The following is a 113,726-nucleotide window of genomic DNA, read 5'->3' as shown; positions in this document are numbered from 1 at the left end:
TAAACACACCCTACCACTTTGAGCTACTGCTCCACTTGCATTTTCTGGTGGTTCATTGGAGATAAGATTCTCACAGACTTTGCTGCCTGGGCTGGCTTTGAGCTGTGATCCTCAGATCTCAGCCTCCTGAGCAGCTAGCATTACAGGCGTAAGCACCAGCCAGACTAGTCCTCCTGTTAGAGCAGTGTCTCTTTTGTTATTGGTGTTGGTGGTGGTTGTAGGGCCTGAACTCTGGGCCTGGGCACTGTCCCTCAGCTCTTCAGCTCAAAGCTAGTGCTCTACCACTTGAGCCACAGCGCCACTTCTGGCTTTTTCTGCTTATGTGGTGCTGAGGAATCGAACCCAGGGCCTCAGGCATGCAAGGCAAGTGCTCTACCACTGAGCCACCTTCCCAGCCCCAGTGTCTCTTATTCTGTGATGTCAGTGGAAGAGGAGAGGGTGAAAGGGAGAGGAGAAAACCATCCCTTCTCCCAGGTATGGGAGGGCACAGCTTGGCAGGATTTGGGGGAATTCCTTGCCAAACATTTTAACACAAAGCTGTCCTCTAGATCAAATAGATCAACAGACATCCCCACAGAAACATCTAGTTTTCCCCCACTGGCTGGTGTAGGGAAAGACCAGAGCATCATGGGTGTGTCACCCCTCTGCTGGCCTGTCACCGCATCGTCCTGTGGCTTGCTTCTTCAGAGCTGGAGAACTCTTTCCCTTGTGGGAAAGCCACCCCTCCCCCCAAAACAGAAAGTGAGCTTCAGCACTGAGTCAAGAGCCAGGGATTTGGAGTTTATTCCCAGGTCACCAGTAATAAAGACCCCGGCTCATCTCCAGGGCAGGGACCACCATATGTCAGGTGCCATGTAGACTTTTTACCACCCCCCCATCTTTCCATCTTCCCTGTACCCTCAGCCACAACAGGGGTCCATCGGGAAGAATGCTCTTGGTTCTCTGTAAATCGATTGCTCTCTGTGCCTCCCACCGCGGCCCCACAAGAGGCCATAATGAAGATCCCACTCACCCACAGGCCAGCCTGGTGTTTCTTCTTGAGACTCAATCCTCTGGGCCTGGAGGACGGCAGGGAAGCCGAGCACAGCTGCCGCGTTCAGGTTGTTTGCCAGGCACATCACCGACCACCAGGTGGGAGGTCAATCCATTCGCCGGAAGTGAGAGGATGAGTGTGAGGCTGAGGCCAAGCTGGAGCAGTGCGCTTTCTTTACGTGATCCCCACACCGGTTGGGACACACTCACAGAAGCTAAGGTAAGTTCTTGGTACACCTGCCAGGTTTGTGTGGGGGGGGGCATCCTACGGTCCCTCCACCTGTCTGCTGCTCTCAGAGCTTGGGCCAGCGGGGGGGGGGGGGGGGGATAGGCCCTGAGTCCGTATCAAGGAAGGACCGACACAGTGAACCACTGCAGAATGCCCCTGCTTCTCTCCAGTTTGGGGCCTCAGATCTGTGGCCTCCTCACCCCAACCCCCACCGGGAACCAGTGGGCAGATCGCTGACTTTGGAGTTCACAGGTGAAGCCCTGAGTGATTCCAAGACCCCCTCGCGCCTCTGGGGGCTCTTTTGTCCCTCTTGCGGGTCCCCTGTGCTCAGCCAGGCTCTGGTGTGGGGCAGGGGCAGGCTTGCGCTGGGGGAGCCCTGTCCTAGCCAGCCTGCTGGAGCCTGCCCCCCACTCCCCGGCTCCAACAGAGCTGGAATCCAAAGCTATTTTTATTTATGAGGGTGTCGGGGGCCAGCCTCTGTCTAGACAGCTGGTTATCATTCGAGGCCATCCTGGAGTGTGCAGCCCCGTTTATTGAGAACAGAGGACAGTGTGCCGATGAGGCTCGTAAAAACAAGCTGGCAGAGAAGACCAGCGCGACCCGGGCGGGTGGTGGACACGGGATGTTTTCAGAGAAAACAGGAGAGACGGGGCCCTGGCGGCACTGGGGGAGGGGGAGGCGGCAAGCGCAGGCACTGCGGGGGACCACGGGGCCACCTTGTGTGGAGCAGGCCTTCTAGAACGGCTGGGACTGCAGAAAGCTGGCTTCCTGGGCCCGGGAGCAAGTTCAAACAGCCACTGGGTGCCCAGCTGCCTTGACCAAGTCCAGCCTAGGTCACCCCAGCTATCTGGGCTCCCCGGGAGAGCCATCAGAGCGCAGGCACCCCAGTGGCTCGTGTACAGACTTGTGTGTTTGCCTAGTTGATCTATTTTGGGGTTTGTTGGCTCCATGGGGCCCTAGATCGGTATCAAGAACTCATAATGTGCTAGACAGCGGCTTGGTCTTTGAGAAGCTTCCAGATGGACAGAGGTGAGACAGACATGAAAACGCAGACTGAGGGGCCAAGGGAAATGCCAACACGCCATAGAGTCTGCTTTGGGTGAGCCGTTGGCACTGAGGCTCCGCTCTCCCCGGGCCCCGCCCCGCCCACCGAGCGCAAGCCCCTCCCCCAGGGCCCTCCAGCCCTCCCGGGAGTCCAGGCTAACTCACCCCATACCGACGCCCAGGGCGTCTATTGTAGATGTCTTCCAGCCAGCATCCTGGGTGGGGTCCTAAAAGCCTGAGGGCGGTAGAGACTTGGGGTCTCCCTCCTTTGCTGGGAGGTCTTGGGAGGGAGGTCCTGGGAGGCTGTGGCCTATGCAGGAGTTCAGTGAACTTGGGGTTGGCCTTGCCATTCCTATCTGGGTACCCCAAGCTCTAGTCTTTTTTTTTTTGGTCATGGGGCTTGAACTCTGGGCCTGGGCACTGTCCCTCAGCTCTTCAGCTCAAGGCTAGCGCTCTACCACTTGAGCCATAGCGCCGCTTCCAGTTTTCTGGTGGTTAATTGGAGATAAGAGTCTCATGGCCTTTCCTGCCAGGCTGACTTTGAACCGCGATCCTCAAATCTCAACCTCCTGAATAGTTAGGATGACAGGTGTGAGCCACCAGCACCCTACTTCAGAATCCTTTTATATGGTGGATGATTGAGGCCGAAGGAGACTAGGAACGTGCTGGCGCACAGCGGGCTTCCTCAGCATTATGGTGGTCGCCGCTGGTCGTTAGCAATCTTCTTTCTAGCTCAGAATGCTCTCAAACTGTTTGCACAAAGTTGGTGGAAGAGGTTTGGGAGAAGTTTCTCCATCAGAGGTAACATACTTCCTCCCTTGGCAAGCTTCTACACATCCTTCAATACCCCACTAGGGTAGTCATGTCCCAATGCATGGTGGAGTCCATCACGCCTTCCTCTGACTCACTTGAGGCCCCATCTCTCCTATTTGCTGTCCATGACCACCCACCCAGTCCTTTCTCAGGTTTGCTCAACCTGGCGCCCATTTGCGCCTGGCACAGACACGGGGTCAAGACTTGTTTGCCAAGTGGGCTTTCACCGGCCGGGGTTTGCAGCGGCTCCTTCACGTCCACTCTCCAGCAGGGGCCTGGGGGGCGGGTGCTACCCCCCTCCCCCCATCGTAGGCAGCCAGTGCATCCTCAGGGCCCATCCTGCGGAGGTGAGCCTGGGCTGGGCTGCCGCCTGACCCATGGCTGCCCTCGGAGGAGGAACCTGGGAGGAGGGAGCCTCGACGGGGCGGCTGCCTTCCAGACCACCGCAGCCGACCGAGGAGAACACGCTGGGCCGGAGGCAGGGGCTCTGGGAAGGCGGGTGCTGATCCCGTTGTGTCACACATACATGGAGAGGCGGGGCCGGGGTGTGGGGGCTGCGCAGCGCACGGGGCACGGCCCCTGCCCTTGTCTCTTCGGGTCTTGCAAGTCCATGCAGCCGGCTGGATGCCATCTGGACTCTGTGAAAGGTGCAGCCCGGCCCGAGGGGGCCCAGCCTGGGGCTGCCCGCTGACCCGGGCTCCTGGAGAGGCTGACCTGCCCAGGCCTGCACTCTTTTGGATTCTCTGGAGGGAAAACGGGAGTGGGGTGGGGTGGGGGCAAATGGGGTGGCAGAAGGCAGAGGATCTTAGAGCTGCCTAGGGGCTCCTGTCACACCCAGGGCGGAGGGCAGGGCCCCCCACTGGTGGGGCTCATCTCCAGGAAGGAGGAGCCTCTTCCTTCCTAGTGGATAAAACATGGCCAGGGCTGGCAGGGGACAGCGTGGCCCTGGTCCGGATTCCTGAGCAGACTGGAGTGCCCCCAGCCCATCCCAGCTCCTCCCGCCTCCCCGCAGCCCTGTCACCCACACTGTCCACAGCCAGCGCCCTGTCACCCACACTGTCCACAGCCAGCGCCCTGGGAAAACCATTCCCAGCGGCCTCAGACAAGCACCACGCACCCTGAGTCATGCACCTTCCTCCACAGATTCCCCTGCAGGGTGAAGGGGGGCTGAGCAACACCCCAAGATCCAGTGAAACTGGTCCTGCTGGTATACCTCTGTCCCCTGGGACTTCCCTGATTCCCAGAGTTAGGAGCTTTCCAAAAGCTCTGGACTGAGCTATAATCCCAGCCCTGGACCCCGAAAGGCCTGTGTGTGGGAGGGGGAGGGGGGTCCTGGGTGTCTGTGTGCCAGTCTTGGGGTTTGAACTCAGGGCCTGGGTGCTGTTCCCAGAGCTTTTTTTGCTCAAGGTTAGTGCTCTACCACTTGAGCCGCACCTCTACTTCTGGCTTTTTGGTGGTTAATCCGAAATGAGTCTCATGGACTTCCGTGTCAGAGTTGGCTTTGAACTGTGATCCTGCTGAGTAGCTCTGAGTACAGGCTCGAGCCACCAGCACCCAGCTCCAAGGGAGCATGAAGCGGCCAAAGGGAACTGAGTGGGAGGGGCGGGATGGTAAGCGCTGGGGGACCAGGCTCCTGCTCTGGCTTTGCTTGAGGCTGTCCAGGCTCTGTCCAAGCAGGAGGGCGCTGGAGGCGGCTGAGCACAGGCCCATGGGTCTGCGCCAGGGTCCTGAACCCGCCAGGGCAAGCCAAACTCCAGCGGGAGGCAAGTGAGCACCAGTAAGCAAGTTGTAAACCCCAGCGCAGACACAACATCTGGCAGCTGCTTCAAATAGTTCTCTGTCTGCAGTTGGAGCAGCTCTCGGTCTCCTGTAAATCAAACCATGTGCACAGACGAGCCCTGTGCTAGAGACCCAGGCACCCCCAGCCTCCCGAGAGCTTTAAATAGCCTCAAGGCTCACATTCCATGTCCTTGTAGCGTCAACTCGCCACAGCCCTGCGGAAGCTGCATTCCCCCAGGCCCAAGGTCAGATAACCCCAAGACTCCATGGGTCACGTGATGCCCTGGGCCAGGTCTCTATTCCAGTGACTCCTGAGCACTAGCCATGAGCTGTAGCTCCTCAGAGAGGACAATCAGGACCACTGTGTATTAAGACTCATCGGAGTGGACGTTGGTGGCTCACGCCTGAAATCCTAGCTACTCAGGAGGCTGAGATCTGAGGATCCTAGATCTGGGAGAGTCTAATCTCCAATTAACGGGCCAAGAGCTCCAGCCTCGAGCGAAAAAGCCAAACAAGAGTGCGAGGCCTGGACTGGGGTTTGTACTTGTCTCATGTGGTAAATCCTCCAGCCCCCCTCCCCCTGGGGAGCGTCCTGGGTCAGAGATGTGAGGACAGGGCTGTATGAAAGTCTAGAAGGGTCCATGCCCTGATGTGGCATCTGTAGGTGTCACCTGCTTTTAGGAAAGCTAAGGTTATCCTGGATGATGTGGGTAGGTCCTCAATCCAATGCCAAGTGGACAACCCCTGAGAACAGGAGGAAAAGGCCTCATGGAGACGGGCAGGAGCCACAGGAGCCCCAGAAGCTCAGGAGGGGGCAGGACTGCACAGTTCTGGTGTCCAGTACTGTAGTTTGATGTCACCCAGCAAACGAATGTAACGCGTTACATGAACACTGAGGAACAGCGAGGTCAAGCGAGGCCTCTCAGCTCCGACCTGCCGTCCGCGCCTGTCAGACTGATTTGGAGAAACGAAGTCTCTTTTCCATGCAGAAGGACAGAGGGCTCGAGCAATTGTCCTGCAGAGATGCTCTCCTGGGGAAGGGCTGGGAGGTCCTGCTGAACTCAGCACGCGTGTGCACATGTGCACACACACGCATGCATGAACGCACACACGCACGCATGAACGCACGCACATGCGCAGGAGGGACTCCAGAGCTCAGAGGCGGCAGGGAGGCATCCCAGCTGCTTTTGGGGTTGTCAGTGCACTGTAGACATTGGCTCACGAATCCCCAAACCTTCTGAGGAAGAGGAAACTTTGTTCTCCCAGTTTTGACAAAGACAGAAATGAAGACCAGGGAAGGGTGTCAGAGAATAGCTCCTTAAAAGGCCAATTGGAAATAAAAAAAAAAAAAAAAGGGGCCAGACACAAAGGGCCCTTGGCAGAACAGACAAATTCACTGAGGCAGAAAGTTGCTTTGTGATTGCCAGGGGGTATGCAAGGGGCCAGCGGGACCTCCCAGGTCCTGGAGGGGATAAGCACATGACATTGTGAACATGTCAAAGTGGATACAAGTTGTACATTATTATTATTATTATTATTTTAGTAGTACAGGGGTTTGAACTCAGGGCCTGGTGCTTGCTAGACAAGCACTGTACAATGTGAAACTCTTTTGCTTTATTTTCCAAGTAGGGTCTCACATTTTTGTAGGGCTGGATTCAGAGAGAGACTCCCTGAGTAGTTAGGATTCTAGCCATGGACCACTGAGCCCAGCTTTGTGACTGAGATAGAGTCTCAGTAACTTTTTGTTTAGGTTGGCCTAGAACTGCTCTCTCTCTCTGGAGCAGCTAGAATGGTAGGTGTTCACAGGCTGCCCCTGGCACTTAACTATGTGCTTTAAAATGGTGAATCTGATATCATAGGAATTTCACCCTCACTGTAAATAAAAGGGAAGCTTCTGAGTGGACTTCCCAGCTAGGACAGCCGCATTGCCTGGGCAGTGGCTTGAGGATCTGATGGCCGCTGTCTAGCTTCTGGTCCATCTTTCTAGGAACTAATCTCCTTGGGGAAACTGAGGCTCAGGGGAAGTGCCCCAGGCTGAGGTTTCCCAATCATCTGTCAGCTTGACCTTCCCTCTACCCCACTCTGTTTGTTCCTAAGACCAGCTCTTTTGTGCCCTGTGAGATGCCAGCATTGTGACAATGACCCTCCCACCCCAGAGCTCTGAGACCCTGATGGGCATTAGCTGGCTGAGATGGGTCACCTGACCTTTCTGTTGTCTTTACCAAGAGACCTCAAGCTTCGCCAGGCCTTAGCTCCCTGGAGGTCTCTAAAGGAAAGAGGGGTCTGCCCAGGTGCACCTAACTCCAGGATCTTGGGGGTCCCCCAGAGCAATGGGAAGATGCAGATTCCCAGACCCCACTTCGGGTCTACCAGGCTTCCTGAGATCTTGCTTCCTCCCCGAGTTCCTCTGGCGCTTTTAGATGTGGGGCAGCAGTGACCCACAGCTGAGCCTCCACCTAGGCCCTCTGCTCATGGAAGAGTCTCTCTGAATCCAGCCCCCAGGCAAAAGTGTGAGACCCTACCTGAAAGAATAAAGCAAAACAGGTTCACGCAGGTCCCATCTCAGACACCATCCGGGGAAGGGTGGAAGGGGGCTGAGGAACATTGTCTCACACAGAAGACCTTGAAGGGGGCTGGGTCCAGGAGAGAGACCCAGAGGTCAGAGGTCAGAGCCACTTTCCAGCCAGCCAGCCCTTGGCTTGGGTTTTCTACTGAGAACATTCTCTCTGCCTAGAAACTCATGATCAGCCCAGTAGAGACAGTAGCTGTTTTTCTGTGGCATGGGAAGAAAGGTCCAGGGAAAAGTTCCTTTACTCTTTTCTTCCCAAAAATTCAATGAAAAACAACAACAAAAAAAACAGAGTCTAAAAGAAGATCTCACTTTGGAGGCCCAAAGATCAGGAGGATGGGCAGACTGAGACCTGGCTTCTAGCAGCTTCTCAGTCCCGAGAAACCCTAGGAGAGCTCTGAGCTGCTTCCTCTGGCTTGCTCGCTCGGCCAGGACATCATTTGCTCATGATTTCCTCCCTGGTTACCATAGCCTTCCAGAAAACACAGCAAACTCCTGGCTCTGGGCAGCTCTTCATTTCAAATATTCCTTGTAGCTGGAGTCCAACCATGTTTGGGTGTCTGGATCGGAGCATGAACTAATTGCTCTGTCCTCGGCCCCCTCCCCAGCTCCCCGAAGCATAGTTTATGGTTCAGTAAAGTCCCGCCGAAGAGCAGGAGGGAGGCTGCTGAGGAGGACGGAGGCTGAGCTCTCTTCCCATCTATGGCCAAGCCCCACGGCCGCTACCTGCTCAAAGGCAGGGACTAATTACAATCACATGCGCCAAGTCTGCACAGATGGTTTTATTAATACTGCACCCTTCAACACAAACCCTGCTCCCCTAGAAGTCTCTGGCAGTACAAAGGCCCTCATTTTCCCCAAGCCTTCCCTGCCGCCCCTTCAAAGGAGCCAGAGTTCCAACTGCAACCCAGACATGAACTCCAACCTAAAAATAATTCGAGACCACCCTTTTCCTCTGCCTGCGTCCAGGGCAGGATCCATCTAACACCCACTGGATCGTTGAGACCACCTGCGGGGGAAAAGAACATTTATCAAGGAGCCACTTATTTGCTCCCCCTTCCAAAACCAACCCCCAATCATGGAAGTGCCGTTTTCCAGAAGTGCATCCATTTTTTTTTTAATTTTTATTTTTGGCGGTAGTGGGGTTTGAACCTAGAGACTCATGCTTACTAGTCAGGTGCTCTGCCACTTAAGCCACACCATCGGCCTTTTGGGGGACTGGTACTGGGGCTTGAACTGAGGGCCTCATGCTCTCGCTTGGCTTTTTGCTCAAAGCTGGTGCTCTACCACTTGGGCCACATCTTCACTCCAGCTTTTTGCTGGGAGTCTCACAGGTGCTTCTGCCTGGGCTGGCTTTGAACCATGATCCTTAGATCTCAGTCTCCTGAGCAGCTAGGATGAAAGGTGTTGAGCCACGGGTGCTCAGCACCATCCGACATCTTACACCCTAGCTGTGCTTTAGATGGCTAGCCTCTGACCCTCATCCTCAGATATAGTCAGGGCCACAGATTTAGGCCTAGCTACTTGGTTTTTTTGTTGTTGTTGTTTTTGGTCGTAAGGCTTGAACTCTGGGCCTGGGCGCTGTCCCTCAGCTCTTCAGCTCAAGGCGAGTGCTCTACCACTTGAGCCACAGCGCCACTTCCGGTTTTCTGGCAATTTATTGGAGATAAGAGTGTCACAGACTTTCCTGCCCTGGCTGGCTTTCAATCTCGAGCCTCAGTAGCTACTTGTTGAAATGAAGCCTTGATATTTTTTTTTTCCCTAAGCTGACCTTGAACTTTGATCCTCTCAATCTCTGCCTTATGACTAGCTGAGATCAGAGATGGGAGCCACCATGCTCAGCTGAGTTTTCAAAGCATTTGCTGACATGCTTACTTATTGAGATGTGGGGCCCAGCTCTGGGAGCCTCATGTCCCCTTGTTACTCTCCTACTACACAGACACATTCATGACCAGAGTGTCATAGAGGCTTGTCTAAGACCACAGCATGAATATTTGAACCCAGGTCTGACTCAGGAGTCCATGTGCTTGCATCTGGGCCAACCTACACCACACTGAAATCATTCCCGTTACTCAGCAACTCTGAGAGGCAAAGAGCTGACGCAGTCACAAATGGCGTGTCCAAGTCTCTCAGGGACTGGGCCACCGACAGTAGTGGGGAGGGGGAATCACAGATCCCTGGGCCAGGCCCCAGAATGCCAATTCTGTCTGTCTCAGATTCCAGGGCCCTGGTATCTACCTGTTAATGAACACCTCCGGGTGCTCCCAGAACCAGGGTGTGGGGAAGCTGATCGGCAGGCACTCAGAGACACCAGCACCCTGGTCCTAGAAGCCTTGGGTCCCCAGGACAGGTGCTTCTCACTGCACCCCCACATTCTGACATGTCTCAGGGCAAGTTCTCATAGCAGCTGCACGTGTGCTGATGGAGTCTTTAGATGAACAGGGATCTGCTCCTTCTGGCAAGTGCTGAACCTGGCTCTGCTCTTAACAAGCCAAAGGCAATGCAAGCACTCTGTGTGTGTGTGTGTGTGTGTGTGTGTGTGTGTGTGTGTGTATGCGTGTGCACACACATAAGCACACGTGCCAGTACTGGGGTTTGAACTCAGAACCTCACCTTCTTACTTGGCCTATTCTATTCAATGCTGATGCTCTTACCACTTGAACCACACCTTCACTTCCATCTTTTTGCTGGCTAATTGGAGATAAGAGCTTCATGAACTTTTCTGCCCGGACTGACTTTGAACTGTGATCCCAGGATCCCAGCCTTCCGAGTCACTAGGATGACAGATGTGAGCTACCAGCACTCAGGCCAACACAAATTTTTGAATGAGGTCAATGACCAATGGTCTCGAGTACGTAGAATCATGTTCTATGAGGCTCGGCGAGTTATCTTCATTAGGCTGCTGGGGTAACAGACTTCCCAAACCAGGAGATGCTTCTGGAGCGTCTCCAGGACGCTCTTCCTCCACCTGAGGTTCTGGTGGGCACCATGGGCAGTGTTGCTGGCTGGACGGGAGCGGGCCCGGCCACGCCTCTGTGCCCGCCCCTACGGCCCAAAGAAAGGACTCCAAAGTGGTTTCATATTTTAACAAACTTTCCTTTATTAGGTTACTATTAGGAACCATCATAAAATAGAACTGGAGTTTCAAAACTGTACATGCCACAAGGCTCTGGGCTTAGGAAAGGAGGGGGGGCTGAGGACCCCCGGGGTCAAAGTGACAAGTAGGGGGCTAGACAAGCGAACCCCTCCCTTGTGCAACATTTGCTAGAAAATGACCCACCCTGAAAGTAGAGCAATGGGATGAATCTTCAAGAGTCTGACAGGTGAGGTCTCCTCCCCGAAGGGAAACAAAATCCTCAAAAAACAAAGGGGTAATATACATTCCTCACCCAGTCTTGGCACCAATTGTGTGCTTTAAAAAATATACTTCACTGGAAGAAAGAAAAAAATTTAATGGTACCCTACAGCAGCTGCTTAAAACATAATTCTTATGGACAAATATATATGCATATATATTAAACATTTCAAACAAATAAAGACATCTATTGTACCTGTGCAGGAATGAGCAGACCTCAGATCCTAAGAGAGTTGATTTCAAGATAAAAGAAATGGCGGGGCAGTGGCAGGAGCTGGGAGCTACCGGGGGAAGGGGGCACTGCTGGGGGCTGGGACGCTCCCCGCTGGCCGCCCCTCCTGAGGCTCTGCGGGGGATGCACTGGGGGTGATGGTTTCTGCAAGGCTCAGCTCTGGTCTCCCCTGCGCAAGCTGAGCGTGGTTCTGGAGCCCAGAGATCAACTCCTTTCTCTGCCTGATATTCTGGGCACAGAGCTTCTGAGGCCGCCCTGGGGAATCTCAGCAAGAAAAGCAGATGGAAATTTAAACTCACACCAAAAAAAAAAAAAAAAAGAACCCCAAACAAACAAACGAACCCTAAAAAACAAAAAACAGAAAGCCGGCACAAAGAACAAAAGAAACTCAAACCGGTGCAAGGATACATGACCTCCAGAGGTAAGGGGCGACCCCGAGGCCCTGGGGCCTGCACAGCCGGCAGGGGAGCTCAGTGACAGCCCCTGGAAAGCAGGTCAAGGGATGTGCACACAGACACCGGCCCCCATGCAGGCGGGCGGGCCCCCGGGAAGGACAGGTGTGGCACACAAGCCCTGGGAGGCGACAGGTGGGAGAAAAGCAAGCGCACACACCAGCGGAGGAGACTGAACACGCTTTCCTTTCTAAATGGAATAAATAAATGGCCTTCGTTATTGTTAAGAGAATAAATACAGGGTATGGGGCATGAGCAGCCAGGGTCAGGCCCGAGTGCTACCGCCGTGGGGAGATCCAGCTTGGGGCTCTGTCTTGGTGTCCATGGGGCAGACATCCTGAGCCTCACCTGGGCGGCCTGCCCCCCGCCCCCTCCCCGCCCTCTGCTGGCATTGCTGGCAAGCTCCAGTACCTCCCACTGGTCCCATCACCCCAGAGCCCCCTCCCCGGCTGACTGCCGCCAGCCTTTCCCCAGAGTGCTCACCGCAGCCCGCCCACCCAACAGCACACTGCGCCCATGGAGGCTTTCGTAGGAGTTTATTCTCCCTCTGGTTGGCGGAGGGGCGGTGACTCAGCAGGGGGCTGCTCCGGCCAGCATCGGGGAAGGAAAAGGGCCTGGCCATCCTGGCACCAGTCCTAGGGCAGAGGCAGCAGGGAGGATGAGGAGGAAGCGCAGGCTGCTTCTGCCCATGTCTGGGGCGGGCATCAAGTGCAGGGTGCAGTGGCGGTGGCTCCGTGAGCTGGCACCAGGGGGCGTCCTGGGGCGCGTCACTGGTAGAGGAGGTAGGCCTTGAGGGAGGCAGGCAACGGCAGTGAGGGGATGGCGCCCAGGCGCTCCTTCCCCAGGGCCAGGCGCACCGAGCGTCGGCAGAGGTCCATGAGCGGCAGGGGCTCCGCTGGGGAAACCAGGGGAGAGAGGGAGAGAGGGTCAGCTCCGCTGAGGATGGCTCCAGAACCACAGCCCTCACCAAGTGCACAAGGTTACCTTTGATTCATGCGAGCTGAGCAGATCATGAAGGAATGTGATGCTCTTTTGGCTTTAAATGGATAGTGGCAGCTGACACAGAGAAACCACCCTGGGCTGGGAAGCTTGGCCAGCCTCTGCCATCGCTGGTTGACTGACTTTTTTGAACCAGTACTAAGGCTTACACTCAGGGCCCCCTTAGCTTTTTCTTTACAAGACTGGTGCTCTACATATAAGCCACAGCTCCACTTCCACTGGTTAATTGGAGATAAGAGTCTCAGAATTTCCTGAAATGCGATCCTCAGATTTCAGTCTCCTGAGTAGCTAGGATGACAGGCGTGAGCCACTGGTGCCTTATTTCATCTCTGTAGTGGGTATCATGAGTGATAGAACCATCAGAGATGCCATCATCATCCTCTCTATCATTGTACAGGAGAAAACTCATAAGAGTGTGAATGACTTGCCTGGAGTTGCCTGGCTGGGAGAGCCTGGTCTGGGACTCGCACCCAGGCCATTCTGGGCCTCTTTCCTGTCCCATCCAGACAAGCAGTGTCCCGAGTGCAGATCAGCCTGCTGGATGTAGGAGCCAGCTCTCACTGGCACACATCGGCACGGAATCCTGAACAGGCTCGGGAAGGGATCTCTGTGCCACTCAACTGTTCTCAGGGTCTAGTTTTTTTTTTTTTTTTTTTTTTTTGGCAGTACTGGCATTTGAACTCAGGGTCCTGCATTTACTAGGCAGGTGCTCTACCACTTAAGCCATGCCTCTAGCCCATCAGGTACCAGTGTGTGTGTGTGTGTGTGTGTGTGTGTGTGTGTGTGTGTGTGTGTGTGTGTGTGTGTGTGTGTGTGTGTGTGTGTGTGTGTGTGTGTGTGTGTGTGATTGCATGCACATACGCACACACATACATATATTCTAGCATTAGGGCTGGAACTCAGCCTGGGCTCTCTGTCCCTTAACTTTTTCACTCAAGACTGGTGCTCAACCACTTGAGCCAGCTTTTGGTCATTTGTTATGGTTGCCCCAAGAAAGAACATATCCTCCTTCCTCTTCTTCCCCCAGACATTGACCTCATCCCACCCAAATGACTCCTGGCGAGGACTAACAGCTCTGCAGTGCTGCGCCCAGTGCTTGGGGAAAGGAATGAATGGCAGATCTGTGAGGTCAAGGGAAAACGTCACATCAGGAAGTATCCCTGACTCAGTAACAGTCACGCTGCTCACCCTTAAGGCTGCCACGGCGGCTGTGGTGCCGAAGCAGCGGTCAGTGTTCACCACCTGGCATTACTTTGTCCTTCTTGAAGCTCTTCCTTCACCAGCTGCCTCGGTACCACTCTCCTGGCTCTCCTCCAGCCACGTGCCATTTTCCTCTCCCTCCTCTTGAGCCTCCTGACCTCTAACAGGGCTTGGCCTTACTCCCTACCTGACCCTACCCTTATTCTGGTCATCTCATCATCCAGGGCAACAGCTTCTGATGTTATTATTCTATCATCCATTCACTCATTCATTCATTCAGTTATTCTTGTGGTGCTGGGAAGGGAGCCCAGTGCCTTGTGCATGCAAGCTAAGTGCCAGGTGAATGCTCCCCTGCTGAGCCACATCCCAGCCCCGATGGTCATGGTTTTATATGTCACCTGTACATAGATGGCATCTGACCCCTGTGTCCCAGACTCCAGGCCTTCAAACCCATGAGCATACAACAAACAAGCATCTCCATGGACTTCTACCCTTCAACCTGCTCCTTCCTCTGGTTTCCTCATCTCATCTCAACAGACAGCCCCAACCTTCCATTACACAGATGCAACACCACAGTCCTCTCGATGACTCCCTCTCCTGTCTCCTGTGATCCACTTAGATGGCACTTTCCAGAACCTGGCTGCCTCCCACCACCTCCGTGGCTGTCACCCTAGACTGAGCCTTGTTATCTCTCACTCAGACAACTATCACAGCGCCTACTCTTGCCCTACCATCAGCAAAGGCTCCTTCTAAGGTCTACCCTCCCTTCCCCAGTAAGGACACTGAAGTGTTGGTGCTGGTAGGCATACTGCAGTGGCCCTCAAATGTCCCGCTCAGCATCCCTGGCCCTGGCCATCTACGGCCTCAGGTGTGGCTTCCAGTCAGCCATGCCTGACGAGGACTGAGAAAGTGGAGAAGCCCAACAGAGAAGCCAGCCTAGGACTGAGGTGGAGAGGGCACCGGTTCTCATCCCTGGCCAGGAGTGTCCTGATGCTCTAACACTTTGAGTCTCTGTCCAGATTCCAACAACTTATAGCCACAGTTTCCAACAACTTCTTCCCATTCACACAATCCCCCACCCAAATCATGTAGAATTTTCCAAGCAAGAACAATGGAAAACACATTCAACCTCCAGGCAGGACGCAGAGCGAGAGAGCATCTACCGGGCGCAGGCCTACCCCTCTAGGACAGTGTGGGCAGAATTTCTATTTGAGAGGTTGCTCTCCAAGGGCAAACAGCTCCCAGGCCCCTCCTACCGCTCAGGGGCTATATCAGAGCTGGGACACACCAAACAGACATCAAACTTGCAGCACTCCTGTCTGCAGGCAAACGTTCCCAGAGGGACAACACAGGGCCATTCTCCTAGTTGGACACTGGTGGATCACGCCTGTAATCCTAGCCACTGAGACAGCTGAGATCTGAAAGTCAAGGTTGGAAGCCAGTCTGGGCAGAAAAATCCGAGAGACTCTGTATCCAATTAACCAGCTAAATGTCAGACTGGGGTCATGGCTCAAGTTATACAGTATCATCCATGAAAAACAAAACAAAACAAAAAAAGGCCAAGTGGGATTCTGAGGCTCAACCCCCAGTACTGGAGCAAAATAGCCAGGTACCAGTGCTCACGCCTGTAATAGCTACTCAGGAGGCTGAGATCTGAGGATCAAGGTTTGAAGCCAGCCTGGGCAGACAAACTGAAGACTCTTATCTCCAATTAACTTGCAAAATGCTGGAAATGGAGGTGTGGTTCAAGTGGTAGAGTACCAGCCTTGAGTGAAAAAGCCAAGCAAGAGCACAAGACCCTGAGTTTAAGTTCCAGGACCAGCACACACAAAGAAGATAGATAGATAGATAGATAGATAGATAGATAGATAGATAGATAGATAGATAGATAGATAGACAGACAGACAGACAGACAGATAGATAGATAGAGGCAAACAGACTGACACAGACACACAGACAGATAGTACTAGTCTAGGCCAGTCAAGGCCAGTCAGCCTGTCAATCCTGCCATCTGTCTACACCGAAGGCTGACATCTGAGTCACTTGCAGCCAGGGTCTGGCGCCAGGCGTCCCTGAACTCCTCAGTCCTGGGTAGAAGGTTTCAAGCCTCCCATTCCCCACCCAACACTGCCCATCCTTGCGCAGGGCACATTTGGCTGTGGACTTATGTCATTTATTTCTGTCACTTGAGGAGATGGACTCACAGAACTTGCTCTGCTGGTTCCTCAGTCTGGGCCTGAGGTGACTTCCTCGGGGAGGCTACCTGCGGTGTGTGCCCCTGCCTGCCCCTGCCAGAGGCCCCCTCTCCTTGGGGCGCTGTCTACGCAGCGGAGGACCAAGCATCCTGCGTACGCTGTATTGCAAATGTCTCATCCAGCTGTGGGCTCACTGTTAGCCCCTAGCAAAGCCTGAACAGAGGCTGGAGAGAAAGGGGCAAGGACGGTTTCCAAAGAGAAAAGTAGACTATCCTGGATGTTCCAGTAGTTTCCAAGGAGTGCACTGATTCCTCTCAACAATCTCCCACCATTGTGACTAATCAGGTCCTTCCCAGGACCACGTCCAACCCCAGGAAAGAGCCAAATCTGAGCAAGTGAGCTCACTGGCTTTCATTTGTCTGAGAGGCCCTAGAGTGTCCCAGGCTGTGAAGAACATACTACAACCTCCACCCCACCCCCCCACCCCTGCAACCCAAAACCCACACTGGCTACTGTTCTAGAACTTGGCAACTGCAGAGCAAAGCTGGGGGTGGGTCAATCAGAAAGAAACAAACACTCATTCATCCATTCACTCCAGCATCACCTACCTACCTGCTCATTCATCCATTCAACCTTCATTTACCAATCCATCTTCATACACCTAACCACTTATTCCATCCATTGTTCATTCATCATCCATCTAATCATTTATTGTTTATCCATTCATCCATCATCCATCCATTTGTCCATCCAGCCATTATCTATTCACTCATCCATCACTCAGCTAGCCATTCATTCATCCACCCAACCATCCATCATTTACCAATCTATCCATTCATTCATCCAACCTCTCATTCTATCTATCATCTTCCAGCCATCTATCATCTTCCATCCACTATCTATCCATTATTCAGCCAGCCAGCTAGCCAAAATCCCTTCATTGAACCAGGCCCAGGAGGGTGGGCTTACAGTAATCCTTCATCCATCCATTCATCCCTCCACCCATTCATCCGACCAGCCATCATCCATTAATTCAGCAGACACTGGTCAGGAAATCCAGAAGACTTCTGCTAGAATTCCTCATTTAACCAGACGAAGGTAAAGAGTGGCCTTTGCAGATGCTGGTACGTCTACTTAAAAGACATTGTAAGTCCAGCAACTGCATAAACGGTGGGCCCAATTCCCTGAAGATGTGGGGAGGGTACTGACTTAGACGTGACAGGGAACACTTACGATCGAGTCCATTCAAGTAGCGCATGCGGATCTCGCAGTGGCCCCAGACGGCGCTGACTACAGGATACAGTTTTTTGCCTTTGAGTCCACGGAAAGCCACGCCCATGTACTGTCCATCCACAATGAAGCTCAGGGTCCCATCGTCCATGTCCAGGGCCACAAGGAAGGAGTCGGGCACGATGAACGTCTCATCTGGCTCCAGGAAGGCCGGGTATGTTTTGCTTGGCTGGTTCTTGCCATCGTGGTAGAGCCGGTTGCGCCCCAAGTCCCAGCCCCAGGACTCATGGTTATTGCCCACTAGGGTCGTGTACCCCACAGAGTGTAAGGGGGCATCGGCCGTGGCCACGCCCACCACCGCATGCGTGCCTCGTTGCCTCATGGCCCACGTGATCTGCCACACGTGCAGCCCGCGTGTGTACCCCACCTTGCCCCTGATAGCGTCCGTGCTCTGGGCCACCGGATGCCGGTGGAAGATTAGCTTGTCATCCTCCTTCACGAAGACGTTGAGCGAGCGGTCGTTGTTGTTCCACGAGTGGAGCAGCTGTATGTCGTAGGACACGGGGGGCATGTCCAGCAGCAGGTCCAGTCGGGTGGGCTTGCAGTAATCCAGCCCCTGGAGCTCCTGCTTCAGGGGTCGGTATGTGGGGTCCCGCATGTCCACCGTCTTGATTCCTCCGGTGACCTTCTGACCCATATCTACCTCGGCTTCACCTTCTCACCGTCTCCCAAGGCAAACTCATCAATCTCGGGGCCTCGGCTCCAGTTTTCTAATCGGGGCCAGGCAGAATTCCTCAGGAAGGTTGCTAGGAGACCTCGCGCGTTGTGGAGCACTCAGTATTGCCTAATGGATGGAAAGAGAAACAGGAGGCCTGTGAGCAGGGGTGGAGGACGAGGGGGAGGCTAGTGAGGAATGCGGGCAACCCACACCCACACACCCCGGTAGCCCAGTGTGGGGCAGCCGGGGAACTTGGCACAGGACGAGGTACCCCTGTCCCCGTGGCTGCGTCGTCACAAAGCAAAGGGGCCATCTGCTCATGGTCTTCGTGGAGGATGGGGGGCGGGGGAACCAGGCACTGCTCTCAAGGTACTGGGTTGAGACACACAATGGCTGCCCACGGCTACCTTGTCAGGGCTGCACAGGGCAGGAGGCCAAGGTGGCACAGAGCCGGGGCCCAGCCATGCAGCAGTAGGTAGCTTGACGGCCAGAGTGAAGGGAAGCAGACTGCCCTGGCCTGGCTATGAGAATATGAGACGGGAACGGGAGCATCACATAGCAGCAGGAGTCTGAAGGTGCCTCATCCTAGCTCCCCGTCTTCTCCAGCACAGCCGCCCCTGATAGAGGGGCCATCGAGTCACCCTGGAGGAAGGGACCCTCACCAGGGAGGGCTGGGGGTGCACTTATCTGGAAGGGTCCGGAGGACAGTGCCACAGCGGGGCTGCAGCGGCCCCCCGAGTAGCTCTCTCCCACCTGGACTGCACCACCAGCAGCTACTTCAAGGCCTGGGTTGGCTCCACTTCAAATGGCACCTGAGCAGAGGGTGGCATCTCCTAGTGCCAACGTGGTCTGAGCCAAAAATTAGAAGATCCACTGTGGCTCTGCTTTTCCTTTTTACAGTACGGGGGCTTGAACTCAGTGCCTCTCAGTGCCTCTTTTGCTCAAGGTCAGTGCTCCACCACTTGAGCCACAGCTCCATTTCCCATTTTTTGGAGGTTAATTAGAGATAAGAGTCTCACAGACTTTCCTCCCCAGGCTGGCTCTGAACTGCAATCCTCAGATCTCAGCCTCTTGAGTAGCTGGTATTACAAACGTGAGCCACTGATGCCCAGGTCCACTGCTGCTTTCGCCTGCCTGTACCTTTCAGCTCAACACAGACGCTTCACCCTTTGGGTCTCATCAGCCTGCTGGTGAGGAGGTCTGACTCCATGATGCCTTGCTTTTTAAGATAGGTCCTAGCTTTTGCCCAGACTAGCCTCAGCTTGCAGTCCTCTCATCTCTGCCTCCCAAGTTCCTGGAATCATAGGTGAGAGCGACCTCTTTCTGTCCATTTTAAAATGCGATCACACAAATGTACCCTTCTTTCAAGTTTCCAGAGAGCTTGGCTGGCTCCCTTCCTATCTTTCTCCACCTTTTTTCGGCCTGGCAGAGTGTCCCGGCCCCCACCCCACCCCCAGCCCTGTGTCCCGGGCTCTCAAGCTCCTGCAGTGGCCTGGAGACTAAGATTTCCCCCGAGGGTTCCCAAGCATCGCTGCTTCATCTGCAACTCGAGTGTCATCTGTGCGTCACACTCTTATCTACAATCAAATGGAGACCATGTTCCTAGCAGGCCTGGCACCCTGGCATTTTACTTTAGCTCTTACATTCTGGAGATGTGTTCAGCCACTGCACAGAGATCCCTGTTACCTGGTCTTTCTGCTTGCCACACCTGGCACAACAGCTGAATGCTGCCTTTTGGCCATGGCCCAAGTGTCTGGAAGCCGGCTGGGCAGGAGCAGATGGAGGGTAAGGTCTCTCCTAGGCTAGGCTTCTGTGAGGTGTAAATAAATGAGGGTACTGCATCCCAGTCAAACTTCAGAAAAATAGACAGTGGGCTGGACCTAACCCAGAGGCATGGTTCGCTGAACCTGGCTCTAAATCTGTGCACAGTTCCCGGAGCTGGGGATGGAGGAGTGCGTTACTACAGGTGCCATGAGGGCCGAGTGACAGATGGGGCCACAGGAGAGACCGACGGGCTTCCCTGGGCCAGGAGGGAGCCTGAGCGGGGTGCCGAGTGGCCGGCAGGAAACGGGGCACTGCTACAGGTGCTGCTCTGGGTTAACCCATTTCCAGCTGTTCTGGGGAACAAATGCCAAAGCCCAGGCCTTGTAGGAAATGTCAGGACCAGGGTCACGAAGTGAGCAGATCACCGGTCTCTGAGAGGTGAGAAGACAGCTCCTGTCTCCATGCAGAAGCCAGTCCACAAAAGGTTTGACTGGACAGCTGTATGCTGCAAGAGAGGACAGAGATGGCCTGCCACTGTGACCAGCCCCAGCGGTCACAGGCACACACATGCATGTACATAACACACGTGCGCATGTATGCATGGGTGCATGCACACACGCGTGTGTATAACATGCATGCATGCACACGTGCGCACAGGTGCATGCACGTGTACGTGCTGCACACACAAAGCCATGACAGCAGTGGCTGCCCTGGTGAAGGAGCAGGGCAGAGGCATGGAGGCCGGGCGGTTCCCTGGCCAGCAGCTCCCGCTCCCCTGTCCCCGAGAAGTTCTGGCATGCCCCATGTACTCAGCCGGGGAGGATAAGGGACACCTGAATATGGAGGCCAAGCCCATGGTGGCATGCAGGCCAAGAACACAGAATGCTACAGAAGCAAGAACCAGAGGCAGGACACGGTGGCTGGACAGCAGGGGCGTGTGCACTTCAGGCACAAGCCCTGTGGTTCCCTCTATTCCACCAACCCCATCTCCACTAGTGCCACACACGGCCCTGGCTGGGCTCACAGCACAGGCTGACGTTCATAAAACAAAATCTTTCCACCTAGTGTTCCCTGACAGCTGCTCTGGATCGCTGTGTCCCCTGAAGGACTTCCGGTGGCTGCCTGGGCTCCCAGTCTCCCACTGCTGGCTGCTGAGCGCCTCTAAGGCAGTCCGGTCCAAAGCTCAGCACTGCCGTCCGGGAGGGAGGCCGGCTTTCAGGGCGGTTTGCTGGGAACATGGCTCTCATGGTTCTCCATGGGAAAAAGGTAAAGCCCTCACAAGTCACAGGCTCCTCCAGCTCCTTGCCCCCTCAGACGGGCTGGGGGGCAGCCAGACCATGAACCAATTGCTCCCCACTAGCGCAGGGAGTCAAATACACTTCCGGTTTCATACATGGAGCACCCTTGGCCTGGGCCATGGCCCTCACCCTGCCTGCCATGATCTGGGTGGACCACCCATCCCTCAGCGGTTCTGTCAGGGAGGGGCAGGAGGGGCAACACGGCACACGTGGGAGGGGGACCAGTCATTCCATGAGCCACAGAAACGGGGCAGGACAGAATCAGTAAGAGCTGAGGGTGCCTGGTGGTGCACAGGGGTAAGGGATTGAGAGGAGCGGAAAGGATGAGGGCGAAGGCGTCTCCTACACAGGTGTGGGCTGTGTCCTGGGACAGGTGCCCCCGGGCATGCAGGTGCGATGTGGCGGTGCCCTAACCTGATGTCCCCAGGCAGGGCCTGCACCAGACTCAGCCAGAAATCTCACTGCCACCAGGCCGCGAGCAGCCCTCAGGGAGAATCTCAAAAGCAGAATCAGATCCCAAAGAACAGCATTCAAAAAGCTTCCCTCTGTCCATGTTTAACTGCAGACACACATAAAGGCTCCGAAGACTACACACTGCGCCTTTCACTGCAGTTAGTCCTGGGAAGGGTGAGGGGAGACACCTGCACTTAAACCCTGTGTGCTGGTCCTGGGGTTTGAACTCAGGACGTGGACGCTGTCCCTGAACTTTTTTGCTCAAGGCTAGTGCTCTACCCCTTTAACCACAGCTCTACTTCTAGCTTTTTAGTAGTTACCTGGGGCTAAGAGTCTCATGGATTATCCTGCCCCAGCTGGCTTTGAACCATAATCCTCAGATCACAGCCTCCTGAGTGGCTAGTAACACAAGCATGAGCCACCAGATCCTGGCTTAAACTGTGTGTGTGTGTGTGTGTGCGTATGTGTATACTGCTCCTGGGCTTGAACTCAGGACCTGGGCACTGTCCCTGAGCTTTTTTGCTCAAGGCCAGCACTGTAACACTTGAGCTCCACTTTCAGCTTTGTCTCAGACTTTCCTGCCCAGGCTGGCTTTGAAGCACGATCCTCAGATCTCAGCCTCCTGAGTAGCTAGGATTACAGGCGTGAGCCACTAGAGCCCAGCTATATCAAAGCCTTTTTTTAAAAAACAGCATATCTTAGGCTAGGAAGTGGCTCAGCGGTAGAGTGCTTGCCTTGCATGCATGAGACCCTGGATTTGATTCCTCAGCACTATGTAAGCAGAAAAAGTCAGGAAACGGCGCTGTGACTCAAGTGGTAGAGCGCTAACCATGAGCTGAGGGGCAGCACCCAGGCCCAGAGTTCAGGCCCCACGACTGACAAAAAACAAAAACAAAAAACAGCATATCTTTTTATTGTAGATTCCCAGGAAACCAATTCATAGCCAGTTTCCTCCAGGTGCAATACAACATAATGATGATTTTGCAACATCAAGCAACCAAATACAGCAAAGCTTTTTAAAAAAGTATATGTGTGTCAGGTGGTGGGGCTCATGTCTTTATTCCTAGCTACTCAGGAGACTAAGATTTGAGGATCATGTTCCTGCTAGCCTACACAGGAAAGTCCATGAGACTCTTATCTCCAATTAACCAGCAAAAAGCCAGAAGTGGTGATGTGCCTAAAGCCATCCTTGAATGAGAAAGCTAAGCAAGAGTGTGAATCCCTGAGGTCAAGCCCCAGGATAAGCATGCACATGCACACGTGCGTACATGCACATGCACGCACACACACACACAGAGTGGAATATTATGCCTACAATTTCCATGAAGACTTCCAATTGTGCTGCTTCTAAATCACTCATTTATCCAGTAAAACCCAGGGCAGCTGTCTGTGTCCACAAGCCCCACACAGCTGCTCAATCCCACAACCCAGCCTGGTGGGCTGTAGCTCAACTCTGTGCTTGTCCAGGGCCTGGTGAGGCTGCTGTACCACACATGCAACAGCTGCGGCCTTGGCTGCCCACCTCTGGAGACGGGAGGAGGAACGAGGACCTCAGAGGGGCAAGCCTTTCAGCCCTGGCTCCGACTGGACTGCCTGCAGCCCTGCCTGCAGCCCTTCGACCTTCCCTTGCTCCAAAGCACTCCAGGATCAGTAAGCCCTGAGCCCCACCTGTCCCAGAAATCCTTGGTTATGCCATTTGTTCCTATGGTTGGAGACACTACCAGGGTAACTGGCAGCCAATGGATGGGTGGGCAGAGGATGCCCAGAGTGGCAGCCACATGCCCACCTCCTGAAGCTCAGCTCCCCTCAGAGCCTCTGACCTCAGAACAGCAAAACCATTGTTTTGCTACAAGACCAAGAAAGACTAAAATTCAGGATGTGGAACAAGGTGACCTATTTATAAAGCCTCCTTTCACCTGCAGATCAAAAGCCCTCCTTCCCTCCCTCCCCAAGGCCTCCCTCCCCCATCACCTATCAGTGGTTGTAGCCCAGGATTTTGCAAAAGAAACACACCCCTAGCTGTCTGCCATTATGTGGAGCACGGCCTGGCTGAGTTGCAGCCTGTCTAAGCGCCACCAGCCCGCCCCTCTGGATTACTTGCTAATTAGGGTTCCAGGCTTCGGGAATGTGGCAGGCCGTACAGTGCTCTCAGGGCATGCTCTGTACAGGCGGGGCCATGGTTCCACCACCAGCGGGGCCTATGCCATAGGGTTGCAACCCCCCCCCCCAAACACATACACTGCCTATTAAGAGAGACTCCACAGTAAGGATATAAAATCGCTGCCCCTGGATCCAGCAGAGAGGACTGGATCATTCTGGAAAGTCTGACAAACAGTTTTGGAGAGAAAATTCCCACACAGTCCACAGCACTAGCCTCTGACCTCAAAAGACCAAAAAATGCACCTGCCACCGACACCTACAGCAGGACAGAAATTACTCACATACTTTCAGAAAGGGCTTAAATCAGTTGAGCGGTGCCCCTGGGAAACCAGAGTGCTATTCATACAGAGACTGGAAATTAAAATACAAAGTTAGGGTTGCAGCCTAGTTAGAGCGGCGTAAGGAGCCCTGGGGCCGGAGGGTCCCAAGAGACACAGCGGTATGTCACCTTCAGAGGCGGTAAGGGCACCAATCCTGCATGGCTAGGACACCTGGTCCACACAGAAACAGTGTACCCCAAAGAACAGAAGTAGCAAGACAAGGGAGAGCAGTTCACAGCCATCACCCTACACCAGAGGAAGAAGGGTGATGATCAGGATAGAATGTATAGCTGTAACACAAAGATAGGGGAGAAGGATGAAAGGGATAACATTGATCAAGATGTATTGGCTCATCCTAGCTACTCAGGAGGCTGAGATCTGAGGATTGCGGTTAAAGCCAGCCTGGGCAGGAAAGTCTATGAGATGCTCATCTTCAATTAACCACCAGAAAATTGATAGTGGCACTGTGTCTCAGTGGTAGAAGAGCTAGCCTTGAGCAGAAGAACTCAGGGACGGGGCCTAGGCTCTGACTCTAAGCCCCAAGACTGACTAAAACAACAAACAACCCCTCCCCTCCCCCCAAAAAACACACCACCAAAAAAACCTCCTGACAACCGTATGGGCACACAGTAGACAAATAATACATGCAGCTCCTCAGCCCTTCCTGTCCCCTTCAAGGCCAGGGACACCTGCCAAGTACAAGCGAATACTCAGCTGGGAATCTCTAAGGCAGGCCCGAGCCCAGCTCCCAGAGGCGGCCCTCAGGGCTCATTTGTCAAGAAAGCATCTATCTTGGAGCAGGAGAAATGGAAAAAAAGCAGGAAGACAGGAAGGTCCTGGACAACTCCACACGCTCAACCCCCCAAATTCAATCATATAAAGCCCTTAGGTCAAAAGCAGAAGTCCCTTAAGCTATCCACAGAGGTCCCTAGACCCCTGGGAACGTGGCAGAGGTACAGATTTTTGGCTCCATAGACCTTTTGAATCAGAAACTAGGGGTTTAGGGAATGCTATGGTTTGAGAAATCTAAAAGAATTAAATATTCAGGGGACAAACAAGTCGTTTAAGGATTCAGGTGGACCTGTTGCAACAATGAGAAGTACAAAATGTCATGTCAAAACCAGCTTTACAATGTCGGTGTGGGGGGGGGAGGGGGGTATAATTGGGTGGGGGGAGGGGGGTAAAATTGGGTGGGGGGAGGGGGGAGGCGGGGAAGGGAAGTGAAGGGTAAACAAAGGAGGAGGCTGCAATGCTTGGTAAGAAATGTATGCATTATCCTGCCCATGTAATTGTAGCCCCTCTGTACAGTATGTTCTCAAATAAAATAAAATACAATTAAAAAAAAAAAAAGAATTAAATATTCAAAATGTTAAACACATTTTAGAATCTGCAAAGTCTTACTCCATGGTGTGTGTGTTTGTATGTGTGTATGTGTGTGATTGTGTGTGTGTGCTTGTGTGTGTGTGTGTGTGTGCGCGCCTGTCTATACTAGGGCTTGGACTCAGGGCCTAGGCGCTGTCTCTTAGCTTTTTCACTCAAGTTTGGTACTCTATCACTTGAGCCACAGCTCCACTTCTGATTTTTTTGTGTGTGATTAATTGGAGATAAGTGTGTTGTGGACTTTCCTGTCTGGGCTGGCTTTTAATTGTGATCCTCAGATCTCAGCCTCCTGAGTGGCTAGGATTATAGTCATGAGCCACCAGCATTGGGCTAGGCAGTTTATTTTTCCTTTTCTTTTTTTGTCAGTCATGGGGCTTGAACTCTGGGACTGAGCACTGTCCCTCAGCTCTTCAGCTCAAGGCTAGTGCTCTACTACTTGAGCCACAGCCCCACTTCCGGTTTTCTAGTGGTATATTGGAGTAAGAGTCTCACAGACTTTTCTTCCTGAGCTGGCTTCGAACCACGATCCTCAGATCTCAGCCTCCTGAGTAGCTAGGATTACAGACACCTGGCTGGCAGTTTGTTTTTTAACTTCTTATTCTATCTTGATTTGAACTATTTCCAATGCTACACTTACCATAAAAAAAAAATCTCAATACAGAAATGTATTGAGATTGTATTGAGAGTTCCTCCTTCTTTCTAGACTATTCTGGGGCACATACACAGATTCAAGGACAGTCATTTCTGGCCAAGGATCATGCTACACACAGTGCTCCACATCACAACACAACACAATAGCCCTTTGTGTGCTATCACTCTTTTGGTGACATTTCCTTACAGTGGTCACCTGAGCTCTCTGCCTGGACAATGGCCATATGTGGGTGAGCACTTCCCCCTCAGCCAGGTGACTTCAAACCCACGTCTTTTCATTTAGTTCACAATCCCTTCCCCACTCATCCTCAAAACCTTGGCTCTCGGGGTTCCCCACCACTGACCTCTCCTGTGAATGAAAATTCAAACACCTAACTAGCCTACCTCCAGGCTTTCATCTTTGCAACGCTCCATTGCAGGCTGGGGCGCTGCTGGGACTGAGGTTTGTCAAGTGGCCCCCAGCTGGACGGCCGCCAATGACCTTGGAGAAAGGTCTAAAAGGAACCAGCGGTGCGTGGACTCGTGCAACCTGTCACCTTTCCCTGGGCTGCATGGGCAGCTGGGAAAGGGGTTTAACGCCATAGGCTGCAACAGCCTGTAGGCACTTCCTCTTGGATGTTTGCATGCCCATCAGTGATGTCCTGAGTACTCTAGGGGGAGGGCCCGGCAAGCTCAGAGTCACTGGTCCTATGCTTCTAGGCAAGCCAAGTGTCTGGGGCCTGATTCTCATAGCACTAGCTTGGCTCATGCAGAATAAGGCAAGGAGAAAGGATGTGACTTCCAGCCAGCACAGGGATGGCATATTCCCCGGCTGTCAAAAATAATCGCTAATGGGAAGATTCACTGTAGAAGAAGCAAGCCAAGCCAGGTGTGGCAACACATACCTGTAATCCCAGTACTACATAGTGAGAGCTTGCCTCAAGAAAATAAAACATAAAATATAGCTATAGTACTACCCTATGATCCAGCCATACCACTCTTGGTCATCTACTCAGGACATTACAAGTCAGGTTGGTTACAATAAAGACACCTGCACGTCCATGTTCACTGCTGCATTATTCACAATAGCCAAGTTATGGAAATGGCCCAGATGAGTAGATCAAGAAAATGTGCCATCATTTGTAGGGAAATTGATGAACCTAGAACAAATCATGTGAAGTGAAGTAAGTCAAGCTCAGAGAGACAAATGGTGCATGTTCCCTCCCATATGCACAAGCTAGACTAAAATACAACTGGACACGACAACTTCCATGGGCTCTATGCATTTACGCACGAACAGACTGGAGGAGGATCGCCCACAGGTGGAACTCCTCTGAACATGGACGGTATTATTTATCAAAGCAAATTCCAAGAAGTGGAAACATGTTTTGCTTTGTTCTGTCTTTCATTTTGGGGGGTGGGGTGGGGTGGGGACGGAGCACAGGAATGGAGGGAAGAAGGGTGAGCAAATGCAGTCACTACATTCAGTACACACTATGTAAAATATACAGTATGTAACTTGTGGATAGGGATGGGGGGATGGGAGAAAGCGAAGGGAAGGGTGACATTGCTCAAGAAGCACTGTACTCATAACCTGACTTAGGAAATTGTAGCCCTTTTGTACAACTCCTTAAGAATAGCAATAAAAAAAACAAGCAGCAACACACAAGAACAGTCATGTGCAAGGAGAGGAAGAAAGGAACACAAAGCAAAAATGCTCTGCACGTGGCATGACAGTCTTACGAGTTTCCCTTTTCAGTTTCTTCACTGTACTGTAGGTGTACGGTCCACAGTGTCCCCCCACAGTGGGATATATAATAAACAAGCTGTGAGGTGTACCTAGGGCAGGGTAGTATTCAGCCATAAACAAGGAAGTACTTGTTCTTGTTCTAATGTAGATGGACTGAAAACTTTCCACCAAGTCAGAGAAACCAGACACAGTGGTCAGAGAAGGTGGTGCGGAGAGTGACAATGGGCGGGGAAGAAGTCTGGGGATGTGTCAAGTACTAGTGAACTGTCCTCTCTTTATACAGGCAAACATGCTAGGTGAGCTTCACCTCTGACTATGAGACATGCCCACCTGTCCCATGCCCACGGGGACAGGGGCCGGTGCAGGGAGGGAAGGGCAGACCTCACAGGGACCTGGCTGGTTCGCTAGGGTTTCACACCGAGACAGGACTAATGACGTTCAGATGTGGGAGTTGAGCGCCTCAGGCCTGAGTGCCGCAACGGGGATCTCCACCCTCCTCCCCTTTCTTTTCTGCAAAAGAAAAAGTGCAGAGCTGTGGTTTGGCAGCCCTGCCTCCTCAGCCGGCACCTGTAGACTGAGTTTCTCTGGAGGAATCTGGCATGTGTGGCTGCATCTCGTGCCTGTACCCAAACTGCAGGGGGTGGGGTGGGGTGGGGTGGGGAGGACCCATTTGAGCCTTGCTGGTGTAAGAAGAGATGCCAGGGCAGATGGCGCCCACCACAGGACCAAGGGGGGATGGGGGCTTCCTCACAACTGGTCCATATCCTGAGGCTGCTTGAATGGACAAAGCCCTGCGCTCTGGTATCAGGAAATAATCCCTGCAACTCCGCTCGCTATCCCTGCCAATGCTGGCACAGCCTGGCTGCCAGCCTTGCCCACAGCCAGGAGGCCCGGGGCAGAGGCACAGTTGGAAGGGACTTGTCACCACATGCAGACTGGTCAAGGGTGGAGTGATCCATTCCCAGGAGGATTACTTCTCCCAGGCCCATCCCCTTGGCCACTGCCCACACTCCCTTTGGGGCTGGGCCTCCCTTGTGGGGAACACAGGACTGCGGCCTGAGCAACACTCGATGGAGGGAAACTCAGCTACCAAGTGCTTGCACCTTCAGCTCCAGACCTGGGTGACCAGGGCCTGTCCCCACCTTGCAGAGCCTCAGGACCCTCGGCCCACCTAAGTGGGGGTGATGGCGGCTTGCCTCATTGGTTTGTTTTAAGGGACCCCAGAGACAGAACAGCCACCACTGGCGATGTGTTCATCATTGAGTTGCGCAAGGAGCAGGAAGGAAGCGGGGTGGTCTCCTGGAACGGGGTCTCTGGGTGCCCCCAGTGGTAGCATGCAGCCATGAAAATCTTGAAACTTTTTTTTTTTTTTTTGGTCCTAAATTCAGCAAAGAACAGCAGCCTGGAGGTGCTATGACTTTGCTCTGCGGCCACCCCAGGCTCATTAATGGCTGAAGAGGAAGCCATCGGGTACTGCTGGCAGCGGCTTTGTCTGCCTCTGCCGGGCTCTTCCACAGAGCTGCCCCTGTGGACTGCACCCTGGGTGAAGGCTGGCAGTGGCGGAGGGCTTTGGGGCTCTGGGGCAGCCCAGGCTTCCTGACCCGTGCTCTCCAGGCCAGGTGGAAAGGGGCTGAGCACTGGAAAGTCTCAGGAAAGCTACTTGGATGGGAGATGCCTCTGTTCCATTTCTCATGTCTTGAGAACACAGGGAGAAAGGGGGGAAGTGGAAAAAGGGAAATTGGCGCAATATCCATTGAATGGGCTAGTCCAGGAGGCAATCCAGGAGGCAATCACAGCCAAGAGAGGAAGCAAGGATAAAGGCAGCTGGGGAGACAGCGACAAGTCCACGTTCAGCCACTTGAGTGTGACCTGTACCCCACGACCTTGAGAGGTTCACACAAGTGTGTGCTTCACATGCTTGCCTTTGTAACGTTTGGGGGGGGGGATGCGTGCAAAAGGAATTTCCTGAGCAGGCTGGACTCGCAGGAAACGAGAACAGCGCTTCACAGACACGTCCCTGTGTCCCTGCATCCCGGGTGACTGGGGAGGGTCTGCCTCACCCCAGCTCCACACCCGGGGCAGGGGACCTCTCCCCCGACTCCCCGCAGGCTCCTGCTGCAGCTTTCCCACCTGGGCACGCGTTTCTGCGGGACTTGATCCGTGGTGCCTGCTCCCACCAAACACATAGAACACACCGACCAGTCCTGACGCTGTCCAGTTTCCGTTCTCATATCAAAAGCGCCTCTTTTCTGCTGAGACAGCAAGACCTGCCAACAAAACAGCCGCTGGGACCCATGTTTTCGCAACACAACGCGCTGACAGTGAATCACTGAGGTTTAATGAGATCGGCAGCTGAACTGGTGGCAGAACTCATGTGAAAGTCGCACTGTGGAGCGCGGGGTCCTGTACTCTGCCTCTCCAAGCCCTACATGGAAAACCAGACACGAAGGAGACCCTGCAGGCCTGTCTGACTCCTTGCAGCCCCTTTAGGGCACGGGATCCGGGTGCTCATCATGCCCTATGCCTGGTGGGGACACAGTACAGATGTGTGGCCCAGGAGCTTTGTGGAAATGAAGCCTCAGGATCCACCTGACCCGTGTGACCTGTGGCTGTCAGCATGAGTCCTTGGGGATCCTGAGACTTGGAGGAAACCCACACATCAGGAAGAAAGCAAGTGGAGCCTCATCTCCCTGCAGAAAGCTGGTCCTGAAGTACAACAGACTGAGGACAGCAGAGGCAGGTCCTGTCCCAGGTTAGGGCTCCTGGCCTACAGAGGTGGGGCCCTGGGGTCGCTGAGGGTCTGGGAAGGCAAAGGCCATGAAGACATCATCCGGAGTTTCCTCCTCCACTCACCTTCCAAGCCCCACAGTCTCTCAGCCTCCTCTACTTCCCCAAATATTCCTTAGACCAGCTTGCCAGCATTCCCTCCAAGACACACCTGCTTACAGAGCGTTCTCTGCACTTGAACTACCACCACCCAGATCTCCCATGCTATCTCTGGTTGGCCTCCATGCTGCCTCATAGCTGTCTCCTCCTCCAAACTGCCCCCCAAGATTACCTCAGGGGCCTAGTTCCTGCTGGAACGGGGGCCAGTGGTTAGTCACCGCCCCGAGTTCTGGCTGACACCTACAAGCCTGCTCAAGACCCAAACACATCCAGTCAGTGGCCTCACAGTCTCCCAGAGACCTACCAGAGGATCCAGAGTTCTGGAATGTTCTGGGCAAGTGTCTTGGGAAAGAGCCAGGAAAAGAGCCCATAGGTCCTTTCCGCTGGGAGAGAAGGAAAGAGGGATGAAGGCAGCTCCAGCGCCTGGGCAGGGTGGCCTGGCTGGTAGCCGCCCTCAGGGTCCCCAGGCCGGCCTTGCCTGGGTCGCTGGAGCAGCCCTGGCCCCAGTGAGTTCCACCGTCACCAAGGGGAAGCGGCCCTTGGTTACCACTGGCCGAACACAGAAGGCAAAACAAACACTGGAGCCAGGGCAGGCCTCGCTGCTCACTGCTGGGAACGATTAAGGCTAATCAGCCCAGAGGTTTTAAAAGCCCTCCAGGAATGGGAGGCCTGTGTGTAACTTGTTCCTTTCTTGTACCCCTGTACCCTTCCCAGGACTTAGAGACCCCCCAGCCAGCCCCCTCAGGAAAGTGGGGGAAGCCAGGTCTGCGCAGGACACTGGCACAGCCCTGTGTCATGAGCTACCCACCAGGACCATGCTCTGTTTGGAGGGAGGAGGGGAGGTGTCACCATATTAGTGCGCCTGATATGTGTGTGTGTGTGTATGTGTGTGTGTGTGTGTACATATATATATATATATATATATATATATATATATATATATATATATATATATATATATATATATATGTACATCTAGTCAGGCACCAGTAGTTCATGCCTATAATCCTAGCCTCTCAGGAGGCTGAGATCTGAGGATTGTGATTTGAAGTCAGCCTGGGCAGGAAAGTCTGTGAGACTCTTTATCTCCAGTTAATCAGCCAAAGGCTGAAAGTGGAGCTATGGCTCAAGTGGTAGAGTGCTAGCCTTGAGTGAAACAGCACAGGGACAGCATTCAAGCTCTGAGTTCAAGACCCAGTACTGGTACCAACAAAACCTCACCAAAACATTGTCTTTGGAAGCAAACGTTCTGCCTCACTGAAATACTGGGGCCTCCTGCCCTAATACTCATTTGTCGCAGAGGGGCCTAATGACCAACTCCTCCTGCCCTCCATCTTGCCCCAGTGGCAGAAAGGGAAAGGCTGGGTAGCAGGGGGTGACAGGGGCGTGGAGTTTCGGGTGCTGGGAATTTAAAGGGCACACTTCTAGTCAGAGCAGAGATCCCTCCCCCTCTCATTCTGCCCTGGGTTGGTAGAGAAATTTCTTAGAAAGCAGGAATAATTAGGGCAATAAATAGGATGACACAGAACTAGACACGTGGCCGGCAGCCAGATGGCGTGGAATGGGAAAGCCAGCACAGGGCTCTTCCCAGCAGGGACCAGAGAGCGGGCAACACATCAGAGGGCTTCCTCTATAGTGCAGCCCACCCTGGTTTCAAAGCAATGGAGAGCCAAGGTCCCCCCTTCCCAGAGTGGCTACAGTTCCACTGCCTGGTGACCATGGCAGAGAAGGACAGTTCCAGAAACATCGTAGCCAGTGCCCTTTTGGTGTTTCAAAGTGGGGAGCGGCCAGTTGGCTAGGAGGCTCAAATGTGGGACATGGTCCCCAGATATGTCCTTGAATGACATTGGAGAGCACACCTCTCCCTTGGCTTGTCTCCCTTCCCCTTCCTTTCTCTCTTCTACACCTCCCCCCTCCTCTGTATTCTTGCTTCCTTCAGGCCTCCATTCTGTCTTCCTTTTTTTCCCCTTTCCCTCTCTATTTTGATTCCAGAGAAATAGATTGAAAAACCACAAAGGTACAATTAGAAAATATTTAGGTTCACAGAAAATTTAAGTGAATCGATAACCCACTGGCACTTCAACCTGGCGGCCTGAGAAAACCTTGCGCTTTTTCCACCTGCAAAAAATGATGAGGATAAATAAATACTGACTCTACAGGTCCAAATCCTCAAGAGTCCAACAGCTCCCAGTTCACGTCAGACTTCCCACTAATGCCCGATGCTCACACAGCCATGTGGGTGGGCACTTCTGAGGATGAACGGTGACATATGTAAAGGTGGGTGTTCAGCATCAGTGAGAATCAGTGGTCAGATCTTCACACACAATCTCACATTCCTGCCACTGGCAGAGGGACCCAAGGGCCCCAGCACTGCTTAAAGCAGAGATGTCTGATCATCAGCCAGTGAACGTGTTTCCTTTTGTCAAATGCTGCTGCTGAGGAAAGCAGTATGGCCCTACCTCCAAAACCTCCAACTAGAATGACCACAGGATCCAGTGATTCCACTTAGAAAGCAGGAACATGACACCCATGTTCACAGGAGCCCATGGTAGAGGCCTTACCACCGAGCATCCATGGGGGAGAGTGTGGACTGACTCTCACAGCCAACAGAACTCACTCCAAATAAAGGAAATTCTGATGCTCGGATGCCCTTAGGGCATTATGCTTACATGAAATAAATCAGTTAGGAGAAGACAAGTACTGAGTGCTCCATTTCTATGGAGTCCCTAATGTGGTCACATGCAGAGAAGCACAGTAGACTGGGGTGGCCAGGGCTGGGAGAGGGGAAGCTAGTGCTAGATGAAGATAGAGTTTCAGTTGGTGAAAATGAGAACATTCTGGAAGTGGCATGTTGAGAAGGGCTGTCTAACACTAGGAATACCCACTGTGTACCCTTCCACAGGGTGGAAATGGTCAGTTCTATGAACTGGATACTTGCTATAATAAGAAAGATTTCCAGCCAGGCCCCATTGCCTGTCACTTGTAATCCTAGTTACTCAGGAGGCTGAAAGCTGAGGATGGCAGTTCAAGGCCAGAACAGGCAGACAAATCCAAGAGATTTATATCTCTAATTAATCAGCAAAAAGCCCGAAGTGGAGCTATCAATCAAGTGGTAGAGTGCCAGTCTTGAGCAAAAAAGGCCAATCAAGGACAGGAAGGCCTGAGTTCAAGCCCTGGTACTGACACACACACACACACACACACACACACACACACACACACACACACACACACACACACCAAACACACACACACACACCACACACACACACACACCACACACACACACACACACACACACACACACACACACACACACACACACAAATACACACTTTATTTGAAAATAAGAGAAAAGAAAAGCCTGAGACATAGAAAATAAGTAATAAAAGAGTAAATACTGCTCGAAATGGCTAAGAAATGTGGCTGTTCCCCCCTGGCTGGGCGCCCTCTGCCTCATTAAGCTGACCAATGGCCAAGGTCACCCACCCATCGGCTGCTTTCCCAGCAGTCCTGCTGCAGAGGACATTTGGCTAGCCGAGAGAAGAGGTCGCCATGTACTTGGCTGGGAGTTTCCTTGGGCCTCTTTGCAACCTCTGTTCCTTTCTGTAGGAATGGGAGCCAGGCGGTCACCATCCCCAGGCTGCCTGCTTCCAGTCCCTGACGGTTGAAGCCTCTGAAGCAGGGCGCATGCTCAGGAGCTCACACGGCAGGTACCTGCAGATCAGATACACTGAAAGCCAAGCCCCCAGTGGCTAAGAAGCTGGGACCCCTGTTCCGTATTTTCAGGACTCCTTCAGGGGAAGGCACTGAACGAGGTGGATGGTGGGTCTCACTGAGGGAAGTCTTCAGCTCTTGCTGGTGTCTAACGTGCCCACCAGGACAGCTCAGCTCAGCAGATACTTGGTGGTAAAGGAACATTGAAGTCAAATCTGAGAAACAGAGCCTAGGAGGGATCAAGACCACTCCGTGGCCTGCTGCCCTCTCCTGCTGCTCCCCTCACCTCCTGTGGCCTCTTCCCCATCTCTACCTTCTAGCTGCAGAGCCAGCTGACTCAGGCCCAGTTCCTGTGGGGAAACTGCTCTTCCAAGGTCATGAATTCCTAATCGATAAATTGACCAGGCCTAAAAAAAGTTCCCTCTGTCCTTCTTAACTGCATCTGAAAACCCTGCTGGTGTCCTTCATGTCAGGCTCCTTTTCTTCCCTTCAGTCCCCCCGCCCCCCGCCCCCCACACATACATTCTATTCGAGTTCTCGGCCACACAGTCTTCTGGCTCCTTTGCCCAGGTGGCTCCATGGACCATTTTGTCTCAAATTGATGTGCCCCGCTCCTCCAAACAGCATCTTTTTTAAGGTGACTCAAAGCAGTCCCTCCCAGCCTCCACCCATCTGCCAACTCCTGTCCTCAACCTTCCCACCACCCAGATCCACAGCCTCACCTCCCTGCTCCTCCTCTTCTCAGTGGCCTTCATGAACACCAAGCACAGACTTTTCTGCCCTGGTTGGCTTTGAACCACCATCCTCAGATCTCAGCCTCCTGAGTAGCTAGGATTACAAAGAGTCAGCCATTGGCACCCAGCTTAGGTTCATACCTTTTTTTTAATAGTATGCTAACCTTAGGTATCTACCCGGAATATTACAAGTCGGGATACCATAAAGACACTTGCACATCCACGTTCATTGTTAGCCTATTCACAAATGCCAAATTATGGGAACAGCCCATACACAATGGAATTTTACTCATCCATTAGAAAGAATAAGATTATGTCATTTGCAGGGAAATGGATGGACCTAGAACAAATCATGTTAAGTGAGGTAAGCCAAGCTCAGAGAGACAAACAGCATATGTTTTTTCTCATATGTGGAAACTAGATCTATTCTATAACTGGACATGACAACCTTAAAAAAATAAGTTAAAATAACAAGACTGGGGGAGTGGCTCAATGATAAGAATACCTACCTAGCAAGTATAAGGTCCTGAGTCTAAACTCCAGTACTGCCCCAAACAATAAGCACAACAAACAACCCAAAACTCAGGATAGAATGATCACAAGATCCAACAATTGTCCTCTGGGCATTTCCAGAGAAATACCAGGAGAGTATAGAAGAGACAGTCATACACCCATGCTCACAGTATTATTAAACACAGTCCAAAGATGCAAACCACCCAAGTGTCAACAGATCAATGAGTGAAAAACTAAAACAAGGCGTGTACACACAACTGAATCTAAGTCAGCCTTAGAAAGGAAGGATTTTCTGACATACAACAAGAATGAAACTTAAGGTAGGTACTGGTGGCTCACACCTGTAATCCTAGCTACTCACAAGGCTGAGAGCTGAGGATCATGGTTCAAAGCCAGTTAGGGCAGGAAAGTCCATGAGACTCTTATCTCCGATTAACCACCAGAAAACCAGAAGTGGCACTGTGGCTCAAAGTGGTAGAGTACTAGCCTTGAGCAAAAAAGCTCAGGGACAGCGCCCAGGCACTGAGGTCAGGCCCCACCACCACTAAAAAGAAAAAAGAAAAAGAAAAAAAAAGGATGAACCTTGAAGATAGCATGGTAGGGAAGAAGGCCAGTCCCCAAAAGACCAAGTATGACTTTGCTCCTGAGGTCTCAAGACCTGAGAGACCAGCAGGGCTGTAGGGGAGGGCTGCCAGGAGCTGAGGGGAAAGAATAGAAGCTGTTAATGACCACAGAATTTCAGCTTCACAAGATGAAGGTTGTAGAAATGTTACACACTGTGGACGTACTTAACATGACTGAACTGTGTACTTGACACGGTTATGCTGGGAAAATTTATTTAGGTGCATTTTGCCACAATTTTTATAAAAAGGACAAAGAATGCATGCCAAGTGTGGAATGAGTGAGAGAAGGGGCAGACAGAAGGCAGAAGGTGAGGTAGGCAAACACCAAAGCACATCCTCAGATGCAACCGTGGTGATCTTAAGGTGGAGGGATTCTGGGAGATCTGTACCTCTTTGTATTTGCACATATAGTTACATGCATTTGCATATCATAATCACCTAGATTCCTCACAATGAGCACGAATTATCATGTTATGAGAGAAAATTACACACAGGACAGTAGAAAGATCGAAATCCCTAAACTCTGTATTTTTCCAGCAGAACTGTTAGTGCTAAAGGGCTCAGGTGAACAGACATGTGCTTCCTGCAAGCATCGCATGCACAGCCTCCTTGAACTTGACTGTCTTCACCCTGACATTCCTGCTGCCTTGTCTACGGGGCTAAACCCTGAACCTGAGATGGTACCAAAGGCTGTGCCCACGCTGCCCCTGCCCTGCTTCATTAGACAAGGGCCTTCTTGAACTCTAGAGACAACTGTGGTGGTCACAACTGGGGCAGGAGCCGCCACTGTCATCTAGTCAATGGGCCCAGCTGGGCCCAGTGTCAAACACTCACGGCTCAGCTCGGCCCAGGACCCACACCAGGGACTCCAGCGGCTCCTAGCTCTCTAGCCAGGATAGAGGTCAGCAAGTGGGAATTCAGAGCTGATCCCATGCTGTTACTAATGCCTGCCAGCCTCCTTGGGCCCAAGGTTCCCTATCTACATAACGAAAGGTCAAGGGAAATCAGCCTTGGGACATATATCCTTTCCTAGAGAGTCACAAAGACCAACAGCATCCTGCAGGGCAGAAGCTCCCAGGTTCTACTGAACTTCAGCAGTTCCCAGACTTGAAGAGGATGGTCTCTCTGAAGCCCCTCTTTTCACAACATCCAGAGAGGTGCCAGTTCGAGGACCTCCAAACCTTGTTGGCTTCACTGCTCTGGGTTTCTGTGAAGTGGGCCTCCCTTTCCCCTTCCCTTTACAGCTCCTCTACCATAGCTCTGAAGACGGCGCACCTGCCCTGCAGAGCCCAGGCTGTCTGTCTACCAGCTTCTCCACAGCTCCTCCAACGGCAGACCTGACTGCGGCACCCCAGGATGAATCCACATCCGGGGTGGGAAGCAGGCTGGCTCTGAGCCTCTCTGAGGCCTGTCCTTTAGACCAGGGCTGGGCAGACGATGGCCTGGGGGCTAAATCTGGGCCCTGTCTGGTTTTGCAACATGGCCAGGCTCCTTTGTTTACCTCTCATCGGGGCTGTGTTCATACTGCAGAGTTGTGCAGCCACCATGATGCCGTGTGCCCCACAAAGCTCGAGTATTTACTGTCTGGCATGAAGTTTACAAACCATGGTTGAGACCTCAGGACTTCACGGTCCCCTTTTTCTCCTTCTAGGCTCAGGCTCTGGCAAGAGGACCAGCTGCTCCAAAAAAGCGGAGAGGACCCTGCTGTCTGCAAGCCTGCCCACACCCTCCCTCCCCTCCTTCTACGCAGGGGGGACACTTCCCCCCCACCTTCCTAGGCCCCTCAGGGCCCCTACTTCCCACTTCCTCTCCAGTCCAGGCCTCATTCACACAAGAGCTATCCTTTTTCTATTTCCTTGCACTGGTTGGAAAAAGACATAGATTGATGCATACTTTAAACTCACAATAATGCTGCGGCATTAGGTTTCTATATATCATGAAATACACACACACACACACACACACACACACACACACACACACACACACACACACACACACACACACACACAGAAATTAAACTGGAGGAAAGAGAAATCAAGCTAGCCACTCTGGAGGCCAAGGCTCGGTGGCCAGTCAGTCCTATCAGATGTGCTAACCACACACAGAGTCACCCCATCTCTTCAAGTCATTCCCCTGCACATGGCCAAAGCAAAGACCCTCAGGTAGGAGGAGGAGGTGGGGAGTCTCAGGACGCAGGTGCCAGGAGACCCAGGCCCCGGCAGGAAAGGGCTGCAGGCAGGAAGGGAAGGCTTAGGGACCCCCCACAGGAGGCGCCAGCTGCTCCCGGGGTGTATCCAGGGGGATTTTTATGTTTTGACTCAGAGGCACTAAGTCTTTCCAATTAAGCCGAGACAGACTAAACTGTGGAAGGAGGAAAGCCCCTGGGAAGTGGGGCTTGCCGCTCTGCCGGGCTGGCCAGCAGGCGGCTGAGCGTCTCTAGGGACTGGGGAGAAGGGGTCCTTCACCCTAGTGGCCCCTTTGGGAACATAAACGGGCAGCCACAGCAGGACTCGTGTGTGTCCCAGTTTCTCGGGGTTCTCTAACCTGGCTTCTGCTCCTGCATTGGGCCACACAGATGCCAGCCAGCCCACCCAAGAGGGTATTCAGCCATGCGAACAGGGGCCTGGCGACCCTCGGCCAACCTTCATGCCCAGTATGGCTGCACCTCTAGCCCATGCAAGGGACAATCAGGATGGCGCCATGGGACACTGCTGGGGACTCTGCTTGAGTCTGTGTGACCATGTCTCTGTGGCAACCATGAACTGAACACCAGTGGCTCAAACCTGTAATCTCAGCGACTCGGGAGGATGACATCTGTGGATCTGGGTTCAAAACCAGCTCAGGAAGAAAAGTGCAAGAAACTCAAAATATCCAGCAAAAAGCCAGGCTAGAGATGAAGCTCAAGTGGTAGAGTGCCAAAGTGAGCAAGCCCAAGCTACATGAGCAAGCCAGCCCAACAAATGGAAGGCCCCAAGTAAACCCAGTTACCAGGCAGACGCAGAGGTGATTGGCCCATGAAGCAGTGCTGGGACTAGACAACAGTCTAGACCAACAGTCCTATAAGGGCACTCTTCTCCCCCAGGGAGTCTTCCTGTGAGCACCAAGGATTCAACCACCCAATGGCAGAGAAGAGTAAGTCCTGCCCCACAGGAATGTGCCACAGGACCTCTTGCACTACTGCACCCCTGGGGAGAGATGGAATAAAGGAGGTGCAAGAGGGGCCGTTACTTGACTCCACAGATCCTCTCCTTCCCCATGCACTCTCTGCAGAGGATGACCTTCCATCCGACAGAACAAGACTTCTGGGGTCAGGCACAGGACTGCAGCACGCTGGTGGTAAGAATGGGTGTTTTCTCCACTCTTGAGAAACCAAGAGAGCAGAGAGGACTTGGCTGCATCTTCCGTCCCGTGTTTATGGAGACAAAGTTCACCGGGAGGAGCTTCCTAGCAGCCCAGGCAGCGGGACCACCCAGGTGACAAGCGGGCTTTGACACACAACTGGCTGCTTCTAGAAACCAGCTCTGCGGGCCCACCACCAGCCTTGGTTGGCAGCTAAACTGGGGAAGTGAGCAAGGTTACCCTCAGAGCTGACAGCTGAGAGGATGCCGGGATAGAATAATGACAGCTTCATCAGTGCCATCCAAAACACATGCGTCCATCTCACATGGACACGGGCACTGAAGCACATGGAGCCCCCAGGACGGCAGACAGTAGCCACAGGGGAGCCCAGGGGCCCTCTCCTGGGGTCCTCATGGATCCAGCCAGACCCTCACCCAGCCTGGCCTCCATAAGGGCCTGGTCACTCATCTACTCATACCCTGTCCTACGATACTGCCTATATACCAGGCACAGCTCGAAGACCACAAGGGTCACCCCTCCCTTCCATCAAGCTCTGTTTCCAATCGCCATATCTGATTCCTTTCCAGCTGCCCCAGACAGTGGCGGGGGAGGGGGTGTCCCAGTGCTCTGTGCTTCACAGAGTGGCCTGCCTCCCACCTGCCCCCCCCCCCGCCTCCATCAGGGCAGGGACTCCATCCTGTTCCATGTCAGGGCGCTGTGCCCGGCACAGAGTAGTACTGGAGCAATGCTGCTGCATGGGTGCAGGGCTCTTTCTGTCTCACGCTACCATATTCCACAGAAATGTTGCTCCTAGGGGTGGGACAAGTCTTGGAGCCTTCCCGGTTACACCTCCTTGATTAAGGGCTGCCCAGGCATCCGTCTATCCCCCACCTGCTATGGAGTCTTCCTCCATCCAATCTGAAGCCCCCTGCCCCAGACCCGGTCAAGAGACTCCTCCTTGCTGGAGGGCCTGGCTCCAGGCCGCCCAGGCTCTCTAGCAGGTAGGACCTGCTAGATGTAATGAGCAACTTCAGCCCTTCCCTGCCACCATGCCAGGAGTGAAGGTGCCAGCTCAGGCCCTGATGATCGAGGAGGGCCACCCTTTGAGGCACCCAGACCTACAGAAGGAGCAAACACACATCCATGCAACTCATCTGTCCTTGCAAGCCAGCAGGGCACTGCCCCTCCAGACAGGGCCGACCACTGGCACACAGTGGCTCCGACACCTCCCTTCCACCAGCCCACGAGGCCCTCAGTCAGTTTTCTAAGAAAGAATGTGTTTGCTCTACATCCAACCACACAGGCCCTATGGCACAGAGAACAGACTTGTCCCAAACGTGACCTCCCAGCCAGTGCTGGCTCTAAGAAATCAGGGGTCACAGTGCATGATGGCTCATGCCCTTCCCAGAGCGTCTGGGCGCCAGGAGACACTGGCTGGCTGCTGTCTCCCACCAGGAGCCACACACAAAGTTCCCTTTATGGGAACAAGACAGGCTGGGCGCTGGCAGACCCAGCATTGGGGAAAGCCAGGTTTGGACTTTCTCCAGGGACACAACAGGCTTCTGTCCTAGTTCTTAACTGTCCCCACCTGGCCAGTGTCCTCAGCGGGCACAGATGGTAGGACCCCAAGCCCTACAAAATAAGCCTTCTATGGTTAGCCAGAGACCACAGACATATCGAGGGCAGCACAGCCTGGATGCTAGATGCCTCACATTTACATCAGGAGCCCATGGAGAGCTGGGCAAGGTGGTACAGGCCATGCCCATGGGTGCTGGTGATAAAGACTCGGTCCTGCCCACCTGGGGCCCAGCCTGGCTGCACCAGATGCCAACTTGCTGGCTGAGAAAAATGTGGACATTTTTTTTCTTTTGTGCAGATACGAAGGCATTGTCTCTTAGCTTTTTTTGCTTAAAGTTGGTATGGTACCACTTGAGCCACAGCTCCACTTCCAGTTTTCAGGTGGTTAATTGGAGATAAGAGCTCATGGACTTTCCTGCCTAGGCTGGCTTTGAACTAAGATCCTCAGATCTCAGTGTCTTGAATAGCTAGGGTGTGAGCCACTGGCACCCGGCTGAGAAGGGCTGCCAGAAATTTCTGAGGGTGCCCAGCTCACATTTCTTTTTTGGTCGGTCGTGGGGCTTGAACTCTGGGCCTGAGTGCTGTCCCTCAGCTCTTCTGCTCAAGGCGAATGCTCTACCACTTGAGCTACAGCGCCGCTTCCGGTTTTCTGGTGGTTTATTGGAGATCGGAGTCTCACGGTCTCTCCTGCCCGGGCTGGTTTTGAACCTCGATCCTTAGATCTCAGCCTCCTGAGTAGCTAGGATTACAGGCGTGAGCTACCAGCGCCCGGCCCCAGCTCACGTTTCTGATGTCAGAAATGGCGATCTCAACACAGACACACAAAATAGATTATGAATAAGAACAACCTCCCCCACCCCACCTCACCCCCAAAAAATAAGCAGGAAAAGAAGGATGGCCTAGAAAAACCTAGGCATTGTGACATGGATGGGGCCAGCAGGAGACCTGGAGGAGGAATTCCACAGCTGAGTTTCCAGCAGCCAAGGAGCGCCTGGAGTTAGGAGCATGTGAGTAACCTCCACTTTGGAGTCTGTCCTCTGCTTTTCCTTTCTCAGGAAAAAAACTGGTCACTTGAATTTCTCACTGCTCTCTGGGAAGCAGGATCTGAGTGGAGGTGGGGGTGGGCCCATGTTCCCAAGCAGGGCTCCGGCCATCTGTGGGCAATCGTGTGGAAGCTTAGTCTTCATTCCTCTGGAGACCCAGGTATCACAGCAACACCACTGCTGAAGTGGCCGCAACCTGGGAAGCCAGGTTAAGAACCTGCAGAGGCCGTTTCTCCAGAATCTACCAACAGGGGAACTCTGTGCCCGAAGAGCAAGGGCAGCCATGTGTGGGAAAGAGATCCACCTCATCTCTGCCCATTCACATCCTGATTCTGTGAAAGTTAAAAAGTAAGGCCTCCTTAAGCCATCCTGGTAAGACAGGGCTCCAATGCAGGCAGGGGCCTGTCTTCTGACATTCAGGGTCTTTCTGCTCCCATGGTGAGCATCTTCTGAGACTGCCTGAGAACTCTGCCAACAGCCTCAAAGTAAGTCAGAGGAGAACTGGAAAACCCCGTGATGTGTGGACGCCGTGCTGGGGAGGGCGCGTCAGGCTGCCAGCTGCCCTCTCTGTGGCTCAGCAGGAACTTGTCTATTTCATCCAGGCACTTGAAACCACCAGGCCCGCCAGGGTACTTCATAGGACCGGAAAAGGTCAAATGCTCTGACAGAAGGTCCTAAGGATGGATTTCCCCTTTCCAATATGGCAGAGAGGAGGAGGAGCTGAGGGAAGGCCCATCTGGAGGGTGACAGCTAAAGCAGCTAAGTCCTCGAAGGCCAGAGCTGGGAAAAGGGGACCACCTGGCCCTCCACGCTAGCATCAAAGAGTGATGGCCAGACACCGTCACCACAGGGAAAGGTCACATCTGGGTCAGTGCTGGCGGCACGGGAAGGGAGTCACCTATTTCCAAGGCCCAGTCGGGAACCTCCCTGCAGACCCAGACATCTGACACAGCCAGACAACAAAGGGAAGGGGGGTGGGTGGGAAGAGCATCAGGAAGGGCAGGGTGGGGCTGAGGGGTTAGGGGTGTCTGGTGACCTAACAGTATTTCCCTCAGTGACACCAGCTCCTGCCTCCTATGGTCATCCAAGTGGCTGAGGCACAGCACAGCTTATAAACCAGTCTCTCTACACCAGCCACCTGTGTGCTGGCTCTTCTGGCTCTCCAAAATACCTTGTCAATCTTGCCATGGGGGAACCAGCAGGTGGTCCTGGCCTCCTCAGGATTCCGTCCAGCAGTGACACTACTTCTCAAAAGGCTTTGAAGAAAACACATTACCCTGGACCCTCTTCAGACATACCAATTCTTGATCAGCCATCAAGATTTTAAATCCCATTTGCCAAAAAGCTCCAATCACAGGGGCTGAGTAGGTGGCTCAGTGGTAGAGTGCTTGCCTTGCATGCATGAGGCCCTGGGTTCAATTCCTCAGCACCACATAAGCAGAAAAAGCCAGAAGTGGCGCTGTGGCTCAAGTGGTCAAGCGCTAACCTTGAGCTGAAAAGCTGAGGGATAGTGCCCAGGCCCAGAGATCAGGCCCATGACTGACCAAAAAAAAAAAAAAAAAAAAAAAAAAAAAGCTCCAATCACACCTCAGGCAGGTAAATGAGTACTTTCCCAGACAGGAAGATCAAGAATCTGCTGAAAACTTGCAAAAATGAGAGATTGGCACAAGCTTTGGAGTTGACAGCCCTGGGTTCAAATCTCAGCTTTCATCTAGATCCAGCTATGACTGGCCATTTTCTGGGCCTCAGTTTCCCCATTTGCAGACAGAGGATCATAACCCTGTGACATTGTTATCCACTCATCCCTGTGACTGGTCAATGTGGGGTGCTGGCTAAACTAGTAGGACAGGCCCAAGACACAGCCAGATGATGAGGGCCGGCTCTCAGGGCTGGGTGGTTAATAAAGGACACCAGGCCGGGCATTGCAGTCACTTGCTCATTGTGTCTGTGGATATACATGACCCCAGCAGCTGTGCCCTTGTGTTAAACAGAGCTGGCGTGGCTTCCCCCGCCCCAGTCAGCACGGAGCATCGGCACTGAGAACCAGTGCAGAGCCCTGCATAAGTGGTACCTACTGGGATGAATCCTGCTGCTAGGATTACTTTCTGTCAGCTCTCCTTTTCCCACAAAGTGCCACAGAAGACTCCAACTTATAAAACCTTTCCCATGCCCTTGGCAGTGCCCTTGCCCATCCAGCATCCTCTGTTTCTCACAGAGTCAGTCACAAAATACGCATCTTACCACCTCTGCCAACAGGCTGGTCCTATAGTCTGTGGACCTTCTGGTAGTCAATGACAGCACATGAAAAATGGCAACTTCATCCCCAAGAGAAATGAATGAGCCATGCATCCCACATCTATTTTGTTTGTTTGTTTTGTGTCAGTACTAGGGCTTTAACTCAGAGCCTTGTGTTCTTGCTTAGCTTTTCTGCTCAAGGCTGGCACTCTACCACTTAAGCCAAAGCTCCACTTCTGGCTTTCTTCTGGTTAACTAGAGATTAGAGTCTCATGGTCTTTCCTGCCTGCGCATTAAACTGAGCTCCGTGGCCCTCTTGCATCTGTATCCCTGCTGCTCATTAGCTTCCTCCTACCTCTTCTCAGATGCACCCCTGCAGAACTAATCACAGAGACTTTTCTCCTGGCACTTGCTCCGGGGTAACCAGAACTGGTCTGGGTGGGTTTCAATGCGGTCTCATAGGATCTGCGCTCCCCAAAGAATGGAGGCCCTGGTGCTTGAGGGCCACCCGTGCCACATGGCATACTTGGAATTCCATGGCACACACACTTCCCTCATAGAGTTCCTGCTTCACCCTTGGTGGACCACTAACCTAGAAACTTGATACTCAAAAGAGCGGGCTGAGCCCCAGGAATGCATGATTAAGGCTCCCACCAGCGACTGTAGACTAAACTAGGAAGGCTTAAGAGCTTTCTTCACCTAAGTGTTTTTAGAGAAACTTGTTTTGTTTTGTTGAGGGTGGCAGAAGAAGCTTGAAAATAGGACTATTTCCAGCATCTGTAATTACTGCGCTGTCTGTCTTTCCAGAATCCTCAGCAAAGTCTCTTCCTTAGCCGGGGCCTGAAGAGACCAAGTCAGAAACTTGGGAACTCAGAGGTGCCAACAGGCGGAGGAGAAGCCAGATGGCCTGTTTTCTATGGGTTTTTTCTCTCTTTTGGGGGGGAGGTCTTCTGGAGCCTCAGAGGGCTCAGTTCTTCCTGGCACCAGCAGTTCATGGCCAAAGTATACTGTAACTCCATCCTATCCCAGAGAACAACAGTGACATAAATGAAAAACTCCCCTGGGAGGAAAGAAGAAACAGAGCACCCCTAGTACCTGTCCCAAGGGCAGGTCAAGGTCAGCCTGCACAGGGAGAGGCAAACTAGGGTGCGGACCTGCCCACCAGGCCAGACCCCATCTTTCATTCTAGGTCAAGGGATCCAACTTGTGTTGCAGCACATGGTCTGAGGCACACGGGCTGCAGAGCAAGGTGGATGGAGGCCTGAGAGTGACAGCTAACTGATAACCATGGATTAGGAGCTGAGTGTCCACCCTCCGTGGAGAAGGTGGTTCCATTACCTGTTCATCCATTCACTCGGTTATCAATGCATTCAATTTCCTACCAGGCACCTGCCACGCCCCAGCCCCTATGTTCCAGCCAGTGAACAGTGGAGTGCCAGAAGCCCAACAGTGGTCAGCCAAGCTCTCTGTCTAGGGTGTGTTCCAGCACCTTCCAAAGTGCCTCTGGAGCTCTGTTCATGCCTTCAGTCCAGGCACTGACAGCAGGAAGCAGCCCTGGCCCTGTCTCCCAGCAACCCTGAGATCTTCTGAATGGAAAGGGGGTGGGCGCCTCCTCCACAGGCAAACACCCCCACCCCCGCCAGCGCACTGGGGACACTGAGGTGAGGACTCTCCTGGCCCTCTGGGGCTTCCCAATGCTACCTGCTCTGCACATTCCTGGGGAGAGAAGGAAAGCCCCCCGGATTCTCTGCCAGCAGAGCAAGTGGACATGGCCAACACGGAGAGCCAGTCCCGGCCCAAGAGACAATGATGGCTGATCACAGCTTTGGGTCTGATTTCTTCCAGCCGAAACCCCCTGCCTAGAACAATGCTTGGCCTTGGTAGTGTGTGCACATATTTGGAGGAGGCAGTTTCTGCTGCGCAAAAAAACTAAGTAGGGACTGGAAACAGAAACCCGCACCGAGCCCCTGGACCCGTCCTGAGCGGCGAAGTCTGCTGTAGAAGTCCTGGCAGCCTGAGCTTGCAGGGGGTCCGTCCCCTCCTCCCTGCTGAGCAGGGAGCCAGCTCAGGACAGGGCCCAGCCTGGGACGGGAACGGAGCAGCAGGGAGGTCGCTTCCTGCCTGACTCCTGGGTGGAGGGCTGGGGAGGCCAACAGCAACAGCACAGCAGACGCAGGAAGGTGAGCACTGGAAGCCCCTGGTTCTAGCTCCGCCTGCCAGGAGTGTGCCTGTCGCCTCACCTGCTCAGCCTCAGGAGTCCCAAGGGAAGGCAAAGGGGCGCAGGACCTGTGGGGCTGAGCGTGTCCCACCCGGGGGCTTCACAACACGAGAGGACTCAGGGCAGAGAGCAACACACAGCAGTCTCGGACTCCTTTCGGGATGGGCCAGGCCACAGCTCTGGGCAGTCATTCTGCGTTACGACTACCAGGTCATGGGACTGTCCTCCTGTACTGGGGAGTCCCCAGGGACAGAGACCCTGGTCTGGCAGAGGCCAACCGTCTACAGAGTGACCCACCTTGCTGCATGCAGAGAACAATTCTCCGGACAACCGTCACCCATGAGGCACCAGCCACACATCTGTCCGTGGTCATGTCTGTGGCATATCTGCACCCATTCTACAGGTGTGGAAACTAAGGCTCAGAGAGACTAAGGAACTTGTCCATGATTCAAGGCAGAAGCCAGAGTCAGAGCTCATGATGTTTACAAGACACTGAGCAGGGTGGCCCAGGGACAAATGAGCATCACAGGAGGTGTGGTGGGTCCTCATGAAGAGCACTGTCCCCCTCCCTCCCCGCCCCCCAGGCAGTCTGGTGGTGCTTACTCTGCCAGGAGAGAAAGAGCAAAAGGCCACGGGAAGAGAGAATTACTCAGCCAGAGGAGTCAGCCCAGGCACTGAGCAAGGTGGGGAGGGTCTGCTGCCGCCTGCCTGCCTGGCCGAGATCTGAGGCTCCAGCCCTCACCCACCATTAGCCAGACCCCAAGGCTCTGCCCACACCCGCCACAGGAAACCATGGCTCTCCAGGCTGAACTTCCCAGAACAATCATGCACTTCCCCAACCTGCCCGGAAAGGAGGAAGGCGCACAGCTGCTTCCTGTCCCCACCTGGCTCGTCCCAGCCCACCACTGTCCACACTGCTTCCTCTGGTCTTGGGAACAGTCAGGCCAAGCTGGAACACAGTGGCCCTTAACACACATGTAGAAGAAATAGAAGGTCAAAGGAGAACAACAAGCTCTCATCCAGCCACCAGTTGACCAGCCGGGGCTCTAAAAATACCAGTACTACTACTACAATCATCCCCCCGCCCAACACACACATAGGCAACCAGCTCCAAATGGCTTTGAAATGGTCTTTTCCAGCCTGTAGCTGAAAATCTCTGATCAGACAGACAGACAAACAGACAGACAGGCACGCATGCGCACACACACACACACACACACACACACATACACACACACACACACACATACACACACACACTCCCCCTTCCAAATACCTGGAGACATTGATTTTGATGATGCTATTAAACATTTAAGATGATTCCAGGTCCCTCCCTCTTTCCTCCCTCCCTCTTTCCTTCCTTCTTACCTTCCTACCTTCCTATCTTCCCTTCCTCTTCTCACACATCCTAAATCCATGACCTCCACAAGGCCTCCCCAGATTCAGCTGCTTAGTAACCCTTGATCCCCATCAAAATCCCAGACAGCCCTGCTTGGCCTTCGCTGCCGGTACTGCCCTCTGGCAGCGCTGGGTGATTGGGAAGCTAACCGCCAGACAGCACCTGAAGCAAACCCTCAAAGGCAGACTGAGGACCTGAAATGTGCCCGCCTTCCCCTGGAGTGCCAGATCCCAGAAAGCAGAAGAGAAACAAGTTTTCCTGTGTTACCTCATCCCATGGGGTCCTTTCACCCCCAGGCTAGGGGGGAAACTGAGGCTCAGAAAGGTTAACCAACACACCAATTCAAAGAGGCAGGAAGTATCCGTGCTGGACGGCAGCCACCTCTGACTCCTAGCCAGGCTCAAAACTGCGCGCAGCTCCCACTTCCAGACTAAACACGACTGCCCGGGGTGGCGGCCTCCAGAGACCAGACTGCCTCTGCCACGCTAAAGAAGGGCCACCTCTTCCCCAGATGTCGCAGAACAGCTGGCCTGGGTCTGACCCCTGAGGTGGTGGGACACGTGCTGGCTCTGTGCCCAAGCCCCCTGCCAACAGAGCAGAGTCTTTGTCACAAGTGGCACCGTCACCTTCCAGCAACGAACAGTAATTTGCCCTTAGTTTCGGGCACGGTAGAGACCCCCCCCAGAGCCCCACCAATGCCAACAGCAACACCAACATCTGCTCTGCTTGACTGACGCCTGGGGTCCGACCAGGTGTATTTATCACCCAGATGAGGCTGCGCCGGCGTGAACACACAGACCCAACGTGCACCTTCCCTGGTCCCCCCAGAGCCATCTCTCCCACCTCCCGAGTAGGATCTAAGAAGCCTGGGCACGTGCCCCTCTCAAGCCCCCAGGGCAGGTGGCTGGCCAGCTGGGGAGCATTTCCTTGCCAGGTTGGGTTCCTTGGGGGCCCATGGCCCCGGGGGCGGGTGAGGCTCTGTCTCACCTGGTAGCAGCATCCTCTTCGCGTGGCTCCTGTCCCCCTGCCCAGCCTCAGGCAGGGCCTGCTGCGGTCCCCGGGCCACTGGGGAGGCTGGGGCTCAGCAGCCCCTCTGCTGACCTCTGGTACCTGGTCCAGCTTGTAAATGACTAAGCGATTTCTCCCCAGAGCTGTGTGCCAAGAGGCCGTGCTGGCTGCAGAACTGTCCCAGGATGCCCGGAGCCGCACGCGTGGAACCCGTAATTAGCAAGTCCTCTTCTTGGGAAAGAAAACCCCTCCATGTTTTGTTTTATTTTCCCCTTAAATGAAACAAATCCACCCACATAGTTACTGGAAGCGCAAGCGTGTGAAACGAGCCCTCTGCAGATCAAATTAGTGAGCAGCCTTGAGGGGCGGGCGGCTCGGGCTCTGGTAGATAGAGCAGCCTGTGCCCTTCAAGAGGAGGTGACCCAGGGGCCCTGCCTGCCCCACCTGCGCACCCAGGGCAGCGGATGCCGGCAGTAGATCTATTCTGATGTCAGCTGTGCTCTGGGGTCAAGTTCATGGGCACTGGATGCGGAGAGCACTGCAGTGCAGTGCACCACAGAGCAATTAGACCCTGCCCCAGCAGTAGAGCCTCTCTGGATCTCCGTTTCCTCATCTGCAAAAGGGATGGACTGGTGTGGTCACCAGAGTCCTGAGGATAGATGAGGTGCTTTGTGCTGGCAATCACAAAACGCTGGCCCTAGTGGGGGGGGGGCAGGGGGGGGGACTTAGGCTCCTGAACCTCAGAGCCAGCTTGAATCTCTTTCCTGCAGAATCAGACCTGTACTTCATCTCCAGCACCACCAGGTGTGCAGTGGGCAGGCCAGCTGCCAGTGGGAGTGGTTAGGCCCCACCTTCCTGGCCGGAGCTGGTGACCCTACCCCGCTGCTTGGTCTCGCCTGTCATCTTGACAGAGGGCAGATTCATCCTACAACGTTTCATTTTTCAACTAGTGCACTAGTGTGACTTTAAAAACAAACAACCCACTGCATTTATTTGCCAACTTTTTAAAGCCAGGATTCTTGACTTAGAGGAGGGAGGAAAAGGTCACCATAGAGCCAGTGAGCCACAGCGAACCAGGGCCACCCTCGGTAGGATATGCATGTTTGCCACAGGCCCCTCCCCTGCCCTATGGCCTGCCTTCCCGGCCCCTGAGGACTAGACAATTTGTGATTCACTTTAACATCCTAATTTTACTTAGGAGCACGACCTCAGCCACTGGCCCCTAGAAGGTGTCCCTCGGGAAGGTAATTAAAGCCTGACACTTAGGGCTGAAGTTTCTTAGGGAAACATGAGATGATGTAAAAAGACCTATGCCCGGTCTGGCTGAGGGAAAGCCAGGGGTAAAGTTCTTGTTTTCTCCAAGTCTTTCTGCGATTCCCTAGGCAACAGAGCAAGGGTCAGGACCCTGCTCTCTGTCCCCACCTTCCTCCTCTCCTAGGTAAGAGTCTGGGCAGCAATGCCCAGGCTGTCTTGGCTCTGGCCAGGCAGAAGGCAGGCAGCAGCGTCAGATGGGGCGAGCGGCAGCCCCAAGTTCATCTTCTCATCTAGGACAGCTTCGGGGAGCCCTTGGTTTTCCCAACCAGCTAGCTGTTCAGTGTATTGATGGATTGCATTCGTAGTTGTGTATTCTGTAACTGGGTTCAGTGGGGCATGGCCAGATATATGCACAGCCTAGCAGCAGCACTGAAAATGTCCAATAGGCATTTGCAGAATTTCCAGTCATCTGTTCTGAAGGGAAAAGTATGAGACTTATGGTCTCCATTTCTGTCTCTGTTCTTTTTTGAGGGGATAAAACTGGGCTTGGGCTCAGACCTCACACTCACAAGGCTGTCTTCTACTCAAGCCACATCCCTAGCCCTTTTGTGCTTTGTCAGATAAGGTCTCATGCTTTCCACCGGGGATGGGGGGGGGGGGCAGGGAGGGAGCATGGTGGAAAGAATATGGACTCAGATCATGATCTTCCTTACCTGGATTATACTCTACACATCACACTCAGCTTGTTGGTTGAGACGGGGTCTTGCTTTTTAACCCAGACTAACCTCAAACCACAATCTTCCTGATCTCTGCCTCTGGATGGCTGGAATTGAAGCAAAAATGGCACAGCACTCGCGCTGGGCATGCCAGAACTCCCAAGCTGCAGCACCGCAGTGGCATTTTCTCTCACCACCTCCCCAGCACCCTCCTGTGCCAGACAAAGACACCTTCCATCAGAACGACCTCTCCACCCAGTAGCCCAGGCGCACCCCAGCCCAGGGCCTGGGCCACAAGGTGCTATAGCAGCTGCTGCCTTCTGGCCTGCTCCTCAGCCTCCGTCCTGTCTTCTGGCTCACGGGTGGGCAGTCTACTGACAGTGGTTCACAGCAGACTGCCCACATCTGCGTCCAGCTTGACCCACAGTGTGACTCCAGGCCTGTTGTTGGACTGTTTTTGTGGTTTTAGCTCCTTAGTTGTAGTTTTCTCATCTGCACAACAGGCTGCATTTGACCAGGACCCAGCAGTGAGCAGGTGGGGTTAGGATGGAGGGGGTCCAGAAGGAGGCTGGGCACACACCCGTGCTCCATCAACGCAGCCACCTGGCCTCACCCTGAAAGCCCAGGAGAGAAAGGTGGTCTGTGCATGGCAGCCACCCCCCCACCCCGCGTGGACTATCAGCACCTGCCACCCACGGTAGCCTTCCCCGGTGCAGCTTTCCCTGGGGACTTTCCAAAGCCAGCCACTTGCCATGAGTCAACAAAAGCTCATGCAACGATCACAGAATTCAGCTCATCTAAGAAGTGTCCACAGCACGGGCCTGGATTGCTAGTGGTGAACTTTCACCCCAGTCCCCACCTGCAGGACATGCTGCAGCAAGAAGAAAGAGAGTTCAAGGACATGTCCGTGGCAGCCTAAGTGTGCACGGGTCCTAAAGACCTTCCTCCCAGACATTCACAGCAGGTGAACCGTGCTGGGTGTAACAGTGTGAAAACAGATCCTGTGCCAGCCTCCCGCATACACCAGAGCCCAGCAGCGCCCTCCTCGGCTTCCAGCACGGCCAGGCAGGCCCTGCTTTGTCCTACAATGTTGAGAGAGAAACAAACATTGGCCACGGGAACTAAAGCTTTCTCCTCCCCAGCTCCCCTGCATCTCAAGACAAGGGTTGGAAACAGGAGGCCAGTGGCTCACATCTGGGAGCCTAACTACTCAGGAGGCTGAGATCTGAGAAACTGACATTCAAAGCAGGCCCTGGCAAATGAATCCAGGAGACTTTGATCTCCAAATAACCAGCAACAAGCTAGAGTGGCTTAAGTGGGAGAGCTCCAGCCGCGAGCAAGAAAGCAAAGCAAGAATGCAAGTTTTACCCCTCTGTACAGTATGTTCACAAATAAAATTAAATTAAATTTAAAAAAAAAAAGAATGCAAGTTTTTGAGTTCAAGACTCAGTACTGGTTAATAATAATAATAATAACAGACTTGGGGCTGGGAAGGTGGCTCAGTGGTAGAGCGCTTGCCTTGCATGCCTGAGGCCCTGGGTTCGATTCCTCAGCACCACATAAGCAAAAAGAAAAAAGCTGGAAGTGGCGCTGTAGCTCAAGTGGTAGAGCGCTAGCCTTGAGCTGAAGAGCTGAGGGACAGCGCCCAGGCCCAGAGTTCAGGCCCCACGACTGGACCCCCCCCCCGCCCCAAAAATAATAACAGACTTAATGATTAGCTGACGACAGAAAATCAGTACCATGTTTTCTACTTTAAACATTGCTAGTTTACCTGGCTTCAGCTAAAGCACAGTCTAGGCCTCGAGAGTAGTGACCCCATCTTCCCAGGATGTAAATGTCCTCAAACACCCCATGTCACCAAACACAGTAGGTAAAGCCAATCTCACTCCTGACACCCAGCCACCCAGCTCTCAGAAAGCCTGGATGCTGCCTGCTTGCCCTGTCTCTTCTGCTCCAATCTAGTTTACCAGACGCATTTTAAAGAGAGGCCCGGGCAGGGAGGCTGAGAGAAAACCATTTCAGTTAGCCTTTAGGGCAGTGGTCTCAGTCTTTGAGTTGGGGCAGCAGTACTGGGGACTGAGCTAAAGAGCTGGCACTTGCTAGGCAAGTGCTCCGCCATTCAATCTACACCTCCAGGCCTTTTGCTTTTAGTTCGTTTTTCAGGTAAGATCACTCACTCTCCCCCATCCAGCCTCAGACTTCAGTCCCCCTGCTTTTGCCTCCCTTGAACTACTGGTATTTTCAGTAGTTCAAACTACTCTCCTCCAAAGTTCAGTCTTGAATAGAATCCTGCCCCTCAACCTCGGAAAAAGTCCAAACTAAGTAGGATTCCTCTGGTTCAACTGGCTCTGAGGTCGCACAGGAACTGGGGACAACGGTGCAAAGGAGCCAACCTTTTCAACAGCTCACCTCCAAGAGCCCTGGCTGACCCTTCCTAGGATTCCAATGTTATTCATAAACGTGAGAGCACTTTCTAGAAAAGAGGATATATGGTGCATATCAAATGGATGAAGGACCAAGCAGGAATTACTGATGGTGGGTGATCAGGGGCTGGAAGCCAAGATATGTCTCTTTTACTTAAAGTCTGTGCTTGAAATTTCCATAAGAAAAATATACAAAATGAACCTTGGCTGTGGTGAGACATGTTGGGAGAGAAGGAAACAGAGCCATGGCGAGGATCAGTGATGAGACAAGATGAGACGAAGATGGCATACGGTCCCGGGGTCAGCCCTGTCGGGGCCTCTCCCTCTGTGGAGGCGCCTGGACAGAGCCGGTGTTCAGGGGACAGTAACCGAATGATCAAAGAATTTCAAAAAGAAAAAAATCCCACTTACTCCAAGCTGTCCAGACCATCTCTAGTGTGGCTGGTGATGTCCAGACTGGCTTCGAGGGACCAGAGAGAGCAGGAGAGGGAATCCATCAAAGTCACCAGTGGGTTGCGGGAGGGAGCAGGGCAGGGAAACGTGTCTCCCAGGGCACCACATTTTCCCAGAGGACCCTGACACTTTCATACAATGCACCGCAATCACCACATAGAGCCCTGTGCCAACTCAGGATCATTTTTCAACACAAGGTGACCTTTCTCACCAGCTATGTCTCCATGTCTCCAAACTGAGATAGGCTCAAAACTTGTCTCCAAGTTCTGATTCCCGAGTCTTCCCATGTGTGCAAAAATTCAGCCCCTACACACAGAAGTCCCACCCAGGGTGGGTGCTCAATCTTCTGTCTGAAGGAGGCTTCTCAGTGCCACCCATCAGCTAAATCCCACAGCGGACCAGCTTCCTCTGTGACCTTCCCACAGATGCCTGGAGGGGTATGTTTCTCCACTCCTCACCCAGGAGAAGATTCGGGCCAACACAGCAATACCACCGCAGCCCGACACTGGAGCCTCCGTCAGACCTGCAGCCAGTTTACCAAGTAGACACCAATGGCTTGACCGGGAGAGCCCCAACATGGCTAAAAGGAAGGATCAGGGAGCTGAGTGGGGTCCCCTGGGGGACAGTGACCATGCTCTAAATGGGAGAGGTCAGATGAAATGAAGAGAAACCAGTCTAGCTTGGCCATGTATCTCAGAGGCATCTTGGGAAGTAAAAGGGAAGGAGAGAATGCAAGAACTCCTGGACATCTCCCCCTTGCTCTGCAGCTCTGAAGCTTTGCCCCAGTGATCCCCAAGGTGGCTCCAGCCCAGAAGGAACCTTCTTGAACAATCGTCAAAGGAAGCATGGTACCCAGGCATGCCTAGGGCCCTCCCAAAGCTCTAGAAGCCAGCTGATGTTTCCTGCACGTGGCTGTTGAGCTACCAGCTAGCTCTCCAGGGCCCTGGGCTGCTTCACACCCTTCTCAAGCTGTGCCTGGCAAATAAGAATTGTCCCATCCATGATGCCAAGGGGCTCAGAGTCACAGCGGAACACAAGCTGGGAAGGAGGACCGGCCTGTCACCAGCAACCCTGCGTTACTTCCTGCAACTTGGCCATCTCTGAAGCTCAGTTTTCCACCTGTGGATGGGGAGGTGACACCCACCTCCCAGGGCTGTTGAAAGAGTGACAGGCCATCTGCGGCGACCTGCACAGTGCCTGGCACACAGAAGCCTTTCAATAAAGACTCTGACTACCACAGATGGGCTCTAAGATGCTGATCTGTCTCTCCTAACACTTCTTCCTGACTTGTTCCTTTTTAGTGGCAGAGACGAGACTGGCTTCTGGCTCTCTGCTAGGGTAACCCTGAATTGGTGCTAGTTTTCCCATCTGTAAGTTAGGGTGACACTAAGCCCCTGGGTACATGGACACATAAAGGCTGGGTGACTTCATGACACGTGGCACCAAGACCCTGCCTGGTGCCTCAGGGTCAGCTGGTGATGGCGGCGGGGCCTCGCCCTGGTAGATGGCCCACAGTGCCATGCCCCCAGGATGGCACCGGGCCCTTCAATGCTGCCCCTGCTGCCCAACCTCTCTCCCCCTCTCTCTCTGTCTCTCTCTGTTTCTCGCCCCCCTTGTTCCCCTCCAAAGATTGAACTCAGGGCCTGTGCTTGCTTTTCCACTTGAGTGGTGACTTCATACTGTCCCCCTGCCCAGCAAGGCACCCCATGCCTGCCAGTCCACCTTGCTTGTCTCGCCCACACCCTATCATTCTCCGCCTCCTCCATCTTGGCCAGAAGGTTGAGGTGCCACTGTTAGTCAGACTGTATCACTGTGACAAAACTCCTGACAGAAACACCTTAGGAAGGAAGGGTTTATTCTGGCTGGCAGGCTCAGGGTTGGGGCGTCCTGGCTGGGAGGACATGGCGGGCAGCAGTTCACCTCATGGTGGCCAGGAAGGAGGGGTAAGAAAATGCCTGTGCTTTCCGCTTTCATTCCATCAGGGCTCAAGCTCTGTGATGCCGAGGTCTGTGTGCAGGCCAGTCTTCCCCTGTTGGTTACATACTCTCTGGAATGCCACTGTAGACACTACCACTAATACCAACCATCACAATCAGCCCCACCTCCCTCACTGACTCTGCTGGGCCCCAAATCCTCTCTGGGGTGAAAACTGCTGCCAACAGAGGAAAGAAAGCCAAGCAGACCCTACAGGAAGGGGATTCCCGGGGGGAGTCTGGAAGGCAGCCATCCTACTGCCTGGCCATGGCAGCACAGTAACAAGCCATATGTGACAGGCCATTTGTCTCAGCCTGGAGGAACTGAGGGCAAAATTCATTCTCTAGAGCCCCTGGGACTCAATCTTGAGCACCCCGCTGTGATCTAGCCTGCTGTCAAATTTTCCCAAACCCTCCCTTCACCCCTCTCCTTGTCTGAGGCGCTCCATGAAGCACTAATCCCATCTTCCATGCTACTTGAAGTGGCATAACTGTCCCCATGGATGTGGCCTTCTCCCATGTGCCACACACAAATCCACCCCCCTTCCTGGCTGCTGTCCCCACCCCGCCCCAAAATGCTCCCTGCTCCCTTTCTCCCTAGCATCCCAGTCCACGCTCAGGACATCTCTCCCAATGGGTCCATCTCTCCCAATGAACAGATGGTATCTGGAAGCAAGACCCTGCACTGTTTCTATCTTCTGCCAGCTCACAGGTAGAAGCCCCATGAACGTTTGAATGAAGGGTGAGTCCAAGTTGTAGGAGGAACTGGCCACCGTGGAGAATGATAGAGGGGTAACTGATCATGATATATAGTATATGCAACTGGCATTGTAAAATGCACCTCCCTTGTACAACTCATTGTGGTCAGTTTTTAAAGAAAATAATGTCTACATTTTTCAACGAAAGAAGTGTCCATGAACCTGGGCAGTGGAAACAAGTCATCCATAATCTCTGCTGAGCCATTCTACTGGAGAGGCCTTGGAGAGAGAGAGGCACGAAGAAACAAGAACAGATGTGTTAACCAAACCTGGGAGATCTGGGAATGGAGGCTGGACCGTGGCTGGCTGGTGGTCAGTATTACTCTTCCTATCCCAGTAGCAGGATTGGGGACCAGTGCCAGGAGAATCCAGCGCCACGGTGCCCCCAGCTCCATGCGCAGCCTCACCTTACCTGCCATCAAGGCAAAGCCCATGTCCACTCCCGGAGCTCCCACTGCCCATCTTTAAAAACACCTCAGAGACGCAGGGTACTGGTAGCTCACGCTTGTAATTCTAGCTACTAAGGAGGCTGAGATTAGAGATTCAAGGCCAATGAAGGCAGGAAAATCTGTGAGACTCTTATCTCAAATTAACCACCAGAAGGCTCACTTGGAGCTGTGGCTCCAAGTGGTATAGTGCTAGCCTTGAATAAAAAAGCTCAGAGACAACTCCCAGGCCCTGAGTTCAAGTCCCATGACCAACCAAAACACAACAACAACAACAAAACCTCAGTGGCACACAATGAAGCAGGTGCAACTTTGGGCAACTATAATTTAAAAAAAAAAATAGGCGGAGTGACCTTTGACAGCTGAATGGATGGACAAAATGTGGCTCACCTACAGTGGTGTTTCAGTCAGCCTTGCAGGGGTAATTCTGACACAGCCTACAATATGGATGGGGCTGAGAAGGGTATGCTGAGACAAACCCATCGCCAAGGGGTGGATCTGGCACAGTTCTGCTTATTGGAGGCACAGAGCAAACAAATCTGCAACCACAGACAGAATGGGGGTGCTAGGGACACCAGTATTCATTGAGAGACTGAGGTATCATTTCAGGAGGGATGAAAATGCTGGAGATGAAGGTAGTGATGGTTCACAGTCATGGGAACATGCTTAATATCACTGGGTTGTATTTTGTTTGTATTTTATCACAATTTTAAAAAGAGACAGAATCAAGTAACTGTAAGCCAAGGGAAGCCTTCCCAGATGGCTCTGGGGTACCCTGGCACTAGGTGTCAGATGATCATCAAAAGTGGCCACCCAAGGAGCCCGGGCAGCAAGACACCAAAGGGCCCCTCCCAGTCCCAAAGGCAAGCACCACCAAGGCTCCACCCCCAGGGCTGTCAGAGACAGCACCAGCGGCTTCATAAGCAAGAGCTGGGCTGGTGCACTTGCCTTCTCTTCCCAAAGTCCTAAACAAACTTCACAAATTCCCCAGCCTCAGAAATTTGGGTATAGCAGCAGAAGATGCCATCCCTGTGTATCGTTTGCTCCATCTGGGCCCCTAGGTGATAGGACAGTCCTGACCACATTGACGGCTGATCTTCCACCACCAGAACCCCCAATTCACACCCCAAGGCAGTGCCTTCCAGTTCCTTCCAAAGGCCACGACACTTGGGTTTCAGTGACAGCAGCAGAGGGATGGGCCCAGGGCCTTGTGAGCATTGAGAATAATGGCCGTTTTAGCAGATATCCAGGTATCCCCCAATCCAGTCAGTTGACACCCCAAACCAACCCTCACAGCGCACTCCTTGTCAACTGGGCACCCATATACATCTCAAATCATCCTAACGTCCGAGTAAACACCACACCAAGATCATGGTCCATGTAAGCATCCTACCTGTGACAAACACAGCCTAGTCCCTTACCCAGAAGGAGGCACTGTCCCTAGTGCTCCATGCTCTCTTCTCAGATTCTGTAACTTAAATACCATGGTACAAAAGTAATGGATGGCTGGCTGAGTGCCAGTGACTCAAACCTATAATCCTCGCTACTCAGGGGGCTGAGATCTAAGGATCACGGTTGAAAGCCAGCCCAGGCAGAAAAGTCCAAGAGACTCATCTCTAATTAACCATCAAAAGGCCAGATGTGGTAGTATGGCTCAAGTGGCAGAGCACCAAACTTGATTGAAAAAGCTAAGAAATTAGTTTAAGCCCCAGTACTGGAGCAAACACACACACACACACACACACACACACACACACACACACACACACACACACACACACACACACACACACACACACACACACACACACACACACACACACACACACACACCATGATTAAATATGGATGTAAAATCATATTTTGCATGTTAAGGAATAAGAAAGGCAAGAAAACAAAGAAATCTGCTGCTTACTATATGCATATATTCCCCAAAACACATTCTCAATGAAGTAGAAAGATATTACCACAATCACTTCTGATTTCTCTAACTGTTCATGCAGACATAGAGAAAATTACAAATCCCTTCCACACACTCTGTTCCCATCTCAGCAAATGATGGTTTGTTGTCAGAGGTCTGGCCCATTCACAGTGCTGCCTGGGCTGCTGCACCTGGACCCTGGATCCTGGCAAGGCTGAGCTGCCCTGAGCACGCCCCTGTATGTCAGTCATGCCCTCCCTCGTCTGCACTGAGGATCAAGCACCCCAGCCAGCACCTTGCTCCCTCTTTAGTCTGCTGCCTCAGGAGGCATGAGGATTCCCAAGTGACTGAGTGGCTGTCACGCCTTTCAGTTCAATGGACTCGCTGCTACGGCTCCAGGTAGAAACACTGCCCCCTCCTCCCCTTGAACAAGACCTCTGGTCCAGCAGAGCAGAAAACAGGAGCACGCATTTTGCTTCTTGATGAGTGGCACTGCTCCCATTTCCACCCTTGATTCTTCAGTCCATGAATCCTGGCTGTAGAAATAATGCCTTATATTAACCTTCTACAGAGCCTTACCCCAACACAGCCAAGGTATAGCTACCTAGCTGGCACCATAACCCTGTCTCCAACCCTCCACCATTCTACCAAACAAGCCGCTAGACCAACAAGCATGATGGGAGGACAGGCAAGGCCAGTGAATTCCCTGGGCACCAGCCCATCACCACACTTCTTCAGCTGTGAAGCAGTTCCTTGTCAGTACAGTTCCTTGTGCTGATACTGTGTGGAATACCACAAAGGAAATGGGGGTGGGAGAGGGATTCTGGAATCCACAGATGGTAATTTTGGCAGAAGGCTTGTGTGCAGGGAAAACAAATCTATCTTCGGAGCAAGTACCTGTGCCAGTAAGGATAAAGTGCTGTCCCTAACATGACAGAAATGGTCCAGTGGAGTAAACCTGCCACGAAGTGCTGGCTGGTCATCTCGGGGTGGATCGGCTTGGTGCTGGTCTCTGCTGTACTCGGCAGTGGCTTTAGCCAGAGCATCTGTGGTGACTGAAAGTCACCTGCCTGTCACAGGGCCACTTAGGTCCTGAGTCCATTGGGGATGACAAAGGTAGCTTGGGAGAGAGTGTGAAGGGATCCACAGATGGGTCGTACCATCCATGTGATAACTGAGGTCACCTTCTTATGAGCATTTGCGGGGGACACAAATGTCATCCTGTCCTTTGTCCACTCAGAGGTCTAAGTTGAAACCTCTTCCCCCAATATCTTTGCAACCCATTTTCCTATGCTACTCCTCCCAAGTCAAACCATTAGCTGAGGACCCCAGGTCAGTATATAACATGCATCTAGCCTCTTCTCCATCTCCTGATAACAGGGAACTTGACCTGGCCCTACAGGAGCAGGGTGGGGACAGAGGTAGGAGGACCAGAGACATTTATGTCACTTCTTCATGGAATTTGAACCTTTGGGACTTGCTCGGCCTGATCATGGCACCCTACTTCCACTTGATAACACAGGGCGTGCTGTTATGCACACCCAACTTTATGGGTTTGTGGGTTTGTGGGGCAGACAACACCCAGGTAGCAGGGGCAGCTCAGGTCAGGTGGCAATGTGGCAGCCCATGGTCCAAGGCTCACATTCCACTGAAGGCCTAGTGGCATGCCAAAAGTCATCTCTCAAAAGGAGAGTAGTTAGTGGAGGTGCTGGCTGAGCCTTGCTGCAAAATCCCAGAGGCCTGGGCTATGATTCACTTACAGAGACTGCCAAAGGCTCCTAACAGCATCTGCCACTTCAAGAACCATTGGAGCTGCTGGTCACGTGATCCGAGAGGCAGCGCATCCTGCACAGCAGCTTGGACCTGTTGCAGAAACGTCTCCTAGGCCTTCAGACCTCGCGCATCTTAGGGTCACTAAGCAGCTGCATAAGAGCAACACTCAAGTGAGGGGGCCTTTAAAGTCCAAATAGATCCACTAGCATCACCTTCTTTCTTCAGTGGGGGGGAGGGGGTCAGGGAGAGGCACAACTTGCCCTTCCCCTTAGAATGGGTGCCTCCGCATGTCCCATTCCACTGGACCCCTGGAAATTGACCAGAACTTCAATGCAACTTCTTTACCATCTTCTAACATGAAGATGCCTTATCAGCTAGGCACTGGTGGCTCATGCCTGTAATCCTAGCTACTCAGGAGGCTGAGATCTGAGGATTGAAGTTTGAATCTAGCCTACGTAGGAAAGTCTGTGGGACTCTCTTAGCTCCAATTATCCATAAGAAAACTGCAAGTGGAAGCAAGAAAATTAATCTAGAAGTGGAGCTTTGGCTCAAATGGTAGAGGGCTAGACTTCCTTGAGTGAAAGGGGACAGTAGCTAGGCACCGGTGGCTCACGACGATGGGAGGCTGAGATCAAGCCAGCTCAGGCAGACGCTTATCTCCAATGAACCGTAAGAAAACTGGAAGTGGCACTGTGGCTCAAGTGGCAGAGCACTTGCCTTGAAGACCTGAGGGACAGCGCCCAGGACCAGAGTTCAAGCCCCAGGACTTACATTACTGACTTTGCCGGTTGGAAGCAAACTGCTGGCGAGCCCCATGAACGGATGGGCAATGAGGCATTTGCTGGGTGAATGGCTACATTCCAGCTACCAAGAGACATGTGCAAGGAAGCTTCACACAGTGCAGCAGCTGCAACTGGAATTTTTCTTGGTCCAGTGGATAGCCAGCATTGTCATTCTCCAGGGTGGCTGTGTGTTGTGGACAGGCCAGGTGGGATGTGGTGGGAAACTCCACTCCTAGCATCTTTCATACCCTTGGGAGACACGAATCTCTGCCATCCCATGAAAGTATCGCTTCTGCTTCACGATATTCCCAGTGGAAGCTACCATTTTCCACCAGGGAGCCAATGTGAGAATTCTGCCAGCTGCTGGCTACATTTCTTCCAGTCGTGCTGCTTCCAGGACTAGAGAAAGAATCTCAGGACATATCTGGGGACCATGTGACCCATTGTGAGTTGGACCTGATTTAAACCTCCAACGATCACATGATCTCCATCAGCCCCTCCCTAACCAGAAGTCCACCTTAACATTTCTGGTCTCCTGGAATTAAGGTCAACTCAGAATTGGGTTCACCAGTCCCAGAAGGTCTGGTTATTTCTGTTTCCCCAGTGCACTCACCCTGATCAAAGGCCATAAGGCCCTTTGGAGAAGGCCAATGGGAAGATGAGATATCAACTTATGTACTTGGGTTGCCATGCACAGAGGCACGGCCTCTCCTCATTCACAAGTCCAGTGTCTGCTCAGTGGCTCAGGCCTGGAAACGAATGGAGGAGTCATGATTCTCTGCTTTTGTGTATGTATGTAGCCAGTCCCGAGGCTTGATCTCAGGGCATGGGCTCTGTCTCTGAGCTTTTCTGCTCAAGGCTAACACTCTACTACTTGTGCCATACCTCCACTTCTGGCTTTTTGAGGTACTTAATTGGAGAGAAGAGTCTCATAGACTTTCCTGCCCAGGCTGGCTTCAAACCTCAATCCTCGGATCTCAGCCTTCTGAGTAGCTAGGATTACAGCTGTGAGCCACCAGTGTCCAGTGATTCTCTGCTATTATGATTTACGTGAGATTTCAGTTTACTGGAGGTTTTGTGCAGCTTGTAGAGTCAAGAGGGCAGTTCGCTTTCCATCCACTTCACTTCTAGGAACGCGGTGATTAACTCACCAGCACCCTTGTCTGCACAAGTCAGACAGCTCTGATTGCTGCTTTGCTTCTGCTGCCCATTACAGTAATTACTAATTACGTCTACCTTGCCTTTGGAGGTAGAGTGCCGCTGCTTGGCCCCCATCACCCCAGGATCCAATTATTCCCACTGCATTTCCAAGTTCTAAGTGGCTGCGGTTCTCAGGGAGGAACAATCATAGAGCTCTTCAAGGGCACAGAACCTTGCCTCTCAAATCCATTTCCCAGGGCTTCTGAAAGTGTCTCGAAGCCCCTCCCACTGTGTGGGTGGGTTTTAAGTGACAAACCCACTCTGGCATTCCAATCTCCCTCAGCCTATGAATCCTTTCCTCATGAAACCCAGGGAGCTTCTACAGTTTTACTCCAGTCACTGTAAGGTAGCTATTTCTTTTTTCCTCCCCAGTGCTGGGGTCTTGACCTCAGGAGTTTGTGGTGGCTAAGCAGACATTCTACCACCACTTGAACTATATGCACCCACCCCTTGTTGTGTCAGCTATTTTTTTAGTAGTTTTGTGTTTTCACTTAGGTCGACCTGGACTACAATCTTAATGACATCGGCCATGTAGCAAAGACCAGCACCTGTGCTACCTTCCTAGCTTATTGTTATCATCACTGACTTTTTGCCTCAGTTGACCTAAAACTAGGACCATCCTAATCTCCACCTCCCAAGTAGCTGGGATTACAGGTGTGACCCACGTACCTAGCATAAACTGGGTTTTGGTCCACATGTCAGCTAACTAACCCATCAAACAATTGGACTCTCCTAACCTCTGAGCTGCAACATCAACACAAGAATTTCCATATCATAAGCCGGGTACTGGTGACTCACACCTGTAATCCTAGCTACTCAGGAGGCTGAGATCTGAGGATTGCAGTTCAAAGCCAGCCCAGGCAGGAAAGACTGTGAGACTCCTATCTCCAATAAACCACCAGAAAACCCAGAAGTGGTGCTGTGACTCAAGTGGTAGAGCACTTGCCTTGGGCTGAAGAGTGCAGGGACAGCGCCCAGGCCCAGAGTTCAAGCCCCACGACCAACAAAAAAAAAAAAAAAAAAAAAAGAATTTCCACATCAACAAAGTCAACCTGACCTGACTCAGCCCACCCCACAGTCCCTCCCTGTCCATTCCCAGTTCCTGCTATGGGAATCAGAGCTCATTAGTTCTTTTGGAGTGTGGGGCACCTCTTTGGGGGCAGTGAAAATACTTTGCTCCTTGTAGTGGGGGTGACCAGATCCAACAAGTGGAAAATACAGATGCCTGCAGTACACAGATGCTTATTTAACCATCACAGTGATCCCAAAACAGCCAGCCGCTGCAGGCGGCTACTCCTGGCTGACCAGGCAATGCGTGCATCACCAGGTCAGGCGGAGGCTGCTCACAGGTAGGTGCTTCCAAACCTGGATGTTAAGAGTTCTCTCTGTCCTTCCCAAGTGTGGGTTCCCTTTGTTTTCTAAGAGGTGCTTTGGTGAGGTAGAGGCTTCCAGAACCCTCCATACACAGCAGAGTCAAGAGTGTTAAGCTGGGACTGAGGTCTGGTCCACAGTTTATTGACAAATCATTTCCTGGTGCCCGGGCCTGCCATGGAGCTCCACGCCCACATTGCACAAGCCCCAGGCCTGGATGGCAGGCAAGGCTGGGCCTGGCCCTGGCAGTTTCTCCTGGCCAACCCTCCAGGGAGGCCCGGGGAGCCCAAGCCTGCTGCCGATGAGGTCTCTCTCACCATCCCTGGACTCATAATTCTTCATGTTGGGCAATGAACAGAACATTACAACAAAACAAGCAGGAAGCTACCCAAAGGCGCCAGGGAGTTGCAACAAGCAGATCTCCTCCGAGAGCCACGGACCTGCAGAGCCTCCCTCGTCAGCGCTGTAACTCACCTCCGAGGAGCAAGAGCCCCGCTCACCCCTACACTGGCCCTAACCCAAAGTAACAGGTAACCCCTTTGGAATGCAAGTTGAAGCCACTGGGCACTGGTACTCAGGCTGAGATCTGACAATCACACTTCTCAGCCAACCTGGGTAGGAAAAGCTGTGAGATTCTCAACTCTAACCAGTAAAAAGCCAGAAGTAGAGGTATGGCTCAGGCCCTGAGTTCAAGCCCCCAGTCATAAATCTGGTACTAGAATCTTCCATAAAACTGGTCTACCATGACTATGATCAGAGCACACACTGAACTCTCTCAGCCACACATGGCTAGCCCCTGGCTTGGAGCAGAGTTTCACAGTTAGGTTGGGAAGGGGAGAGCCCTGTCAGTGAGATCTCATCCATCGGCCGGCAGGGGAATGGCAGGCCTGTGCCCCTCTGGAGGATGGAGACTCCGGGGGGCTGCCCTTATGCTTTTGTCTGATACGACTCAGAACAAAAGATAAATCGATTCATGCACAACAGCCACATCCTATTTCTTGAGAAGTGGTGCCCAAGTGCCAGACTACACTCGTGAATACCCTAAGAATCAGAGCAGTTGCAAAATGCATCGCAGGCAAGTTTCCATCCAGGTGCAGGTGCAGCACAGAGCTCACCCCACATACATCAGCCTCAGTGAGCCACTTGGCCCCAGGAGCCGGGAGAAAGCAGACGTCTGTGCAGATTCCAGGGCAAAGAGTTTTATGCGGCAGCCATGGGGAGCCCTGGTGCACTGGAGCAGCCCCAGGAATGCAGCCTCGCCTAGATCCAAAGTGACATCACTGGGGCCCAGGCAGGACCAGGCCCTGGAAGACACTGCCTCTGTTGAAGCCTGCCCCTGGCTTGTTCCCTGCTGTGGCTCAAGTCACTACTGCTTCTAAGGTGGCAGCCAGGCTGAGCAAGAAACTTGAGCCAGGCCTTGGTGGCTCACCCCAGTAAATCCTCGCTCCTTAGGCTGAGATCTGACTGGAGGATCACAGTTCGAAGCCAGTCCAGGCAGAAAAGTTGGTAAGATTCTTATCTCTGGTTAACCAGCAAAAAGCTGGAGGTGGAAATGTGTGGCTCAAGTGGTACAGCGCAGAAAAAAAGCCAAGTGAGAGCACAAAGCCCTCAGTTCAAATCCTACTATGGCCCAAAATAAAAGAGGAAAGTGTGGGAATGTCTCCATGACTGAGAACCTGCCTGGAAAGTGCAAGGCCGTGACTTCAAACCCCATCACCACCAAAAAGTAAAGAGGAAAACTTGTGAAAGTGTTACATCTCCTATACACACACACACACACACACACACACACACACTCCACCTACCAGATAAATTACTCCTGGCAGAATAAAAAAGCAGAGGGGTGAAGGAGGAGGAAGGAAAGCTTCGAATGATCTAATGCAGTCCATCACTCTGTGACCGCCCGCCTGGCCCACGACCCCAGTGCCAGGGCCGGTAAACCAACAGCATCAGCCAGGACTTGGGGAGTCCTGGTCTACAGCCCCATCTGTGCAGTTTAGTAGTTTGCACACCGTCTCTGGGCATCTGCTGAGACAGGAGAGGTAGCCTAGCTAGATGCCCAGATGCTTCCCTGACTCCGTGATTCCACTTCATCTATGCAACCAAGCTCCATCCAGCCCCTCTCAGAGCTGCTGGTTAGGAAGGCTTGAGAAGTGAGAAGCCAGCCCTGCTCCCTTTATGGCTCCCTGCTCTCCTCACACTCAACAACCAGGGATGAAAGCCTCCGCCCTGCCCCCACACTGCACCCCCTAGACAGAAAATCCTTCCAGGGACACCAAGCCTTAGTCACGGGGATGGCGCGCTCACCAAGAACACCTGTTAAAACTCAGCTCATGAGCAGTTTGAGGCTACCGGCTGGAGAGTTTAATTAAATATTACTCACTCAGGAAGCAGCCCCTGCCAGCTCACCACCAAACTGTAGCTGGTTTTCAGAGAAAAAGAGAAAGAGAGAGCGAGGAGCCTAGCCACCCCCCCTCCTGGGCTGGCACTGCAGGGGCCCCCTGAGCAGTGACCGCTGGTGGTCCAATACAGCCCCCCCCAGCCCTTTCCAGAAACATGCAAGAGCCCCCGTTAACAGACAGCACACACAATGAAGTCACACACACACACACACACACAGAGTCACAGACACACCCACATTCGCAGACACACTCAGGCAAGCATCCACAACTCTCTTTCTCTCTCTCTCTCTCTCTCTCTCTCTCTCTCTCACACACACACACACACACACACACACACACACACACACACAACTTCCGGGCAGAGCAAGCATCCTCAAGGGCACATCTGCCTTCATCCACTCCATCTTGACCAGGACGGTCACCGGGTCCCCGCACGCACCCCAGGCCCCGGCCGCCCGGTCCTGCGATTCCACCCACGGGCTCCGGCGGCTCCGCTTTTCCCGTCTTCATCCATTTCCTGACGTGACCCCGGCCTCTCCCTCCGTTCGGTTGCCCGGTTGCCCGGAGAAGCCGGCTGGGCGGGCGGCGCCGGCGGCGGCGGCGTCTCCCGGGGCTCCGGGGAGGCGCAGCGGGCCGGGCCGGGCGGCCGGCCGGGCGGGGACCCGGGGCCGGGCGGGCCGCGCGGCAAACCCGGTCCGGACTAGCGGAAAAGCGAAACTAACTTGCCCGGCCGGGGCTGCGGGGCCGGGGTCCGCCCGCGGCCCGGGACGGCCTCGGAGCGCGGGGCCGGGCGCTGGGCTGCGGGAGGTCCCGCCGCGCACCCCAGGCCTCCGTCTCCTCCGCGGCCGCCGGGGCTCAGCCCCGGACGGCCAGGAGCCGCGACCCCCGGCCGGCGTCGCCCCGCAGGTGGGACCGGCCACCTCGACGCGCCGGTCCCGCCGCGGCGGCGCTGGGCGGCGCCCGCCCCCCTCCCGGGACTCGAGCCTCGGCGGAGCGGCCGCGGCCCCGCGGGGTCTCCCGGGCTCCGCCCCGCGCCCGCCCGCTGCCCGCCCGCCCGCCGCGCCGACCCCGCGTCCGCCCCCACCCCGGCCCCCCGCGCCGGACCGCGCGCGCCCACCCACCGGGTCGTCGGCGTCCGACGCTGCCTACCGCGCCCGGGGAGGCCGTCGCTCTCCGACACCCTGAAGGCTCTGGGCGCCCCGGGCCGCGCCCACCGCAGGGAGCGAAGTCGCCTCGTCCCCGCGGCCCCGGCGCCAGCGCCTGGAGCCTGGCTGCTGCTGCGAGCGCGCGGGCCGCCCGAGCGCGACTTGGATGCGGGGAAGAAAAAGCAACGGACGACTTTAAAGTGAAAAAAAGCCAAACGCGCCGTGGGCGGGCCCGCCCGCCCCGCCCACCGCAGGGCCCGCCCCGCCCACCGCAGGGCCCGCCCCGACACCGGCCACGCCCACCGAGCCCGGGCGGCCCCGCCCATCTCCCGCCCCACACAGGCCCCGCCCACAAGCGTTCAGCGCAACTGCGGGCGTCATGTGTCGCGCTCGGCCCTCCACTCCCACCTCCGGGCCCCGCCTCCCGGCCCTGCCTCCCGGCCCCGCCTCCCGGCCCCGCCTCCTGGCCCCCGGGTAGCAGCCACTGCCCAGGCGTGGCCTCTGGAGGTTCTTAGGGGCAAGGCCGGGTCTAAGGCCTCATTAGCAACCAAGGGAGAGGGGCCGGCCTCGGCAGTGCCACCCCGGAGAGGGGGGTCGAGGCTCACTCATTTAAACAACATGGGGAGCCCATGGTTAATCCCTCTGTAATCTGAGGGACAAGACACCCGTATGTAAGCAGATGCGTACCCATAGGTAATGGGGGTGTCAGGTCTCAGGGATCCCCAGGGCCCGGCGCCCGAGCACCCACAATGCATAGGTGGCCCAAGTTTAAGGATGTCTGCGCTCCCTGAGCAGTGGTGTGGGGGGGGGAATGAGTGTGAATTTAAGAGTGAATGAGTGTGCGTGTGTGTTGGGGGGAGGCAGAGACAGGGTTCACCTCACTGTGTGGCCCAGGCTTGAGATTTGCAACCTTCCTGCTTCAGTCTCTCTAGTTCTGGGATTACAGGCATTTATCACCAAACCAGGCTTAGAAATTGGTTGAATGGCCAAGCACTAGTGGCTCACGCCTGTAATCCTAGCTACTCAGGAGGAGGAGATCTGAGGATCATGGTTCAAAGCCAGCCCAGGCAGGAAAGTCAGTCAGACTCTTATCTCCAATTCACCACCAGAAAACTGGAAGCAGCATTGTGGCTGAAGTGGTAGAGCACTCACTTTGAGCTGAAGAGCTGAGGGACAGGGCCCAGGCCCAGAGTTCAAGCCCCACAACCAACAAAAAAGAAAAAAAAAAAAGGTCAAATGAATGAATGAACAACTTCCAGGACAAGTCCTTGCTCTGAGGACTTGGCTCTGGGTGTCTTGAGGTTCTGATTTATTAAAGGAATTTTCTAGACCCTCCCTACCAGAGCAGCCCCTTAGAACTGAGGAGATTTTATATATATTAGAAGACATTGCTATTTTAAGAGTGAAACTCCTATCTCTAACCACTCACTGTGTGTCATCTCCACTGATCTTTACTCTAAGCTGTGAGGGCTGGGCAGACACCCTGTGTCATAGTAAAGATGAAACAGTTACTGAGTAGAGGCCGAGGCGGAGCCTGGAGCCGAGCCGGGCTGTAGACATGAAGGTCTGACGTCTTCTCACATCTCTGTACGGCACAGTACTTTCCTTTCATTCTCAATCCAGAATAATACAGATGCTGTGGACACTCAGGACACAGACCCGCGTGCAGGCTGATCTCACCTGTGACATGATTTCCTGTGAACCTTTGGCGATTAGAGAAGTTAGCCCCTGGTTGTCTCAGCCTGGCATGGGGGGGGTTACCAGGGCAAAAGGGGCATAGGTCATGATTAGAGCCATAGGGCCTGTTTGTTTACTTAGGGTTCCAAACCCCACTTTTGATATGAGGACCCTGTCAGAGGCAGTTCCCAATTAAAAGGCATTGACTCCTCCAGCACCTTCAACATTAATTTTTAAAAATTTTTTTTGTTGGTCATAGGTCCTGAACTCTGGACCTGGGTGCTGTCCCTGAGCTCTTCTACTCAAGGCTAGCGCTCTACCACTTTGAGCCACAGTACCACTTCCAGTTTTCTGGTGGGCTGTGGCGGGGGAATGAGCTTCTGACTACTGGAGGTGAATGACCTGTCATTTGGGACAGAAGGATTCATTGGAGATAAGAGTCTCATGGACTTTCCTGCCTGGGCTGGCTGGCTTTGAGCTGTGATCCTCAGATCTCAGCCTCCTGAGTAGCTAGGATTACAGGTGTGAGCCACCGGTGCTCAGCTTCAACATTAATCTTGAACTCTCCGTTCTACTCCAGTCCAGTCTGTCTCTTAGTCATGCTGGCCCCAATTTGCCAAGGAACCTATAGGAAGTGAAGTATCCCGTTCTTCCAGACCTAGGCATGTGGGCTGGCTGTTGGGGAGCTTGACACCACCCCAGCAATGACAGCTGGGGCTCACTATGGTTGGGCAATCAATCCTGAAGGCCACATTAGGCATAAACTCATATCCCTGCTGATACTATTGTTTGCTAGAAAAGATACATAATCTTACAATATTGTAACGTCAGCTGATAAACACTGTTTTAACATCAGCTGGTAAACACTGGAAGCCTGACTCAGATCTTAAACCAAGGATCTAGGTCCCACAGGGGTAGATAAGGAGGGAAGTGGCTCTGGGCTCCCAGCTCCCCCCACCCCCACCCCACACGCTACCCTCTTCTCAGTGATGCAGCTGATAGAATTTGCTCACCACCTTAATCTGACTCACAGAAATGATAAGGATAAACAATTAGGAAACAAAGTAACATAAACTTATTTTCTTTTTATCTAGACTAGACATCTTGGATATGCTGTGATCTTACTGAGAATTCTCCCTCCCTCACAGGGCTAGGGGTTCACGTCTTTTCCAAGACATTTTTGCTCATGAGGGTGAATAATAAGAGAATTTGGAACAAGATAAGCATAATACAAACCCCAGGTCAATCATTCCCTTGCTGTGTGATTTGTGTGTATGTGGGGGGGGGGGGACTACAATTCTCAGATCTCAGCATCCTGAGTAGTTAGGATTATAGGTGTGAGCCACCAGCACTCAGCTCTGTGTGATGAAAGAAAGAAAGAAAGAAAGAGTACTTAGCCTATAGAGATTCCATTTCTTTATCTACAGAATTGTTTCATAGTTTAGGATGCGGGAAGGCTAATAATCATTCAACGAAACTGAACACAACATGTCCAGCCAGGGCTTTCTGTGTTAGAATGAAATCAAAGGATTCTGAGGAGTTCTGACAAGTTCCACAAGAAAGAAAGAAGGAGTATGGGAGCACATTAATAAAACATGGGTTCATTATACATCTCTAGCATAGATATATCTACCTCACCAAGTAAGACTGAAGTAGAGTGGCTCTTCTTCCCTCTTCCAGCAGTCATTTTGTAGATTTAGATGGTATGGGTTACACTAGATCACATCTTATTAAACAGTGTCACCTGCTGGCCATCAGTGGGATTGCAGTATAGCTCTATCAGACATTGTTAATCATAAATAAATGAGAGCTGATGGCTTTTGACCTGAGACTTGGGTAGTAACCAGACTTGGGAAGAGTTCCAATGGATTTAAGAAGAAATAAATAGAGATATGATCTTGTGGCAGTAATTACAAAGTTCCTTAAAGACATTTCCAGTGAAAGAATAATGAGCAAGCTATTGTCTTGGTGCCCATCTTAGACCTTGAGTAGATACTTTCATTAGTCCTTCAGGATATTTTCCCTATGGGAATGCATCTTGAATATTATAGTAAAATTATATTAAAATAATATACAACTGTAATCCCAGCTACTCCAGAAGTGGCTGCCTGGAGGATAGCAGTTTGAGACCAGCCTGGGGGAAAAAAAGTGCAATACCCCATCTCAACCAATAGCTGAACATGGTAGTTCACACCTGTGATCCTAGCTACGAGACAGTCATAGACAGGAGGATCATAGTCTTAGATGGCCCTAGGAAAAACTCAAGATCCTAGCTGAAAAACACGTAAAATTTAAACAAAGAAGAAGAAAGAGGAGGAGGAAGCAGAAGAAGAAGAAAGAAGAGGAAGAAGAAAAGAAAACAGAGGAGGGAAAGCCCCCTTAAAGTACTTATTCCTTTGGTCTCTCTGTGTTTCTTTTCCATTAATTAATATGTATTGTGTAGTTCTGTATACTGGAAAGTAGTAAGCAAACAGACCAGGGTCTTGGCCCTAAAGAATTTCCATCTCAGTGACAGACTGTTGACAAGCCATAAATGGGGTCATTTCAGACAAAATGGAGAGAATAAGGATCATTGTACATGTGTTTGCTCTGTGGGCTCTAGGGGGTTGGGGAAATAACCTGTATTCAGTTCAGAACTTTAAGACACTATATAAAGAATCCTTCTGTCCCAAATGACAGGTCATTCACCTCCAGTAGTCAGAAGCTCATTCCCCCGCCACAGCCCACCACAGGAGGGTTTGCTCTGTTTGGTCCAGACCCACAGTTCCAGCCTCAGGGCTCCACCCACATCTTACCCAGGGCCCAGCTGTGTCATTCATCCAGAAAACATCTGTTGACATGAACCAGCTGTGCGGGGAGCTTCCTAGTGCTTGTCCCACAGGATGGAGCCGGTAGGACTGAGTTTGGAGAATGAAACTAAACAGCCCCCATTCTGCCTCATGTAAGAGCACGAAGCATCTGTCCTGCCGTCCTTCACACAAAGCCTAGAACATTCTGGCTGGGAACTTGGTGATGGCAGTTGATAGACGGGATCTCTTTTTTCTGAGGCATGTCTTCAGTCTTTGCCTCCATGGGAGATGTGGGTGGAAGAAAAAAGAATTAAGACTCCCAAATTCATTGGATGAATGTAATCTGTGTGTGTGTGTGTGTGTGTGTGTGTGTGTGTGTGTGTGTGCACCAATACTGGGGCTTGACCTCAGGGCCTGGGAGCTGTTCCTTAGCTTTTGGATCAAAACTGGTACTCTCTCCCAGTTGAGCCATACCTCTGCTTCCAATTTTTTGCTGGCTAATTGGAGATAAAAGTCTCACTGACTCCTACCCAGGCTGTCTTCGAACGATGATCCTCAGATCTCAGCCTCCTGAGTAGCTAGGATGACAGGCATGAGACATCAATGCTCAGCCACGATTTTCAAAACTTACATTTGCTAACATGCCAAACGCTTTGCTCTGTGCCTTAGATATGTGTTCACACGTGAGCCTCCCGTGCTCACATGGGGCTGTGACTGTCTCCATTTTATGAAGAGATTCTGGGACATTAAAGTGATTGAAGAAGGGCTGGGAAGATGGCTCAGTGGTAGAGTGCTTGCATGCATGAGGCCCTGGGTTCGATTCCTCAGCACCACATAAGCAGAAAAAACCGGAAGTGGCACTGTGGCTCAAGTGGTAGAGCGCTAGCCTTGAGCTGAAGAGCTGAGGAACAGCACCCAGGCCCAGAGTTCAAGCCCCATGACCGACAACAACAACAAAAAGGTGATTGAAGAGCATGCCCAGTCACCCAGCCAGTAAAGTGAGACATTGCAACGCTAGAGCTGCCCATGTTCGAATGGCTGTGATCTCAGAGTACCAGGAATCCCCATGAGCCTCGTGGCAGAGCCAAGTGCTGCCTTCCTACGTCCCAGAAGAACAATAACCAAGCAGGACACCCACGGGAGTCTGGGCCCTGCCTGGCCACATGACAAGGAAATGAGGAGACTCTACTCAGAGGAGTGGCTGTGCGGTGTGGTGAGGAGGGAAGGGTGGGCCCCAGGGCCCTGCGCAGGCCCAGCCCCATGGCCTGTTCCTACTTACCCTCCACATAAACTCCCAACACCGCAGCCTCCTGTGCGCCCTCCCTAAGCCACCCTGAGCTGGCAACTGAGCCTGCACCCTCGCTGGGGAATAGGGTCTCTGCAGGCCAGCTCATCCCAGACCAGGGTGGGACCTGACCCAGTGGGAGAAGAGGAAGGGGATTTGGACACACACACACACACACACACACACACACACACACGGTGGACAAGGAGAGAGGCAGAGACCAGAGGCAAAGAAGAAATTCCCATCCAGTGTCAGGAGATGGGGGCCCCAAGCATGGCTCCTCCCCAGCAGCCTCTGAGAGACACCTTGGCCCTGACCTTGGCCATCATAGGCATGCAGCTCACCTCTCACCTGCATGGCTACCAACCTCTTCATCCACAGCCACGGAAACGATCCTTGGCTTGCTTGCAGACTGCACGGACTCCACACCAGCCCTTAAAATGGAGTCTAGAATCATTTTCTTTTCTGTAGTGGTATTGGGATTTGAACTCAGAGTCTGATGCTCATGTTTATCCCTCTAGGGCCAATCTAGACTGGGATCCTCCTACTTAAACACCTCCTGTGTTAACTGGGATGAGGCGTGAACTACTACACCGAGCTTTATGGAGATGGGGTCTTCTTTTTTTTTTTTTTTTGCTTAGCCTGGCCACAAACCACAATCCTCCTGATCTCTTACTCCTGAGTAGCTAAGACTAAAGGAGGAATCACACTCCTGGCCTTGAGTTCAGAATTTTTTTTTGGGGGGGGGGTCCAGTCGTGGGGCCTGAACTCTGGGCCTGGGTACTGTCCCTCAGCTCTTCAGCTCAAGGCTAGCGCTCTACCACTTGAGCCACAGTGCCACTTCCGGCTTTTTTCTTTTTGCTTATGTGGTGCTGAGGAATCGAACCCAGGGCCTCAGGCATGCAAGGCAAGCGCTCTACCACTGAGCCACCTTCCCAGCCCGAGTTCAGAATTCTTAACCCATCTGTAAGGCCTTATCACACAAGCACCCCTTCCAGCTGCCCCTGGAACCCCCTTCCACCTCCACTGGCTCTGACATTCTCCTACCCTTCACCTCCTTGATTTCCCCTTTTCCTTCCTGCCATGACAGTGGCCCCAAGCCTTTCTGCTGAGATCTCCCCTCCGTCCCTGCCTCCCTGAGAGCCCCTGCTCCTCCTCTGGCTCCCAGCTCCCGTCCTTCCCAACTTGGTTACCATGGCTACAGCACCCTCTCCTGGCTCCCCCCTCCCCCCCCCATGCTCAGTTCTTCTCATCTCACCAGACAGTACATGGCATGAGGGGCTGTGCCGGCTTCCCACCGTCCCCAAGGCACAGAGTAGATCCTGTATCAGTCAGCCATAGCCACGTAACAAACCACCCCAAAACTCAGTGGTTTAAAGCACAACCATTTACTCTTGCATTTTTTCTGGGTGGCTGGGGGTCAGCTGGTTCACATGGGCATGGAATCCAGGGCAGCCCAGCACCAAGGGCACAGGCCCTGGGGTTTGTACTGAGGGGCAGCTGAAGCACTAAGGAAACTCTTCTCCCATGGAGAGCAGGGAGGAAAAGCCCAAACATTCACATTCATTTCAAGTCCCTGTCTGAGCAACGCCCAAAAGAACTCTCGTGACTGAGTCTTCAGTCAATATTTGTGGAATGACTGTAGACATGGCCTGAGCAAGCTTAGTCACCAGGAAACAAAGGGGTCTGTGGAGGAGGAGGAGGAGGATCCCACGGGCAGCGTCACGTGACTCCCTCACTCCCCACCGCCCTGGAGTGGCCTTTGTGTTTGATTTTGTTTGTTTTGTGCCAGTACTGGGGCTTGAACTCAGAGCCTAGCTTTTTATGCTCAAGGCTAGTGCTCTGCCCCTTGAGCCACAGCTCCACTTCCAGCTTTTTGGTGATTAACTGGAGATGAGTTGCACAGCCCTTCCTGCCTGGGCTGACTTGGAACGGTGGTCCTCTAATCTTAGCCTCTTGAGTAGCGGGGATTACAGGTGTGAGCTCCCACCATGGTCTGTGGGTCAGTGGCCCCAGAGCATGCCATCAGGGTGGCATTAATTAATCTCCTGGGAAAGGATACACCAGTGTCTGCCACCTTTACTGTAGGGAGAAGTGGCAGTCCCACTTGCGGTCCCGCTGGAGGTCCCAGAGACAGATTCAGCTGTGTGATCCTCTCCTCACATGCCCGTTCAGCGTGCCACGGTCTCTGCCCTAATTATATCAGCCCTGCTGGGCCGGCCCAGAGTGCAGACCAGCCAGCCCTGGTTACCGTTCACCCAGGACCCTGAAGACGAGGCCAGCATGTCCCCTGGCCTCCCTGCACCCCAACAGGGACCTGCGCTCCCCTCCTCCTTGTGTGGAAAGAACTGCATGTTCTCAAGTTCTAGAAGCTACTTTACAGGCCTCCTTCCCCGAGGTGGGCAGGAGGGGGCTGGCATGTTCCCCTGCCCTGCTGGAACTCATGCTATGCAGCCCCCACATCACAGAATGACCTCATGCCAGCCCTGGTGCGGGGGAGGGACTCAGAGACGCTCATGATGGCCAAACAGAGAAACCGAGGCACCGCAGACCTAAACTGCTTGCTCAAGTCTTTGAGAAAATTACCCTTAGGGCTTTAGAATCAAATCCCAAGACTGGAGCAGAAATGTTCGTAAAATCTCTCTGTGCTACTGACTCAGAAGTCATTCTGGGAAGCTATCTCCTTCCAGAGTTCAACACCCCAGGTCTCTGGAAGACTCTGTGTGTGTGTGTGTGTGTGTGTGTGTGTGTGTGTGTGTGTGTGTGTGTGTGTGTGTGTGTGTGTGTGTGTGTGTGTGTGTGTGTGTGTGTGTGTGTGTGTGTGTGTGTGTGTGTGTCTGTCTGTCTGTCTGTCTGTCTGTCTGTCTGTCTGTCTGCCACTAGGGCTTGAATTCAGGGCCTCACACCTCAACTTAGTTTTTTTTGCTCAAGGCAAACACTCTGTCACTTGAGCCCCAGCTCCACTTCCGGCTTTTTGTTGGTTCATTGGAGATAACCTGGGCTAGCTTCAAACTGGGATTTTCCGATCTCCGCATCCTGATGAGAGCCAGCAGCACCCAGCAAAGAGTCTGGTTTTGGGTGGCTCACAACTGTAATCCCAGCTACTCAGGAGGCTGAGATCAGAGGATCTAGGCTCAAAGCCAGCCCAGGCAGGACCGTCTGTGAGACTCTTATCTCCAATAACCTACTAAAAAACCAGAAGTGGCTCTGTGGTTCAAGTAGTAGAGCACTTGCTTTGAGCTAAAGAGCTGACAAAAACAAAACAAAAACAAAACTTTGATCACTTAATTAAGGTGAGGCCTGCCAGGCTTTTCTATTACAGAGTCATTATTTTCCCTTTGTCACAAATAAGTCTTCTGTGGGTAAGCACTTTCTTTCTTTAGCCAGTCCTGGGGCTTGAACTCAGGGCCTGGGCACTGTCCCTGAGCTTTTGCTCCAGGCTAGCACTCCAGCCCTTGAGCCACATTGCCACTTCTGGCTTTTTCTGTAAATGTGGTGCTGAGGAATTGAATCCAGGGCTTCATGCCTGCTAGGCAGGCCCTCTACCACTGAGCCACCTTCCCAGCCTGGCACTTTTAGATTATATAAACAGCCTGTTCCTATTCAGACTTTTCTTTCCCATTTCATTCCCTCCCTTGAGTCAGCGCAGGGGCTGTTGAGTTTGCCTAAGATCCCAGGAGCCCAGGGGGGCAGAGGCTTGGGGTAGAGTGAGGCGACTCCTTTCTATTTAAAGAAAACACTCCAGTCACTATTTTTATGTGCCAGCTAAGAAGTGGCTTCCTTGGCAAAGGGGCTGTTGTATGGCCAGGTCGTGGCTGACCTGTGGGCAGCAAGGACAAACAGAAAGAGAAGGAGGAGGAGGAGGAGGAGGAGGAGGAGGAGGAGGAGGAGGAGGAGGAGGAGGAGGAGGAGGAGGAGGAGGAAGAAGAGGAGGAGGAGGAGGAGGAAGAAGAGGAAAAAGAAGAGGAAAAAGAAGAGGAGGAGGGGGGAAGAATAACGGGAGGGAGAAGAGGGAGTGAAGGGGGAGGACTAGGGGAAGGGGAGGAATAGGGGAGGAGGGGGAGGAGGAGGAGGAAGAAGGGAAGGAGGAGGGATGTCAGGGCCTCCCGTCTCCTTGGGCAGGCTCAGGAAAGATGCTGACATTTGGTTTTAAGTGCAAGGCCTGTTTTTTTCCTGCTCAGCTGGTGGGTTTGCTTGGCATTCTAGAAGACCCTTTTCAGGAAATCAGTGGCAATCTGACCCAGCTCCGCAGGCCTCTGGCTCTCGCTCCACCAGGGCCGCCCAGGCACAGGCCCTGGCGGGGTATGGACTGACCTGCATGGAGGGCTGCAGTCCCCAGGGCCCATGCTCAGAGCCAGGCCCGGCTCGGGCTCCCAGGCCTGGGCCTCACCCAGCCCCGTGCCCAACTCCATGATGGGACCTTCTGCAGTTGGGCAGAGCCACAGCCGGTGCCCTGAGCAGCTCAAGAGGACATAGGAACCACCACAAAGGACCTTGGTGCCTTGGATAGAAGCTGTGGTGGCTGAAGAGGGAGGGGGCGCCCGGGGGGTGGCGGTGCCATCGAGGTCAGGAATGGTCACCTGGGCAATGCTGGTGCAGAGGGCCAGGCTGGGCAGGCCCCTGCACAGGGCTGGTCATCTCCACAGTCAACAGACAAGGCTCTAAGCTTTCCAAGGTCTTCTGCCTTTCCAGATAGAGCCTCAGTCTCTAGGAACACCTGGGCAGTGAGCCCCGCCTGAGCTGCCGGGACCCAGGGGTCACTCCAAGTCCAGCGGCCGGTGGACAGTGCACCCTGGGCCTGGGGCGGGGGAGGGCTGGTCCACGTCCACCCCCAGCTGCGCGCCCCTTCTCTCTGGCTTGGATCTCACAGGAGGCCTGGGGCAGGTCCTCCGTCTTGCTTCCTGGTTTATCTCAGCACCAAGCTTAGCACTTGGCAGCACACAGCAGCTACTTCATGTCAGGTGATGTGAAATTAGCCATAGCACGTACTGAACTATGTGGGGGGAGGGGAGGGGGAAGGGGAGGGGAGAGAGAGAGAGTACACTCTACCACCTGAGCCACAACTCAACTTTTGGCTTTTGACTGGTTAAATGGAATTAAGAGTCTCTCGGGTTTGTCTACCCAAGCTGGCTTTGAACCGGGACCCCCAAATCTCAGCTTCCTGAATAGGTAGGATTACAGGTGTGAGCCACTGGCACCCAGCTCTGAACTCCTAACTCACCGCCCCCTCCAGCTTGATGGAGACCCTTCCTCACTCCCTCACCAGCCCCCCCGTCAAAGCTCCCCAAGCCCTGCTGTGCCGTCCTGAGCGCTCACACCCGCCACCCCTGAGAACAGCAGGTCTCTGTGAAGTCTCCTGGGCACAGACCACCCACGTGGCTCTAAGTGGGCACCAGGATGAGTGGCGATGTCTGAAGAGCAGAGCCGACTGCCCCACTTCACAGAGGGACACAAAGCTCCCAGCGGTGAATACCCCAGCTCGCTCGCTCCAAGCAGCAGGGCTGGGATTTGAACTCAGATCGTTGTGACTCCCGAGGCCAACTCGCAAGCTCCTCCCAAATGCGCGGCGGGGCCCAGGTCCTCGTGCCTGGCACCCTGCAGGCGGGCTGGAAAGTGTGCCCGGGCACAGGCAATCCTCACCGTGGGGTGAGACAGGCCACGTTGTGAGAGGAGCGGGGACAGAGTGAGGGTTGCAGGAGAAATGCTGAGAACATCCAGGGAGAGGGATGACTGCTCGCAGCACAGCACGCTAGCCAAGTTCACACAACGCCGTCTCAAGGGGAAGAAGCGAGCTGCCGGTGCGTGCCTGCCGTCCCAGCTATGGCACGAAGACAGAAATAGGCAGGCCATGGTCTCGTGGCACATGCCCAGGCAGGAAGCAGGATGCCATCTCAAAAAACAAACAAAAACCAGCTGGTAGCTCACGCCTTTAATCCTGGCTACTCAGGAGGCTGAGATCTGAGGATTGCGGTTCAAAGCCAGCCCAGGCAGGAAAAGTCCATGAGACTCTTATCTCCAATAAACTACTCAGGAAAGGATGCAAATGGAGCTGTGGCTCAAGTGGTAGAGCATTAGCTCTGAACAAAATGAAGCTCAGGGACACCATCCATCCAGGCCCTGAGTTCAAGCCCCAGGACCTGCGCACACACACACACACACACACACACACACACACACACACACACACACACACACACACACACACACACACACACACACACACACACACACACACACACACACACACACACACACACACACACACACACACACACACAGAGCTCAGCCCAGAAAAGAACTACAGGCATCACTTGGTGGTAGAGATCCTGCCTAGCAAGGAGTCTGGAGCCCTGAATTCAAACCCCAGAGAGAAGCGGGGCACCAGTGGCTCACGCCTGTCATCTTAGCCACGCAGGAGGCTGAGATCTGAGGATCGCAGTTCAAAGCCAGCCTGGGCAGCAAAGTCTGTGAGACTCCTATCTCCAATGAACCACCAGAAAACCAGAAGTGGCGCTGTGGCTCAAGTGGTAGAGCGCTCGCCTTGAGCTGAAGAGCTGAGGGACAGCGCCCAGGCCCAGAGTTCAAGCCCCACGACCAACAACAACAAAACCCAAACCCCAGAGAGAGACAGAGATAGGTTAAAGAGAAGCCTGTTCAGTAAGAATAGCCAGATCTTTGCTTCTCAGACAGTCCCGGTGTCTGACGGCAGCTCTGGGTGGGCAGATGTGCAAGGTCAGCAGCTGGACCTGCCCGTGGCCGGCCTTGAGCTGCCTGAGGGCCAGCCCAGGGCTCTCAGTCTCGCATCTTCTCCATTGGCATCTGGACTGGCTCCGAATGTCACTTCTATCCGAGACACAGGCACCAGCCCCCTCCTCCTCTCCCTCTTCCCCTTCCCCCATAAGACTTTGTAGAAATCCTCCACTACAGCCCATGACATCATAATACTCACAATGAACCGAACGAGGCTCAGGACAGAGAGGCCATGCTGGTCTCGGCATGTTGAAGCACCAGGAGTGAGCTGGCAGCTGGGTGTCAGGAGCCTGGGGAAGCATGGCTCACCATGCTGGTTTTCCAGATGCTTCCTGGCCGCTCCCCTCGATCTCCTCCTGATTTCCGTCTAAGTTATGAGGGTGATAGTCAGAGCAGACAGAGCAGATGGTGGTCCAACTCTGCATGCAGAGTTTCCTGGCGGATGACTTGCTCTTGAAACAACTTAATGATTAGAAAAGCTCTTGGAGCTGGGCACCGTGGCTCACGCCTGTAATCCTAGCTATTCAGAAGGCTGAGATCTGAGGATTGTAGTTCAAAACCATCCCAGGCAAGAAAGTCTGTGAGACACTTACCTCCAGTTAACCACCAAAATGTGATACATGGAGCTGGGTTCAAGTAGCAGAGCATCAGCCTAGAGTGATAAAGGTAAGGGGCAGTACGTAGGACCTGAGTTCAAGCCCCAGTACTGGCACCAACAGGAATTTTTTTTTTAATAAAAGCTTTCCCTTCTTGAAATGCAGAATAGCAACTGCTATTAGTTATTTTATTAACCAGCCTGCTCTCCATCCTATGGTCTGGGAGATGTTTAGCAAAGGCGTGGCCCACTTGCTTTCCCATCAGCCCTTGCATGGATAGTTGGTCCAGGCCCAGCATGAACCCACCTCTAAGTCCAGCCCTATCTAGTGACAGATTCTGAATCTGGCCTCACCAGAACTCCGCGTGGAGGGGTGGAGGATGGAACCTGAGCAGAGGGGAGCCTCCCCGCCAGCTCAGTACCCAACAGAGGAAAACTCTCAGCGTCTCGTGCCCAAGAATCAGTGGGGTGAGGAGGAGTTGGGAGGAAGGAAGTGACAACGCTACCCGGCATCTCCTGATGCTGCCCGCATGGAGACCAGCTGGACCCAGGGGCTCCTCCAGGACACGCGGGCAGAGCTGGGGCGCTGCTGCTCCCCTTCCCCCCGTGTCTAGGGCCACGGGGGATGTGGGAAGCTGCTCGCAGCCATCTTTCCTTCTGGGAAAAGGCAGTCCATGGACAGCAGGAGGATTGCCAAAGGAGATACAAGACCCTGGGGGTACATCTGACTTCCAATAAACAACTAGTTCTTAGCAAATAGACCACAAGTATGTTCTAGTATAAGCGTGTCTCAAGTCCTGCCTGGGACTGACTGACTTATAGTCAAATTGGATTTCTTCCTTATCTGAAATTTGTTTTAACTGGGCACCCCTCGAGATGCATTTGCGAAATCTGGCAGCTCTGGTGTAAAGAACTGAACTTCAAGTTGTGGCTGATTGCCTCCAGCCAGCCTCGCTGGAGCCATCTCCTCTCCAACCCTGCTCTCTCCAAAGAGAGGAGCCAGGGAATTCCCTTAAAAAATCTACTTGGAGTTTCTGTCTCTTGCAACCAAAGGAATCCTGGGTAACTCAGCAAATGACAGTGAACATGAGCACGAAACTCGGTAAGCCTGTCTGTAGCCGTCTCAGGCCGATGAGAAAAGCGGGCCAGCTGGGCAGGCCTGGGGCTGACCCCCAGGCCACAGAGGGCCTCCCAAGTCACCTGCAGCTACCAGCAGCTCCTGTTGATGCCACAGCTCTTTCCCTCCTGTCCTTTCATCCGTCTCTGCTTTTCAAAAATTAGTTTCTTAAGGAGATGGTTTCAGTTAAGCAATAAGAAAACCAAAGTGCAGAGCTCTGGTTCAACTAGCTAGATTGTGACACCCTGGCCTAATAGAATCCTGACTTGGGATAAAGACGGCGCTCCTGAGTGGCCCTCCTGGGGCCACCTTGTCTTGGGACAGGACACAATTTCTCCAGACCTTTCCCGAAGAGCTGACAAAGTGCCTAGTGCTCTCCATGAGGCCCAGAGGTGTTAACTGTTTAAGCACCTGTTACCGTGAAAGGCCTGCAGCCACATTGGAAGGGGTTCTGGAGACCCCTTACCCCCGTATCCTGGAGCTCCTGGGGGCCCTGCCCTCCTCCACTGGGAGGGGGGTGGGAATAGGGGATTAAGATGCGGCTTTCAGCTCTGAGTTGCTCCTGCCTCAAGTCTGAGTCCCAAGAGACGAGGGTTGCTCCCACCAGAGTCAGTGGGGCCACTGTGACTTGAGCCACGGGAGCCACACTTGTGGCTGAACTTGTGGAGTCTGGCCAAGGCTGCCCGAGCCTGACACTAAGCCTGCATCAGATCCTCCCAGAATGCACTGCAGGCTCCCCCCAGGTGGACGGGATCCCTCACCGTGGAGACCCCAGTTTGGGGGGAGGCAGTGAGCCCACCTTGCCAGCAGAACTCTCAGCTGTGAGGAATGGCGCCATCCCTGGGGCCTCCCAGCCTGAAGTGCGGGGGGGGGGGGGGACAGCCCAGGATGTACTGCGGCCCCAGCGCTTATTGAATGGGTCTTCCCCTCCTCCCCGAAGGCTTAGGGGGGGATAGGCGCGCCCCCCTCCGTGCTTCCAACCCCATAGCTCTGTGATCTCTGGAGCTCCTCACTTCTGGATGGACTCGTTGTTTTGAAAGATGCCCTTCTGACACTTCCCTGGGGTACTCCTACATGTCCCTTTTGGGGTGACCTCCTCACCTACTCAGCGGACTGGGGAGACAGCGGGGGCCTTTTCAGGTAGCTAGGGATCTAGGAAGTCGGCCTCTGGAGCCCCTGGGGTAGCTGGATCACAGCCACCTGCCAGGTACACCGCCCCGTCCAGCCTCGCCCCGTCCAGCCCAGCCCGCCACGTCCCCTCCGTGTTCCCTACCTTCCAAGGATACAGGCACTGACCAGGCCACCTCAGGCCACACCCCTCTCCCAAACACACTCCAGAGGCCCGCACTCTGGCAAAACCATTTTATTGTTTACAAAATAGATGTGACATTTGATATACAAAGAAAAAGCACTTTAAAAAACTGTTTTAAAAGGTTTAGAAAGGCATTTGTTCTCCGTGTGTCTCCTCACCTTGGGCATCTTTTAAGTTTCCATAAAAAACAGGGGGAGTTTTTCTTGCTGTGAAAAGCCTGGTACATTTTTGGCCCCTACAGGCTCCTGTCCAGAGGCCTGGCTGCCAGCTGAGGGGCTTTGGGGAAGCGACTGGGTTCTGACCTAATCCATGGGTCAATCCACTGAACTCATCCAGTGAGGGCACTGTTGGGCTGAGCTAAGCACCAGTGGCTCAGGCCTGGATTCCTCACTACTCCGGAGGCCGACATCTGAGATGGCGGTTCAAAGCCAGCCCGGTGGGAAAGTCCTTAAGACTTCAGTGAACCCAAAAGCTGGAAGTGGAGCTGTGACTCATCAAGGAAAACGAAGGGATAGCACTCCTGCTCTGAATTCAAGCTCCAGGACCAACACAGACAGACACAATTTCAAAACAGAAATCAAGGCAAGGAGGGAAGATGGCAAGCAGAGGGGACAGGAGCAAGTCCCCGAGGGACCACTCTGAAATACAAATCCAAAAGGAGGACACCTGATTATTCTAGTTCTCCAGATGGAGGGTGGAAAGGGGGGCACAAGGAAGCATTTTCTGCAGATAAGCATCAGGGGAAAACCAAGAAGCTGACACGACTTACTTTGCAGTTAGAAACATTTGCCACCGGATTGGAAACAGATTTCGATTCCAAGAACCCAGAAAGTCCCTCCATTCTTTCGTTCCCCACCCCAAATGGCAATGTTGTGTCTGGGGGGGATGCTGGCTGGCAAGGGGCCCCGAGGAGACGCTTCCGGGGTGCTACGTGCTCCTCCCAGTGGGACTGCTAAACTCACTGCAGCTCAAGGGCCGCTGGCAGCCCCACTCTGAATGTGACAGATCTGAGTTCCGGTCACTGCTCGGGCTGTACAGAGCCTGGCAGATCCTTAACCCGAGCCTCCGTTTCCAGATCAGCAGTAGCTGGGCCCCCACCCCGGCCTCACAGGGCTGGGGAAAGCACTGAGCAAGGCAGCGCACTGGACGCAGCGCTCAGTCTCCACAGCTAAGCCTTGCTTAAGCCACAGCTGCCCGGCCCTTGCTCCACTGGCAGGTCCGAGGTGGAAGAGAAGGCTACACTCCAGACCTCCCTGCAGAGGCTGGAACCTGTCCACCCACCCCTCCCAGCCTCTGTCCTCACGTCCCCACAGATGGGGATGTTACAAGGGGCGGCATTTTGCAGACTCCCTATCAGCGTAGTTGAGAGGATTATAAGTAGCATTTTTTAATGAAAAAAATACAAAATTCACTCTTACGCTGGAACAATAAATATTCCTTGGTATCAGGGATTTGGCACAGTTGGACACCCGCCTGGCTGCGTCGGGATGGGAAGTGTGGCCTTTTGCTCTAAGGAGCGCCCCACACGGGTGGTCCCGCTCTGTCCTTCCTAACCGCAGGAAGACAGGGAAAGCTGACCAAGTCTCCTGCTGGCCTTTTCCAAGGTGGTTTTCTAGAAAGGAAACCTTTGGCAGTCTGGCGCCACCCCCCCCCCTCGGGCGCACTCACCCTACGGTCCAAGGGCACATTCTGGAGTGAGTCACTCCTCTGGGCAAGAACAGGACATTCTAGGCACAGGCCGGGCAGTGATTCACTGTTATTCAGAGTGGTGACTAGGCTCACCCTCTCTCCTAGTGATACTGGAGCACGCGGAGGGCCCCCTCCGGTGTCGCAACTGCAGAGGGATGAGTCCCCAAAGAACAGAACGGGAGGGCTGGGGCCAAATGCTGCCGCAATGATAAGAAATTCAGGGAAAGTCAGAGAAAATAAAAAGTCCTGCCAGGACGGGACCTCGGGGTGGTGCGTGGGTGCCCCCAGTGGCCAGAGGTGGAACTTCTACTGCAGCCACGGTGTGGGCTGGTGAAAGGACCCAGGGAGGCCACAGGGTGGCTCTCGGGACAGAAACACTGTCCAACTGGAGGGGGCTGGAAGCCGCAGTCAGCAAATCTTAACAAGAGTGCCTTACATGCGGGAACACGTGAGAAGAATTCTTCCCAATCTGTGGTGTGGGAGAAAGTGCAGACTCTGGAGACACAGGGTAAGATGGCAGGCGATCACAGCCCGTCCTAACTTTGCCAAGTCCTACAGAGCCGGAAGCTGACGTGAAAGTGGCATGCGTCCTGGGAGTTTCGCTTTTGCTGTTGTTGTTGTTGGCTTTCATGAAAAAGAATGTCAGAAAAAAGGAGATGTTGTCCCACAGCTGCTCCAGAACACAGAGCCCTGGCTGCGGCCTGGGGGCGGGGGTGGGGGCATCCCCGAGGTCTCAGGCCCCAGGGTCTCGGGCAGGCCAGAGGTCGCCCGGCTGAGAGGTAGTGAGGTCTGGCTGCAGGCTGCCCTGGCCCGGGGAAGGGACTTGGAGCTGCCGCTGCCCCTGCAGGGATGCCTGGCTTCCTGGCTGGGCCAATGGCCACATGGCCCATCTGCCCCACCAGAGGGTGAGTCCTGGTAAAACCAGAGGCCACTGGGAGGGGAAACACCCACCAAGCCCTGCGTGCTAATGGCTTCTCTAATTAGAGACCCCTGCCACAGCTCTGGGCCCCAACATATGTTTCATTGGAGGGAAGGGTCTGCTGGAGAGAGGAGCAGGCCCCCCGAGGAAGGTGGGGAGCTAGCCACCCCCTCACCTCCCCAGGGGAGATGTTCGCAGTGGAGAAATCTCAGCGACCTCTAGGTCTCTGGGATTCTTGTGACATTCTAGCTATGGGTGCTAAGCCACATTTACTGTCCCTCCTCGCTCTATAAAGGAAGAGGCTGAGTGACAGTAAAGAAACAGGGGAGGGGGGCTGGAAGGTGGCTCAGTGGTAGAGTGCTTGCCTTGCATGCTCAAGGCCCTGGGTTCGATTCCTCAGCACCACATAAGCAAAAAGAAAAAAGCCAGAAGTGGCGCTGTGGCTCAAGTGGTAGAGCGCTGGCCTTGAGCTGAAGAGCTGAGGGACAGCGCCCAGGCCCAGAGTTCAGGCCCCATGACCGGACCCAAAAAAAAAAGAAAGAAAGAAACAGGGGAGGGGGCTGGGAAGGTGGCTCAGTGGTAGAGTGCTTGCCTTGCATGCATGAGGCCCTGGGTTCAATTCCTCAGTACCACATAAGCAGAAAATAAGCCAGAAGTAGTGCTGTGGCTCAAGTGGTAGAGCGCTAGCCTTGAGCTGAAGAGCTGAGGGACAGCGCCCAGGCCTAGAGTTCAAGCCCCACAACTGACAGAAAAAGAAAAGAAATGGGAGGAACTGAGAACCCAGCAAGTAGAAGCTGTGTGCAAGGACCAGGCAGTCAGCTAATCATATAAAAGCTGGGCAGTAGGCCATAGGAAGCCATGGGGAGTCGGAGTCACCTGATACCAGGCCACAGAGGAGGCCACGGGAAGGCAGGGGTCACCTGACACCAGGCCTCATGCCTTCTTGGGGACTCCAGCTTCTCCCATTTTACTTGGTGCTGACCTGTAACTGCCGGATTTTCCGTGGTTGAAGTTTCTCCTCTGACCTGGGTGTGAAGCATCTCAAGAGCAGAGAAGCCACTTGTGCTTTGGTTCTGCATCTAGACCCCACCATCACACAGGGCTGGCTCCCTCAGAGGCTGCGACGGAGCCTCATCGTGCCCTGGACAGGGAGAGGCAGGATGGAAAGGAAGATGGCAAGTCTGGATGGAGCAAATGGCGGAGGCATCCCCATCACCCCAGAAAGGCCTCATAGTCCATGTACCAAACCAGCTGGCCAGAACGAGGCAGCACACCCGAGATGGGCCACTTCTTTGGCTGGTGCCCCACACGGCTCACCAGCATGGTGATCTCCCGCTTCGTCCTGCCCATGACCAGGACGGCCACCTTCTTGGCCCGGTTGATGAGGGGCAGGCTGAGGCTCATGCGCTGGTGTGGTCTGGAGGGGCTCTTGGTCAGCACCACCAGCTGCTCGCCATCCAGGCCCGTGGGCGACTGTGGGAAGAGGGAGGCCGTGTGCCCATCTATGCCCATGCCCAGCAAGACCAGGTCGAAGCTGCTGTTGGCCACCAGGGCGGAGATCTCACTGGCGTAGGTCTGGGCACCCTGGTCCTCCTCGGCGCAGAGTCTCTGGTGCAGGTGCACGGGCATGGGGTGGATGTTGTAGTACGGGACCCGGATGTGCTGCAGCAGGTGCGCCTGCAGGCCCTGGAAGTTGGAGTCCGGATCTGAGAGAGGCACGCAGCGCTCATCCACCAGCCACAGGTGCGTGCTGGCCCAGGGGAAGCTGAAGTGTCCGGTGGCCAGCTGCTGGAACAGGGCGACGGGGCTGGAACCGCCCGAGAGCGCCAGGTGGAACTTGCCAAAGCGCCGCACGGCCTGCTGGGCGGTGGCCTCAATATCACTGGCCAGCTTAGAGATGAGCTCCTCGGGCCAGGCGGAGATCAGCGGGCTTTCTCGGTACTGGGCCCTGAGGACCCGGAAGTCACTAGGCCTTGGGGAAGATGCCGGCCCAAGCACCAGCTGCTCCAGCGGCTGCTGGGTGAACGACAACTGGCCACCGCCAAACTCGAAGTCCAGCAGGTGACCGTTCTCCGAGCCCCCAGGGTAGATGCGTGGGATTTCGTGGGCCACGCTGTCCAACAAGGGGGTCCAGAAGACCCAAGAGGCCAGCAAGTTCTCCGTGGTGATGAAGGATTCCTTCCGGCAGTGGAAGATCTGGGATAATAGGAAGGAGTAGGCGTCCCACTCCCGTACCGGGCGGAAGGCATAGTAATCGGACAAGGGCCGGCCAAAAAGGCGGAGGCCCGGCCGGGCCTCTACCTCCTCCCAGCTCTGGGAGGGCAGGGAGGGCCTGAACAGGTTCCGGCTGACCAGGATGGCGGGATGGCCCAGCCCACCATGTCCGATGTAGAAGACGATCTGCTGGGGCAGGCACCGGCTCTGCTCTGCGGCCCAGTGGCCCTCGCTCTGGGCACAATAGGCCCGGTTCTTGAACACGATGCGAACATAGCCCACTCTCTCATCCAAGGCCTTACCAGATGTCAGGATGAAAGGCACACCCTCCCAGCGCAGATTGTCCATGTGGACCAGGACCCCTGCAGGAAAGAGCAGGGCAGGGGGAGGGGGGAGGGGAAGGGGGATGAGCGCCGCTCCACACCCCCTCTGCCCCGTCTCCCAACCTTCCTTTGCCTCCTCCTGCCAGGGAGGCGGGGGCTGTGACAGCACTGCTCTTGGGAACAGGAGTGGGGGTCCTGATGCTTGGGGGCCAGGAGTCTCTGAGAAAAGGCACTTCCTGCCCATGTCTTCAGAGCACTCAGGACGTCCCTCTAGCAAGGGCAGATGCAGACTAAGGCTGTGCAGGGCTGTGTGTGCTCATGTGTCCAGGCAGGGATGCATGTGCACATGTGTCCAGGCAGGGATGTGTGTGCACGTGTTCCAGGCAGGGCTGCATGTGCATGTGTGTCCAGGCAGGGATGTGTGTGCGCATGTATAGGCAGAGATGCGTGTGCACATGTGTCCAGGCAGGGATGCGTGTGCACATGTGTCCAGGCAGGGATCTGTGTGCAAGGATGTCCAGGCAGGGATGCATGTGCACATGTGTCCAGGCAGGGATCTGTGTGCACATGTGTCTAGGCAGGGATGAGTATGCATGTGTGTCCAGGCAGGGATGTGTGTACACGTGTGTAGGCAGGGATGTGTGTGCACGTGTCCAGGCAGGGCTGCGTGTGCGTGTGTGTCCAGGCAGGGCTGCGTGTGCACTTGTGTTCAGGCAGGGCTGCGTGTGCGTGTGTGTCCAGGCAGGGCTGCGTGTGCACTTGTGTTCAGGCAGGGATGTGTGTGCATGTGTGTTCAGGCAGGGCTGCGTGTGCACTTGTGTTCAGGCAGGGCTGCGTGTGCATGTGTGTCCAGGCAGGGCTGCATGTGCATGTGTCCAGGCAGGGCTGCGTGTGCATGTGTCCAGGCAGGGATGTGTGTGCACTTGTGTTCATGCAGGGCTGCGTGTGCACATGTGTCCAGGCAGGGCTGCGTGTGCATGTGTGTCCAGGCAGGGCTGCGTGTGCACTTGTGTTCAGGCAGGGCTGCGTGTACATTTGTGTTCAGGCAGGGCTGCGTGTGCACGTATGTCCAGGCAGGGCTGCGTGTGCATGTGTCCAGGCAGGGATGTGTGTGCATGTGTGTCCAGGAAGGGATGTGTGTGCACTTGTGTCCAAGGCAGGGATGTGTGTGCACGTGTGACTGGGCAGGGCTGCAGGGACACATGTGCATGTCTGTCCCGGCAGGGACACATGTGCATGTCTGTCCCGGCAGGGATGTGTGTGCACGTGTGTCCAGGAAGGGATATGTGTGCACAGGTATCCGGGCAGGGCTGCGTGTGCATGTGTGTCCAGGCAGGGCTGAATGTGCACGTGTGTCCAGGCAGGGCTGCGTGTGCACTTGTGTTCAGGCAGGGCTGCGTGTACATTTGTGTCCAGGCAGGGATGTGTGTGCACTTGTCTCTGGGCAGGGATGTGTGTGCATGTATGTCCGGGCAGGGATGCATATGCACGTGGTCAGGCAGGGATGTGTGCATGGGTGTCTGGGCAGGGCTGCGTGTGCACGTGTGTCTGGGCAGAGCTGCGTGTGCACATGTGTCCAAGCAGGGATGTGTGTGCATGTGTGTCTGGGCAGGGCTGCGTGTGTGTACATTTGTCTGGGAAGGGCTGTGTGTGCCTGTGGTCTGTATGTCCTGGCAAGAAAAGCCCACTGACACACTCCACACCCACCTCCAAGCCATCACAGAGCTGCAATCAGCTGCTGGGGGTCTGTGTGAGGATGGAAGAAAACCAAGGCAGAGTGCCCAGCATCTGGTACCCACTCTGGGAGCCACTGCTGCTCCACTGACAGTCCTCACAGCTGGCCAGGAGCAGACCCTCTCCCCCAAAGTGCGAGCCCCAGGAGCCATGGCTCTGGCAGGCACCACTGCCCAGTGCAGTGTCGGCAGGAAGCGCCTCAGGCTGGGAGCTGGCAGAGGTTTGCATCGGGAAGCCAGATGCATGCCCACCCATGCCCGCAAGGGCTGTACTTGTCAGCCCTCGGAGGCTTTTGGAACCAGGCCCGAATGGAGGCGGATGTGCACAGACTGCCGCCAAGACGCCCTTAGCCCAGAAAGCACCAGCAGATGGCCCCCTGCTCCAAGCTGGCAGGTGGCTGGATAGAGGAAGGTCACCGCACCCCCAGCACCCTCCGGCCCCCGGCAGCGCACCTGCGAAGGTCGGCGTCAGGCTGTGGAAGCTGCCCGGCTTCTGCAGCTCCTGCCGCACCTGCCCACTGTAGGTCTGGTACTGGCCCAGGACGGCGCTGCCCTTCTGCAGGCCCCGCAGGGCGCGGAAGGCCTGCAGCTTATGCTCCAGCACCGCAGCCGAGCTGCCAATGTCGCTAGGCAGCTCCATGGCGATGAGCATGAGGAGCTCCGTCAGGTGATTCTGCAGAGTGTCCCGGATGACGCCGTACTCCTCGTAGAAGCTGGTGCGGCCTGTGGGGGGGGGGGAGAGTCAGGAGGGTCCCCAAGCCCCAAGGTGTGCCAGGACCCCCACCCCACACCCATGCTAGCGGCCCTCCTTCCTCAGCCCAAAACAAGGAGCATGCTGGAACAATCCTCCACATGCCCAGGGCAGAGGGGCATCCTGGAGCCCCTCCCTTCACTAAGAACTGCTCTAAGGGAAGGTGACAAGTCTTGGATGCATCCAGGAATGTGTGTGACAAACTTCTAGTCCCAGAAAAGGCCGGACTGCACTGCCCTCCGGCCCTGGGCACCGGGCCGCAGCAGGTCCAGCATGCTCAGAACCGGAAGAGGCCACAATGACACAGTGGAGATGAAGGCGGGGCGCCGAGACTGACTGCTGTGTCCCGACCAAACTCCTTACCTCTAAAAATACAGAGGGCTGGGAAGGTGGCTCAGTGGTACAGTGTTTGCCTCGCATGCATGGGGCCCTGGGTTCGATTCCTCAGCACCACATAAGCAGAAAAAGCCGGCAGTGGTGCTGTGGCTCAAGTGGTAGAGAACTAGCCTTTAGCTGAACAGCTGAGGGACAGTGCCCAGGCCCAGAGTTCAGGCCCCACAACCAACAACAACAACAACAACAACAAAAATACAGAGAGCCTGGTAGCAGTGGCTCACACCTATACTCTTAGCTATTCGGGAAGCTGAGATCTGAGGATCAAGGTTCAAAGTCAGCCTAGGCAGGAATGCCCGTGAGACTCATCTTCAGTCAGCAAAAAGCTGGAAGTGCAGCTATGGCTCAAGTGGTAGAACACTAGCCTTGAACAAAAAAGGACAGTGCCCAGGCCCTGAGTTCAAGCCCCAGTACCAACATAATAATAGATGGGAGGTCCTCAAACTGGGGCCCAAGCCATAGGACAGGGGCTGGGGGGCTGGTTTACAGAGCTGGAAGACAGTGTAAAGAGCAAACCAGGGAGGGCAGAGGAATGATGCGCCCCAATTAGACACACTTACAACATGCAGGAGACAGCCGGCAAACACTCGGCTCTCATGACGGTGAAAAGACATGTCAGAGTACTAGACACAGAGCCTGGCATGAGGAACACACGCCCCTGAGCACCTGCCACGAGCCACTGTACACAAGGGTTTTCTGTGGCAGGTACCGCTCACCCCTACTCTACACAGGAGTCAGGTGACCAGGGCTGACTGGCCACACACTGTACACTCCACGCCTTTTCCAAGGCAGCGACATCAGTTCTGATCATCTGCCTTCAACACACACTGTTTCAGAGCTTAAGGTTCTCATGTGCATTTTCTCTGAGGTTCAAGAATGATTCACATATGAGAGAAAGATTCACATATGACCCAAAGTGTGTGATTCTTCATCAAAATTAGACAGGGGATTGTATAAGGAATGTTCTATATACAGAAATAAGAAAATGTAATGTACATATGTATGTATGTATACAAACCACTTATATGCATATACATACTTATAATGACATGTGTATATACATATACCTTCAATGGCATATACACGTACAATGGAATTGTATGCAACCATTAGGAAGAATGAAATGTCATCTGCAGGGAAATGAATAGATCTAAAAAAATATACCAAGTGAAATAAGCCAGGTTTAGGAAGCCAAAGGATGTTTTCTCTCCTGTGTGGATCTCAGGGGTATAAACATCAATACACAAGAAACAAATAGAGCAAGACCCTCAGTGGACAGGTGTGATTTCGGAAATGAGGCTGGGGGAGGGAGCATCAGGGTGGGGAGGATGAGAGTGACTGGACAGGAAGCACTGGACACTGAGATGGACATGTTCAATTGTAACCTCCAGGCACCTTTTGAAGTTCAAGGGGAAAAAGCAGTATTAGGCCCGGCATTGGTGGCTCACGCCTGTAATCCTAGCTGCTCAGGAGGCTGAGATCTGAGGATCAAATCCCGCTTGGGCAAGAAAAGTCTGTGAGACTCTTATCTCCAATTAACCACCAGAAAACCAGAAGTGGTGCTGTGGCTCAAAGTGCTAGAGCATTAGCCTTGAACAAAAGAGCTCAGGGTCAGTGCCCAGGTCCCAAGGTCAAGCCCCACAACCACCAACCCAAAAAAAAAGAAAGAAAGAAAGAAAAAAAGAAAGAAAGAAAGAAAGAAAGAAAGAAAAAGAAAGAAAGAAAGAAAGAAAGAAAGAAGGAAAGAAAGAAAGAAAGAAAGAAAGAAAGAAAGAAAGAAAGAAAGAAAGAAAGAAGGAAAGAAAGAAAGAAAAAAGAAAAGGATAATCTATCAAAAAAACAGGGAACAGCCAGGCACCGGTGGCTCACGCCTGTAATCCTAGCTACTAATGAGGCTGAGATCTGATGATCGAGGTTCAAAGCCAGCCCGGGCAGGAAAGTCCATGAGACTCTTATCCACTAGAAAACCAGAAGTGGCGCTGTGGCTCAAGCAGTAGAGCTCTCGACTTGAGCTGAAGAGCTGAGGGACAGCGCCCAAGCCCAGAGTTCGAGCCCCATGACCGACAAAAAACAAAACAAAATGAAAAAACAGGGAACAGTAAAGGAGAGGAAATGGGATCAAATCTAGGGATAGACACACAGAAGACTATAAAGTTCTTTTTAAGCAGCTGGTAGGATGTGGGTATAGCTCAGTGGTAAAGCATTTGCCTCCTATGCACACACAGGTCCTGGATTCTAATCTTTAGCACCCTGAACTTAACAAAATTAAAATCAGTTGGCAAGTTTACCAGCAAAAAGTCAAAGTAGAGCTGTGGCTCAAGTAGTAGAGCACCAGCTTTGAGCAAAGAAGCTAAGGAAGGGGTTGAAGGCTTGGCTCTGTTAGTAGGAAACCAGCCAATGAGCAAAAGCATCAGATACAAAGTTTAAGTTTGTTGACGAAAGAAAGAAAGAAAGAAAGAAAGAAAGAAAGAAAGAAAGAAAGAAAGAAAGAAAGAAAGAAAGAGAGAGAGAGAGAGAGGGAGGGAGGAAGGGAGGGAGGGAGGGAGGGAGGGAGGGAGGGAGGGAGGGAGGGAGGGAGGGAGGGAGGGAAGGAAAAGGAAAAAAAGCAAGCAAGCAAGCTGAAAAAATGCTAAGAAGAATGCTCAGAGTGAGTGAGAGTTCAAATCCCAGCACTGGCGGATGGGGGGGGGGGGAGGGAGGGAGGGAGGGAGAGGAGGGGGGAGGGAGGAGCCAGGTACCGGTGTCTCATATCTGTAATCCTGCTATTTAGGAGGCTGAGGTCTGAGGATCATGGTTCAAAGTCAGCCCAGGCAGGAAAGTCCATGAGACTCTCATCTCCAATTAATCACCAGAAAACCCATGCAGTGTTGTGGCAGAGCACTCACCTGAGGTCAAAGAGCTCAGGAAAAACACCCAGGCCCTGAGTTCAAGCCCCACAACCAGGGAGGAAGGAAGGGAGGAAGGGAGAAAGGGAAGAAGGGAGGGAGAGAGGAAGGGAGGGAGGGAGGGAGGGAAAATATGACAAAGTAATAACAAAAGGCCACAAATTATGGGTCCACTGATTTAAAAAATATCTGTTGATATGAAATGTCCAGAAAAGGCAAGATCTAGAGAGAGAAACACAGATGCCGGGTGGCCAGAGGCCGGGGGAATGGGGAACTTATGGAGGATAGCCATTGGGTGCAGGCTTCTCTCCAGAGGGAGGAAAATATCCAAAAGCCGATTGTGGTGGTGGTAGAGGTGAACTCTGAAGATGTACTTGAAGCGGGTGAGGCATGTGGTGGGGGTTTACCTCTGTGGGACTTTGGGGAGTTTTAGTATGGCGAGTCGTAGCAGTCAGAGGTGGTTTGGGAAGATGAACTGTCAGACAGACTTGTATAATGAAATCAGCAATGCTGCATTTGAAGGACATAACAGAGGAACGAGGTAACCCAGAAATGCAAGGACAGTATTTAGAGGGTGAATCTAAACTATTTGGTGGCTGGCTGGAGCCATGATCAGCAGTCCAGACTCAAGATCCCAGTATGGTCCCAGGACCAGGGTTCAAATACCTGCTCTGCCAACTTTGGCCTGGTGACCTCAAGTGAATGATGCTGAGTGACACATAGTGTTTAAAAAGGGGAGGGGGCAGAAGAAGCATGTTGGCACCCCAATAGGGATGTTGTAGGGATTAAAAGAGTTAATATAAACCAGGGGCCGGTGGCTCACACCTGTAATCCTAGCTACTCAGAAGGCTGAGATCTGAGGATCACAGTTCAAAGACAACCTGGGCAGGAAAGTCTGGGAGACTATTATCTCCAATGAACCATCAGAAAACTGGAAGTGGCACTGTGGTTCAAAGTGGTAGAGCGCTCACCTTGAGCTGAAGAGCTGAGGGACAGCGTGCAGACCCAGAGTTCAAGCCCCATGACAGACAAAAAAAAAAAAAAAAGATCACTCAAGGTGCCGCTGTGGGCCAGAGAAGACCATAGGCCATGAAGGCTGGTAGTGAGCTGGATTTCGTCAAATCTGAAACCGCACAGATGGCAAGTGCATGGCTGATCACTGAGAGGAACGGCTCCCAGTTTACCCGTCCCTCCCCCACAGCATGCTCCACCTCAGGGATGTGCAAATGTAAAAACATCAGAAGAATCGGTGACACCACATTTGGGCAGAAGGACACCAGTTCGAGCCTGAAGAACAAACCAAAGTTTGATGGAGACAATGCACCAGCATCCTTAAATGCCCTGTTATCTGCTTACCATTCATTACATTAGCAAATCCCTAAGAGGCCCTTGTCCTATTTTTATCCAGTGGATTCTTGGTTCTCAGGGAGAATTCCTGTCACGAGCTTACTACCTGCTGGGAAGAAGAGAGCTTCCTTCACTCCATTTCAAGTTCTGGGGGTGCAGCCACATTTAGCTCGGCCTGCGGCTCTGCTCCATCCTGGCCAGCTCTGCCTTTGTGGGTGTGAGTACGGGTCCAGGGCTGGCCTGGCGCATGAGCCCTGCGGCAGTCAAGCAGGAGGGTAAAGAGCTGGAGGCTGGCACTAACGGTTCCCAATATGCTGATTTGTTTTAGGAACTGCTGGTTACCACCACTGATTTTTTTTTTCCTGAAAATGACCTATACTCACTCCCATATCCTTTCCTAAAACCTAGGAGTACTGGAAAAGAGCAGAAAGGTACAATGAGAAGGAAGACATCCATGAACCTGGCTCCTGTTTGTGCCAGTCCAGACTGTGCCCAAGGTCATGGGATCACAGAGCGCAGGCAGGCACTGCCCTGTCCTCAGGAGCCCAGCGTGAGCCCACGGGACAGGAAATGCATAGCTTTGGCTTACTGAGCACTGAGAAATGCTCACAAATGTCCTGGCATTACACAGCAGTTGTGCAACTTGGCAATATACTAAAATCCACAGAGCTGTGTACTTTAAGAGGGTGAATTATATTGAGTATGAATTGTATCTCGTTCTTATTTTTTTAATCTTGGCGCTGTATATCACCTTTATAATAACAATTACAAAATATTTACAATGAGACCAGAAAATAAAAGCACCTTGGAAAGTACTGTTAGAAATGGCAAAAACTAGAAACGATCAAAATGCCTAATTATAGAATGTCTACCACACATTCTGTGACAGAAACAGAACTGAATGAAAACAGAGAGCCACAACAAGATATACTATGCAAAATGCAAATACATGCAGATTGGAATATGCAAATACTCAAGTGCAAGAGAGACAGAGAGATGTCACGTAAGAACGAATATAACACAAGGCTACAGACTAATTGCGGTCTTTGTATAATAATGCAACCTGAGTCACAGGGGACACAGACTGTTGGATGATCGCTGCCACCTCTCCTCACAAACTCCTAAGGAGCATGGCCTTGCCATTGGTGATGTATTTGATGGACACTGTCTGACTTTACCCTTCTACCTAAGCGAGGGATCAAGGTCTGGGCATTGAAGAGAGTCCAGGCCGAGGTCGGCCGCCTTCGGAAGGGGGCCAGGAACCCCATTCTCACAGCTTCCACACTGGAGGAGACCCAAGCTCCCCCAGGAGAAACAGACTCTTTACAAAAATAAGAGCAACTAAAAGCCAGCTGCAGCGCCTGTCCATATCTTCTGGGATCACTACAAATAAGGAAGGTGAGGGCGAGGGCGAGGCGGGCTAGCTGCTGGCTGGTTCTCTCCCCGCCCCCCTCGAAAGGAGGCTGCAAGTGCCCTGGACTCACCCTGCAGACAGCTCAGCAGATGGCACGGGAGGGACGCTGGCCCTGCTGAGTGAGCTCCCGACGCCTCCTGGCACTCAGGTGGGCGGCTGGACAGCTGGCGCTACCTCAGAGGACCTGGCTACCTCAGTCCCTGGGTGCAGGGCACCGATGTCCACTCTAACCCGCACTGTGCTCTTCCCCCAGTGTCAGGATGAGGACCCTCTCCCGAGGGAAGTCCTCTTCCTTCCCCGGCCCAAGCCTCTGTCCAGAGGGAAAACAAGGGCCGCAATGTGCCCCTGAGAGCCCCCTGCCAGGCAGGCCAACTGCTGAGGCCCTGGGCAACTGGGAGACCAGGAGTACAGTGGTCACAGGTTCCAGTTCTAAGGAGCCACGCGCTGTGGTTCAAATCTCAGTCCCACCTCCTGAAAGACCTGGCCACTCCTGTCTATGGAGTACTTCCTGGGGTTGCTGAGGGCCACTCCGCAGCCACTGCCACACAGCGGCCACTGACCTGGCCTGCATCACTCTGGCCACGCTGCTGCCAGAGCCCCGGACATCTATGACTCCACGCTGAGACCCTTGAGAGGGGCAGCAGGTGAGACCGCCAGGTTGGCACGGACGCTGCCATTTGGGTGAGGACAAACATCAAACGACCTTGCAGCTCAAAACCCTGGCCCAAGGCTCTGTCCACACCAGGCCAGGAAAGCTCAGCACCCTAGTCTGGCTCGCAGATCACAGGCTATGGTCCAGACTGGTGGCGGAGGGCGGGGGGGGGGGGGGGCGGGCAGCTGCTGCACACTTGCTAGGAGAAGTGGGGTCTAGCCCAGCTTAGCAGGGGTGGGGCTGGGGACTGAGTGGTAGCCTGTGCCCTTGGTCCTTCTGCCTTGGAAACATTCATTTGTCTGCTAAGCCCACCGAACTCTGGTAGGATACCATCTTGGCCTCCTGTCTGCTCGCCACCCCACTACCCACATGGCAGCAGCCTCAGCCCTGTGGTAGTGGGGGAATGGGGAATGGGGGGGGAACAGTGCCTGCCCTCTCTGCAGCTTGGACTACAGAGTCCAAAGCAGGATCAGGAGGAGGGGAGGTGTGCGGGTCACAGCGCCGCACAGGCTCCACAGGGTGCTCTCCTGGTACACACATGCATGAAGAGAAAGAACCTGGGCTTGTCCTGCCACTTCTGAGCCTGTCCAGGGAGACCCAGCCCCAGCAGTGCAGCCGCGAAACAGGCAGAGGACCAGTCCTGGCGGCTGGAGCCCTCAGGAAGAGAGGAGCCTCGGCTGCCTGCCCACTCCACACTCTCAGGGCCAAACCAGCTGCTCAGCTCTGCAGAGGGAGACAAAGGCTGGGGGAGGACACGGTGCCACCGGGGCCTTGGACCCCTCAGGTCCAGACCACCCACAGCTGAGCCCCTGCAGAGACCAAAGGGGATTTCTGGAGGGCTCAGGAGGACTTCCAGAGACCCACGAAGAGTCATGGCAAGGGGCCAGAACTCTGCTATGGGCCCCAGAGGGGAGAAGCCCAGAGCCTTCTGAGAGATGCCCTTCAAAGCCTGGCCTCTGCTCCTCACAGCCTTCTACAGCACTGCTTGCACACACACACACACACACACACACACACACACGGGGGCGGGGGGAGCATTTACACACACACACACACACACACACACACACACACACACACGGGGGCGGGGGGAGCATTTACACACACACACACACACACACACACACACACGGGGGCGGGGGGAGCATTTGTAACCTTCTCCATTAATCTTCATCTGCAACCCCACAGCCCACACAAAGCTTGCAATGCTACATACCCATTCAGAGAGGAAAGCAGAAAGCCTAAGAGTAACCAAGGGGAAAAAGGAAGAGAAATGGCAAGGAGAAAGGACAAGTGGAGAGAAAAAAAGGCAGAGCTTCTGGCCACACACTCACACACACATGCGCACTCTCCTGGTCTAATGTGTGGCCTGCCTTTTCTCTGGCCTTGGGGACTCCCAGCAGCTGCACAAAGTGGGTACAGGACGGGGCTGGATGTGAACACAACTCTGGCCTGCCATGCACACCTGCCAAGCCTAGGAGCTGGAGCTACACTGCTGTCCCCCAGACCGCCTCCCACCCTCCACCCCGAGCCCTGGACAAGTCACCAAAGCTCATCTGTAAGGGGGCGGGTAGCTGTCCCCTCTCACATGGCAGCCAGGAGGGGGCGCTAAGGACACCATCCACGTCAACATGCATTATGGCTGGGTAAGAACTGCTTGAAACAGAGTGGGTGCCAGAAAATGTAATAGCATCCAGAGCACCAGAGCTCAAAGGGACCTCAGCCGTCATCGCCTCCAGACCTGTGTGCCTGCAGATGCGGCAGTGACGGGTTGTGGGGATGCGCTGATGAGCTGGAGGCAGAGATGGGGTCTCCTAACCCCGCTCACATGCCTGCTCACAGGCATTTATTCAGCACTCCGAGGGGGGGCGCTTTCTGGGTCTACAGTCAGATACGACACACCGTGTGACAAGTACAGGGACAGCCCAGAGAGCAGGGGTGGAGAAGGCCAGGAGAGGGTGCATGCAACAGGAAGTGGGCCTCACAAGCCTCAGGCAGCCCCCCCCACCCTCAGGAGAAAGAGCAATGGCGCTAGTACCAGCCCCCTCCCCCCCACTTCCCCACCCCTCCCCGGTTCAGGGCGAGGAAGAGGAAGGAAGGGCCCTGCTTGCACAAGCTCTGGAGTGTGCAAAGCCCTCACACAGCTCTGTTGATCTCCACCACACTGGTAAATCCCAGGGAAGCTTCCAGCCCTTAGCCCTTGCCAGCTGTTCCCAGGGTCTGTGCCGTGTATGGCACAGGCAGCTGGCCCCTGCGGAGCTAGGCTCCCAGCAGGCCCCAGGGAACCATAGAGGCAGAAAGCCTCCCTCTGAGCCCTGCGGGCCACACACAGGGCCAGGGTGCTGCTCAGGCCTCCAGCCAGCCAGACACAGACTAGCATGGCCTCCAAGTGCAGGGCCCACAGCTACACACACACACCTTCCGCATCCACCGTCTCCTTCATGATGATCTCCACCCGTTCCACGTGGTGCCGGTTCCAGAGGCCATCCAAGGCCTGGCGGTTCTGGTCCCGGAAGGGCAGAATCTGAGCCACGGCCTGTGAGGAAGGAAGACTGGACGTGGATGCTTCTCTAGAGGAAGAAGGGGGCTCTGCTTCAAGTGTTCAAAGCATCCCTCTTCTCCAATTGGGGGAGCAGATACTCCATGGTCAATAGTTTGAGGTCTTGGGTTTCATAGCCTATTAAAGACTTCCTAAATTTCAACACCTTTTTTTTGTTTTGGTGTTTGAACTCAGGTCCTTACGTTTGCTAGGCAGCCATTCTACCACTTAAGCCATGTCTCCAGCAATATTTGTTTTTAGTTATTTAGCTTACTCAGGAGGTTGAGATATGAGGATTGCAGTTCAAAGCCAGCTGGGGCAGAAAAGTCTCCACGAGACTCTTATCTCCAATTAACTACTAGAAAATGGGAAATAGCACTGTGGTTCAAAGTGGTAGAGCTCTAGCCTTGAACAAAAAAGCTCAGGGACAGTGCCAGTCCCTGAGTCCTAGCCCCATGACTGACAAAAAAAAAAAAAAAAAAAAAAAAGAAGTTGGGCTGGGAATGTGGCTCAGTGGTAGAGTGCTTGCCTAGCATACACGAAGCCTGGGGTTCAATTCCTCAGTACCACAAAAATGTAATAATAAATTTTTAAAAGATTTAAAGTGAATACATTCAGCATATCTTCTGATTTTGCAGTGAGTAAAATTCTCAACAGTACCTGACCTGATCAGGGACCACTATTTGGGACTGGTACTATGGCAACTGCATGGGCTGGAGACTGAAGCCTTTGCCAGGTAAGAGCCCGGCACTCAGCACCTAGGGGGCAGGTATGCTGTGCTCTGGGCTGGGGTGGCAGGACCTGGATGCACCTCCTCAAGGTTTGAGGCTTGTGCAGCGAACTGGCTGCTGACGTGCACCCCACAAGATCCTTCATCAGGGCTTAGGGGCTCACAGCCCCTATCAGTGTTAAGATCTTGTTACTAGTCTTCAGCCCAAAGAGAACTCAGGAAGCAGGAATTGCTGGGAAGAGACATACGGGTATGAAGTTAGAAGGCCAATCTAATTCCCACAGTGTCCCCCACCAGAGATCCCCAGCTGGGTCACTCTGTGGAAAAGCAGGGTAATGGGACGGAGTCAAAGCCCAGACCGCGTCTGGGAAGCCCCAAGGATGGGCCTATACAAATACCAGGATTAGGGACACTGAGACAAGCAAGGCAGTCCTGCCTGCTGCCCCCTAATATCCTCGGGCCCCTGCAGGGAGACCTGGGGGCAGAAGCTCCAGTGCCCTTGGGCCTCATTCCATATTTTGTGCCTGCAGAGTTCCTTGGCAGCCCTGGAGGCTCACCTGCTTGCCCAGGTAATGGTCCACTCGAAACATCTCCTCCTCTTGGAAAAAGCTCCCAAGTTCCGTGGCCAGTTGCTGGGCTGAGTGGTGGTCGTGGCCAAAGGGTTTCTCGAGGACAACCCGCAGCCAGGCGCCAGGGGCTGGCCGGCAGCTGCTATTAATGTGGCGGGCAATGTCGGCATAGGCAAAGGCAGGCACTGAGAAGTAGAAGATCCTGCCAGCCTCCCGGAGGCCCTCCTGCTGGACGTGGGCCTCGATATGTCTGCTCAGAGCCTGGTAGTCCTCAGCCGTCCTCAGTTGGTGGTACTGGCTCAGCTGCAGGAACTGCTCCTTGAGTTCAGCGCAGTGGCTGGGCATGGTGTCCTTGGGGCAGGAGAGAGTCTCCAGGGCCTTGGCCATGAGCTCCTGGCCCTGTTGGGGGGGCGTCAGAGCAGCCCCATGGAAGCTGAAATGGTGGCCATTCCCCGCCTCGTCCAGGTACAGCTGGAAGAGTCCCTGCCACAAGTACTTCTTTGCCAGGTCCCCGGTGGCTCCCAGCAGGATTATGGACACATGTCCACGGAGCTCCTGGGCCTGCAGGCAGCCCAGCAGCGCCAGGCACGCAGCCACTGTGAGCATCTTGCAAGCACCTGGGAGCCTGGGGTGACGGAACAAGGAAGGATAAGACTCGCAGCTGTGACCCAGAAGCAAACCTGTGTCTAGGGCGGTAAACATTTCCTGCCTGGCGAGAAACGGCCATCGTTCTTGGGAATAAATGAGCCGCGCCGCGCCACACTGCACTGCCCCACACTACACCGCCCCTCCTTCCTGCAACCAGGCCTCTGTGCCAGGCAGGCAGTGGGAGGGAGGCAAACAAAGCCACAGGCCACATGGTGGCTGCTGGGAACTAGGTGACACAAGCCACCAGACAGGGCCAGAAGGAGAGGCTATACAAACACTGCCTGTTCCCCAGGGGAGCACAGGTCCCCAGGGTGGGCAGGGGAAGCCCCGCCCAGCTCTGGGCTGTTCCCAGGCCTGTAGACCATGGCTGGGACTGGGGGGAGTACCTACCACCTCTTCAGCCCTCATTTGGCTTTTTCCCCAGTCTACTGGCCTCTGCCGACATAATCATGCTAACAAAGGGCTCTAGCACAAGGATTACGAACTAACTTCCGGCGTGGGGCATGGCTGCAGCCAGTAATCCTGGCTACTGGACAGGCAGGGATCAGGCAATTGTGGTTCAAGGCCAGTCTAGGCATAAAAGTTTCTAAGACTCCATCGCAACCAATGACTAGGCACAATAGCACAGGCCTGGACAAGAAGGGAGACCCCCCACCTTGAAAATAAACAACATAAAAAGGGGCTAGTGGAGTAACTCAAGTAGTAAAGCACTGGCTTAGCAAGTGCGAGGCTCTGAATTCAATCCCTAGTACTGCCAAAAAAAAAAAAAAAGCAAAACAAAAACGCTGGTCTGGGCTAGGAAGGTAGCTCAGTGGTAGAGTGCTTGCCTTGCATGCACGAGGCCCTGGGTTCGATTCCTCAGTGCCATAGAAGCAGAAAAGGCCGGAAGTGGGGCTGTGGCTCAAGTGGTAGGATGCTAACCTTGAGCTGAAGAGCTGAGGGACAGCACCCAGGCCCAGAGTTCAGACCCACGACCAACATACACACACACACAAAAAAACTCTGGGCTGGTTGTGTGGCTCAGTGGTAGAGCATTTGCCTAACACACAAGAACACTGGGTTCCATGGGGGGGGAGGGGAAAGGAGGGAGAGGGAGGGAGAAGAAGGGAAGCAGAGGGAGAGGGAGGGGGAAGGAAGGGGAGAGAAAGAGAGAGAAGCTACGGCCATCTTGGGGTATTGTGCTCACACAGATGGAGTTTTAAAGAGATACAGATGTATAAAAGGCTCCTAGAGCTGGCTAGCTTATCATCGGCCTCCTATGGGGGGGGGGGGGCTCCAGCCCGCCCCCTCCTCCTGCATCTTCAACCTTCTCTAAATACACACAGTCCTCAGGCCTACTCTACTGCTTTCTGCCTTTTGAGTGCAAGTCCTTGGGCTTCAACTGTTTCTTTCTCAACTGGCAATGGCCCCTGCCAGAGGGAAGGCAAAACCGCAAGGTCAGTGCAGGAGCAGCCGCAGGAGGAACCCAAACCCCAGGACACAGCCTGCCCAGGGGAGATGCCAGTAGCCAGCTGTTTCCAAACCCTGATCTGGCTGGGGATGGGTCCAGTGCGGAGCCTGGACGGGCAGGCAGGGAGCTTGTGACCCAGGCCAGCGCCTCGGCCACCCCAGCCTGTCGGTGAAGAAGGGTGGATGATGGGGGGGCCCCCCCGCACTGCACCACCAAGCCTCCTCTGGGGAGCAAGTGCGCCAAGCCGCAGTCTGCTAAGCAGCACTTCCAGCCCAGCCTCAGGTCATCTCGCACCGAAACACAGGCAGCGCTGGGGATCTGGACACCGTTGCTTACTGTGCCCTTGCTAAGCCCTGTCTTCGATCACAGTGGGCAACATGTGTTTGTTCATTTCCTAACCGTGCCTTTTAACCTTAACATTGTGGCGCAAATGGCAATGCGCATTACACTTTTGGAGAGGACAAGATTTGTAATGTGATAAAGAAGGTCCAGGGAGGGCTGGACATGTGTGTGTTCATTTCCTAACCGTGCCTTTTAACCTTAACATTGTGGCGCAAATGGCAATGCGCATTACACTTTTGGAGAGGACAAGATTTGTAATGTGATAAAGAAGGTCCAGGGAGGGCTGGAGGTGTGGCTAGCAAAGTGCAAAGGCCCTGGGTTCAAACCCTAGTACTGCCAAGTTTAAAAAGGGAGGGAGGGAGGGAGGAAGGGAAGGAGGAAAAGGTCCTGAGGTGTAGTTGCTGACAGCTGCTCCCAACTCAACCTCCCCAATTGCAACACTGACTTGGCAGACCTAGGGTGGGTCCCAAGGCCTTGAGTGGTTTGATTTGCCCATCCCTTTAACTAGCTGCTAACTACTGAGTCACACACATACACTTGCTGGAGCGGGTACTTGGCAGGGTCTAGGACAGCTACATCACCTTGTTTCCCACAGGAGATAACTGGGTACTGGGTACTTTGTGATGGCCTGGGAGCAGACCCAGCCCCTGCGTTTGGTATAAGGGAGGCCTTAGTGTCACTTGGCTGAGCCTACTAGGAGAAAGAAGGAGGCATGTGATGAGACTAGCTAATGCTGGCTGAGGGAAGTGGAAGACGCCTGCAGGTCCCAGGGTCTGCACAATTCCACTGTTCCCTGGCCTCTGGAGCTCCACAGCCAGCCCCGCAGACTCCGTCACCACCGTGCCGGGAGCCAGGGAAGCCCGGCACAGCTACCCTCCCAGATGCGCCACACACGGTGGGCAGAAATGATCCAAATCCATAATGCAACAGAAAGTAAGTCACTCCACCAGGGACCAGCGGCTCGTGCCCTGAGGTCTACCCCTCTCTCATGCCGCTTGTGTGTAAGGTTTGCTTTTTTCCCTGAATCAAACATATCTCTTCCAGCTTTCTTTGCTCTGAGAAGAACAGACCATGAAATAAATCTATCAGAATTGTGTACCTGAAGTAAGCACAAGAGCCACCTAGCACCTGATCCAACTATGAACTCTAACTCTCTCTCTCTCTCTCTCTCTCTCTCTCTCACACACACACATACACACAATCAATGAGAAAATCCAGAGTGCACCATTTGCAAAGCTGTAGGACAGGAAGGGACGGATATCAGATGGGGGGGGGGGATGGGAAAATGTGGTCCCTCCAGTCCAGCTTTCCTGACCAGATCCCTCACCTGACAAGCCCTTTAACCTGGGGCGCAGCTTCCCCTTCTCACCGAGGAAATGCACCTTTGCACTGAAGCATGTCTGCATTTTCCTGTCCCTCCACTCAGCACTTTTAAGTCTCTACCCTGCCCCCAGGACGATGCAGCTCAGGCTCCGCTAGCTGAGCAGAGAAGTACCGTGAGCCCCAGCCAGTACAGCAGGGCCAGGCAAGCAGAGCTGAGTTATGACGGAGACGCTGATACGGGAGCGTGGAGGGTGGCTCACGCCTGTCATCCCGGCTACTCAGGATTGCTGCTGTGGCAAAAAGTTAGGGAGACCCCATCTCAGCCAATGAGCTGGGTGTTGTGGTACACATCTATCACCTAGCGCACTGAGAGGCCACAGATAAGGGTCGAGGTCCAAGCCAGCCCTGGGGAAAGAATTTGAGTCTACACAAAAAAATTACCTTCGCAAAAAGGGCTGGAAGCAGAGCTTAGTGGTTTTCCCAGCATGAGTTCTTGAGTTCAAATCCCATATTCCAAAGAAAGGAGGAAAGGGAGGGAGGGAGGGAGGGCAGGAGAGAGGGAGGGAAGGAGGGAGGAGAGAAAAGAGTTAAAACAAAATTCTCTGAGGTTATATCTTAAAAGAATATGGACAGCCAGGCGCTGGTGGCTTACACCTGTAACCCTGGCTACTAAGGAGGCTGAGATCTGAGGATCCCAGTCCAAAGCCAGCCCTGGCAGGAATGTCTGTGAGACTCTTATCTCCAATAAACCACCAGAAAACCGGAAGTGGTGGTGTCGTTCAAGTGGTGGTGTGGTTCAAGTGGTACAACACTAGCCTTGAGCTGAAGAGCTGAGGGCCAGTGCCCAGGCCCAGAGTACAAGCCCCCATGACTGACCAAAAAGAAAAAGAAAAAAGAATATGGAGGAGCCAGGTGCTAGTGGCTCACACCTATAATCCGAGCTACTCAAAAGGCTGAGTGAGACCTTGTGGTTTGAAGCCAGCTTGGGCAGAAAGTCCATGAGAATCTTATATCCAATTAACAACCCAAAAGCTGGAAGTGGAGCTGTGGCTCAAGTAGTAGAGTACTAGTCTTGAGCAAAAGAGTTCAGGGACAGTGCCCAGGCCCTGAGTTCAAGCCGCAGGACTGGCATTAAACAACAACAACAAAAATGACTATAATGGATACAGTTTCAATTACAATTTTTGTTCAAGAAACTAGCTAGGAGAAATGGTGCAGTGGCTTAAAGTGGTAGAGAACTAGCCTTGAGCTCAAGAGCTCAGGGACAGCGCCCAGGCCCAGAGTTCAAGCCCCATGACTGGCCAAAAAGAGAAGAAAAAAGAAAAGAAAAAAAAGAAACTAGCTGGCAAATAAGCATGTTTCAGGCCTGTAATCCCTGCACTTGGGAGGTTGATGAATTCAAAGCCAGCCTGCAATACATAGTGAGACCTTGTTGGGAGGGTGGGGGGTGGGAGAGGAGAAAGAGAAGAAAAGAGGAGGAGATGGGAGAGGAGAGAAAGTGAACAAGCAAGCAAGCAAGCTAAGCCAGTAATGCCCTCACCACTGAGAGCAGGACTTTCCCACCTGCAATGGGACCACTCTGCAGGGCTCATGCTGGCGTTAGGATGGACTGGATCCAGGGATCTGGTCCCAGGCCCCCTTACCCTTGACGGCCCGATACTGGGCCTGCGAGGTCAGCACTGGGGATACTCACCTGTGAGACAAGGGCCCTGCATGCATCCCAGAAGGGGGAACCCTGACTTGGCCAGCCAGGGGGTTTAGATCAGAATCCGGCTCCAGCCCTCGTTTCCGCCCTGGCAGGAAATGGCAGGCCAGCATCCACACGGCTGTCCTTGCCCAGGCCTGGCCCAGGCAGAGCCAGGCCGTGCCGGAGCTCCACTCAGAAACAGGGGCTGGTTGACCCCAGGAGGCCGTGCTGGACTACTCAGCCCAGCAGGGCAGAGGCAAGGCGGGAGAGGGAGATCAAGGGTTGCTGCCCGACCCTGACCCCTGCACACCTTTGATAGCTGCCTCTGTGCGCAAGGTGGGAAGATGGAAAATTCCTCCAATCACAGCCTGCCAGTTTGGACTTTTTAGAAGAGTATGGTAGGTAACTGGAAATGTGGCGTAATGGTGGAGTGTTTGCCTAGCATGCATTCGGCCCCGAGTTCAATTCCTCCAGACCACATAAACAAATAAAATTTTAAAAAATAAAAAAGCTTAAAAAAATAATAAAAAGGCCAGGCACCAGTGGCTCACGCCTGTCACCCTAGCTACTCAGGAGGCTGAGATCTGAGGATTACAGTTCAAAGCCAGCCCTGGCAGGAAAGTCAGTGAGACTCTTCTCTCCAATAAACCACCAGAAAACTGGAAGTGGTGCTGTGGCTCAAGTGGTAGAGAACTAGCCTAGAGCTGAGGGCCAGTGCCCAGGCCCAGAGTTCAAGCCCCATGACCAACAAAAAAATTTAAAAAAATAAAAAAATAGTGTGGTAGGAAGACAAGAATCCAAACTAAAGGTCATTTTAAACTAAAAAAGAGAACATATATATATATATATATATATATATATATATATTCATATATATGCATACACACACACACACACACACACCTAAAACCTTGCCAATCCAAGTATTTTCCTGCCGGGGTCCCCTCTTGTTCCCACCCACTCACTAAAATCTAACAATGCAGCCATAGGTCCAGCCCCCGTGTCAATCAACTTCACTCTACCAGACTGGGGACAAATGCTTCCAGATCTGGGGTTCATCTTGAACAGAGACCCCTGGCTCCCATCACCTCTACATGCCCCAGATTCTATAAACTCAGTGATGAGCCAGGCTCACTTCACACCTGCAAACGGGACTCAAGCGCTCCATTTGTGGGATTTTTTTTTTTTACAGTTGTTAAGCACACAGTCATGATCAAAAATGAAATTCTATGACTCTGGCTCACACCTGTGACCCTGGCCACTCAGGAAACTGAAATGGAGGGACTTCAGTTCCAAGCCAGCCCAGGTAGAAAAGTCAGTGAGACTCTTAGCTCCAATTAGCCAGCAAAAAGCCAGAAGTAAAGGTGAGTCTCAAGTGGCAGAGTGCTATCCTTGAGAGAAAAAGCTAAGGGACAATGAGTGCCCTGAGTTCAAGCCTCAATACCCAGACCAAAAAAAAAAAAAAACCCAAAAAAACAAAAAACAGAATTGTATAAATTTGTAATCAAGTACATTACATTAAAAACTAAAGTAGTAAGTTATTAAAGCTTACCACCTCCTGATCATTTGACTGGCTTTTACTCTCATCAATGCTAGTCAAATTCCTTAAAACAGGCTCATGCCTGTAATCCTAGCTACTCAGGAGACTGAGATCTGAGGATCGTGGTTCAAAGCCAGCCCAGGCAGGAAAGTCCATAAGACTCTTATTGCCAATTAACCACCAGAAAGCTGGAAGTGGCACTGTGGCTCAAAGTAGTACAACACTGACCTTGAACAAAAGAGCTCAAGAACAGTGCCCAAGTCCCAAGTTCAAGCCCTAAGACAGAAAAACAAACAAAATTGTATCCAAAAGAGAGATATTCCATACTGCTGTGCTTGAACTTTGCCAACAGCAGACACTTGGCCAGTCCATGCTCCCAGAATGCACTTCTCCCCTCCACACTAGACAAGTACACTCAGCTGCGGCTGGGCATCTAGCAGACTTCATATGGTCAACACTGATTTGACTAGCATCCCCATCCCCAACCTGCTTCAAATGCCGTTTCCCAAGCTTCCGGAAACGCCACCACCTCCTTCCTGGTGGTCCTGGCACCAACCCTGGTGCTATTTGAGCTGTCAGCAAATCCCACGATGTGTTTCAAAGTTCATTAGACTCCAACTTCTCAGCACCTTCTTCCCCTCCACCAACCCTCTCTCCATCACCACGTAAGCTCCTGTGTGCCTCTTGCTTCCACCTCTGGTCCCTACAGAGTGAGACGGCAGTCGGATCTTTTCATAGTGTTAGGTGGTAAGGGTCTGCATGGATCTGGCCTCTCCCAGATCTCTGACCTCTTCTACGATTCCACCCCTTGTTTAGGCTCCAGCTGTCCATGTTCCTGCCCCAGGACCTTTGTACCTGCTGTGTTCCCTGGCCCACTTTTCCCCACAGATGTCCACTTGGTTCACGCCCTCGCCAACTTTAGCTCTTTGCTGAAATGTCAGTAGCTCGGTAAGGCTTTCCCTGCCACCCCTGTCCCATAGCAGCTGTCCCCCTGTGTGCTCTATTCCTCCCTGTCCTCTCTATACCACTTTTTTTTGGGGGGGTCCAGTCGTGGGGCCTGAACTCTAGGGCCTGGGTGCTGTCCCTCAGCTCTTCAGCTCAAGGCTAGCGCTCTACCACTTGAGCCACAGCGCCACTTCCTGCTTTTTTCTTTTTGCTTACGTGGTGCTGAGGAATCGAACCCAGGGCCTCAGGCATGCAAGGCAAGCACTCTACCACCGAGCCACCTTCCCAGCCCCTCTATACCACTTTCTAAGACACCATAAAATTATTACATCTATCTTTTTTTTTCTGCCTGCCACTCCTTCCTCTAAGAAGGAAATTCCTCCAGTTTTGTTGACTGCAAAATCCCCAGTATATCAAGCAGGTGGGCACACAGAAGGCTCTGAAGAAGATTTGCAGAATGAACAAATAAGCAGAGGACTGCCTGCGTCCTTGTGTCCCATGTACCTGCGGTTCAATGAGGAGAAAGCAAGCGGCTCTCATGACCTCAGGCACTGGATGTGCGCACACTCACCGCCACCCACTACTTTGAACATTAACAATAATTCTTTTGGGGCTGGGTAGGTGGCTCAGTGGTAGAGCGCTTGCCTTGCATGCATGAGGCCCTGCGTTCCATTCCTCAGCACCACGTAAGCAAAAAGAAAAAAGCCCGAAGTGGTGCTGTGGCTCAAGTGGTAGAGTGCTAGCCTTGAGCTGAAGAGCTGAGGGATAGAGCCCAGAGTTCAGGCCCCACGACCGGACACACACAAAAAAAACTTCCTTTTCTTGCGGGGTGGGGGGTGGGGGGATGGGCATAGTAGTAGTGTTTGAACTCAGGATTGTTTAGCAGGTGCTTTTCTAGTCACATTCCTCCAGCTATTGTAAGAATAAGGGCTAACGGGGCATTAGGGGCTCATGTTAGTAACCCCAGCTACTCAAGAGACTGAGATCTGAGGACTGAACTCAAAGCCAGCACAGGCTTTGAGTATGGTTTAAAGCCAAAAGTGGAGCTATTGCTAAATTAGTAGAGTGCTGTTCTTGAGAGTAAAAGGTAAGGGGCAGTACCTAGGCCCTGAGTTCAAGCCCCAGTACAGACACAGACACACAGACAGACAGACAGACAGACAGACACAGACACACAAATAAATAAGAGCTATTTATTTAGTATTGAGCCATATGCTAAATGCTAGACTAAGAATACACTTGAATTCTTGCCATGACTCCATGAGTTGAGTACTGTCGTTCATTAACCCCAAGTTTAGCAGTGAGCAGAGAGGAAAATAAGGTTCAGAGTTAGGCTGCCTTCCCCAATGTCCAACAGTTTCAAGGGGATAGGATTTAAGTACAAGGCAGTCTGGATCCAGAGCTAACCTACCATGCCTGTAGCTCAGGGCTAGGTGTACAGATGGCAGAACTGTGTTGGTATAGACACTGGTTGTGCAACTCTACAAGAATGGATCAACAATGGTTTCAGCAACCCTGCTCTTTGCCTCATCCAACAGTGACTCATACTTCCACCTGCTGACGCTAAGATGAAGGCCTGGGGACTGGGTTGGAGACCTGTTAATCGAGAGACCTTAAATTCGTGAGAGACCTTAAATTCAACTTTTTGTTCTGCCTCTGAATAATGAGGTGGCCTCTGAGAAGTTATTTAAATTCTTTGTGCCTCACCCAGGGGACGGGAAAGAAATCAATCAAGACAGGAAAACAAGTCAATCAGGAGTCCACAAGCTGGTGATCAGAGTGCAGCACTTAGCGACATCCTCCCACAGAGCACCTGTCAGCTTCTGCCTGGCACTGGTGGCTCATGCCTGTGATCCTAGTTACTCAGGAGGCTGAGATCTGAGGATCACAGGTCAACGCCACCCAGACAGGAAACGCCGTGAGACTCTTATCTCCAATAAACCACCAGAAAACCAGAAGTGGTGCTGTGGCTCAAGTGGTAGAGCGCTTGCCTTGAGCTGAAGAGCTCAGAGACAAGCACCCAGGCCCAGAGTTCAAGCCCCATGACTGACAAAAAAAAAAAAAAAAAAAAAAAAGAAAGAAATATCAGCTTCTATCACTGGATATTGTAAACATTATGCACACCTATGAAAGAAAGCATTTCTTAGCTTCTTGAAACTCCTGTAAAAAAACTTAATGAACCAACAGGGCTCCAGTGGCTCACGCCTGTCATCCTAGCTACTCAGGAGGTTGAGCTCTGAGGATCACAGTTCAAAGTCAGCCTGGGCAGAGCAACAGGTAATGACTCTTATCTCCAGTTAACCAGCAGAAGCCAGAAGTGGAGCTGTAGCTCAAATAGAGTGTAATCCTTCAGTGAAAAAACTAAAGACACAGCACCCAGGCCCTGAATTCAAGACCCAATATGTGCAAAGGGGGGAATGGTTGGAAGTAAAGATCTAAGAGCCCTAAGTCCGCCACTCCAGCTCTAAAATGGGGATAACCTACCTCATTTTATTGCCTGGCCAGAAGAAATCAGATTGAGGACACAGAAATCTTTGGGAAGATACAGTAGTGAGAGATGGAAGCAAGGTCAGACTATTGATCTCTAGGGCTGGTCAGGGTCCCTAAGTAAGAACCTAGCAGAATTCACTGTGCAATTTACAAAAGGGGTGGGCTGCCTTGTTTGAATTCCATTGGGGAAGTGAAAGTTAAGATCTTTTGGCTACCCTGGGAAGATTAAAAGTTTCCAATTCCCTTTGTTTGCCCACACATTTGTTTCACTTTTAAAAGACCATGAACTGTCCTGACCCAGTCACAGGAACTGAGTACTAATTCCAGTTTGGGATAAAAACAAACAAATTCAGCCGGGTGTCAGTGGCTCACACCTGTAATCCTAGCTACTCAGGAGGCTGAGATCTGAGGATCATGGTTCAAAGTCAGCCAGGGCAGGAAATTCCATGAGACTCTTATCTCCAATAAACTACTAGAAATCCGGAAGTGGTGCTGTGGCTTCAAGCAGTAGAGCGCTGGCCCTGAGCTAAAGAGCTGAGGGACAGTGCCCAGGGCCAGAGTTCAAGCCCCACGACCAAAAAAAAAACAGAAACAAAATTCAGTGCATTGGCTAATGTGGCTTTTTGTTACGCATTCATGTAGTTCAAAGAAGGTGGGGGCGGGGGAGGCAACACAGTGGCTCATCCCATCTATAGTAACAACCGCTCAGGAGGCTGAGATCTGAGGATCTCAGAGGGTTTGAAGCCGGCCCAGACAGGAAAGTCCATGAGACTCTCATCTCCAATTGACCAGCAAAAAGCAGGAAGTGGAGCTGTGGCTCAAGTGGCAGAGTGCCAAGGAGCAGCGCCCAGGCCCTGAGTTCAGGCACACACACCCAACAGAAAGTAACACCGAAGCCGGTCGCTGGTGGCTCACGCCTGTCATCCTAGCTACTCAGGAGGCTGAGATCTGAGGATCGCGGTTCAAAGCCAGCCCGGGCAGGAGAGACCGTGAGACTCCTATCTCCAATAAACCACCAGAAAACCGGAAGTGGCGCTGTGGCTCAAGTGGTAGAGCGCTCGCCTTGAGCTGAAGAGCTGAGGGACAGCGCCCAGGCCCAGAGTTCAAGCCCCACGGCCGACAAAAAAAAAAAAAAAAAGTAACACCGAAACCTCCCGGAAGGGAGCTCTCTCCGGCTCGTACCAGAAGGGCCATTTTTCTCTCAAGTATTGCCAAGATTGACCAAAACGATGAGCCTCACAAATCCCGAAGATTCTATCAGCCACGCACCCGGTTCTCCATCACGTTACCTTGCGGGAGCCACGGGTCTGGGGCGGTTAGGGGTGTGCGGAGGCCCGAGCCCTGGGGTGTCTCCCGCAGTGTGGGTCTCCGGCGGAGCCGTCGAGGCCGGCGGTGGGCTGCGGCGCGGGGCCGGGCGCGGGCCGCCGCCTCCAGGCCCGTCCCCGGGCTCCGGCCCCCGCGGGCCCCCGGGCCGTCGGGTGCGCAGCAAGCGGAGGGGGTGGGGGGCAGCTTACTTCATCTCGCTCGGCTGCGCGCGTCGCTCCTCCGGGAAGCGGCGAGGCGCGGGGCCGCGACCCCGGCCCGCACCTCCTCTTCCGCAGGGCCGCCGCCCCGACAGGTGTGCGCGCGCCACGCGGGGCCGGGACGCGGGGGGGGGGCGCGGCGAGAGGGGAGGAGCGCGAGGCCCAGGCCCAGGCCCGGGCCAGCCCCGCGCTCACGTGCCCTCCCCCAACCGGAGAGGCCGCCCAAGGTCGGGGCGTGCGGTGGCCGGTGCGGCGGGCAGGCCTCAGGCCACGCGGACCCGCGCGCGGCGCTCACCGGGCGCCGGGGGCGCGCGCCGCAGGCGTCGGGGCGAAGCGCGCGCTCGCGCAGCCGCGCTCGGGCGTACGACGCGCGGAGGAGACGGAGACGCGAGGAAGCCACGCCCCTTTCCCCTATTGGCCCGAGAGGAGGCGGGGCCTCCGGGTGCTGATTTGATTGGCGCGGGGGCGGGGCCCGGACTCCGGCCCCGGCCGGCACGCCCCGCCCTACTCGCCTCTCCGAGGTCTGGTGCCCGTCGCGGGGCTGCGCTGCGATGTCCGGACGCGCGTGTGCCCCAAGAGA

At 53.5% G+C, this 113,726-nt stretch overlaps 2 protein-coding genes across 11 annotated transcripts; both read right to left on the bottom strand.

Annotated features, from left to right (window-relative positions):
* Positions 1-10,568: 10,568 nt before the first annotated feature.
* Spsb1 (splA/ryanodine receptor domain and SOCS box containing 1) lies at positions 10,569-67,689 on the bottom strand. Of its 7 annotated transcripts, none has more exons than XM_070037289.1 (4): positions 30,793-30,970; positions 29,733-29,869; positions 17,133-17,973; positions 10,569-12,400 (listed from the first exon to the last, which is right to left on the bottom strand). In XM_070037289.1, the coding sequence occupies exons 3-4, from the start codon at positions 17,824-17,826 to the stop codon at positions 12,273-12,275; spliced, it is 822 nt and encodes a 273-aa protein (XP_069893390.1). In that variant the 5' UTR covers positions 17,827-17,973; positions 29,733-29,869; positions 30,793-30,970; the 3' UTR covers positions 10,569-12,272. The 7 variants fall into 7 exon arrangements, with proteins under 7 accessions (XP_069893390.1, XP_069893391.1, XP_069893389.1 ...); XM_070037290.1 differs by lacking the exon at positions 30,793-30,970 and adding an exon at positions 30,661-30,768; XM_070037288.1 differs by lacking the exons at positions 29,733-29,869; positions 30,793-30,970 and adding an exon at positions 67,492-67,689.
* A 15,387-nt stretch (positions 67,690-83,076) lies between these two features.
* On the bottom strand, positions 83,077-113,386 carry H6pd (hexose-6-phosphate dehydrogenase/glucose 1-dehydrogenase). 4 transcript variants are annotated; one of them, XR_011375566.1, is made up of 6 exons: positions 106,655-106,850; positions 101,187-101,823; positions 99,779-99,896; positions 90,372-90,641; positions 86,631-88,224; positions 83,077-85,353 (listed from the first exon to the last, which is right to left on the bottom strand). XR_011375566.1 is itself a non-coding variant. In XM_070037286.1 (6 exons), the coding sequence occupies exons 1-6, from the start codon at positions 106,777-106,779 to the stop codon at positions 86,760-86,762; spliced, it is 2,439 nt and encodes an 812-aa protein (XP_069893387.1). In that variant the 5' UTR covers positions 106,780-106,850; the 3' UTR covers positions 83,077-86,759. The 4 variants fall into 4 exon arrangements, 3 of the variants coding, with proteins under 3 accessions (XP_069893387.1, XP_069893388.1, XP_069893386.1); XM_070037286.1 differs by having other exon boundaries at positions 83,077-86,789; positions 86,966-88,224; XM_070037287.1 differs by lacking the exon at positions 106,655-106,850 and adding an exon at positions 113,138-113,386 and having other exon boundaries at positions 83,077-88,224.
* Positions 113,387-113,726: the final 340 nt, after the last annotated feature.

The sequence above is a fragment of the Dipodomys merriami genome, unplaced genomic scaffold (assembly GCF_024711535.1).
Source record: "Dipodomys merriami isolate MVZ:Mamm:240054 unplaced genomic scaffold, mDipMer1.0.p SCAF_28, whole genome shotgun sequence".
NCBI classification, from domain to species: domain Eukaryota; kingdom Metazoa; phylum Chordata; class Mammalia; order Rodentia; family Heteromyidae; genus Dipodomys; species Dipodomys merriami.
Note: the sequence above shows the minus strand (reverse complement) of the source record. Positions and strands in the feature narration are given on the sequence as shown.

What these genes read in the sequence shown, in the direction of transcription:
- H6pd (XM_070037285.1), bottom strand. Translation starts at nt 106,779, where the DNA reads ATGCTGGCCTGCCATTTCCTGCCAGGGCGGAAACGAGGGCTGGAGCCG. An exon ending in GCAGGGCCCTTGTCTCACAG is followed by an intron (nt 101,824 to 106,654) that starts GTGAGTATCCCC and finishes CCGTCACCCCAG; the next exon opens with GCTCCCAGGTGCTTGCAAGA. An exon ending in CCTGACGCCGACCTTCGCAG is followed by an intron (nt 88,225 to 90,371) that starts GTGCGCTGCCGG and finishes TCTTTCCTGCAG; the next exon opens with GGGTCCTGGTCCACATGGAC.
- Spsb1 (XM_070037288.1), bottom strand. Translation starts at nt 17,826, where the DNA reads ATGGGTCAGAAGGTCACCGGAGGAATCAAGACGGTGGACATGCGGGAC. An exon ending in CTACTTGAATGGACTCGATC is followed by an intron (nt 12,401 to 17,132) that starts GTAAGTGTTCCC and finishes TGGTTTCCCCAG; the next exon opens with CGGAGCCCCTGCCGCTCATG.